The 144179-nt window shown below is 40.5% G+C and overlaps 1 protein-coding gene across 1 annotated transcript; it reads left to right on the top strand.

Annotated features, from left to right (window-relative positions):
* Positions 1–51909: 51909 nt before the first annotated feature.
* On the top strand, positions 51910–100896 carry AQP9 (aquaporin 9). Its single transcript, XM_047766259.1, is given in 7 exon segments — positions 51910–52230; positions 52232–52309; positions 78287–78413; positions 83526–83663; positions 84984–85102; positions 87607–87824; positions 99893–100896. Coding segments are annotated over 7 exon segments (888 nt in total). The 5' UTR covers positions 51910–52197; the 3' UTR covers positions 100068–100896.
* Positions 100897–144179: the final 43283 nt, after the last annotated feature.

Raw genomic sequence — 144179 nt, 5'->3', positions numbered from 1 at the left:
AGTTAAAAGAATGAGTCATTGTCCTAAATAGAAGATGAAAGGAATTATTCAGAATACAATAATCATCTTACCTGGAGCCATGCCTTCAATGAAAGATAACTGAAGTTTTCAATTCAGGATAATTCAGAATCCCAAAATAGTTTTCCCCCATTATCTAGATACTCTTGAATGTTGAGTCCATTCCCATGGTTCCCCTTAAGTAGTTTCACAAATAAATATTACTGTCCCACTACTTTGAATAGGTCAAATTTGAGAGGTACTACAAACATACCAAGAAAAGACATAGTACCTGCCTTCAAAGACTAACTTTGGGAGGAGAAGACAGTGAGTAAACAGTTTATGTAAAGTATGTGACAAAACAGTGGGGGAAAAAAAAAAACAAAGAAAATGTAGTTTAGAAGGGTTACAGAAAAGTTTTTTGTGGCATTTAGGTGAACCTTGAAGATTTGGTAGAATATTTTTGGTTCTTGAAAGATGGAAAAGAGTGGTTTTGGCAGGACTGGGTAAATTAAAAAGCATCTAAAAACCCATGCTTGAGATCACTGGATATAATCTGCCTCTAGTTAAAGAGGTGAGATAGGAGATTGAGATAGAAAAGCACGGACATTACTGAATAATGAGCTGGTCAGCTTTTCCTTTCTCCCTCCACCATCCCCCTCCCGTCCCTTCCTTCCTCTCTCTATTTCCTTCCTTCTTTAATTCTTACCTTTTTAATTCAGAAGGTAACAGGAAACCATTGAAATAAGATGACACGCAGTTCTATCAAAGCCAAAAGAAGGAGAGCTTTAAGAAGGGAAGAAGCATTATTCACAATAGCCAAAAAAGTGGAAACAACTCAAATGTCCATCACCTAATGAATTGATAAACACATTTGGTAAATCCATACAATGGAATATTATTCAACCTTAAAAAGGAATGAAGGACTGATACACATTACAATACGGATGAACCTTGAAAACCTTACGCTAAGTAAAATTAGCCAGTCACAAAGGACTACATATATAATTCTATTTGTATGAAATATTCAAAATAGACCATCTATAAAGGCAGAAAATAGATCAGTGGTTGCCTAGCACTGAGGGGCTTGTTGAAGAATTATGTGATGCCAACTGAGGAGAGTTGTGTTTCTTTTCAGGAGGATGAAGTGTTCTAAGATGAATTGAGATGAGCAATGAACAATTCTGAACACATTAAAAGCCATTGGCTTGTATACTCTGGATGAATTGTATGATATCTAGCTCTTTAAGAAAAAAAAAATGATAGAGTGGTCCATAGTATCATTTTTTACAGGAAGATCAAGGAGGATGAATACTGAAAAGGGCTACAGGATTTTATGATTGAAAGTTCACTGGTGACCTTTAAAAAGGGAATTTCTTCTCTGAAGTGGTGGGAGCAGAAGTGAGTGAATGAGGGGTAAGTTTGGCCATGAAGGATGAGACCACAGGACATGAGCTCTTCCAACTTCCTCCTCCTCAGTCTCAACATTTATTTTTAAAAATCTTCTCATTAACATTAATTACTTCTGAAGAAAGGCATTCTTTGGGGCTAGGTTTGGACTTTCTTTCTGAGCTCATTTTCTGCTCTCAGTCCTGGAATTTTGCCTGATGTGTTTTTCTTTCTCAGTTGAATCATGAAGAAACACCATAAACACTTTTTTTCTTTTTTTTGCGAGCTGCACCCCATGGCATATGGCAGTTCCCAGGCTAGGGGTCAAATCAGAGCTGTTGCTGCTGGCCTACGCCAGAGCCATAGCAAAGCCAGATCCGAGTTGCGTCTGTGACCCACACCACAACTCATGGCAACGTGGATCCTTAACCCACTGAGTGAGGCCAGGGATCGAACCCACAACCTCACTGCGCCATGACGGGAACTCCACCATAGACACTCTTGAAGATGAAAAAGATGGGAGGACTTGCTCTACCACATATCAAGATTTATTACAAAGCTACAGTAATTGAGTAGGTCTGATATTTGTTCAGTGATAAAGAACTAGACCTCTGGAATGAACAGAACTCCACAGCTCAGAAGCAAATCTATGTAAGGACTGACAGGGGGGGAAAAGCAGAGCAGTGGGGGAAAAACACTTTGTAAACAAATGAGGCTAGAACAATTGCCAAATGAGGAAAATGAAATCAGTCTCCTATCCTGTACCAGACAGGAAAATAGATATCTGATGATCAAAAAGCAAATACAAAAAGCAAAATAACCCTAAGATTATATAACAGAGAATCTTCATGATCTCAGGATTTGAGAAGGATTTCTCAAAAAAATACATAAAAAATCATAAAGGGAAAGATTTATGAATTGAACCCCATTTAAGGTTAAGAATTTTTAGTCATTGATTTTGTATTTATAATTTTGTATTCTTTTTCTCAAAGAAGGCATCTAAATTGCACATTTGGGGGGACCACAAAGCCTAGCTCTATATCTAATCTTTTCAAACAGTACCTTCTTTATTTCCTAAGCAAATTTTATTTCCAAAGATGACATTCTAGCTATAGGCTTTTTCTATTTACTTCTTACTCTTTAGGTTTGTAGTAATTTCATTGGGATATTTCTTTTCCTCAACTCAAGAAGGATATCATAACCTCTTTATAATAAAGCTTCTCTTCCTTTTGATTTGTTCATGAATAAAATCACTCAACATTTTGTGGAATAAGCCAGATCTCAAACCACAGTTGTAATTGACAGAGCTAACAAAACCACAGCCAACTGGAGACCACTTGAGCCTACAAACCACGTGATTCCAAGAGGCTGGGCCATCAACCACTACTTTTGGATTTAGTGACAGGTCAAATACAAAGGAGATTCTCTGATACTTCCTAACTAGGCCTGCAAGGAATTCAACTACTGGTGTTCTGTAGCCGAGGCAGAAGTGACTTAGCTATCTTTCTAGTTTAGAATCATCATTACTACCCTCACCAATAAATCAAGTAAAGGCAATTGAAATTGTTCTTCAATGCAATGCATGTAACACCTGTTTTCAAGCTCCGCCTATTTTGAGGTGAAATTTCTCTAGGGCTATAAGATATAGTTTCCAATAATTTAATCCCTATTTCAGCCAGGCTGAAGCAAAACTGAATATATTTAGGTCAAAGTTATGCCTACATAGATTACATCAGAGTCCACCATAAAGGACCACATACCAAATGTACTTACTGAGGCTATACTGGCCCTCTCCAGTTATAAACAGCCACATAACTAAAAAAAAAACTTGCCAACCTATAAACCCCCTCAAACTGTCAAAGATGAAAACCATGTGCCCTCAAACATGAAAGTCCTAAAGTGTCTCAAGTGGGGGCCTCTAAAGCCTCAGCTACTGCATGGTATTTTAGATTCTATAGTATCAGTCCTTACTTATTTTCATAAGAGTTCTCACTAAGATAGAAACCAGAGATTTTAGGAGGCTAAGTTCAGAACCAATTGAGAAATAAAACAGTTTTATAGACAGAGATTTTTTTAAAATTTAGCTTTTTGATGAATTTGGGAATGTGGTTTGAATCTGCAGCCAAAAAGATGTCATAGTATGACGCCTCTGAATTGAATGATCTCAAACTCTAAGCCTCCCCTTTGCTAGAAAAGTGTCCATCCAGAGCGCATTCATGAGTTCACCACATGAAAATGGACCTCCTTGCCACATTTAGTCAGATCTGAAAGAGACTCCAGATGGCAATTCACCATGTAGCTATTTCTCCCAGACTCACCAGGAAGAAGTGCATGAGGAGATGGGGAGATGCCAGGATGGTCCTCGAGCAAACAATCTTTCAGGGAAACATGAGGGAAAGGAAGTAGAGGTGATGTGCTTTGGAGATGAAGGAAGGGGACGGAAGCCAAGGACTGCAGGTGAATTTAGAAGTAAGAAGAGTTGAGGAAACAGTATTCTCTGGAGACTCCAGGAGAAACTGTTAAACTAATTAAACAAGAAGCCCATTAGATGATGTAGCTCTATTACCAAGGCAGCCTACTAAGTAAAGAAAATCTAAGCCTGAAATGCCTCATGGTCATGAAATAGAAACCTAAGGACAACTAACCACAAATAGCCAACCAGGAGAGAGGATTAAGATGGTGGAATAGAAGGACTGGAGCTCAACTTCTCTCCTAAAAACATCAAAATTCACAACTAAAAGCTGAGCAATCTCCACCCAAATGGACCAGAAACCTTAAAAAAGATACTCTACACCAGAAAAAAAAGAGGAGGCCACATCAAGAGGTAGGAGAGGCAACTTCACGATATAAACAACCCCATACCTCCTGGGTGGGAAGCTCCACAGACTGGAAATTAACTGGTTCACAGAGACTCACCTATAGGAGTGAGAGTTCTGAGCCCCGCATCAAACCCTCACGTGCTGGGATCTGGCACTGGGAGAAAGAGCCCCTGGAGCATCTGGCATTGAAGGCCAGTGGGGCTTGTGTGCAGGAGCTCCACAGGACTAGGGGAAATGGAGACCCCATTCTTAAAAGGCACACACAGACTTTCACGTGCACTGGGTCCCAGGGAAAACCAAAGTGTCCATAGGAATCTGGGTCAAACCTGACTGCAGTTCTTGGAGGACATCCTGTGAAAACAGGGGTGAACGTGGCTTGTTGTGAGGGAGGAACACTGAAGTCAAAGCTCTCCGGAATATCCAGCAGCTGCCTTTCTCTGGAGGTGGCCATTTTGGGAAAATCTGGCCCCACCCATCAGTCAGCAGTGAGAAGCCCCAGGGCAAACAACAATCCAGGTGGGATCACAGCCTCCCCCTAAAGACCCCTCAGGCACACAGCTGCCTCTAATCCCATCCAGACACTAAGCCCCACCCACCAGAGGGATTAGAATCGGCTCTACCCACCAGTGGGCAGGCATCAGCCCCTCCCATTGGGAGGCCTACAGCAAGCCCCCCATACCGACTTCAGCCACAGGGGGGCAGACATCAGAAGTAAGAGAGGCTACAATTCTAGCATCTGTAAAAAGGTCACCATACCAAAAACCTATAAAAATGAAAAGAGAGAACTATAACTCAGATGAGGAAGAAAGAAAAAAACCCAGAAGATCAGCTAAGCGATGAGGAGATTCTCAGCATCCAGGAAAAAGACTTTAGATTGTTGATGCTGAAGATGATGCAAGGCATTGGAAATAAACTGGAGGCAAAGATGGATAACTGACAGGAGACACTGAGCAAAGAGATACAAGATATAAAACTTAAACAAGAAGAGATGCAAAATTCAATCACTGAAATAAAAAATTCACTAGAAGCAGCTAACAGCAGAATACAGGAGGCAGAAGAACAAATAATCGAGGTGGAGGACAGACTAGTGGAAATTACGGATGTGGAACAGAAAAGAGAAAAAGATTGAAAAGAAATGAAAAGAGTCTCAGGGAACTCTGGGACAACGTTAAACGCACCAACATCCATATTATAGTGGTGCCAGAAGGAGAAGAGAGAGAGAAGGAGACAGAAAAAATATTGCAAGAGATAATAGCCAAAAAATTCCCTAACATGGGAAAGGAACCACTCACTCAAATCCAGGAAGCACAACGAGTACCATATAAAACAAACCCAAGGAGGAACACCCCAAGACACATATTAATCAAACTGACCAAAATTAAAGACAAAGAGAAAATCTTGAAAGCAGCTAGGGAAAAGAATAAAGTAACATACAAGGGAACCCTGATAAGGTTATCAGCAGATTTTTCAGCAAAAACTCTGCAGGCCAGAAGGGAGTGGCATGATATACTCAACGTGATGAAAGGAAAAAACCTCCAACCAAGATTACTTTACCCAGCAAGGCTCTCATTCAGATTTGAAGGAGAAATCAAAACCTTCACAGATAAGCAAAAGTTGAGAGAATTCAGCAATACTAAACCAGCCTTACTACAAATACTAAAGGAACTTCTCTAGGCAGAAAAGAAAAGACAGCAACAGGAAACAAAAATTCCACACATGACAAGGCTCACCAGTAAAGGTATATATATATATACAGTAAAGATACGAAAGCATCCATGCACAATTATACCACCAAAATCAGAAATCATGAGAAGAGGTGGGTACAAATGGAGGACACTGGAGATGAACTTGCAATTAAGAGAACAACAACTTAAAACAATCTCATATACATATAGACTCTTATATCAAAACTTCAGAAGAACTGCAAACCAAAAATCTACAAGTGATACACAAACAAGGAATCTCTGGAGAAGAAATATATCTCATAGTAAATAAGTGCATAATCCACCATGAAGGGGGTCATTTGACATCATTCTTGGAATGCTGAAGTCTTCTTAGAACTGATTCTGATTTCCTCTCCATCAAAGAATTTATGATAATTATAATTAAGTAATGCAACTGTACAATTAAATAATACAGTTCTACAATTGTATTATTAATAACCATTTTCTCCATGGTACAATGTAAGGTCTATAATGTCTTGTTTATCACATCACCTAGAATGGTGTAATGCCTATATTGAAGAATCAATAAGATGTAACAAATTGTGCGGACATATTTACATAGTTACACTGTTTTTTATCCAATTTATGCATTTTATATTTTACTTATTTTCAGAGGGTGTATTATTTTTGTTATCCTTACCAGTTAAGTTATTCTTTTTATTATGCTATATAAAATATTTAATGGTATATAAGGCTTTCTTTATAAATTTTAGTTGCATAATATACACAATTTTAATATAATACTAATTTTTAAAGAAAAATTGAAATGTAATAGATAATACTAAATGGTAAAGATGAAAGCCATACACAATGGGATAAAGCATATAATAAATTACCTATTTGTCTCAGCATATTTTCCATTCCACTTCTCCAGAGGGAGACACTTAATCTGTTTCTTAAGATCCATGATATAATAACCTGTCTGAATGTAATTGTGTTTAAATATATGTATTTTATTTTATTCTGTAAAAAATATATACTCTGTGATAATCTATGTGGGAATAGAATGTGAAAGGGAATGGATGTATGTACATGTATAACTGAATCTCTTTGTTGTACAGCAGAAATTATCACAACCTTGTAAATCAACTATACTTCAATAAATTTTTTTTAAAAATGAAAAAAACAAAAAAAAAAAAACAAATAGCCAACCAGGTTTTAAGCTATAACCAATAAAATAATGTCCTCACTTTGCTTCTGCCTTTTCTTTATACAGATTTCTCCCAGCTCCCTCCTTGGAGTGCTTCTAACCACTTCTGTGTTGGCTCTGCCCATTTGAATCTATTTTTTCACTCAAATAAATTCTTAAAATTTTATTATGTCTCAGATCATGTTTTAATATACTGTAGTTCTGCAGATAGCTTGATTTTTAGCCCAGGAAGCCACATTTTAGACTTCTGACCTCCTGAACTGGAATATAATAACTTTGTGTTGTTTTAAGCCACTAAGTTTGTGGTAATTGGTTGTAGTAGCTGTGGGAAGTAAATACATACATCCTCCATCAGGACCCATTCTCCTGGCCAGAGGTGAGCAGTAATTTCTATGGATACCAGCTGATTCCCCCAACTTAGGAACATGCCCTGGAAGATGGCAAGTCCTTCCAACCTCTGCTAAGGCTCCATGGAAACAGGTATGGAATATCTGCTTCTAGGGCTTTTGCTTAGGTTTTACAAAGACTACTGACTTGTTGCTACTTACAGTGTACTTCCTACAAATTAGAGGGTATTTGTGAGAGTTCTCAGGATTGGGTTCACTCATCTTCTCCCTTCACTAAGCCTCTGAGATGTGGGGTAAGGGTTGGGGCCATTCCAAATTGCCTCACACTCAAGTCTCCATGTTTCCCCTTCATTACCCTAAGTTTTTTAAAAACTGGGGTATAATTGCTTTACAATGTTGTGTTAGCTCCAGGTATACAGTAAAGTGATTCAGTTATACATACACATATCTATGTTCTTTTTGAGATTCGTTTCCCATTTAGGTTATTACTGAATACTGAGTAGAGTTCCCTCTGCTATACAGTAAGTCCTTGTTGACTATCCATTTTATACATAGTAGTGTGTACATGCTAATCTCAAACCCCTAAATTTATCCCTCCTGTCTCCTTGGTGAAGATTCCACTTTGGTAACCATAAGTTTGATTTCGAACATCTCCACAAAGAAAATCATGGACTTGGAGAATAGACTTGTGGCTGCCCGATGGGAGAGGGAGGGAGTGGGAGGCATCGGGAGCTTGGGGTTATTGGATACAACTTAGAATAGATTTACAAGGATATCCTGCTGAGTAGCATTGAGAACTATGTCTAGATACTCATATGGCAACAGAACAAAGGGTGGGGAAAAAAATGTATACATGTAAGAGTAACTTGATCCCCATGCTGTACAGCGGGGGGGAAAAAAAAGTGCCAATCATGAAATGTATTTGTAAATTAAAAAATGTTTATAATAATAAAAAAAAAGAAAAATAAAGCTAGAAAATAAGGTATAAAATAAAATAGATTTACGTAAATCTAAAATTTTCCAAATAAAATTCATTGTAGAAAGATAAAAAAATGAACAATGAAAAAAAATCTGTGAGTCTGTTTCTGTTATGTAAGTTCTTTTGTATCATTTTTATTAATTCCTCATATAAGTGATATATGATATTTGTCTTTTTTTTTTGCCCGACCTCACTCATCACTCAGTATGATGTTGCTGCAAAATGGCGTTATTTCATTCTTTTTTATGGCTGAGTAATCCATTGTATATATGTACCATATCTTCTTAATCCATTCCTCTGTTGATGGACATTTAAGTTGCTTCCATATCTTGGTTATTGTAATTGTTCTTCAATGAATATGGGGTGCATATATCTTTTTAAATTATGGTTTTCTCTGAATAGATGCCCAGGAATGGGATTGCTGGATCATAAGCAGTTCTACTTTTAGTTTTTTAAGGAACCTCCATACTGTTCTCCAGAGTGGTTGTACCACTTTACATTCCCACCAGCAATGCAGGAGGGTTCCCTTTAAATTTTTTTTTTTTTACACCTTCTCCAGCATTTATTAGTAGACTTTTTTATGATGCCATCAGCCATGACAGGAACTCATGGTTTTTCAATATGGAGCTACTTCATGACATTTTTTTGAAGGTTTTTTCCACTTTCCTTGACTGGTTGCTATTCAAGAATTTTTGACCCTCCGGTCTCTATTTTTAGTTAATTTTCAAAGGAATTGGAGGCAGAAAAATCAGTTACCTTACCTCATTTCACTGTGTTAACCTACAAGTCTTCTATTATAGTTTCAATTTAAGTTTTCACCCTTACACATATTTGTGATGTCAAATCATGTCGTCTTTTGTTCTACTGTCATCTTGAAATCATAAATTAGAAATTATACAATACTTCTGAAAAATAAGCAGTAAATTTTGGAGTTGCCTTTGTGGCTCAGTGGAAACGAATCTGACTAGTATCCATGAGGATGTGAGTTTGATCCCTGGCCTCGCTCAGTGGCTTAAGGATCCCATGGTGTGGCCTTGAGCTATGGTGTAGGTCACTGTCATGGCTTGGGTTCCACGTTGCTGTGGCTGTGGTGTAGGCCAGCAGCTATAGCTCCAATTGGACCCCTGGCCTGGGAACCTCCATATGCCATGGGTGCGGCCCCCAAAAGCAAAAAATAAGTAAATAAATAAAAAGAAGTAAATTTTTTCATAAGAAACATTTGCTTCTATTACACAGAGTGTTCTTTTTTTAAAAGCAAAATCTTTTCATATGCCTGATGCTTTCATTTTGACTACTTTCCACTTACTCCTTTTTAAAGAGGCCTATATTTGTCCAAACTTTTAAGATGAGATCTCTTGGGCAGAGACTGATATACGTCCCCAAGCAAAAGTTCAAGGTTTAGATAAAGGAAGAATAAAGAATTTTAAACCTTCATATTTTCTCTTTATTAGTCTAAATTTACAGAAGCCTGGGCAAGGTAGGAAGGGAGTTGGTGCCTGAAGCATTGTAGAAGAAAGCTTTGCTAGAGAAGCCTAGAGTTTACCAGGAAAGCCCTCTGTTCGGAGGGAAAGTTAAGAAAAGGTGCTGCCACCTACTCCTTCCAGGTGTTTCCTTGTAGTAGAAACTAGATCATCTTATGTTCCTCAAGCTGATCCCTGTTGTATCCTCACCTCCAGTCCTCACCACTGACTGAACATTTTAGGGATTTCCATCAAAGTGTCCTCTTTCGTCTAGTAATTTATCTTTTTGAGAAACTTGGAAGTTACCTGTCATTAAAAAAAAAAAAAAAAAAAGACCGTACCTTTAAGAATGAGTAGAATTTCCACAAAAAAAGGACCATGAAACAATGGAAAACAATGAAATATGAATAACCGTAATACTTTTCATTTCTTCTTTGTTCCTGTTAGCTCCTCCAATTTGCTTATAGACTTCCTTCATTTTTCTCCTTTCTCCCTTTCTCTTTCTCTCTCCCTCATTCCCTCTCACCCCTTCATTCTCTTTCCTTCTATCTCTTTCCTTGTCTTTTCCCTTCCTTCCTCTTTCTCCCTTTTTCCTCCTTTCCTCTCCTCTCCCTCCTTCCTTTCCTTCCTCTCTTCCTTCACTCATTCATTTATTCATTCAACATTTATAGGCCTTGGGGAGTTCCCATTGTGGCTCAGTGGAAACAAATCTGACTACCATCCATGAGGAGGCGGGTTAGATCCCTGGCCTTGCTGAGTGAGTTAAGGATCCAGTAATGCCATGAGCTGTGGTGTAGATTGCTGACACAGCTTGGCTCCTGCCTTTCTGTGGCCGTGGTGTAGGCCAGTGGCTACAGCTCTGATTCGACCCTTAGCTTGGGTATCTCCATATGCCGTGGGTGCGGACCTAAAAAAAAATATATATATATATATAGATATATTATATATAGGCCTAAGATCTATATATATATATATATATATATATATATATATATTTATATATATATATCTATATAGATATATATATAGGCCTAAGAGCCTGTCTTTATGCTGGGCAAAAGGAATATGAAGATATGTAAAATAAATTCCTGGTTAAGACGGTGATTGAAGCTTTGATGGTCAATGGGATATAACAAAAAAAAGGGCTGAATGAGAACTAGAAACTTGTAAAGGGTGACACTCAAATATTAGATATTGTAGAGGAATTTCTCCGGATCGTAGTTTACATAGTACTGGATTAAAGCGGGGGTCAACCTCTGCCTTTCCTCATATGAAACAGCAGGTCATTCAAAAGTTTGACAGTCTAAAATTGATCAAAAGAGGTGTAACCGCTTGGGGGCAGAGTTCTACTCTAGATCGGAGAAGCAAAGTTTCTGAGAAGTGTCTACATTGACATCAGTGGCATCAGCAAGGAGACAGATCTTTCATATTCAGTAGAAAGCAAAAGATAAAAAATATTAATTTCTTGATTAGTTATTGAACAATTTTTTTGTGTGGCTAATTAAATGCTTTGTTTTTCTTCCCTTTAATTAGAAAACTGGTTTCATTTGCTTCTTACTTATTAGCCATCCACAGTTAATAAGTCAGTAGATTTTTAAAAAAATCTTCTCCACATTTACAAAAGGTCTTCAGATTAAATAAAGCAAAAAGAAAAAAAAAAGAAGCAAAATAAATGTGAACCTAAACTGAACAGGACATTCAGGAATTTTGAAAAAGTCCTAAATCAATCTGATTTCTTATCTAGGTGCTGGGAAAAATGGATCAAAGCCTAAGTAAGTCATGCCAATATTTACTTTCCAAGTAGCATTACCAAATACAAGTTTCAAAGTTAATCAGGAGGGCAAAAGGACAATTTATTGATTTAGCTTCCAGCTGAATATTTTTTTCCATAGAGAAACAGCTAGTGGAACCAAAAGTAGCATCTTGCTCCTGTTAAAGTCATTCTGTTTAACAGAAAACTTAGCACTTCAAAGCCTGTATCTTTAAATCTGGGTAAAAAAAAAAAAATTAGATATTTTTAAAAGTGAAAGGTTTATGAGAATCACAAAGTTAAAAAGCCACAACTGGTGGAGTTCCCTTTGTGGCTCAGTGGTTAATGAACTTGACTAGGATCCATGAGGATGTGTGTTTGATCCCTGGCCTCACTTAGTGGATTAAGGATCCAGTATTGCCGTGGGCAGTGGTGTAGGTTGCAGACGAGGTTCTGATCCTGCATTGCTGTGGCTCTGGCATAGGCCAGCAGCTGTAGCTCTAATTGGACCCCTAGCCTGGGAACTTCCATATGCCTAGGGTGAGGACCTAAAAAGCAAAAAACAAAAAGCCGCAACTGGGAGAATATATTGCAAACACATACTGCTGGGGGGAGAAAAAGGAGTCAGGAATATGTAAAGAAGCCCACAGATCACTAATAAAAAGACAATAGAAAAATGGGCAAAAGATATGAATGGGAAATTCAAGAAGAGGAAATTCAAACAAATATATGAAGAGATATTTAACCTCTTTAATAATGAGAGAAATGCAAACAAAGAGCCTAATTTACACTCATTTGTTTGAGAAAACTTAAGTCTGACAATACCAGTAATCTACCTTTTATACGTTTCTGGCAAGCTGATTTATAGTTTCACTTTGGCATTATTTTATAGAGCTGGATATGCGCACACCTTATGACTCAGCAAGTCTACTCCCAGGTATAATACTCAGGAAACTTTTGTACATATAACCCCAAAAGGATACCAAAATGTTCATGACAACATACTTTACACTGTGAAAAAAATAAAGAGTCCAAATGCTCCTTCAACAGAGGAATGCATAAAATATGTAGATTTACATCATGGAATACAATACAGCAGTGAAAACAAATAAACTTCAGCTGCATCACTTAAGACTTGACTAGCCACTGCTGGCTTTGAAATATAAAGGGACCATGAGCCAAGGAATGTGGACAGCCTCTAGGAGCTAGAAAAGGCAAGGAAATAAATTCTCCCCTGGAGCCTTCAGAAAGGAATGTAGCCCTGTGACACCTTGATTTTAGCCCAATCAGACACATTTTGGCCTTCTGACCTCCAGAGCTATAAAATAATACACTAGTATTATTTTAAGACAGAAAAAAGTGAAAAGCTTAGCCCTGGTCTAATTTGACATACTTAAAATAGCAATTACATATGAGCCCAGTTAATAAGAATGGATTATTTGATAAAAATTGTAAACAATTAATGCTTACTGTATGCCAGGCATTATGCTAGGCACTATCACAACATCCCTGTGAGACAGATACTATAGTTATCTCCATTTTACAGACAAAGAAACTGAGGCACAGCAAACTTAAATTATTTGCCCAAAGCTACACAACTGCTAAGTGGTAGAGATGGGATTTGAACTCCTAAGATCAATCCTTAGAATACGATTTCTTAATCTTTTCACCTTTACTTTGCTATCCAGGAAGAATACCCTACTTACAAAAACAGCCACCACTATCACAGCATCTTAGCACAGTGAGGTAGGTTTTGGGATCTGCTGGCTCAATTCAAGCTGATTATCAGCTCAGTATCTTTGGGCAAGTTACATACTCTCTAAGCCTTGGTGCTTATGAAGATTCAATGACAACATATACAAGCTATAAGGCCTAAGAATAGGTTTCACTTCTTTGAGCTTCAGTTCCCAGATTGGTGAAATGAACTACTTAGACGATAAACTTGGGCCTCTTTCAATGCTGTCACTCCTAATAGCAAACAGTTTTTGATTACTTACCGATGCTCAATACTTTGTATATGTTGTCATTGAATCTTGGCATTCTTTTACTCACCTCTTGAGTGAACATGTTAAACACTTGTTTTTTTATGATTCAAAAAAACCACCACAGATATGGTACAGAAAACCACACAGGTCAAAAAAGAGCCTTTGCAGCCACTACAGAAGCCCCTCCGGGTGCTCACCCTGATGCCTGTCTGTCCCCCTCTCTATCCTGATGTTTTTTTTTAAATTATAGTTGATTTACAGTATTGTGTCAATTTCTGCTATACAGCATAGTGACCCAGTCATACATACATATACATTCTTTTCCTCATACTATCTTCCATCATGAACTATCCCAAAAGATTAGATATAGTTTCTTGTGCTGTATAATAGGACCTCATTGCTTATCCATTCTAAATGTAATAGTTTGCATCTATTATCCGGACTTTTTTTTTTTTTTTGTCTTTTCTAGGGCTGCACCCTCGGCATATGGAGGTTCCCAGGTTAGGGGTCTAATGGGAGCTGCAGCTGCTGGCCTACACCACAACCACAGCAACTCGGGATCCGAGTCACATCTTCGACCTACACCACAGCTCATCGCAACACTGGATCCTTAACCCACTGAGCGAGGCCAGGGATTGAATCCGCAACCTCATGGTTCCTAGTAGTATTCATTAACCACTGAGCCATGATGGGAACTCCATGATTTTTTTAAAATTAATCCCTTCTGTGTGTTTGCTTTTGCTTTTGTGACTTGGGTGTGCATTCCTAGATAGTATCATGTAATCTTGCTCATCAAAAAAAAATTGATATGTACTTTAGGTTTCTTTTAATCTAGAGATTCTCCCTCAATTCCTTTCTTTTTCTTACAATTTATCTGTTAAATAATATGGGTCATTCAACCTGCAGTTTCCCAAAGTCTGGATTTGGCTAATCTTATCCTCATAACACATTTCAGTTTGTTTCTCTGTCCTCTGTGTTTTCCATAAATTGGCAGCTGGATCCAGAGACTGGGCCAGATCCAAGTTCAGTCTCTTTGGCACAATTATATGTGACATTGAGTTCTTTCATTAGGAGGCACATTATGTTTAGTTTCTACTTTTTTTTTTCTCCCTGTTAGCAGTCATTGTTCCTCAATGCCTAGATCCATTAATTCACAGGGGTTGTAAAGTGGTGACAGTTTGATTCTATCGGTTTGTTTTCATGTATCAACTGGATTAAGTTTATAGGGAGACACTCCTCTCACATATTATTTACCCCATGGTATAGTTTATACAGGTGAGGAGGATAAATTCTTGGATTTTTTTTTTAATTTACCCAGGTTTAAAGATAATGAACAAATTCATAAGATGATAAATTAATTTTTAAATTGTTTTGCATTCATAGATTTAAACATATTTGATAAAGAGTTCAATCCATTACAATTCTTATCTTTGCTGAGGCTAAACTTTCCCAATCTTTGCCGGTGGGAACCTTTTAAAGTTTACACCTAAGTCCTTCTGATAATTTCTTTGATATCATCCTTACTATCTGGTGTGTCAACATGTTTTATGATTCTCTGGTACATTTCCTGTTCCAGATCTGGAATCAGCCACTTCTCCAAGAAGCATTTATTTCTTTTAATGTAAACAGTTTTTCAAAGTCTCATCACTAAGTTGGTCATTATTTCTTTCTTTCTTTCTTTTTTTTTTGGTCTTTTTTTAGGGCTGCACCTGCATCATATAGAAGTTCCCAGGCTAGAGGTGGAACTGGAGCTACAGCTGCCAGCCTATGCCACAGCACAGCAATGTCAGATCTGAGGCATGTCTGCGACTTACACCACAGTACATGGCAATGCTGGATCTTTAACCCGCTGAGCGAGGCCAGGGACCGAATACACATCCTCATGGATACTAGTCGGGTTCATTTCCGCTGAGCCATGATAAGAACTCTGGTCATTATTTCCAGGCCTTTTCAGTGAATAGAGAGTATACAGACACACATATACATACATGCTGATGTTTCCAATTCAGATCCAAAACTATAGAACTTTTCCTTAACTCTTTTATAATATTTCTTCTATATCCCCTTTCTTTCACACTGAGAATCTTGGTTTTCAAGGACACAAGGGATGATATATTTAGAATTACAACATCTCATAACCACTCATTTGTTTTATCCTGACTTAGAACATTGCAGTCTATTTTTCTGGCCATACCCATAGCATGTGGAAGTTCCTGGGCCGGTAATTGAACCCACACCACAGTTGCAACCTGCACCACAGCTGCAGCAATGCCAGATCCTTAACCTGCTGCACCATATAGGAACTTCTACGACACTGTAGTCTAATACTACAACTACTAATTATGATTAGTAAAACTAGTTACAAAAAATTGGCTATCTCCACTCTTCCCCCCTTTTTGTGGTTAAATGTGTGTGTGTATATGTTGTACATTGAAATATCATATTTCTATAGGTACTACATCTCTTCCTCTTAATCTCTATTGATCTTAGTTCTATAAGAAATATATATATACATATATATTTAATGCTTATCACTAGTTCTTATGCTGATGTCTTCATAATTACTTTTTTTTTTTTAGAGGTCAAAATTTATTTATTACTAAGTCTTGTCAGATTGTCCTCCAAAATGTTTTTTTTATAGTTTTTTATTTTTATTTTTATTTTTTTTTATTTTCCCACTGTACAGCAAGGGGGTCAGGTTATCCTTACATGTATACATTACAATTACATTTTTCCCCCAGCCTTTCTTCTGTTGCAACATGAGTATCTAGACAAAGTTCTCAATGCTATTCAGCAGGATCTCCTTGTAAATCTATTCTAAGTTGTGTCTGATAAGCCCAAGCTCCCGATCCCTCCCACTCCCTCCCCCTCCCATCAGGCAGCCACAAGTCTCTTCTCCAAGTCCATGATTTTCTTTTCTAACATAATTACTTTTGTTGTTTAAAGTTTGTTCTTGAATATATTCCTTAAGAAGGGCTCATGGGAACAATATTTCTTAACTTCTCTGATATGTGTTCTTTATACTTTAAGGTCAGTTTTACCAAGGATATAAAACCCTTGGTTCACATTTGCTTTCCTTCAGTATCTTAAATATTACTCTATTCTTCCTGGCAGTAAGCATTGCTGATGGAAAAGTCTATGATAACTGCATATTTTTTTTGTCTTTTTTTAGGGCTGTACCCGAGGTACATGGAGATTCCCAGTCTAGGGGTCTAATTGGAGCTACAGCTGCCAGCGTACACCACAGCCACAGCACCACAGGATCCAAGCCACGTCTACGATCTACAACACAGCTCATGGCAATGCCGGATCCTTAACCCACTGAGCAAGGCCAGGGATTGAACCTGCAACCTCATGGTTCCTAGTCGATTCATTTCCACTGTGCCAAGATAGGAACTTCAATAAGTGCATCTTATCTCTCTGAAAATTATCACAAAATTTTTAAATTGAAGTAGAGTTGATGTACAATATTATGTAAATTACCAGTGTACAATATAGTGATTTGTAATTTTTAAAGGTTATACTCCATTTATAGTTTAGAAAATATGGGCTATATTCCCTCTGTTGTATAATAGAGCAATGAGCTTAATTTTATGCGTTAGTTTGTATTTCTAAATCCTCTAGCCCTATATATACTGTGCCTCCCCAACCCTCCCTTCCCTGCCAGTATAATGTACAATTTTAAAAATTTTTTTGGAAAACAATTTTAGACTTGCAGAGAAGTTACAGCCATAATACAGAGTTCCCACATACCCTTCACTCAGCTTCCTCTGATGTTAACACCTTACATTCCATAGTATTATTACAGAAGCCAGGAAATTGACACTAATGCAATATTTGAGCTGATCTATAGATCTTACTCAAATTATGCTAGCTTTCTCTCTAATGCCTTTTTCTGGTCCAACACCCAATTTATGATCCTCCATTGCCTTTGGCTGTTTTCTCTCCCTTGTCTCCTCCATCCTTGTTTCTTTCCTGTTTTTCATGACCTTAACACTTTTGAAGTGGTATGGTTATTTTGTAATTTATCTCAATGTGGTTTATTCTGAAATTCTCTCAATTTAAATTGAGATTATGTGTTTTTGGTCAGAATACCAGAGAAGGGATGCTGTGTCCTTCTTAGTGCATCATATCAGGAAATACATGCCATTGATATAGCTTATTACTGGTGATGCTTACTTTGATTACTTGATTCAAAAGAGATTTCTCCATTGTAGAGCTACTATCTTCTCCTTTGGAATAAAAAGGCATCTCTTTCTCATAGTAATTTGGTGTGGAATTTGACCTTGATAGTCTTTGTTACTAACTCTCATATTAGAATTCAGTTTTCCAATTTTGTTTTTCTGAATTTATTTATTTATTTATTTGGCCACACACAGGGCATAGGGAGGTTCCTGGGCTAGGGATTCAATCTGAGCCACAGCTCTGATTTCCACCATAGCTATGGCAGCAATGCCAGATCCTTTAACCCACTATGCTGGGTCAGGGATTGAACCTACACCTCCATAGTGACCTGAGCCACTGCAGTAGGTTTCTTAACTAGCTGCATCATGGTGGGAACTCCTCTGAATTTTTAGAAGGAAACTTGATTCAGTTTTGAAGGAAACTTCATTCAGGTAGGTCTTCAGGCTCCACAGAGCTCCCTCTTTCACTATTTTCAGTCAGTGTTAAAGAGAGGAGTTCCCATTGTGGTGCAGCCGAAATGAATCCAACTAGGAACCATGAGGTTGCGGGTTCGATCCCTGGCCTCGCTCGAAGGTTAAGGATCTGGTGTTGAGGTGAGCTGTGGTGTAGGTCGCAGACATGGCTCGGATATGGCATTGCTGTGACTCTGGTGTAGGCTGGAAGCAACAGTTCTGATTAGACCCCTAGCCTGGGAACTTTCATATGCCGCAGGTGTGACACTGAAAAGACATAAAAAGAAAAGAAGATAAGGAGATTTGCCTTCTGAAATGCCGACTCTGTTCCCCTCCCCACTTTTAGCTGGGCCTTCTTTTTCCTTCATCTCCATTTTGATTCCACTCCCAGCACTTTCTCCTGGGAGTCCAGCCTCGAACAGAAAGGGAGTTCTGGTGAGTTAGTGTGGAGAGTTTATGAGGGGCTACATTCCCCCATCCCTTTGGGCTGGACCATGGCCCCCTTTCACTCACCTGCTATTGGAGGTGGCCAGAGCTCTCCTAGTGTCAGCTGCTGTTTTCACATTGCCCCTGCTCCTTGCTTTTTGCTATTGGTTGTTTCTGGGTTTTTCTGTTTCCTGCTGTTCCAACAGGGAACTGATGCCATAGCTACTTTAAATGTGCTAGATTTTGCGTCAGGATCCCAAGAAAGGGTGGGTATCAGAGGAGTAAGTTGCAGCTTCTACTATCAAATAACTCACAGTTTAATAAGGGAGAAAGGAGCCACCACAATTGGTATGTCTGGACTGATGGCCCTGTACACACATATCATGTGTGCAAGAAGAGTCACCTAGCTTTGTAGAGTAGCAGGGAGGAGATCAGGGATAATCTTCTGAAGAGGTAACATTAGAGCTGAGCCTTGAAGGACAAATGGAAGTTAACTAGAATGATGGGCTCAGAGAGGCTATCCTACACCAAGGAAATGACACAGGCAAAGATTCGGAAGCTGGAGATGACATGGCTTAGTTGGGTATCACATGTTAAATTACAGATAAGAAACAAAAACCAAGCAGAAGGCATAACTCTTCCACACTTCAAGCAATATTACAAAGCCACAGTCGTCAAAACAGTGTGGTACTGGTATCAAAACAGACAGACAGACCAATGAATGGAATAGAGAACCCAGAAATAAACCCTGACACCTATGGTCAATTAATCTTTGACAAAGGAGACAAGAACATAAAATGGGAAAAAGAAAGTCTGTTCAGCAAGAATTTCTGGGAAAACTGGAGAGCTGCATGCAAAACAATGAACTAGAACACACCCTCACGCCATGCACAAAAATAAACTCAAAATGGCTTAAAGACTTAAATATAAGACAAGACACCATCAAACTCCTAGAAGAGAACATAGGTAAAACATTCTCTGACATCAACCTTATGAATATTTTCTCAGGTCATTCTCCCAAGGCAACAAAAATAAGAGCAAAAATAAACCAATGGGACCTAATCAAACTGACAAACTTTTGCACAGCAAAGGAAACCCAAAAGAAAACAAAAAGACAACTTACAGAATGGGGGAAAATAGTTTCAAATGATGCACCTGACAAGGGCTTAATCTCTAGAATATATAAGCAACTTATACAACTCAACAGCAAAAAAGCCAACAACCCAATGGAAAAATGAGCAAAAGACCTGAATAGACTGTTCTCCAAGGAAGTTATACAGATGGCCAACAAGCACATGAAAAAATGCTCAACAGCACTGATTATTAGAGAAATGCAAATCAAAACTACTGTGAGGAACCACCTCACACCAGTAAGAATGGCCGTCATTAATAAGTCCACAAATAACAAGTGCTGGAGGGGGTGTGGAGAAAAGGGAACCCTCCTGCACTGTTGGTGGGAATGTAAGCTGGTACAGCCACTATGGAGAACAGTATGGAGGTACCTTAGAAAACAATACATAGAACTACCATATGACCCAGCAGTCCCACTCTTGGGCATCTATCCGGACAAAACTCTACTTAAAAGAGACACATGCAGAGTTCCCGTCGTGGCACAGTGGTTAACGAATCCAACTAGGAACCATGAGGTTGCGGATTCGGTCCCTGCCCTTGCTCAGTGGGTTAATGATCCGGCGTTGCCGTGAGCTGTGGTGTAGGTTGCAGACGCGGCTCGGATCCTGCGTTGCTGTGGCTCTGGTGTAGGCCGGTGGCTACAGCTCCGATTCAACCCCTAGCCTGGGAACCTCCATATGCCACGGGAGCCGCCCAAGAAATAGCAACAACAACAACAACAAAAAGACAAAAAAAAAAAAAAAAAGAGAGACACATGCACCTGCATGTTCATTTCAGCACTATTCACAATAACCAACCACAACCCAAATGTCCACTGACAGACGGCTAGATTAGGAAGATATGGTATATATACACAATGGAATACTACTCAGCCATTAAAAAATAATGACATAATGCCATTTGCAGCAACATGGATGGAACTAGAGACTCTCATATTGAGTGAAATAATTAAGAAAGAGAAAGATAAATACCATATGATATCTCTTATAACTGGAATCTAATATACAGCACAAATGAACATTTCCACAGAAAAGAAAATCATACACTTGGAGAATATACTTGTGGCTGCCTGGGGGGAGAGGGAAGGAGTGGGAGGGTTTGGGAGCTAGGGGTTAATGGATGCAAACTATTGCTCTTGGAATGTATTTACAGTGAGATCCTACTATGTAGCACTGAGAACTATTTCTAGATACTTACATCACAACACAACAATGGGAGGAAAAAGTATGTATACATGTATGTGTAACTGGGTCCCCATGCTGTACAATGGGAAATAAATAAATAAATAATAGATGAGTAGAAAAAAAGAGGAGGGTTTTTGGGTAAAGTAATGAGATCTGAGCCTAGAACAGTCAGTAGGGCTACTTTATGAAGGCTGAGGTTGTAAGCTGTGGGAGAGAATTAGCTGGGTAGGCATCACTTACAAATAGAAGACAGCTGTGGGTAATTGTTTCACAGTACCCCCTGCTCTGCCTTGTTGCTTGGAAAAAAACACTCTAACTCTAATCCTCACCTCGAACCCTTCCCACCACTTCCAGATCTAAATAAATAAGGCCCTGGGGTCCCTTCAAATCTTGGGCTAACAAACTAGTTTCTTTGTGTGTTCATTTTTCAGATTTTGCCCTGACTTCTGCACACTCTCTGACCCCAGCCTTTTTATGATCACTGGTTCCATTTGGGACAACTCTGCTCACTTCTCACTGTCCCATCCCTGCTCATCAGCCCTGACTCTAGGATGACTTCCCACCTGGCTGCTGGACTCATAGCCCTTATTAATTTATTCCTTTGTCCATGTATTAAACATTTTAAGCCATTGAAAATGCCCAAAAGATGAGTAAGAAATTATCTTAGTTTGAAATCCTCTCCTAATGCAGACGCTGAGACCAGGACTAGGATGCCGTTGGTTTATTTGAGGGGGTGATCAGAGGAAGTATAAGAGGAGGAGTGGAGAAAGTATAAACACCAGTAAAGTGTTCATTAATCAGTAAATCATCACTGTGGGCAACTGAGGCCCAATTCTTCTGGGAATCCTCTTTGAAATCCTGCAGAGCATGTGCCAGAACTGTCCGATGAACGTCCATGAAGTTGAGGCATTTATCCACAGATTTCTGCCCTCACTGGTTGAAGTTTGCCCATGGATAGTGTTACATCTTTGGCATGCCCAAGCTGCTGTGCAGATCCCCATGACACAGAAGAAAGCTCTCACATGAGCTAAGAAGGTGTCAGGGTGCACAAGAGTTGTCAGCTGTAGCTGCGGGGGAGCTCAAAGATAGCAAAGGGGACATGGGACAAGGCATTAACATTGTCTGATGCATAGTCCTGGCTTTCAAGAGGGTTACTTCACATTGGAAGGTAAAGGCATGTGTACAAACTGTATGTGCTAGTGTTATGGGTGCTATGACAGAAGAGTACCCAGGGTATATGGGAGACAACAGACAATGGACGAAGTACAATGGCGCATTCTTCCAGGAAAAGGCTGGAAAATACTTCCCAGAAAAGTCACCCATAGACTCCATTTCAACCCTCTTGGCCCCATCTCTCAACTGAGACACAACCTGATTCAACAAGTAGAGGGCTGACAATACAAGAATTATATGTCCCAGTCTGCATTTTGGAGTCACTCTTGCCACAGTGTGGAGGATGGGCTGGAGCAGAACAAGACCATAGGAAAATTCAGATTCCTTAGAAAACTCTTACAGTAATTTAAGCAAGAAAGTATGACAGACTGGATGAAATCTGCATCAGTGGGGCTGGAGAGAAGAGAAGGATTTCTAGAAGAATAAAGGAGGTAGGATTGGGAGAACATCATAAACAGGATTTACGGGAGAGAGAGTTTAAGAAAGTTTCTGGTTGAAATGACTGGGTAAATAGTAATACTATTTATGGAGATGGGGACACAAGAGGAAGAAAAGACTTTACAAGGAAGAGAGTGAGTTCAGTTTGGGAAATGGAGAGCTTAAAACCTCCTTAGGGCATGTGAGGAGGGGTGGGACCAATGCATGACAAAAACAAACAAACAGATGACAGTGAAAGATAGTGTGGCCTGAAAATGTGGAGCTCAAAGGAATGAGTAGAAGGAGTGGGGACTCAGGAGAGCTGGTCTCTCCCTTGTCTTGGAGATGCAGGCAGGGAAGGGGATGTAGAATAATAAGCCATTGGAAACAGAGTCCCAAAGGAAACTGGGTTCTTAGAGGAAAGACAATTTGCAGTTAGAACCAAGAAAAGAAGCAAATGGAGAAGCTGAGTGTGAAAGAGTCTTATTATCAATTGGGGCTTTGCTCAAAGTTTTAGAGAGAATCTTTTAGAAGCTGTGCACATGCTTTAGCCAAGCCCATTGTCAATGGATGGAAAGAGGAAAAGATAGCTTGTGGATATTTCCTACTCACTGTCGATAAACAACACATTCTATTTGTACTGCAGGTAAAATAATCCCCCTCCTTAAACTTTTCAAAATTGTGCCTTTTCTCCATCCCTTATGTGGGGAAAAAAATCTGAAAAATATTCCTTAAGCTTTTAAATACCAGAGGTTTAAGTAAAGATAATTTTTTTTTAGCTGAATACTTTTTAAAATTCTTGTCCATCAAGCTTTTTTTTCCCTTTGTATATGTCATTCGATGGATCTTATTTCAAAAGAGCTATTGCTGGATGGCAGAGAAAGGACCAGAATGAAGAACACAGTGTATCTGTGGAATATAGAATACGCGAAAGACAGAAGAGAGAAAAGGAACTATTCATTTACAAACTCTTATAGGCATTTTGAGGAATGTGAAAGCAATGTTTGTTCTTAGAACAGTTACTCGTCCTCAGCTAGAGGATGAGTCAAAGTAAAACATGATTATAGTATTGGTCAGCAATGAGTCTAAGGCTACATAAAGGAAAACATCACAAATGATAAATGACCTGGGAGAAAGTCTGATAAAAAGGGAGGAAATCGGATGGTAGAGAGGAGTGAGTCAGAAGGTAATTCTTGGCAGTGGTAATTCTTGGATACAGCTGAGAATAATAACGCATTCTCAGGGGAATGGGTTAGAATGTCCCAGCTGGGAAACCTTGGGGAAAAGATTAGAGAGATCAATTGGGGCCCCTTGGCTAACGGCCTTGAATGCTGGACTCAGAGAGTACACTGAGCTGATAGGGAAGAGGAAGTAAATATAAAATTATATAGGAGATAGTAAGATGAGTGATGTTTGAGAAATAAATAACTGTCTAGGTTGTTTAAAAAGCCAGTTAAGGTGGCATATTTGGGGCATGAACTATGTGATAGGTTGAATAATGGTTCCCTAAAAATGTCCATATTCTACTCCCTGAAACCTATGAATGTTACCTTTGATAACAAAAGGGACTTTGTTATCAAATGTGATTAAGTTAAGAATTTGAGAGGGGGAGAATATCCTGGATTACCTCAATGGGCCCAATGTAATCACAAGAGTCCTTATTAGAGGGAGGCAGAAGTCAGAGTGGGAGTTCCCGTCGTGGCTCAGTGGTTAACGAATCCGACTAAGAACCATGAGGTTGCGGGTTCGATCCCTGGCCTTGCTCAGTGGGTTAAGGATCTGGCATTGCCGTGAGCTGTGGTGTAGGTTGCAGACGCGGCTCGGATCCTGTGTTGCTGTGGCTCTGGTGTAGGCCGGCAGCTACAGCTCTGATTGGACCCCTAGCCTGGGAACCTCCATATGCCGTGGAAGCAGCCCAAGAAATGGCAAAAAGACCAAAAAAAAAAAAAAAAAAAGGTCAGAGTGAATAGTAGGGGATAGGACAACAGAGGTAAGAGGTTGGAGTGATGCAAAGAAGGGACCACAAGCTACAGAATGCAGGAGGCCCATGAAAACTAAAAAAGGCAAAGACATAAGGGCCTCCAGAAGGAATGCAGCCCTGCTAACACTTCAATTTCAGACTTTTGACTTCCAGAGTTGTAAGAGAATAAATTTGTATTGTTTAAAGCCACTAAATTTTTGGTAATTTGTTTCAGTGATAATTGGAAATGAAGATAACTCCTTTTGAGATACTGATGAAAACAATTTTTTACACAGAAAAATGCATACAGGAACACCAATATTTTAAAAACTAATTTCAGGAGTTCTGGTCATGGCTCACTGGTTAACAAACCCGACTAGCATCCATGAGGTTGCAGGTTCAATTCCTGGCCTCCCTCATTGGGTTAAGAATCTGGCATTGCCATGAGTTGTGCTGTAGGTCACAGACACAGCTCAGATCTGGCATTGCTGTAGCTGTGGCATAGGCCAGCAGCTGAAGCTCTGATTAGACCCCTAGCCTGGGAACCTCCATATGCGGTAGGTGCAGCCCTAAAAAGACAAAATTAAAAAAATAAAAATATAAAAATTAATTTCAAGTGTTTTACAGACCCATTAAAGCTTATCTATGGACTTCGTAGGGGGTGTTTGTTTCCCAGGTTAAAAACTCTAGAATTTACAAGTTATTTTAATAGTTCAGGATACACAAAATGAAAAGTTTTAGGGCTGTCAGTGAGATAGGAAAAGATAATGCAAATGTTAAGAGATACTATGATAGAAGGCTGAATATGTGATATAAAGCCAGAAACACACCAAAAGTGACTCCAAGAAAATATCTGCAAATGACGTGACCAATAAAGGCTTAATCTCCAAAAAATACAAACAGCTCATACAACTCTATTACACAACAAAAAAAACAACCCAGTCAAAAAATGGGTAGAAGACCTAAACAGACATCTCTCTAAAGAAGACATACAGATGGCCAACAGGCACATGAAAACATACTCACCATCACTAATTATTAGAGAAAACAAATGTACAATGAGGTATCACCTCACACCAGTAAGAATGGTCATCATTAAAAAGTCTACAAACAATAAATGCTAGATAGAGTGTAGAGAGAAAGGAATACTCTTACATTTTTGATAGGAATGTAAATTTGTGCAGCCATTATAGAGAACTGTATGGAAGTTCCTCAAAAAACCAGAAATAGAGTTGCCATATGATCCAGAAATCCCACTCCTAGGTATATACCTGGAAAAAACTATAATTCAAAACAACAGGAGTTCCCGTTGTGGCTCAGTGGTTAACGAATCCGACTAGGAACCATGAGGTTTCGGGTTTGATCCCTGGCCTCCCTCAGTGGGTTGAGGATCTGGCGTTGCCATGAGCTGTGGTGTAGGTCACAAACAAGGCTCGGATCAGGCGTTGCTGTGGCTCTGGCGTAGGCCAGCGGCTACAGCTCTGATTAGACCCCTAGCCTGGGAACCTCCATATGCCATGGGTGTGGCCCTCAAAGAAGACAAAAAACAAAACAAAACAAAATTTAAAAAAAAAATGCAGAGTTTCCATTATGGCTCAGGGGTAACAAACCCGACTAGTATCTATGAGGACATAGGTTCAATCCCTGGCCTCACCCAATGGGTTAAGGATCTAGTGTTGCTGTGAGCTGTGGTATATCACAGACGTGACTCATATCTGGCATTGCTGTGGCTGTGGTGTGGGCTGGTAGGTTCAGCTTTGATTCAGCCCCTAGCCTAGCCCCTAACATGTAGCCGTAAAAAGATATATATATATATATATATATATATATATATATACCGCTTATATTTGTAGCAGTACTATTTACCAATAGCCAAGACATGGAAATAATCTAAATGCCCCTCAACAGATGAATGGATAAATGAAGATGTGTGTACACACACACACACACACACACACACACACACACACAAAACTGGATGGAATATTACCCTGCCATTAAAAAGAATGAAATAATGCCATTCCCAGCAACATGGATGCAACTAGAGATTAGCATACTAAGTGAATGAAGTCAGAAACTGAAAGACTAATACCATATGATATCACTTATATGTGAAATCTAAAATACGACAGAAATGAACTATCTACAAAACAGAAACATACAGAAATAGAGAACAAACTTATGGTTTTCAAGGGGGAGAGGGGAGAGAATGGGATGTACTAGAAGTTTGGGTGAGTAGACACAAAATATTACATTAAGAATGGATAAAGGACAAGGTCCTACTGTACAGTGCAGGGAACTATATCCAATCTCCTGGGACAGAAAACGATGGAAAATAATATAAAAAAAACATATATATATATATATATAGATAGATACATACATACATAGATACATATATGTGTGTGTGTGTGTGTGTGACTGAGTCACTTTGCTGTACAGTAGAAATTGGCTAACATTGTAAATCAACTATATTTAAAGATAAATTATAAAAAAGAATAAAATAATGACATTTGTAGTAATTTGGATGGATCCAGACATTATCATACTAAGTGAAATAAATCAGCAAGAGAAAGACAAACACCCTATGAAATCACTTATAGGTGGAACCTAAAATATGACACAAATGAACATATTTTACAAAACAGAAACACTCATAGACATAGAGAACAGACTTGTGGTTAGCAACAGGGAGGTGGGGTAGGGGAGGAAAGGATTGGGAGTTGGAGATTAGCAGATGTAAACTATTATATATAGAATGAATAAACAACAAGGTCCTACTGTACTGCACAGGGAACTATAGTCAATATCCTGTAATTAACTACAATGAAAAAGAATATATATGCATTACTGAATCACTTTGCTATAGAGCAGAAATTAACACAACACTGTAAATCTACTATACTTCAATAAAAGACATTTTTAAAAAAAGATGACTCCAAGATTGCATACCTGAAAGACCTAAAGAATAAAGATCTGTTAACAAGGCATGAAGAAGGTGGGAAGACAAAGATTGCCAGGAAAAGACAGGGGGTAAATCCCATGATACAGAGCCTGCCATGTGGGGCAAGAATCAAAGTATCCCATTCACCTCAGAACTTAGGATTTCCAAGGGTAACACTCGTGTACACTGAAAACTCAGAAGCCAGACTCAGCCTTGAAGGATCAGCAAAGGACAGAGTCTTTAGGGACTATTTCCCCAGCCAGCAATGAATGAAGCCAGAGTAGGGTTAAGAATCCAACTGCAGTGACTCACGTTGCTGCAGAGATACAAGTTTGATTCCCTGCCCTGCCTAGTGCAGTGGGTTAAAGGATCCAGCCTCACTGTACCTGTGGTATGGGTAGCAGCTGTGGCTTGGAATCAATCCCTGGCCAGGGAACTTCCATATGCTGTAGGGGTGGCCATTACAAAAAAAAAAAAAAAGAATTTATTAACTCTAAGATTAGTAAATTGGCCTTCAGTCAGAGGGTATTCAGACAGAAAGTTTGAATTGGTTTCTGTTAGGAATAAGGAATCTTGAACTGGCACCAAAATACAATAGTAGCAACAACAGGCGGAGTTCCCATTGTGGCACAGGGGAAACGAATCTGACTTATAATTATGAGGCAGTGGTTTCGATCCCTGGCCTTGCTCAGTGGGTTAAGGATCTGGCATTGACATGAGCTGTGGTGTAGATCATAGACGAGGCTTAGATTCTGTGTTGCTGTGGCTGTGGTGTAGGATGACAGCTGTATCTCTGATTTTGACCCCTAGCCTGGGAACCTCGATATGCTGCAGGTGCAGCCCTAAAAAAAAAAAAAAAAACACCACCAGGAGAAAAACACATAAACAATATGCTGGACAACAGTGTCAAAATATACAACCAAGGCTGTCCCAAGACTCCAGGTGTCTGGCTTGAATTGATTATGGGCCATAGGTCCCTGTCCTTATTTGGGAAGTCTATAAGAAGGTGCCCCTACAATATGCAGACAACTTCAGGAGAGGGTCACTGGGACTTAATGAGGGAGACAATAGAGCATTGCGGAGAAAATCATGTGGGTTCTGGAATTGGGAAGACCTCAGATCAAATCTAGTTGCTCTCCATTCCAGGCAAATGTCTTAATACCAGGAAACCCAGTTTCCTCATCTTTAGAACTGCAAAAACAATACTTCCTTTATAAGGATGCTGTCAATGTTACATGTGGTAATATTCACAAAGGAATTCACATGGTGCCTGCCACATTAAAAGTGCTGAATAAGTGGTGGCTGTTGTCACTGTGATTAGGCAGCTGCTAAACTGTCTATGCTGGAGATGATATGCAAGTCTGAATGCGCTATCTAATCTAATCTTGACCTACATAAATCAGGAGGGTGTTACTGTGAAACTATAACCCACACTCAATAGCATTATGAAACATCTGAAGTCCTTGTGCTCTCATAAAGGAAGGAGGCTGCTTGGAATCCAGAAAAAGAATACACCAAGAGCAGGAACACTATTGTGTGCTTACTATGTACCATATGGGTTGTGTTATATAAAATAATTCATTTACACTTCAGAACAGTCCTCTGAGGTATGCACTATTATAATCTCCTTTCTACAAATAAGAAAACTGAGGTGCAAAGCAGTTAACAATTTGCCCAAGGCTCCATAGATGTTAAGTGGTGAAGAGAAAATAGAAATCCAAGCTCTCTCACTCAGAGGCTTGTGAGTTCAACCCTATCCTGAACTCTCTCTCAAAAGAGGAAATGGTCTCCAGTACTGCTGATGGAGTCAAACCAATGGTCTCTTCTTCCATGGATAGGCCTCTGTTGTAGAAACAGATACTCGACAATCAGGCTACATTCTCAGTCCCTTCCTGGACAAAGTGATGGGGAAGAGGGTGCTAGGCTTTTGATTGGAAAAGGATTCTGGTTGCTGGGTTAGATGTGAGAATGAGCAGGGTCAGTGTCAAGAGTTATGTGAAGGACAGAAGCCGGGGGGTAAGTCAGCTTGAGAGCTAGGGACCAGCTAAGGAAACATCAATCCCAAAGCAGATGGACTGAGAAGCAAAAACTTGAGAGGTTGAGGAAAAAGGAGTAGGAAAAGGAGCCAACAAAGATGAAGATCAGGAGAGAGAATCCAAGTGTGAAAGCGGGAAGCAAATCCTTTCTCGAAGGGCACCAGCCTGTGAGCACTTGTTTAGGCAGCCAGTTGCCTCTATTCTGATCTGTTTTTCCAAACTTTCAAGAGAAATTAGGCTTCCAGTAAAACTATCACCAAAAGGTGTGTGTTGATCAGCCAAAAGGAGTAACATGGTTGTTTTTCACATTGTAAATTAATAAATAAGCATCTTGTTTATTAGTCAGCATCTTGTGAATTTGGCAATCTGGGTAAATCCTCCAGGGCTTAGTCACATTTGGATGACACAAAGAAATTATGTATTAGATCTGTGATGCTGAGGACAACATCCTGGGTCTCAGTTGATTCCATTCAAAGAACAATCTCCTTTCATAAGTGTTAGTCAGCCTCTCTCTTTAGCATTCTTTTAGGAGCCAAAAATTCTGGAAATTCCATGGACTGAGTTCACTCAGCTCAGTCATTCATACATTTACCAAATTTACCAACTATCTTAATTGGATTGAGATCATCTTGAGGGCTGCTTTTCATTCATCTTCATGTACCCAGGACCCACAGTGCTAAGCACTTGTATATTCAAAGTATGTCTGTTGAATTGGACTGAATCAATGTGGATAAAAACAATATACTACACGGCAGAAAATATAGGTAACATACCCAATGTGTTTTCAGAGGATAGATTAAACTACTTTCAGGATGACTTCACCTCTCTTCCTGTACCCAATATAATAGATATTTTAAAATTATAAATCAAAGGCTCATTTGATAAGTGCAACTGACTACCATTTTCCTTCAGATCAACCACATGTTTTCCATCTTGTCCCGTAGTAGCACACCAAATTTCATCAGTCAAACCCTTTGATAACACAGAAACAAGAATAGTGACCTTCTTTCATTTAGTCAATATACTTTCCCTTAAAATCTGAGCAAATATTTGGATAAACAGATGTTCTTTATCTTTGTACCCAGAAGATCAATGAACTCAGATTGTAGAGGACATGACAGTCGTGGAATCAAAGATCTTCTCAGCAAATACACATTAGCTATAACTATATTCAATTCAGATTAAATAGAATTGACTTTAGATTTCTTTTCCACTACTGCTTATGTGATCATTAATTGATTGGTTACTCTGTGTGTGTGTGTGTGTGTGTGTGTGTGTATGTGTGTGTATAAAGGTATATTTTGGAACTGGGAAATTTTACATAAGGAAAAACATGGTACATGATTATAAATATAATGAAAAAAGTAAAAATGGCAGTTTTAGCATCCCTGATTTAATCATTAATGTTTGTTTATATTGGAAATGCACTTAAACCATAAGTAGCTTGGAGTTGATACATTTTTTTTTTTTTTTAGTATCTGGAAAACATTAAATATTGACTACCTGAGTCTTTTGCTCTAATTATTTTGTTGTGATCCATATGAAGATTCAAATTATTTTGAAGTATTATATAGCTTTAAAGAAAATATAAAAACATTGGTATAGCTCAAGAGTGGAATTGTAAAAATTGGCAGATTGCTGGCCGAAGTTACTCTAGCAATGATATATGAAAAAAGATCCTTATTCCAAATAAGGAGAAAAAAAGCAGAGAACAAGAAAAACTAAGAAAATCTCATATCTGTAAGTTAATTGAATATTTTACACTGTCATCAACACTTAGTGATTTAAGAAATGTCCATATCACTTGTGAATCAGATTTTATCATATTTATGTATAGTGTGTGTGTATGCATAGTGTGCGTGTGCACACGTGCACATGTGATTGATTACTTTTATCAATTCAACTGTTAAAGCATGTCAGCTAGTAGGAATTCGATCAATTACCCAGAAATTAATCTACAAAAGGTCTATATGCGTAGCCATTATCATAGTCTCCAAATTCTTTGTATTAAACCAGAAGAGGTATAGAGGAGAGCTTACTTCCATTGAGAAATATGACATTTCAAAACACACTGTTAACTCATAACCAAAGACAAAGGTTTTGCTGCCAGTGGTATATGCCGCAGTGAATTCCTAAATAATGGTTTCTTTTAAACTATATGATTTTGTTCTAAATTTCTGTAATATCACTGTAATATATTTTTCACCCGCTAACAAGTTAAATTTTTAAAAATTGTAATAATAATAAAACCCTTGGTGGATTCAAGAGATAGAGAAAACTCATCTGGTAGGTGTGTTTCACTTTCTCATGGGTATCTCCAAGAAGCCTATGGAGAGTTCTAGGATGTTCTTTATGTTAGGATTCCACGTCTTAGTTAAGGATAAGGTAAAAAGGTCACCCTTTACTTTGACCTTTACTGAGATATGGATCGGTGACCCTTGATGACTTTCCCATTGTGCTACAACAAAGATTAAGTCAGGAGAAGAGGTTACATTGGGAAAAGCTTTAAAAACAGATTTTTGGAAGTTCCTTTGTGGCATAGCAGGTTAAAGATCTAAATGTTTCCATAGCTGTGGCACCAGCCACAACTGTGGTGCGGGTTTGATCCCTGGCCCATGAACTTCTACATGTGTTGGGTGAGGCCAAAAAATTAATAAATAAATAATACTTATACTTAATGGAGAAGTTAGAATTGTAATTCATGGAGCAACTTCTGGAAGGAAAGCTTTCTGATCTAGCACTTTTATAGATATGACTGATAATATAACCAATGAAAAGAGGGATAGCTACTTGCTGGAACAAGGAGGAATTCCTAGATTTGGGGGACTGTATGGAGAGGACACTGAGCTACTGTATAGGAACTAGTAGGCATTTGGGAAGCTCCACTGGCAGAGTTCAAAAAGCAGGCAATGGACTCCTATCCCAATTGCTGAGAGATAGGGGGGAGGGCCTTCAAGACCTTTCTCAGGATAGAGTGCACAGCATCGTCCAAGTGGTGGGAGGAATACATGATCTTCCAGGGGAATGGACATCCTTGTGGAAACTGTGACGCCTCACTCTGATACCAAACCTGAGGAATTGTTTACGGTCTTGAAATACTAGAGCTGCAGTTATAATACTAACTGCCCTATACATAATTGTTGTTACTAATGTACAATAGTAACACATTGTACAAAAATACATACTTTTGTGTTTTTGCAGTTCTGGAAATGGATTTGCACAAGATCACCTCTGGCCTGTGTGATCAGCTGTGTGTAATTTGGAGATGCACATGGCTGGGGCTATGGAGTCCATCCAGGCAAAGCAGCGCTAAGAGAACCAAGCCTTGGCCTTAGCCTCACACACAGAGAGCTGCAATTCCACCAAAGGAATCTTTCCCTAATTATAGTGTATTCAGTCTATGAAATAGCACAGTCATAAAGAAACTGGGAAAGGTTGAATAAAAATCTATCTATAAGCCCAAATCTCCTTTCACCTTATGACAAAATAGATTTCTCCACTGTCTGAGCAATGGTAAAATGTGCATAGGGTCCAGAGTCCAAGGTTCAAACTTGAATCCTCACCTTCCCACTAACCACATGGTTTTGGACAGGTTACTGTTTTGTCTTGGGCTTCAGTTTTTTTCAACTGTAAAGTGGGGGTTCTCATCACTCCCTAACTCAAAATATGTTTATTCGAAAACTATGTGCCAAGGGCATACAACCTACTGGATATCGAACAGTTCACATAGTTTCCAATCTTCTAAATACTCACTATGTAGTGTAAGAGATAGGGAAGTAACAAGAAATTGCATTTTATATCTTCCCCTTTTACTGTATGGAGAGGACACTGGGCTACTATATAGAAACAAGTAGGTATTTTGGATTGATGGTTTTGAGATACAAATAATTTATGCAAATACTTGATAAATTGTGAAGAATTATTTTAAAAAGCCCCAGAATTCTGCCTATACTTTATTCTCCATAAGTATTTATTTATTTATTTATCTTTTTGTCTTTTTCAGGCCACGCCCACAGCATATGGAGGTTCCCAGGCTAGGGGTCCAATCGGAGCTACAGCTGTTGGCCTACACCACAGCAACACAGGATTCGAGCAATGTCCGTGACCTACACCACAGCTCATGGCAACACCAGATCCTTAACCCACTGAATGAGGCCAGGTATCAAACCTGCAACCTCATGGTTACTAGTCGGGTTCGTTAACCACTGAGCCATGACGGGAAATCCTATTCTCCATAAATATTTATTAAATTGCACTTCTGTGATCATAAGTTTACTGTGAGATGATTTGTATGTTTGATAGAGACAGATTTATAGGTTTTCTTAATTTATAAAAACAGACTACATTAAAAGAAGGTGCTCTTTCCAAGTCAGAATATTCAACAAGACCATCTTAAAGTGGCTCTGTATGCTCTCTTACCCTTTCCTAAAGCCTTATCCACCGCCTCTCAACCTCTAAGACATACCACCCCTTACCTCGCTCCTGAAGCCCCTTGGTCAAGGGTCATAGATGAGTTGAGTCTCAGGGACGGGGGATGGACGGGATGAAGGGTTCATCATGCACATTACTGATACATTCTGTTTAAGCTGAACATTTAAAAGTTTGTTTCTTGGGTCATGTAAAAATGTACCTATACCAGGGTATCTAGGTAAAAAAAACTACATCAGAATGTTATGTAAGGCAGAATATTTTTGATGAAAAAGCACCACTGAGAAATTTGAATGTCATGGCACATACTATAAACTAGACATACTCCAATACATTAACATTAGAATTAATGTTAAAAACTATTTCCAAGTTTAATTTTAGTTTCAGGAATTTTTATAGCATCTCATGACATAAATTTTTTGAGAAAGCTTCTCTATTTATGGCAAATATTTACTATACTAAGCCCTTTAGGCCACACCAAGAAATATAAAGCATCGTTTTTTATTTTTGAAGAGTTTATCATCTATTGGGGGAGAGAAAAACACATGCGTGCATACACACACAGACATGATGGGATAAGAAGCTGTATATAATTAAAGGCCAAGTGAGTAACTCACATCATGGATGGGATAGGCCTTTGACTGTGAGAGAGTTTCCTGTTCACTGCAGTTGAGAAGGAAACTTCATAAATGAGTTAGAAATTGGGCATGGCCTTAGTAAAATGAGGTGAGTAGGGTTTGGATGGGAATAGAGGCAGTAGAAAGGCATTTGAGGTGAATGGATAGAGCACAAGGAAGAACTCGCAGGCAGAAATGAGCAAGGTACTTTGTGGAACCTATGTGGGCCCTTCCAGAAGAAATGGAGTGTTTCATTTTGGGGGATACTGACATATAAATTTGGGCAGGTCTGGAGGAACCAGATTTGTGGAAGCCTTGAATATCAGTCTAGGGAATTTGGACTTCAGTCTTTAGAGAATGGGGAATACTAAGCTTTTGGAAAAGAGAAACTGTAACTAAATCATATTTTAAAAAGATTTCTCTCCCAAAGAAGTACAGGGTGAATCATTGAGCAAAGGAAGGCAGGGAATTCATTTCTTCTGTTATTTTTCAATGTTATTTTACTTTTTCTATTTACTAATAAATTTCAGGTATAAAAATTCATGACACAGGAGCAGGATCAAGGTGGTGGAGGCGTAAGACATAGCACTCACATTCTCCCACAAATAAAACAAAACAAAGAAAACCAAACCCATCCACATGTAGAATGACTGGCACAGAATATCTACTGAATGCTGACAGAAGACCTTAAACCTTCAAAAAGAACAAGAAACCCTTCACATAATTGGGTAGAACAAAAGGGGGAAAAGAAAGAAGAGAGGAAAAAATAAAGGAATCAGGATGGGAGCAGCACTTCTGAGAGGGAGGTGTGGAAGAGGAAAGGAATCTGCACCATGGGAGGCCCACCTAAATGACAAGGAGATCAGCCAGGACAGAGGGGGAACCTCAAAGCCTCAGAGAAAAGCACAACAGCAGAAGTGAGGAGGGCAAAGCAGATAGAGAGCATCACGGACCATCAGTAACACCACCGGGGACACCATAACCTGGGTCACTCCAGTGGGGGCTGAGTGCTGAGGCTCAGGCTTTGGAGGTAGATTCCAGGGAGAGGACTAGGTTAGCTGTGTGGAGACAACTTGGGCGGCTAGGGAGTGGTATGCCACAGGCTGGAGAGCAGAGTGCCAGACTGAAGGAATGTGGAAGGACGCTTGGGCTGACAGGAGAAGCATCGTTGGGGAGGGCAAGAGGAGGAGAGGCAGGACTGCGATAGGAATATCTTTCTTTTCACAGGCACAGGCTCTTGGCTGGTGGGGAACCTCTTGCATGGGCTATGGGTGGCAGGGGAAAACTGCTGCAGCCACCTCAGACTCCAGAGGTGGGCATGGCCCACCACTACTAGGGGTCTGTGAACAGGCACCATCTGAGTCCTAGTCACTTCAGGGTTTGCTGCAGAGGAGGATACTACAACTGAGTGCCACCTATTGCCTTCACTCCACTAGGAACACACATGTCCCAGCCCTGCCATTGCCACTGCCAAAGGCTCTGGGCACCACCTACACCTCCATGAGAGTCACTTCCACTGCACAGTGCCCTGCAACCAGGAGCAGCCTGTGCCACCTCCCCATGGGTACTCACCACTGTCAACCAGGCACTGGCTACAGGCCCCCACTGCCTCCATCTCCCTGGAAGCATGTGCAGGCCATTCACCAGCATACCGCCTATCAAGTGGATAACAGCCTTAACAAATTGAGGAAAGAGATGGCAAGCATGTAAACCAAAAGCAGCCTTCATATTCAAAAAAATAGTAAGCCTTCACAAGGTACTATATATAAACACTATATATAAAAATGGCAAAGGTTAAAGACAAGGATTCTAAAGTTGGCAAAAGAAAAACAGAGTTAATTATAAGGGAAGTTCCATAAGGTTTTCAGCTGATTTCTCTAAAGAAACACTAGAGGCCAGAAGAGAATGAATAGATGTATTCAAAGTTCTAAAAGGAAAAAATCTGCAACCTAGAATACTCTACTCAGCAAGACAGCATTTAAAATAGAAGAAATAAAGAATTTCAACTGACAAAAACTAAAAGGATATGACAATACTAAACCCATTCTAAAAGAAACACTGGAGTTCCTGTCATGGCTCAGTAGTTAATGAACCCAACTAGTATCCACGAGGACATGGGTTTGATCCCTGACCTTGCTCAGTGGGTTAAGGATCTGGTGTTGCTGTGAGCTGTGGTGTAGGTTGTGGATGTGGCTCGGATCCTGTGTTGCTGTGGCTTTGGAGTAAGCTGGTAGCTACAGCTCCAATTTGACCCCTAGCTTGGGAAGCGCCACATGCTGCAGGTGCAACCCTAAAAAGACAAAAGACAAAAGAAAAGAAAAGAAATACTGAAAGGTCTCTTCTAAATAGAAAAGAAGTAAGAAGACATAGGATGGAGGAAATCACAATTGGAAACTAATCATTTAAATAAGCCAATACACAGATCTAAAAGAAAAAAAATTATTTGTAAAGGTGACGATAAACTCAAGGAACAAAAAAAAAGAAAAACATAAAGTTGTAACAAAGGACATCAAAATCATAAAACATAGGGGAGGAAAGTAAGAAAACCTAGACTATTATTTTTAGAAAGTGTTTGAGCCTATATAACTGTCAGGCTAAAGCAAGCAGATATAGGAAGGGGTTAACCTACTTGAAAAAAAGGACAACCACAAATCAAAAACAAACAATACATTCACAAATCTAAAATGAAGAGGACACAGGTATAAAGTTATAGGAAATCATACAATCTAAAAAAAAAGAGAGAAAGGAACAAAGGATAAACAGAGACTCAACTGGAAAACATGTTTAAAATGGTAATAAATACATATTTATCAATAATTACCTTAAATGTCAATGGACTGAATGCTACAATCAAAAGATATAGAGTGGCACCCTGGTTAAAAAAAAAATCCTACAATACGTTGCCTAAAGGGACTTATCTTAAGGCAAAGAACACATATAAATTGAAAGTGAGGGGATGGAAAAAGATATTTCATGTGAATGGAAATGACAGGAAAGTGGGAGTCACAATATCAAACAAAATAGACTTTAAAACAAAGGCCATAAGGAAAGATAAAGTACACTATTTAATGATAAAAGGATCAATTCAAGAAGAGGATATTGCATTTGTCAATATATATGCCCCTAACATAGGAGCACCCAAATACATACAACGAATACTAACAGACATAAAAGGATAAATTGATGGGAATACAATAATAGTAAGATATTATAATACTATACTCAAATCAATGGACAGATCCTCAAGAAAGAAAATCAGTAAGGCAACAGAGACTCTAAATAACACAATAGAATGGTTAGATTTAATTGATATTTTAAGGATATTACATCCAAAAAATCCCCAGAATATACATTCTTTTCAAGTGCACATGGAATATTCTCTGGGATTGACCACATACTGGGGCACAAAACGAACCTCGACAAGTGTAAATTTCAATAGAAATTATTTCAAGCATCTTTGACCACAATGCCATGAAACTAGAAATCAACCAAAAGAAAAGAAATGAGAAAAAGATAACTACATGGAGACTAAACAACATGTTACTAAAAAAACTAATGGGTCATTGAGGAAGTCAAAAGGGAAATTAAAGAATATCTCAATACAAGTGATTATGAAAACACAACCATTCAAATCCTATGGGGTGCTGCAAAAGCAATTCTGAGAAGGAAGTATATAGGGATACAGCCCTTCCTCAAAAAAAGAAGAAAAATCTCAAGTGGACAACTTAAATTACCATCTAAAAGAATTAGAAAAAGAAGAACAAACAAAACCTAAAGTCAGCATAAGGAAGGAAATCATAAAGATCAGAGAGGAAATCAGTAAAATAGAGATTCAAAAAACAATAGAAAAAATAAAACCAATAAAATAAAATAAAAATAAAATAAAATCAATAAAAGCAAGAGCTGGTTCTTTGAAAAGATAAACAAAATTGACAAACCTCTGGCCAGACTCACCAAGAAGAGGAGAGGAAAAAACCAAATAAACAAAATAAGAAATGAAAAAGGGGAAATCACAACAGATACTGCAGAAATACAAAAAATAAAAATAAAAATAAGAGAATACTATGAGCAATTGTATGCCAACAAGTTTGACAACCTAGAAGAAATGGACAGCTTTCTAGAGACATATAGCCTGCCAAAACTGAATCTAGAAGAAGCATCAATTGAACAGACCATCACTAGAAATGAAATTGAATATGTAATAAAAACACTCCCTACAAACAAAAGTCCATAACCAGATTGCTTCACATGTGAATTCTCCCAAACATACAAAGAGGAAATTATACTCATCCTCCTTAAACTTTTCCAAAAAGTTGAAGAAGTAATAATCCTAAAGACAGTCTATGAAGCCCCAAAGATCCTAAAACCAAGATCAGACAAAGATAATACCAGAAAAGAAAATTATAAGAGTTCCCATTATGGCGCAATGGAAACAAATCCAACTAGGAACCATGAGTTTGCAGGTTCAATCCCTGGCCTTGCTCAGTGGGTTAAGGATCTGGCATTGACATGAGCTGTGGTGTAAGTCACAGACATAGCTACAGCCCTAAAAAGCCAAAAAAAAAGAGGAGAGAGAGACAGAAAATTACAGGCGAATATCTAGGCCAATATAGACACAAAAATCCTCTAAATATGTTAGCTAACTTAATCCACAACACATACAAAAAATCATACATCATGATGAAGTGCCAAGTGGGATAAATACCAAGTTCACAAGGATGGTTCAACATATGCAAATCTATAAATGTAATACACCACATTAACAAAAGTCAAAAACCACACAAAGACAGAAAAAAAAAAAAAAAAGGAGTTCCCATCGTAGTACAGAAAAAATGAATCCAACTGGGAACCAGGAGGTTGAGGGTTCAGGATCCCTGGCCTCACTCAGTGGGTTAAGGATGTGGCATTGCTTAGCTCTTAGCTGTGGTATAGGTTGAAGATGAGGCTTGGATCTGGTGTTGCTGTGGCTGTGGCTTAGGCCGGCAGCAACAGCTCCAATTAGGCCCCTAGCCAGAACCTCCATATGTTGTAGGTGTGGCCCGAAAAAGACAAAAACAAACAAACAAACAAAAACAAAAAAGCCCACATCAAGAGGTAGGAAGGGCGATTTCGCGATATAAACAACCCCATACCTCCTGGGTGGGATACATCCCACAAATCTGAAATCTTATAGGACACGTTCTCTCTCTCCCTGATTTTTTTTGGTCAAGCCTGTGGCATGTGGAAGTTCCCAGGCTAGGGGTTGAACCCACGCCACAGCAGCAACCCAGGATGCTGCAGCGACAACGCTGGATCCTTAACCTGTTAAACCACAACTGAACTTTTAGGACACATTCTCTGAATATTCTATAATAAAGCTAGATGCTAATAATAAAACTTACTTGGATCTATGTTAAAACATCCCACTGACAAATAACAATTTGGTTTAAGGGAAATCCAATAGAAATGCCAGATTTTCTAATAATTAACAACAATTAAACACTATATATATTTATATATATATATATATATATATATATATATATTTGTCTTTTCTAGGGCCATACCCACGGCACACGGAGGTTCCCAGGCTAGGGGTCTAATCAGAGCTGTAGCCGCCAGCCTATGCCAGAGCCACAGCAATGCTGATCTGAGCCTCAACTGTGACCTACACCACAGCTCATGGCAATGCTGGATCCTTAACCCAGTGAGTGAGCCCAGGGATCCAACCTGTGACCTCATGGTTCCTAGTCTGATTTCTAGTCTAGTCTGAGCCACAATGGGAACTCCAAACACAATATATTAAAATACATTGTTACAACTAAAGCAGTTCTCAAAACTGTTGAGGAAAATTCACAAACTGAATGACTTCTACAAGTAACAATATAAATTAATTAGTAAACTTAAAAGCAATAAATGAGGAGTTCCTGTCGTGGTGCAGTGGTTAACGAATCCGACTAGGAACCATGAGGTTGCGGGTTCGATCCCTGCGATCCCTGGCCTTGCTCAGTGGGTTAAGGATCCGGCGTTGACTTGAGATGTTGTGTAGGTCACAGACACGCCTCAGGTTCCTGCATTGCTGTGGCTCTGGTGTAGGCCAGCGGCTACAGCTCTGATTGGACCCCTAGCCTGGGAACCTCCATATGCTGCGGGAGCGGCTCAAGAAAAGGCAAAAAAGACAAAAACAAACAAACAAACAAAAAACAATAAATGAAATTAAACTAAATGAGGAAAAATATATTCAGAAAAATAAGAAACTAGTTGATTTTCAAGTAAACAAAACTGTAACTGACAAATAAAATCAGGGCATGATTCTTCAAAAATAACAATGAAAGAGATACACCTCTGGCAACTGAAGCCACGGAGAAAAGATAGGGAAATGCAAGTTAATAGTGCTTGAAATAAAAAGGGATGTTTTAAAATTATATGCCACATCAGTATTACCAATTTTTAATATCTACATTAAATAATTTCTAGAAAAGCATAACTGACCAAAAATCACTCAAGACACATAAATAACAGTAACTATAATAGACATTAAAACCTTCTCAAAGATCTGCTGGCCAAAGAGGGGCTTGGCTCATATTTGTAAATAAATGGACTCATTATCTTTCTTTTCTTTTCTTTTTTTTTTTTTGGTCTTTTTAGGGCTGCACCATGGCATATGGAAATTCCAAGGCTAGGGATCGAATCAAACCTGTAGCTGCCAGCCTACACCAGAGCTGCAACAATGCAGGACCCGAGCTATGTCTGTGACCTACACCACAATTCATGGCAACCCTGGATCCTTAATCCACTGAGAAAGGCCAGGGATCAAACCCACGTCTTCATGAATACTAGTTGGGTTTGTCATCACTGAGCCATAATGGGAACTCCTCTTTATTTTTAAGGAATGGAAAATTCTTGAGTTATTTTAACTGTTTCATGGGATAGAGAAATATGAAAATCTTTCTAGTTCTTCTGTCACAAACACTATTAGTCTGATATCAACGTCTGACAAAACACAAATCACCTATTTATAAGTCTACTTGTGAATACCTAAGCCAAAAAAATTCAAAACCTAAATATCAGAAAATTAAATCTAGCCATATATGTACATGTGTATCATGATTATGTATGGGTCTTTTCAGGAATACAAGGCTAGTTCAACAGCAGAACTTTTTTTTGTTTGTTTTTAGGGCTGTACCTGAGACATATGGAGGTTCCCAGGCTAGGGGTTGAGTCAGAGCTATAGCTGCTGGCCTATACCATAGCCACAGCCATGCCAGATCCAAGCCACATCTTCGACCTACACCACAGCTCCACAGCTCATGGCAACGCCAGGTCCTTAACCCACTAAGCAAGGCCAGGGATCAAACCCGCAACCTCATGGTTACTAGTCAGATTAGTTTCTGCTGCACCACAATGGGAACTCCAGAACATTTTAAATACAGTATAATTATTTAAAGACATAACTAGCAGAGGAATTTTTTGAAATGTAATATCCTCATTAAATACTTAGAAGATATTTGATAAAATCCAACACCAACTCCTCTTTTAAAAAATCCCATTGCTTAAATTTTTTAGAAAGCCTTATTATGAAGAACAGAAAAAATGACACTTACTGAATGTCCACTAGAGGCATACCTTTAAATTAAAGAAAAATATAAGGATTTTTTTTCACTATCATAATTTAGTATTTTGGATCTGCTCATAAAATAAGGCAATAAAAAGAAATAAATAGAATATTAAAAAGAAAAAATAGGAGTTCCCGTCATGGCGCAGCAGAAATGAATCCAACTAGGAACCATGAGGTGTGGGTTCAATCCCTGGCCTCACTCAGTGGGTTAAAATCCAGCATTGCAATGAGCTGTGGTGTAGGTCACAGACAAGGCTCGGATCCCAAGTTGCTGTGGCTCAGGAGTAGGCTGGTGGCTATAGTTCTGATTCAACCCCTAGCCTGGGAACCTCCATATGCCGAGGGTGTGGCCCTAGAAAAATCAAACAAACAAAAAAAGAGCCTCTCATACTAAATGAAGTAATTCAGAAAGAGAAAGACAAGGGAGTTCCTATTGTGGCTCAGTGGTTAACAAATCTGACTAGCATCCATGAGGACGCAGGTTCGATCCCTGGCCTCACTCAGAGGGTTAAGGATCCAGTGTTGCCGTGAGCTGTGGTATAGGTTGCAGATATGCCTAGGATCCTGCATTGCTGCAGCTGTGGTATAGGCCAGCAGCTACAGCTCTAATTTGACTCCTAGCCTGGGAACCTTCATATGCCTCAAGTCAATAAATAAATAAATAAATAAAAATGAAAGAAAGAGAAATACCATATGATATCACTTATATCTGGAATCTAATATACAGCACAAGTGAACCTTTCCTCAGAAAAGAAAACCATGGACATGGAGAATAGACTTGTGGTTGCCAAGGAGGTGGAGGAGGAAGTGGGATGGACTGGGAATTTGGGGTTAACAGATGCAAACTATTGCCTTTGGAATGGATAAGCAATGAGATCCTGCTATATAGCACTGGGAACTATATCTAGTCACATGATGGAGCATGATGCTGTGAGAAAAAAGAATGTATATATGTATGTGTGACTGGGTCACCTTGCTGTATAGTAGAAAACTGACATAACTTTGTAAACTAGCTATAATGGAAAAAATAAAAATCATTATTAAAACAATAAGATAACTAAGCAAGTTTGGGCTCTTTAATATTGAAATTAACAGAAACCCTATTCAAACTGGCTTTGAAAATATTAAACATTATTGGTTTACATAATTTCAAGTCCAGAAATAGAATAGGCCTTAGGGTCGATGATCCAAAAGTTCAGTTATGGCATCAAGGACTCAGGTATTTTCTGCCTTTATGTACTGGTCCCTGTGTTAGCTTAATTAGAAGGCTAGTTCCCCCAAGGTTATAGGATGAATGTCTTAAATAATTGGAGCTATAAGCTTCCTTATTATTGTTCAAGGGATGACAGAGAACTCTGGGTTCTTGGGCCTTTAGAGGATTGAGGAATTACTTTCCAAGTCCCAGAAAGCTTCTTCTCAAATTTCCTTGGCCCAAATTAAACCACATTATTATTCCTGAGCTAGGCATGGTTTCAAGGTTGGAAAAATGATTCTCATAGGCTTAGATTAAACTGCTTTTACTCTTAAACCTTACACCCGTATTTACCCTTAATCTGTGTTCCACCCAAAGCCTACAACTGCAGAGAAAACAGGTGGATATTCAAATGAAAACCTCATACTATTGGAAAAAGTTCTTAATATATGCCAGGTAGGCAACTAATGATGTCCACTGCAGTATCAACTAGACACCTATTGAAACTATACGAAGGTTCATTAGGATGGATAGATACAAGACATGCATGCAGAAATGTACTTATAATGGTCAGTTAGAAAACAGAATTAAAAGGAGATCTCATCCTAACTCCAAAAGTAAAGACAACTGAATATCAATGCCTAGAAACAAACTTAAGAATTTGCAAGACCCAATGGAGAAAACAATGTGACCATACTGGAGAATATAAAAAGATGTGAATAGGGAGTTCCCTTTGTGGCTCAGTGGGTTATGAACCAACTAATATCCATGAGGATGTGCGTTCCATCCCTGGCCTTGCTCAGTAAGTTAAGGATCTGGCATTGCTCAGTAGGTTAAGGATCTGGCATTGCCATAAGCTGTGGTGCAGGTCACAGATGTGGTTCAGATCACATATTGTTGTGGCTGTGGCACAGGCTGGCAGCTGCAGCTCCGATTCAACCACTAGCCTGGAAACTTCCATATGCCACAGGTGTGGCCCTAAAAGCAGATTGGGAAAAAAAAAAAAAAAAAAAGACTGGAATAATGGAGAGGTGAGAATTGTATTTCTGAAAAGGAAATTGAATATTACACTTTGGGAGTTCCTGTCGTGGCACAGCAGAAACAAATCTGACTAGGAACCATGAGGTTGCGGGTTCGATCCCTGGCCTCGCTCAGTGGGGTAAGGATCTGGCATCGCTGTGAGCTGTGGTGTAGGTCGCAGATGGTGGCTCAGATCTAGCATTGCTGTGGCTCTGGCGTAGGTAAGCAGCTACAGCTCTGATTCGACCTCTAGCCTGGGAACCTCCATATGCCTCAGGTGCAGCCCTTACAAAAAAAAAAAAAAATTATAACTTTATCCACAAAGTTAATGCTTTTTCCTTAATTATATTTGGGAAGATATAATACTTTAAAAATGATTTTAAAGTTTGCCTACCTACCTAATAATCTCAGAAAAGAATAACGAAGAGGGACCTACTCCACCAGAAAGACATCAAAAAAAATGTAGCAAGAATAGAGTAATCAAAATTACAGTTTTACTTCTAGGAATTTTTTGTATAAGAGAGATGGAATTTCAAAACAAATAGTGTTGGAAAACTTGTCAAAATATTTTGGAAATAGAGTTCTACTTTACACTATACATCATAATATATTCTAAAAAATTAAAAATTTAGGTATAAAAAGTAAAATCATAAAAATATTGGAGTATAATTGTCTAAATTGTACAATTTAGACAAAGTTTAATATTTTGTAAATTGGAGATAGAGAAGGCATTTTTAGCATAAATACCAAATTCGTTAACCACACAGAAAAATATTTATAGGGTTGAGTACACAAAATTTATAAGCTTCTATATGGCAGCCACACATCATCATTATAAGTTAAAGATAAATGATTAGGTAGAATATGATTTGCTACATATAACAGATTAAAGATTTATATTCTTATATTGTAAACAATGACAAATAAAAATTAAAACATGAATAATGGGTAGAGAACATAAAATAAAAATGTATAAAAGAATAAATAAAATTAGCAAACACATAAAAAATGTTCACCCTCACCATCAACCAAATAAATGCATACTAAAACAATATTGTTTTTAACTGTTATAGTGGAAAAGATTTTGAAAGAATTTACATTAGTATTAAAGAGAATAGGAAAAATGGATTTTTTTCAAAAGGAAGTTAGATATAGTGAAAAAAATTCTGGAGCAATTCATTTTAACCTGTTAACAGTAGTTATCACTGACAGCAAGGATTGTAAGAGATTTTGGTATTTGTTTGCTTTTATTTTTGTTTTCTTTTCTTTTTAGGTCCATACCTGCAGCATATGGAAATTCTCAGGCTAGGGGTTGAATCAGAACTGCAGTTGCCAACCTATACCACAGCCGCAGCAACTCTGTATCCAAGCCACATCTATGACCTACACTACAGCTTGTGACAATGCTAGATCCTTAACCCACTAAGCAAGGCCAGGATTAAACCTGCATCCTCATGGACAGTATGTTGGGTTCTTAACACCGCTGAGCCACAACAGGAACTTCAGCTTTTTGTTTTAATTTAAACACTTCTGAATTATGTTCATTTTTTCAACTTAGTATGATTGTATGCTCAAAGTAAAATGGTTATTTCTTCCCCAAAGAGAAAAAAGAAAAAAGGCAGAGGAGAGAGATGAAACGTTTGCTACAAACTGAAGGTTTGGATCCTCCCAAAATTCATAACTCCCAAATGTAGTGGTATTTGGAGCAGAGGGACTTTGGGAGAAATTGGTTTTGAATGAAATTATGGGAGTGGAATCCCTGGGGTGGGATTGGTAATCTTCAAGAGGGATTGTAAGACTAGAGTTCTCTGTTGGCCATGTGAGGATACAAGATGATGGCTGTCTCTGAGTCAGAAAAGGAGCCCTGGAGTTCCCGTCATGGCTCAGTGGTTAGCGAACCCAAATGGAATCTGTGAGGATGCGGGTTCAATCCCCAGGCTTGTTCAGTGGGTTAGGATTAAGTGTTGCCATGAGCTGTGATGTAGGTCGCAGACACAGCTCGGATCCTGCATTGCTGTGGCTGTGGCGTAGGCCAGCGGCTACAGCTCTGATTGGACCCCTAGCCTGGGAACCTCCATATGTCACAGGTGCAGCCCTAAAAAGATGAAAGAAAGAAGGAGGAAGGAAGGAAAGGTGCCCTAGACCTCTTCCGTCCTTACTGGCATCCTAATCTCAGACTTCCAGCCTCCAGAATCATGAGAAAATAAATGCTTATTGTTTAAGCCATCTAGTCTAGGGTCTTATTATAATAGCCCAACTGACTAAGAGTATAGAATTTGAAGTGGAGCAATTCTGAAGGAACATTTTCAGGACAAGTAAGACCTGAGTTTTTAGGCCCCTGGAAAGAAGCCGGTGGGGGAAAGAGACTGAGAGAGTGAGGAGACTGTTAATCAGCCAAGGTCTCGGAGAGGCTAGAACAGTACATCAGGGCTTACTTTAGAAAGAAGAAAAGGAAAGGAGGACAACAGAAATACAATCAGAGCAACTTTTGAGGAGAAAGAGATATAAAAGATATTATAGCTAGTGAATTCATTTGTTTTCCTAGTGGATTGGAAGAAAAATCATCAGCTGAGTTGGAGGGTTGGGGCAGGGAACTATAGGGCATGGAAAGGTATGCTGCTGCTGCTGCATGGAATAAATAGTGCATGGATCTGGATTATCAGCTATACATGTGTGATTCCTGAGCTCCATCCCAGATCTGCCAAATCATAGTCTCTGCTGAGTGATCCTAATGCACCCTAAAGTCTGGAACTTTTGAAATAAAAGGTTAACTAAGGATATGAGGCCACTGCTGATGTTAGATCACAATTATCTTTAGGGTCAATTAATACATTTATTTATATAATTTTTTTCCAGTGTTATTCAATAGTGTGGAAAGAGAGCATTAGAGAAAAATCGATGACTAGATACACTGGAGTTGGACTTTGGCAATGTGGGTGTAGAAGAAAGTCAATGGGTCAATGGAACCAGAGATGCTGGTAAGTGCATCATTAACCTGGATGACAGTAACGTAAGAACTGGGTGGAGAGTGAGGAGCTGGGGATGAAGAGGATGTGAAAATGATTTGTGAAAGCCAGAGAGTGGGTTGAAATGCAGGAACTGAAAGTTTTAGTCAGTGAAGATGTGTCCTGGCATTGATAGATTTTGATAGAGGAGATGGTGACACATTCCCAAGAGTGGCCATTAAGTGGACTTCTGAACTAGAGTGTGGATAAAGTTGACTAAAGTAGAAGAGGTTGGGGAAGTAAGGTCAATATGAGATGGTTATCCTCATGAACACCAGACTTGCTGAATCCCATGATGGAAGCAAAGACGTTTACATAAGGCAAAAGCAGATAGAGAAGAGGATATTGAGGTCAGGGAGGGAAAGAGGAAGAAATAAAAGAGCTGGGCAGACTAGCTCTGGAGATTTAGCATGGCATGGTCTAAGTACGCACAGTTTTAGAACTGTTGGTGGCAAGATGAGTCAATACAGTGACCTCTAGGATGTCCACGTGGTGATAGCTGGAATTGTGATTCAGTATTTCCATGCATGCTTCTATTTTACCATATAACATACTCACTTGGAGGTCTTTGTCATGCAGACTATTTAATTCCTTAGACCTAGAGATTTGCCATCCTTATTTTAGAATCACCGCTTGCTTAATGTTGTGCCTGACATATAGTAAATAATCAATAAAAGGTTTTTCTGGATATATGGATGGATGAATGAAAGAAGACACCCCATATTTCCAACAGGAACTTTGGCATGAGGGTGATTTGCATAGGGGAATGTGAATGAATTAGGTTTGATGATGAATTCATGGTGCTGGAGGTGAAAAATATAACTGTCCTCTGAAGGTAGAATGAAAAAAATTGTAAGATTTCATTCTCCTCCCACTGAAATGTTCAGTACCACAAGTTCAGCCTCCGATCTCTTCAAACTCTCTCCTTAGGTAACCTCAACCCTTTCTTTTAAAAATTGAATTGAATTGAATTTTAGGTAAGTTCATCTTTATTAATGGCTTCAGTTAACACCTTGAGGAGCACACAGACCTTCCCTCTGAATACAGATCCATATCATTTCCTATTTGACATCTTCTTTCAGAAGCACCAGAGAGGCCCGGAGGCTCAACCTACACAAGAAGAATTCATGGCTTTCTCTTGCAGTCCTGGTTCTCTTCCAGCATTTCCTCTGTGAGTGTTAGTGCCTCCTTCCCCAGAAAACTAGGAATTACAGCCATCAAACTTGAGTTCCTTTTCCTCATCTTTCATATCCAATCCATCAAGTCCTTCCAGTTTTAATATATAAAGAACCTTTGGGAGTTCCCGTCGTGGCGCAGTGGTTAGCGAATCCGACTAGGAACCATGAGGTTGCGGGTTCAATCCCTGCCCTTGCTCAGTGGGTTAACGATCCGGCGTTGCCGTGAGCTGTGGTGTGGGTTGCAGACGCGGCTCGGATCCTGCGTTGCTGTGGCTCTGGCGTGGGCCGGTGGCTACAGCTCCGATTCAACCCCTAGCCTGGGAACCTACATATGCCGCAGGAGCGGCCCAAGAAATAGCAACAACAACAACAACAACAACAAAAGACAAATAAATAAATAAATAATAAAATATGTAAAGAACCTTGAGTCCTTCCATTTATCTTCATTGTGAAAGCCACCACCTAGTCCTAGTATCCTGTGATATTCCCCAGTGAGCCTACATATTCCCACCTTAGACCTTGTCCCCTAAACCCCTCTACATCTCACAGTTAGGATGATCTTTCGAAAGCTCAAATCTGATGGTATCCTGTTCCTGCTTAAACAACTTCGGTGACTTATTGTTCTTAACCTTAACCATGATTTACAAGACTCAGTATGGTCTGGCCCCTGCCCATAGCTCCAGGTTCATCCTTTGCTATCTCCAGGAGCCAGTCACAATGGGTTTCTTTCATTCTCAGACAGGCATCATATTGTTCCCATCCCCACTGAACCCCCAAGATCTTTTTTACTTCATGTGGTTAACATCCTTCTGATCCCAGCTCAGACATGATTTCCTTGAAGAAACCATCAGAGACTTCTCCCTGTTACATTTGCTCATAGGGATACGTCCTCTGTTTTCATAGCATACATCTCTGTTGCTATTTTGTATTTCTGTATGTATAATGATCTCACTCATGTCTGTCTCCCTCACGAGACTCTTAAGCTCTGTAAGGAGCAAGAACACTGTATGCTTTTGTTAAGTGCGATGCTCGGCACATAATGAATATGCCATAAATATTTGTTAGGTGAGTAAATAGAGAGACAAGGAACACCCTTGTGTGGTATTGGTGATAGGGATGGAGTAGGCACAGGTAGTTGTAGAAGTCCCAATAAAGGATCAGAGATAAGAGAAATGTAGGGGATGTTGGGAGATCACTGTAAGTCAACTGCTCAAAAGCCATCAGAATGAGGCAAGCTTGCTTGACTAGTGGAGACTCAAGACATTGGGTGGGGGATGGGATGAGGCCTATATTTAGATTCAGACCCAGGGCAAGAGTTGAAGACCATCCTTCTACTGATTTGAATCCACACCTGACCAGATACTAAGGAGGAGCTGCTACTTGGAGAAAGAGGAAGAGGAGGTCTTTTCCAACCCCCAGTCCCATTGGATAATAAACCTGTAGTCTACTGGATCCTGGGGGAAGAGTTCCTGAGCCTGCCTGCTTGCATCTCTCACAAGGGCCCTATCTTAATAAATCTATTTCTTGCCTATCACTTTGTCTCTTGCTGAATTCCTTCCACATGGAGGCCTGAAGAACCTGAACCTCAGTGTGTCCAGACCCTGGGTGAGTGATTCTAATTTAAAACCATGGGTTTAAATCCCAATCTGGGTTTAGGCCAGGTTTGAGTCCCGGAACATGGGTTTAAGTCCCAATCTGGGTTTTGGCTGGGTTCAAGTCACGGCACATGGGCTCAAGTCCTAATCTGGGTTTTGGCTGAGTTTGAGGCCTGGCACGTGGGTTCAAGGTCCCAGTCTGGGTTTAGGCTGGGTTCGAGTCCCAATCTGTGTTCTGGCTAGGTTCAGGCCATTAGTGCTGTCAGTTTCATTAGTTGTACTCACCATAATGAAGTCCATCCACTGGGACTTGGGGATAGTAGGGTCATAAATAGCCCTTCTAGACGTTGGTATCCATGATAACTTAACCAGGAGTCACAGTTAAAATGCAGCATTCTTGTCTTGGATCTGCAATAACATGTCCTCAGGAAAGTTACAATCTCTTTAGGCCTAAACTTGTGATCTCACCTACAGATTAGGTGTGCCCTCTGTCTTTGAATGTTCTACAGCTGTTTTCTCCAGATCTCTGCTTCTCTTCCAGCCTGCCTCCTCAGCTGGGAATGACTGTGGGCCTCTTGCAAAGATAGGGGAAGGCCTGAAAACAGAGCCAGCTTCTCTGTGGGAGGGTTGGGAGGGAGCACACAGCAAGGGTACTAATTCCATGGGACTGCCTTGGTATTCAGAAACAACTGCTGGATTCCATTTCTTCCTACCAACCAGTTTTGAAAAACAAGGGTTGAATATTTGACATGGTGTGAAGCAAGTCCTAAACACAGATTGTTGCTTACAAGGAGGTTAATTCATCAAACTTAAAAGAAAGAACCTAGGAGCCTGGTTTAGATATAGTTACCTCCTTGCTTTTTTAAATAGGGTGGCATATACTCAGGTTGACCTCTTTCTGGTTCAGTGATCTTCAAGCAGCACAGACTTTCAAGTTACTATTGTTTATTTGCTAGATATTTTGCCTAAATACTTCACAGTAAATGAAGGAGAGCAACTTGGTTTCCAAACAGGAATGCTTCTTAAGAAATTGGCTTCTCTGTCTTTATGATTCTTTTTTTTTTTTTTTTGTCTTTTTAGGGCTGCACCTGTGGCATATAGAGGTTCCCAGGCTAGGGATCAAATCGGAACTGTAGCCACTGGCCTACACCACAGCTCATGGCAACACCAGATCCTTAACCCAATGAGCAAGGCCAGGGATCGAACTTGCTTCCTCATGAATGCTAGTCAGATTTGTTTCTGCTGAGCTGTGACAGGAACTCCGTCTGTCTTTCTGATTCTTGATCCCAAACTATTTGCAGGAGATGAACCCTAAGTACAGTAAGAGAGGAGGAGACCCATCCTACAGACTTGGTTGGGTAACTTGTAAAGGTCTCTCTCTATGTTAATTTCTTCACCTCCAGAATGAATGCAGTGTTTCTTAACACTTTTAAAGGATGTGTCCTTAAATCACAGAAATGTCACTGGGAGAAAACAAGAGGGATTAATCTTGTAGAACAACACGTTTATATTTTCTTCGTGTTCTCCAGTTTGCATGAAATTTCCTTCAGAAAAGAAAGCTTACGCTGAATGTATTAGACAATTCCAAACTACACCTCAAACAACCACTTTTAAATAGAGGGAAAAAAAAATCAGAAGCTTGCAATTGTGCAATATGTAAATCTCTCCTGGACTAGAGCCCATCGCTGTGGTTTGGCAACACAACCAACACATCTCTTTTCTCATCTCTTGAAGAAAAAAAAAACCCAACAGAGAAAAAAATACTTTGAGAATAAAGGTAATGATTAATCCATCAGGCACAAAAAGGATTGTTTTGGGAATTTCAGGTTCTAATTCGTCATTTCAAATAAACAGCAGCAAACGGTGGATAATGATTTCACCACAACAGGATTAGAGCCACAGGCTCTAATTGGAACTGGATTTAGACACCCAGTGAATCTCGTGAGTAGCTGGAAGCACCTCCAGGAATCAGTGAGTAGCTGTCAAAACTTCTATTTCATATGCCATTGAAGTAGGGAGGTATAGCAGAAAACAGTGGTCCTTGGAGAAGACCCAAGATGCAGCCTGAGATGGAACAAAAGAAAAAAAGCTTTGAAGCAGAGACTGGTCTTGAAGAACAGCTTAGCTAAAGAAATGCTCTCCGAGTTCTTGGGCACGTTTATAATGATTGTAAGTACTTTCTGATTTCCTGAATTCTGACCCAAAAATGCCTCACTTTTAACCTTCCTGGTGGTAAAGAGTTTTACCATTGTTTAAGTTCATCATTAGACTCATGTCTTCCAGGAAATAGTAAGTTACTTCCAGACTGTTTCGCTGCTTGGTGGCCGTAACTTGAGGTTTCTGTTTACTCAATTCGTTTATCCACAAAGGGGGATGAGAGTGGAAGAGAGGGCATGAAGTACCTTCTTCATTTCAGAGATCTACTTGGGCTCTAGGATGGCTTTGTAATTAAATGACAGCTGTTAGAAATTTTTCTTGGTTGGTTAATTGATTTATACCCGAGTTTGTTTAACACAAACACTGAGGTGATTTAGTGACTTGAAGTATTGACAGTCAATAAATATGGATGCCAAGAAATAGCTTAGTATCACAGGAGCTTGGCAAAGTTTGTGTTGTCAGATCACTTGATTTTTTACTAAATTGGTATTGCATTAATACATTAGGTAGAAACTGTGTATTGTGCAATGGTCCAGTTTCAGTTTATTTCATTTCCCCCTCCTCTATTTAACTCCAGCTAATCTCTAAAGAGTTTTATTTAGTTATATAAAACCTTCCAGATATAAAGGAAGGGTGGATTTTGTCTGGACATTTGCACAGCTTTTAATAAAAACTAGAAAGGTTTACTTAAGTGGCATGGACTGTAGGCTTTCATCCTGCTGCATGATCCAGCATTTTCTGGACCCTGAATTTTTAGCTGCGTTCAAACTCTTTGTGATAAGGAAATTTAATGTGTGAGTATTTTCATGTGCAGAAACTGCTGATTATAACTTACTTTAAAAACCAACAACAAAAACCTGCTCTAAGATTCCCTACTCTGGGAACAAATAATTTTATTTTTCTTTAGATTATAGATAATTGCCCATAAACTTTGTACATTAAAAGTTCTTTAGGAGTTCCTGTCGTGGCTCAGTGGTTAACAAATCCAACTAGGAACCATGAGGTTGCAGGTTTGAACCCTGGCCTTGCTCAGTGGGTTAAGGATCCAGTTTTGCCGTGACCTGTGGTATAGTTTGCAGACACAGCTCAGATCCTGCATTGCTGTGGCTCTGGCATAGGCTGGTGGCAACAGCTCCGATTAGACCCCTAGCCTGGGAACCTCAATATGCCCACAGGAGGGGCCCTATAAAAGGAAAAAAGACCAAAAAAAAAAAAGTTATTTGGCAATGTATAGCATAGTGACTAGATTTAACAATATTGTATCGCATTATTTGAAAATTGCTGAGAGAGTATATTTTAAAAGTTCTCACCACAAGAAAAAAAATGCGTGTGGTGATGGACATTAACTAGATTTACTGAGGTATTCGTTTCACTATGTAAACAAATACTGAATCATTATGTTGTACACCTGAACCTAATATATTGTTATATGCTAATTATACTTCAATTTTTTTAAAAAAAAGTTCCTTGCTTTGGGTAAATACATAATAATTCAGGAGAAAAAGCCAAGACTGAGAAATGAACATGAACTTAAACTAGTACAAAATGAGAGAGAGTAGTAAGTTTCTCGGTCTCTGAAAACCTCTTTTTACCTGTTTCATTCAAATGTTTTCAAGGTGTTATGGGCAATTTCTTACATTCCCTCTTGACCATTCTCACCTCTCATTCACATGACTTAGTTAGGTGGGAGCAGGGTGGAGGGGAAGGGTGTTGGAAGGAAAAGAGATAAAATAAAATTCCAAGATTCTTCTGATTCTAGTCACCACTTATTGGGAGATAGAAACCCTGGGGTCATTACTACTTGACAATTCAATTCCAAAGGGGAGAGTTGTTACCTCAGCCGGACTTCATCCTCCGGGGAACCTATGGTACACAGAAGTGAACAAATTCAAGTACTATTCTGAGTGCTCTGCAGATAATACAGAAGAGGAAGTGAACTAAAACATCTACATATTTTGTAACAAAAAAAAAAAAAAAAAAACTTAAACCCCTCTTTATTTCTTAATGAGAACCTATTTCATAACCCCATCCCGTATGAGTTGAGAAAATGAAAGTGGCTTTTAGCCATTCACTATTCTACTCTTGCAAAGAGTAAAGTGTTTCCCCTTGCTATCCAAGGTGGGAGCTAAAGAAGTAATATCTTAATACTGTATGTTGAAAAATTAAACTTTCTATTTTCTGGCTAAAGATAATCATTGCCCAAAATGTTTGATTTCTATATATATCATACATACATTTTCTAAAACAAACTATGATGAAATCTTTAGTTGTGATTAAAATCTTGAATTTTGGGAGTTCCTGTCGTGGTGCAGTGGTTAGCGAATCCGACTAGGAACCATGAGGTTGCGGGTTCAATCCCTGCCCTTGCTCAGTGGGTTAACGATCCGGCGTTGCCATGAGCTATGGTGTAGGTTGCAGACGCGGCTCAGATCCCGCGTTGCTGTGGCTCTGGCGTAGGCCGGTAGCTACAGCTCCGAATCAACCCCTAGCCTGGGAACCTCCATATGCCGCGGGAGCGGCCCAAGAAATAGCAACAACAACAACAACAAAAAAAAAAGACAAAAAAAATTAAAATAAAATAAGTAAAATCTTGAATTTTGTTAAGGCTTCTGGGGATGTGTAAACAAGAAATTTCTGCTAAACTACATTTTTTTAATATACATGTAAATTAAAATTATAATTTTTAATAAATCTATAAGGATTTGCTCCAAGGTTATCCAAAGTAATTGTTTCTGCTTTTTAGAAAACGTGCACTTTGCCTTGCTTTCTCTAGCAAAAAGTTTCGAGTGTTGGTAAGGCATGGGGCAAAGGCAGTACTAAAGAGATGAGAGTATATCAGGACTCAAAGGTCCTTCAAATTTGTGAAATTAGTTTCTCCCCAGAGGCTGGGAGTCTCATGCCATTTTCCCACCTCCTCTCAAAAACTACTCTAGGAGTTCCCGCTGTAGCTCAGCAGTAACTAACCTGACTAGTATCCGTGAGGATAAGGGTTCGATCCCCGGCCTTGCTCAGCGGGTTAAAGGATCCAGCAGTGCCATGACCTGTGGTGTAGGTCACAGACACAGCTCAGATCTGGCACTACTGTGACATAGGCTGGCAACTACAGCTCCGATTTGACCCCTAGCCTGCTGTGGGTGTGGCCCTAAAAAGGCAAAACAAACAAACAAACAAAAATGTATATTGCCTAAATGGTCCAATCAAAAGACAAGGAATAGCTGAAAGAATTTAAAAAAAAAAAAAAAAAAAGCCCCTCCTCTAAAGGGTATGATCTCAAGCTCATTCACACTGTGGTATAAATGACTGATAAGGGCTTATAGGTAGCATTAAGAGAAGGGAAGGTCCATGAAAAATTCTTCATAGACTGCGATTTAAGACATTTAAGTCATAAGCTAAAGAACTAGCTCTAATTTGATCTTTTAGACATTGGGATATGTAGGCCTTTTTGCCTTTGCTGATGCCAGGGAGGTCTGCAATGCATCTTCCCCATCACAGCGAAGAGGTTAATAAGCATTGAGCTGCAAAGTTAGGGAGCATGTGTCAAGAACCTACCATTTGTTGGCCTCTTTACATTTATTTAACCCTTACGGTAGCTGCATTATGAAGGCTTTATTATCTTCCACAAACAGTTGGAGAAATGAGGGCTCAAGGAGATAAAGTAACTGGCTAAAGCCAGGAAAGCAGTGAATATGGATTTCTTTCTTATTCTAGAACACATGCTCTCCACATGCTTCCACTCATTGCTGGATTTCCTCAGCAACGTCCTTGATAGATAGTAAATCACACTCTGCTTTAACATTTCCATAGATTGAAGCCACGACTTAGCACTGATTTTCTTGTGGGAGACTGTATGAGTTAAACTGATGAGTACCTGATGAGACCAGACCATCAGTTGTGCTCCTAAGTAGAAAAGACTACTCAACCCAGGTGGATGGTGTGAGGTGAAGGCCTCTGCATGTGGGCCCATGGTATACGGGTTTCAAATTGCACATTAAATATATACTACATGTAAAAGGAGTTCCTGTCGTGGCGCAGTGGTTAACAAATCTGACTAGGAACCATGAGGTTGCGGGTTCAATCCCTGCCCTTGCTCAGTGGGTTAACGATCCGGCGTTGCCGTGAGCTGTGGTGTAGGTTGCAGACGCGGCTCAGATCCCGAGTTGCTGTGGCTCTGTCGAAGGCTGGCAGCTACAGCTCTGATTAGACCCCTACCCTGGGAACCTCCATAAGCTGCGGGAGCAGCCCAAGAAATGGCAAAAAAGACAAAAAAAAAAAAATTCCTGACACAGGATGCTCATTACATGCTGGCTCCCTTAGCCCTCCATCCTTCCGTCTTTTACTTGAGAGTCTTTGAGATATTTAAAACAGCTGCTTCGTCCTCTCCTTGTCATTGTGCTGTGCCTTTCCCTAGCACCAACTACAGAATTCAATCCATAAATAAATGGGACTCCATCAATCAATGAATCCTGTCAAATGCTCTTTCTACCACAGCAGGATATCAGAGAGAAAATCCTCAGCCAACTCCACCTGCTTCTTTTATCTACTTGTGATTTATGTCCAATACTCTGCCTTTCATGGAGCTGTACTACTGCACATGGGTGTTCTGTCACTTTAAGAAAGTCCAAGAGCCAAACATGAGGTCCTAAGTGGGTTCTTGCCCTGTGCCTTCAAGAGGGGGTAAAAGGGCCTGAAGCGGAAGGTACTCTTGTTCCAAATAGCTATGTGATGCGGACAAAGATAGCAAGGGTGTTAACACTCACTTTAGTCCTGGAAAAATCTAACAAAATAAGGGAATTGTTCTTATTTTACAGATGAGGATGTGGAGGCTTAGTGTGGTAACACACCTTGCCTACAGGCAAATGTGTTGTGGAGCTGGATTTAGAATCAAACCTCTCTGGTTTCTCTTCATTCTTCAGCATGCTTTTGAACTTTTACTATCGCTGTCCCTGATTATCTACGTTACTGTTTTGTATGTTTTACAAATGCAAATATATGGCTTCGTAGCTGGGATATTCTTCTACCATTTGAGATTCTCCCTTGCACACACTTTCTGAGATTTATCAACTGGGGACATGTAGAGGGAGGTAATTCAATTTAACTCTTGTGTAATATGGCAGGTTTATACATCCATTCCCCTCATGAACTGTTATTTGCAGTGTGTCACAATTACCAGCACTACTGTTATGAACATCATGTACAGTCTCCCATACATGAGTTCCTCTTGAGTACATTCCTAGATGTGGGTTTGGTGGCCCAAGGGCATGTGTATCTTCATCTTTATGTACATTGTAACATTGCTCTCCAAAGCGATTTCAACTTTATACCACTAGCAGTAACATGATCTCCCATTTCCATACACTCACCAATCCTTGATACCATCCAACTCTTTTATGTTTGCTCATTTGATAAATAGGAAAAAGAAGTTCACTAGCAATTTTAACAAGTTCCTAGTGCAGTTGATCTTTTCATATTTACTGAGCCTTAAGGTTTTTTTTTTCTGGAAATTGCCTCACCATATCCTGTGCACATTTTGGCTCAGTTTGGTTTTATTTTTCTACTTTTTCTTATTGCTTATAGAATACTGATATTTATTTAAAATCCAGACATTACATCCTTGTGATTTTCACCCTTTTATTCGGACCCTGTATAATTAATTGTATTTCTTGCTTCATTACATCCCAATTAAAAGCTACCAACCTTCAAATGGTGATGGAAATGGTACCCAATGTATTGCATCAAACCCCACTCGACCGTCCATGAGTAGAGACCTGTTTTCCCCTAATGACGCCCCATTTAAGCAGGAAGCAGTCAGAGCGGTCGCCACCCCTTTCCCTGCCCACAGTTAGAGTCTCCAACTCTAGAAGGGAGGATTAAGGCAGAATAATAATTCAGGTAGTCAGTGTAGGAGCCTGGCCTTTGATGTATTCTATGATATGGCTATTGATTAACATTTGTGGCTTAAGGACTCCAGAGAGTAACACCCCCCCACAGGTCTTGTTTACTATAGGGAGTATACCTATGCCCAGATGGACATTAATCTCTAACTCTCTGTGACTCAGTCTATGAGAGGAAAAGGGCAAAGAAACCATGAGGACATTTCCACCCCCTAAGACTCCTATTGGACAAGAACTGATATAGGTAACCGGGGAAGGCCAATGGGAGAAAACCCCATCTTTCTGGACCCCATGGTGGCACCTCCCCATCTTTAAAGGATAAAAACTCCTATAAAAAAGCAAAAACAGACATTAAAGATATTCTGTAGGGTTTTGGGGGTTTTTTTGTTTTTTGGGTTGTTTTTTTTTTTTTGCCACACTTGTGGCATGCTTAATTCCTGTTGCCAGGGATCAAGCGATAGCAGTGACAAAGCCAGACCCTTAGGCTACCAGGAAACTCCTATTTGTGTTTTCTAGTTACAGTTTAGGATTTTGCTTTTGATGTTTTAGTTGTTTAAACTATTAGAATTTTTTGATGTGTGATGTAGAGCAGGTGTCTCTTTATCTGGAAGGATAGCCAATTGTTCCAGCACCATTTCTGGCAAGTCTGTCCTGTCTCCACTGGTTGTGATGCTATCTCTATTATATACCAATTCACATGTAAATGTGCTTGTATATTTAGACTTAGTTCCATTGATCTCTTGATCCAAACCTGTACCAATGCCACATATTTTTGCTATTTATAATTGCTTTTTAAATAATTTTGTTACCTGGTATTTTTCCTCCTTGTTATTTTTTTCAATATTGACTATTTTTAGCCTTTTATTCCTCTACATGAATTTGAGGATCCATTATCAAGTTTCATACAGACTCTGTAGAGATTTTGACTGGAATTGCACTGAATTATATAGTATTCTGGACAGAATTGGCATTTTAAAATATTGAATCTTCTCATCCATGTATAGTTCTTCATTCATAGGTCTGCTTTTTATATCTCTTTCCAAAGTTTTATAATTTACTTGGTATCACTCATATATATTTTTGCTTGGTATATTTATCACTACCTATGGTTATTACCCCTATTGTGAATAGTACCTTTTTAAAATTATATTGTTTTATTGGTGATTACTCAAGTTTAGGAACAATGTCGATTTTGTCTGCTGACCTTGCATTCAGGAAACTGTAATTTTCTTATTGATTCAAACAATTGTATATATTATCTTGGATATTCTATATACATCAAGGCTATCAATCTGAGTGCTACTAGCAATATGTGGCTACTTAAATTAAAATCAAACTTAAATAAAATAAAAAATTTAGTTCCTCAGTCTTCCTAGACCCATTTTATATCTTCCAGAGCCGTGTATGTCTACTGACTATCATACCAGACTATATAGATAGGGAAATTTCCTCTCATTGAAAAATGTTTTTTGGACTGTACTGACACAGATAATACTTTTTTCTGAGAATGTGAGAACTTTTTATTTTCTTTCTTTCTAGTCTTTAAATACTTAATTTCCTTGTACTGTCTTATTATAATGGTTAAAACCTCTCGTACAAAGTATAAACCATAATTGTGGCATTCTTGTTCTATTCCCAACTTTAAGAAATCTGCTTTTCGTGTTTTACCATTAAACATGACAGTTTCTGTAGGTTTTTTTTTTTGGTCTTTCTTTTAGGGCTGCACCCGTGGCATATGGAGGTTCCCAGGCTAGGGGTCTAATCGGAGCTGCAGCTGTTGGCCTACACCACAGCTACAGCAACGCCAGATCTGAGCCATGTCTGTGACCTACACCACAGCTCACGGCAACACTGGATCCCTAATCCAATGAGCAGGGCGAGGGATCAAACCCACAACCTCATGGTTCCTAGTCGGATTCACTTCCACTGCGCCACCACTGGAACTCCTTGGTAAACATTCTTGACTTGAGAAAGGAAATTCCTGTCTATTCCTCATTTACGAAAGCTCTAATTAGGAATGATTGTTGAATCTAAAAAAAAAAAATACCTTTCTATATCTATTGAGATATGCATATAGGTTTATTATTTGTTAATAAAGAAAATTGCATTGATAAATAATATTTTTAGTGTTAAATCATCTTTACCTTTCTGAGATTAATTCCCACATAACCATGCAACATTTAGTTTGCAATGTTTTATTAAGGATATAGGCTATACTTTCTTTTTATTAAGTTGTCCATGTCTAATTTATAACCACAGTTATATTAGCTTTATGAAATGAATTGGAATATTTTTCTTATTTTTATATTTTCTGGGACACTTTGTATAAAATGAGGATTTTCTATTCTTTGAAGATTACTTAGCATGTGTACTGAAAAGACAGAAAAAGGAGAGAGATGTGTGAGAGACGATTTCTCTAAAGCTATGTCTAATTTAGATTTTTCTATTCTTAATTCCATTTTGGCAATTTATTTTATAGGAAAATGTACTTTTTGGTTTTCAAATGTAATCTTTCGAAATTAATATAGTGAAAGCAGTAATTTTGAAATGATTTCTCATAGTTTGCTTATGGCTTTAAAAAAATCTCTACTGTACTGTGGTGCTATCTTTTCTTTAATTTCTAATGTGGTTTCTTTGATCTCCACTTTAGTTTCTCTTTAGTAACAATATGTACTGCAAGATCTTTTCATTATTTGACAAGAAGTAGAATTGATCAAGAGGCTGAAAGATCCTAGTAGCAACTCCATGTATCTAGTGGACACCTTATTGCATGTCTGAGGTTACACTGCTATTTCACTGTCCTTGCAAAGCAAAGCAATTGTTTTAAAAGAAAATAGGCCAGCAAAATGTGCTCCTCCACCTCAGCTGTTCTGATAGATTGGCCTGGGATGGTCAGTTAAGACCGAAAAGGATTTGAGGCCATGGTCCCTCTCATCCTAAAATTAGCCCACATGGCTTAGACTCTCTCTGGAACTTTCTTAGGAGGAGACCTCCCTCAAAAACCTATGCCTCTATCAACAAGTGATTGGTTAAAGAAATCAGGGTGCACCACTGCAATGGTTACGCAGACATTAAAGAAAATGAGGCCAATCTTTATATGCTGATATAGAAAGAATCTATGAAATGAAAAAGCAGGCAAAAAATATTATATATAAAATACTTCCATTTGTATAGATTTTAACAGAATGCACCATGAAGTATTGATAACAATGACCTTTAGAAAATAAAATACAAAATCTAGGGTGGGAAGGACACAAACTTTCGTATTTTATCACATGCTCTTTGTAGCTGAAAATTTTTTACATGTTCAGGCATATTTTCTTTATCCCTCTACTTCCCTCAAAGGAGCTTACTCAGTGGAATTTATCCCTTCCAAGTGTTTTAGGAAGTTGCTCAAAATGTGTTCTGAAGAATACCAGTTCCATAAAACGCAAACAAGAATTACACGGAAAAAAAAAAAAAAATGCTGTCCTTCTCAAATATGCTTTGGAAATACTGAGTTCAACCAAGTTAAGCAGTTTTCTCAACGGTAGGAATTATCAGAGCCTTTAATGTTCATTGTAACTCTCTAAGAGGGAACTAGAATACAAAGTTGTCCCCAGATTTACTTGACCATAAACCCCAGCTTGTGAGGAGCATGTCATGGAAGTGATGATCTGTGGAAAATATTTTGGGAACTGTAGGCCCTGAAATGCATCTAAGAAACACATCAGTGCCTCTACTCCTCCATCTTCAGGGTTCTTCCAGATTGAGAGTGATCCAAAGTATACTTGACATTGTTGGGCCACTCTCAAATAAAGAGAGAATTGTCCTAAGCAACCCCACCCGCACCTCATCCACACCCAGCACACTCAGCCCCATGGTTATCCTAATATGAATACACATACCTTAATACATAATTAGTTTCTTATTCTATCCCTGGGATCATAACCAAGCTCTTGTATAAGCCAATGTTATCTGGGATGAATCGAGGATCTGAATGCCTTGTATAAGTCTTTTAAGCCTCATGGAAATAGCAGAATTTAGCCACCTCTCATTTCTGGGCCTGTGTTGGTTCATGGTACTCTTTTCTACCCAGAGAGCAAGGAGATTGGCCATTTGGCCATTCACCTAATTCTCAAATATCAGATTCTTCTCTTTTTTTAATGAGTCTGTATTGACACCTCTCTTGAAGTACAGCTGATTCTTGAGAGGTGATTGATCATGTCCTGATATCATCTCAGGCTACATGCCACCCAATAATTTATTTTTAACTGGAATGTCCAGGTTTCAGTCTTGGTTCTTGGTGACTATTTTTGTTACAACTGAGAAAGTTTTATTTTCCAATTGGAAATCTAACTGACTGGAAAGCCATGCATAAATAGGCATTCTGTCCCAATAAAGAAACCAAGTAGCTCCATGGAGACAGCAGCAGTTGTCAGCAGCAACACAAGGCTGGGAATCAGAAAAGCTGGCTCCAGATTCAGATTCTGCTACTTTTTTGCTATATGATTTTTTTGTTAAGCCATCCAGTCCTCCACTTTTAAAAATAGGGATTAAGGTTTTTGTTTTTTGTTTTTTGTTTGTTTGTTTTGTTTGTTTGTCTTTTTGAGGGCCGCACCCATGGCAATATGGAGGTTCTCAGGCTAGGGGTCTAATTGGAGCTGTTGCTGCTGGCCTACACCGCAGACACAGCAATGCCAGATCTGAGCCACATCTGCAACCTACACCACAGCTCATGGCAACACCATATCTTTAACCCGCTGAGCAAGGCCAGGGATTGAACCCTCAACCTCATGGTTCCTAGTGGGATTTGTTTCTGCTGAGCCACTCTGGAACTCTGGGGATTAAGTATTGAGAGGAATTATGGAAATAATGAATGCAAGAGTGCCTAGCCCACAGTATACATGCTATAAATGTTTGCTCATTCACCCATCCAGTGGTCAAAATTAGGTGCAATCAAACCTGGGCCTTAACACTTACTGCCTATGTGCACATGAGGAATTCTCCTGACCTCCTAACCTCTCTAAGCTTCATTTCCCTTTTGTAAAATGGAGACAGTAAGAGGAACTGATAGGCTGATGTATGGAACATGCTTAGCTCTTGGAAAACACTCAATGAATTGTACTTGTTTTCGCCGCTGCTGCTGTTATTATTATTATTATTATTACATGTTCCAATGGACAAAAGTCATGTAAAATAAATAGGTATAGAGAGGCAGATGGAGTAGGATGTGGGGTTTCTGGTCAACACATACCTACAGCACAGGCTGGAGGGCAAAGGTTTGCAGGGATTGGTGTACTGATGGATTGGGATTTGTTCTCCTTCCTCTCCAGTTACACAAGACAAAATGCTTAGAGGGGAGAAAGAAGAGCCTCTTGCAAGCCCTGAAGTGACCTTCTTCTCAAGAATGGAGATTATATTTTTTGGTCTTCCAATTACTATCTCTTTAGGTAAAGCGTTTCCCATTGTTAGTATTTCACTTGAAGGTAGCCACACACCTTCCTCTAGGAGCTGGGAGTCTGTCCTGAATCTCAGCCCAGGTGTGTTATCACCTTGGTATCTATGGTGACTTCCTGGCCCCAAAGTCTAAATGGATTTCTCTTCCCAGAACTTAAGATGGGAGCCAAGAGCCCCAAGGTTTATTGAGACCAAGCAGGTGAACTATCTAAGAGAAGTGAGGATGGGATGGTCTGGGAGGAAGCAAGCAGTGTATGCCCTTTCTCAGGGAGCATCTTCCAGCCAGATCCTCTCCATTGTGACCAGGAAGGAATGGGTAAGGTTTTTATCTGATTTTCCAGTTTTTCAAGAATAGTCAGAAATCCAGAGTTCTGCATGTACTTTTTCTATTTTTTAAATACTAGCAACAATTTCTGAAAAAAAAAAATCACCATGTAGGCCAAATCAAACACATCTTTGAGTCAATCCTACTCATAGACTATCCTCAGCCATGGACCACCAGTTTGTGACTCTGCCTTGAAGGTGTCCTTAATTGCACTCTATAAGGACAAAATATTCTCACCAGAAAAGAATAAATGGAGAGAATGTGAAGATCTAGCCTGCTGTTCGGGATCATCTGTTTACTGGAGACCTGGCTATTATAAATCTAATTCTCACATGCAAGATTGTGGTCCTTTTCTTTTCCCATCCTACACCCTGGAAAAACTGATTGAGGAAACAGCATGCAAACAGTTTTATTTCTGGCAATATAAGAAGAGAAATCCTGATCTTCTATTATCTTAAGTTCCTCATGAGGTCAATATGTTATACACGTGTGTGTGTAATAATACTAATGTATCTCAGAGTTAATAGTGTTCTGTCAAGTAGTTCAATAGTTTTCTGTATTAATCAAACAATGCAAGAATTTGGGGGAAACATAAATGTCAAAATAGTAAGGCTACATCTCCATGGACACTTTTCCTGGGTATAAATACTTAAACTATTCATGAATAACAAGCTTCTAACATTAAGTGACAGCACATCACTTCATCTGTACTTTTCCTGTGCTTCTTACCAGTCCTTAGCTCCTTCCTTACCTACTCATCTCTGAGTTGGAGAGGCTCTGTGTCTGTGTCTGGCTCTTTGCATCCCTGCTACACCAGATATCCTACATGGCACTCAGAATTTTCTAATGTATGTGCACCTGGAGGAATGGGTGGAAAAGTGAATGCCAAATCCCAGTGAGAGGTATTTGCTGATTTGGTTTCTTTGCTTGCTACACTTCGATTTTTTGAAAGACAGACTCTGAAATACAGATCTGGACAAATACTTATTTGGCTCAGGTACAGTTAATGGCTGTTTATGTCAATGAAGGAACATGAACTTTGGACAGGAATGATAATTTTGGGGTTCAAAAAGATCTTTTCCCTAGTGTATGTCCTCAGGCAAATTATGTAATTTTGTTGACTGTAAGGTTTCCTTAGACAAAAAACAGCAGTTTCCCTACCCCTCAGGTTATTATTGGGACTAAATGAGATTATTTATAACATATGTATGCAGGGGTGTGTCTGATAAAAACATATACATCCACTCCCCCCCCCCAAAAAAGTCAGTTTATGTAAAATGTTAATGCTACCACAGATATGTTCTTTTAATGCTGACTTCTGTTTGTTTGTTGTTGTTGTTCTTGTTGTTGTTGTTTCTTTTTACAGCCACATCTGTGGCTTATGGAAGTTCCCAGGCTAGGGGTCAAACTGGAGCTACAGCTGCCGGCCTATACCACAGCCACAGCAACACAGATCCAAGCCACATCTGTGGCTTATGGAAGTTCCCAGGCTAGGGGTCAAACTGGAGCTACAACTGCCGGCCTATACCACAGCCACAGCAACACAGATCCAAGCCACATCTGTGACCTATACTGTAGCTTGCAGCAATGCTAGATCCTTAACCCACTGAACCAGGCCTGGGATTGAACCGACATCCACATGGACACTATGTCAGTTTCTTAACCTGCTGAGCCACAGTGGGACCTCCCTGACTTCTGTTTTATGAATATTTGTACTATTTCATGACAAATTATCTACTGAAGAATATTTTTCATTCAAAATATATTCCTAACAATAAGGTCCTACTGTATAGTACAAGGAACTACATTCAATATCCAAAGACAAATCATAATGGAAAAGAATATTAAAAAGAATGTATATGTAGATATAACTGAATCACTTTGCTGTACAGCAGAAATTGACACACTGTAAATCAACTATATTTAAATTATAGGTAGAAAGATAGATAGATATTCCTTATCTATTTCTAAGAAGACCCCCCCCCCAGCAACATAAGGTAAATTGTCATACATGATTCATGTCCTTGGGTCACATTGTTGTTACTTGCATGGCACATGGCAAACATGACCCAAACTGGCATTGCTGGATTAAAGGAGGATATTGGCTCCCTAGATAAGTTTTTAAAAGGACAATAATAAATAAATACAAGCCAGGTATGCTTTGGGAGTACTGGGGCACTTTAGAATAGTCCCCTGTGTTACTGCTTTGGCTCTGGTTCAGTAAAGGGGGCACATGCGGCTGGGAGAGAGAGGCGGAATTGTTTGACTTCTTGCATCTTGGTGTTGAGAATAGATATGGATGCTGAGTCCCCTAAATGTTGGCCAGCTCCACAAGAAATCCATGTGACTCATGGGTGTGGTTTGTTGGCACAGCACCATTCTCTCAGCCCACTCTCTCCCAGGAATAGGCAGGTTTGGTCAGTATTAGGGGCATCAGTGTGCCTTCTGCTGATGCCCACAAATTGGGAGGTGCTATGAGGGAAGAAAAGAGCAAAAGAGAGCAAGAAAGGAATAAGTTTAACTCCGCTTTCAGGTCTAGTCTTCCCTGGCGAGCTTTTGGTCAACTCACGGAAGCTGTTTATGCAAGGGGAGCTAGAAATCAAGCAAACAGAAATCAATAAAATAGATTTTACATAAACAGAAAAAATTACACTTAATCACCAACATACCTCACAGATCTTTGAGACAGGAAAAGAAATGGGGCTGAAAAGGAATTTCTCTAGGTCATGGGAAGCTTTCATGAAAAAGTACAAGTGTTGGGTATTTTTAGGAACCACAGTGACCACATTTGTTGTCACCAGAAAAGCCACTTATCCTGGCACAAAAAGAAGGCTGTACAGGGAGACTTCCTCATGAGCTTCAACCTCAGTTTCTCAGACCGTATATCTGGTCTACAGTGAGGCCCTTTATACTGGTGGGCTGGTATCGGATGGCTGCTGCCTGGGTTTTCCAAACCCTTCCACATTCCTCCACTGCCCTTTACTCTCGATAAGCAGATAGGAAAACTAGTGCCCCACCTCACTTCCTGTGGAAAACCCAGCATCCACCATGAAATTTTCCATGACTTCTTGGGGACATTGGCTGCTTCTGATCACCTCTTGCTCTGTCCAATATGTAACGTCTTCTAAGACAGACCTGGGATCTAATCCTGGTTTTGTCTCCTTTATTTTTATCATGTAACATTGGGAAAATTCCTTGGCCTTTCCCAATCTCGATTTCCTCATCCATAAAATGGAGGTAATAATACTTCCCTCCCAAGGAGATCATAAGTTAATGGGATAATGATGAAGTAATACAGGTAGCGTACTTAGCATGAAACGGCACAAAGCAAACATCACGTAGGTGGTAGCCAGTCTTTGTATTTCCTGTGGTCACCTTACCCTAAGGAGACATACCCTAAACATAGTCAGCATTTCCTGCAGACTTTATTCCTAAATCCATGACAATGTTTCCCAAGGAACTCTTTTCAACTTTAAAACATGTCAGGAACTCTGTTAGGATAGAAAGTGTTCTTTTAGTATCCATTAATTCTGAAAATACTGAAACACAAAAGGTAGATACAAGATACGTTCATTATTTCCTTCTTTGGACAATGCTGATGTTGAAGACTATGTGCAAGAATTACAGGGTCCCCAGTAAGTCCCTAGGCTGCGCACATTTGCCAACATTTCACTAAGGAATCCCTAACCATCACTGCTTTTCTGAAAGGCTTGGTTTTTACATACTTACTGAACAAGTATTTTGAGACTCTTTGAAACAAGTATTTGAGACTCTACTCTAAAGAGACAGTAGATACATAAGAGATTTGAAAAGGGCAAATGAAATAAAATGTGGGGTTATTACTCTCTCTTGCCATCTCCAGCATTTCAGTTTCTGATAGTTGCTTTATCTTGTTAGGTTTCACATTGTGTCCAGTAATCGGCTTGTCATAGGGGTCTTGGGGCTCAAGTGGGAACTTCCTAGCAGTCCCAATTGGTATGTCATAGAAATTACACTTCTGCTTTTCTTTTTTCTTTTTTGCTTTATAGGGCTACCCCTGAGGCATATGGGGGTTCCCAGGCTAGGGGTCAAATCAGCGCTGCAGCCGCTGGCTTACATCACAGCCACAGCAACACCAGATCTGAGCCGCATCTGCAACCTATACTATAGCTCACAGCCAATGCCTGATCCTTAGAACACTGAGTGAGGCCTGGGATCAAACTTGCATCCTCACGGATGCTAGTCAGATTTGTTTCCACTGAGCCCTATCAGGAGCTCCCAACTTCCTGCTTTTTACTTCCTACCCCTGAACTAACTTTTTGTCTTGAAAAAGCATTGTATGCAGGATTTTTTTTCCTGCTTATGTTTGGATATTTTAATATCTTTCATCAAATATTGTTTGAGCATGGACTAGAAAGAGGCACAAGTGCCCAGCTGGACATTACAATCTTGGTGGGGTGCCATAAGGCAGGTGGAATAAAGTGAAATGACATTGTAAAGACAGGGCAAAATAAGCAGAAGAGGCCTCTGAGGGCTTCTGATGCCAGGGAAAGCCCTATGGAAAAGGGAACATTTTAGCTCAGTGTTAAGGATAGGTTGGGTTTGGTTGGAGAAAATGCAGAAAAGATATTCTGCTGGAAGGTAGAGCATGAGTAAGTTGCAGAGGTGGAAATGAGTGTCATGAGTTCAAAACACTCAAAGTGACTAGGAGGTCAGCCTGGCTGATGCAGAGGTTTATGCTGAAGAATACTGGGCAGAGAGTGCTGGAGATCATGAGGTAAGGCACTGCAGAGCCCTGAATACCTGTTTGAGGGAGGTTTGTGCTGGCACTTCCTGAGCAATGGGGGTGGGTGGGTATATAAGTTGTGCTTCATCTGGCTTGATCACTGAGCAGAGAGACACTGAAAGTGGGAACACTAGTCAGAGCCCCACAGAAGTCTCAGAGGATGTAAGAATGACTGATTATGGGTGGCCAAGAGAGAGAAGAGGAAGGAACACCAAAAGATTCCAGAGTGTATGGCTTGGGTCACTGGGGATGACTAGGGGTGCCTCACTCTCCAATCAATTTTTTTGTAGGAGTTCTGCCCGTCCAATGCCGTTCCTCCTTTTCCATTGAAATTCTTTCTCCCATTCCTGTCATGCATGGAACCGGATAGCAAGCTGAGATGGATAAGTAACATGTTCATTTAGACAGACATCAAATGTCATAACTGGAAATGACTTTTAGGATCTTGTTATTTAACCACTTCCAAATACTGTACCAGATACTGTTACAGAGACAGAGAAGTTTACTAATGATCTTGAATATCTTACAAAATTGAGAAAACCAGGCATTAATATATGAATTACATCCTGTGGCTAAGTGCCCCACTAGATGGCAAAAGAAGCAATGAGCAGAAGGTGCATGATTAATTACCATTACCATGTTATAATGTGTACACAAATAAGGAAGGATTGCCTACAAAATAGAAGATATTTGCAAATGATATATCTGACAAGGGGTACAAAAGTCATACAACTCAACATCAAAAAAAAAACCCCCCAAAAAACCCAAAAAAAAACAACAAATGGGCAAAGGACCCGAACAGACATTTTTCCAAAGAAGATATACAGATGGTCAGCAGACACATGAAAAGATGCTCAACAACTCTAATCATCAGGGAAATGCAAATTAAAACCACAGTGAGCTCTAACCTCACACCTGTTAGAATGACCATCATCAAAAAGATAATAAACAACAAGTTTGGGCATGGAAATGAAGAAAAGGGAACCCTAATACACTTTTGGTGGGAATGTAAATTGGTACAACCACTATATAAAACTGTATAGAGATTTCTCAAAAAATATAAAAAGTCAGACAGAGAATCTAAAATCAAAATAAATGAACAAATGTAACAAGACAGAAACAGACTCACAGATATAGAGAACAAATGGGTGGTTGCCAAAGGGGAGGGAGGTAGAGGAATGAGTAAAATAGGTGAGGGAGATTAAGAGATACAAACTTTCAGTTACAAAATAAATGAGTCACAGGGATGAAAAGTATAGCACAGGGAACACAGTAACATTGTCATAAGTTTGTATGGTGACAGATGGTAACTAGACTTAAGGTGATCATTTTGTAATGTATAAAAATAATGAATCATTGTTTTGTGTACCTGGAACTAACACAGTGTTGTAAGTCAATTATACTTGTAGGTCAATAAATACATAACTTTTTTAATCACCAGAAAGAAATAAGCCAAAATGTTTATAGTGCCTGTTCGTAAATAAAAGCATTGTGATCTGTTTTTTTTTTTTTTTCTTTATATTTTTATGTAGTCTTCATATTCTAAGAATTTGGTACAGGAATTTTTTTTTTGTCTTTTGTCTTTTTAGGGCCACGCCTGTGGCACATGGAGGTTCACAGGCTAGGGGTCTAACCAGAGCTGTTGCTGTCAGCTAATGCCAGAGCCACAGCAATGCCAGATCCGAGCCACATTTGCAATCTACACCACAGCTCACAGCAACGCCGGATCCTTAACCCACTGAGAGAGGCCAGGGATCGAACCAGAAACCTCATGGTTCCTAGTCGGATTTGTTTCCACTGGGCCACGACAGGAACTCCTTTTACAGGATTTTTTAGTCTTAAATAATAAACATTTTTAAAGGCTTGAAAAAAAATAAGGGAGCATCATGCCCATTCCTGGGCTCTGTGTTTTAAGAAAAATGCTGACAACCAAGAACTTATCCAGGTGAGACTTACTGAAATATGAGCAGCCCCATGGATCAAAGATAAAGGGATAAACATTCAGCAGCAAAGAGCTCAGGGAGGACATTGTTCCCCTACCCACCCACTTGTTGGAATGCCTGGTGTATGAATGAGCCAGGAGCTCAGAATTTATAGGAAAGAAGACTCCAACTTCATGTAAGGAAGGACCCTCCAACCACTGAAACACCAAAAATGTGTAGAACAAGCTGCCAGATATGGTATGAGCTCCCTATTCCTAAAAGTAACCAACATGCACCAGGTTAATACCTATTTAGGATGTTGTAGTTTGTGTGCTATCGTGGTCCAAACCAATGTAGTGCTATGGCTGATAGGTAGTATGATGCAGGGTTTAAGAATGCAGACTCTGGAGGCTATATAGTGTTCATGCTTGGAAACCAGCCAAGACACATGGAGACCATTTGTAGGTGTGTTGGCAATGCCCCAGTTGAGGCATCAGCTGACAGCTGGGATCAACTACTAGACATGGGACTAGGTGAGCCATCAGATAATTCCAGTCCTCCAACTTTTGAACAATTATATCTGATACCAAATGGAGCAGAGATAAGATGCTTTACCAAACCTTGCCCAAATGACAGATTCACAAGCAAAATAAATGTTATCATCTTAAACCATTAAGTTTGAGGGTAGTTAGTTACATAGCCCTGAATAACTAGAACAGAATGTTTTTTTGATATTCTGAATTGCCATTGATCTTCAAGGCCACTGAAGGTGCTGAATCAAGTAGAAGGTGATGTTATTTGCAGAAAGGAAACCAGGTGGTTTGGGCTAATGAGAGAAAAGAAGGCTTGGTTTAACTCTTGGGAGAATATGAATCAGGAATTTTGACCACACAGTGAAGACTAGATCTATGGCTTTGTAATACCCTCTCTCCCCTATGTGGTTTTGTGATTTTTCTAACTCTTCTGGAGAAGGAAGGTGCTGGATTCTGGCAAGAAGGTGGAAGAGACCTTGGAGGTCTGTAGATGTACAGGAGGACTGGGTGGTCATCTTGGGAAACACAACATCCAAGGACAAAGAATAAAACAGAATAGACTAGCACATTACTGCTGGTCAATATGGAAAGGACTCAGAGATTATTTTCTAGATAAGGACGTCAAGATCAGGCACTTGGAAAACAACAAAGTACTAAGTGTTCTGTATGGACAGTACAAGTGAATTCAGAGAAAAGAGGTTAGGTTTAGTGAGAAGAATGTAGAAGGGTGATGGGTCCAAAAAAAAAGATTTCTAGATAGGGATATCATAAAAATTGAGACAGGACAGCTCTTTCTGTGTCTAAGAAGGAGACAGTGTGACAATTTTTAAAGGTTAAAGCATAGGATTATGTTGTAAATTCTATCAGCAATACCATAAAGCACAGTACTCTCATTAAAAAAAAAATTACACTGAGCACACAGAAGAAGGAAACCGTAGGGGGTGACCAGTTCCCCAGCAGTCTGACCATGATAACATTAGTATATCTAGGATCTGCTTCCCTGGTGCTATGAGGTCAAGTGGGAAGAGGCAGGCAAGGAAAGATGCCTTCACTTCAGGTGGGAGGAGGCAGGCAAGGAAAGATGTCTTCCTCACTGCTTTTTAGGCTATGTTAAATGTTTTTTTGTTTGTTTGTTTTTTGTTTTTTTGTTTTTTCTTTTTAGAGCCACACCCGTGGCATATGGAGATTCCCAGGCTAGGGGTCTAATCGGAGCTACAGCTGCCAGCCACAGCCACAGCCACAGCAATGCCAGATCTTAATCCACTGAGTGAGGCCAGGGATCTAACCCGAAACCTCATGGTTCCTAGTTGGATTCATTTCTGTTGCACCACAATGGGAACTCCTAAATGTATTTTAAAATGAAGAAGCAACAATGTCAATATGGGCTGAAATTTTCTGAGTAGTGATTCTTGAGGAGTAACTGAAGTCTTTACCTTGTTTATTTCTCCTTCTGTTCCTTTCTTGCAATGCACAGCATTAGTTATCCTCCCTAGAAAAGGACCAAAAAAGCAGTTTCAGCATCTAGGGTGGAAGAAGAGAGTATTAATTATAATGAGGTTTGACAGGGCATAAAGCTTCCCAGGTCCACACAGGCTATTTAAAGCTTTTATGCCTCCTGTAGACTATCACCAGTGCATGAACACCAGACCACAAAAGAGGGAGGCATGAAGCTTATTTGGAAAGCAGTAATAGCTCAGTACTGGCCTGTGTCTGGATATGTCTCTTCTTGCCCCTTGGTTGTCTAAATCAGGTCATTTCAGCTACCAGGAATGTTTTTTTCCTCTTTTCAGAAGATGCTACCAAAATGCCAGTTCACATGAAAGTTATGACCAGGGCATTTAATTGGCTTTTGTTGTTATTGTTGTTGTTGTTTTTTGGTCTTTTTAGAGCCGCACCCATGGTGTATGGAGGTTCCCAGGCTCAGGGTCCAATCCAAGCTGTAGCAATGCAGGATCCAAGCCTTGTCTGTGACCTACACCACAGCTCATGGCAAAGCCGGATCCTTAACACCCTGAGTAAGGCCAGGGATCAAACCTGTGTCCTCATGGATGCTAGTTGGGTTCATTAACCACTAAGCCACAACGGGAACTCCTAATCGACTTTAAATAAAAAGAAAGATGCCAATGTGGTTTTAATTCTGACAGTTGTTATAACAGATAAGGATTCTAGAAAAAAATAATGTTAAGTCTAGGGAAAATTGGTAGGCTATGAAAGGGACTTGAGATTTTTTTTTTAAAAGGTAAACGAGAACATGTTCCTGCTATAACTCTAGCATTCAGTGTAAGGTCTGAAGCCAAGTCTGTAATTACAAATAACAAGTGCTGGAGGGGGTGTGGAGAAAAGGGAACCCTCCTGCACTGTTGGTGGGAATGTAAAGTGGTACAGCCACTATGGAGAACAGTTTGGAGATACCTTAGAAATCTATACATAGAACTTCCATATGACCCCACAATCCCACTCTTGGGCATCTATCCGGACAAAACTCTACTTAAAAGAGACACATGCACCGCATGTTCATTGCAGCACTATTCACAATAGCCAGGACATGGAAACAACCCAAATGTCCATCGACAGAGGATTGGATTCGGAAGAGGTGGTATATATACACAATGGAATACTACTCAGCCATAAAAAAGAATGACATAATACCATTTGCAGCAACATGGATGGAGCTAGAGAACCTCATACTGAGTGAAATGAGCCAGAAAGACAAAGACAAATACCATATGATATCACTTATAACTGGAATCTAATATCCAGCACAAATGAACATCTCCTCAGAAAAGAAAATCATGGACTTGGAGAAGAGACTTGTGGCTGCCTGATGAGAGGGGGAGGGAGTGGGAGGGATTGGGAGCTTGGGCTTATCAGACACAACTTAGAATAGATTTACAAGGAGATCCTGCTGAATAGCATTGAGAACTTGGTCTAGATACTCATGTTGCAACAGAACAAAGGGTGGGGGAAAAATGTAATTGTAATGTATACATGTAAGGATAACCTGACCCCCTTGCTGTACAGTGGGAAAAAAATAATAATAAATAATTAAAAAGGAAAAAAAAAATCAAAGACAGCCCAGTGTGGGTGATGTACAGCTCCAGTGCTTGTCAAGTCCTATTTCTCCCTACTGTCCAGCGGTTAGAGCTAAGTCAGTATCTTAGAATCAGAGACTGGAAGGGATGTTAAAAGATCATCTAGGTGATTTCTCTGCCTTCAGGGAGGAGTAAACCGAAACTATTCTGTATGTATTAAACATCTCTTGTTTGTAAATTATATTTCTCCAAAAGACCTCACAAATAGGCCCCAGGGGAGCTCTTTAGAATTAATTCATCATTATCAGGAAATGGTTTATGTGCAACCTCTCATATTTCAGGCTCAGACTTTCCTTCTCATCCTTTTGTGAAGAGACACAATAGCTGGTTATTATCTTCCTGATAAGAAGTCTTCTCATTCTTAATCTCTTTTTCCTTAAATACACTTGTTTCCATAAAATTTCCTCACACACCCTGAAATAATATTCATTATTTAGAGTTCCCATTGTGGCTCAGTGGGTTAAGGACCCCATGTTTTCTCTGTGAGGATGCTGGTTCGATCCCTGGCCCCACTCAGGGGGCTAAGGATCCAGCGTTGCCTCGAGCTGCCACCTAGGTCGTAGATGTGTCTCAGAACCAGTGCTGCCATGGCTGTGGTGTAGGCCGGCAGCTGTAGCTCTGACCCCTAGCCTGGGAAGTTTTGTGTGCCACAAGTGTGGCTGTAAAAAGAAAAAAGAAAAAAATATAATATCCTTTGCTTGATGCCAAGCCCTCCCTCCAGTCAGTTGCTCTTCTTCAGTTATAAAACCCAAATTAGAATCTGTATTCTAGAAGAAGGTTGGCCTCTTAACATCTAAGAGCAATGATCCTGCAGCCCCAGAACTTACTCCTCCAAGACCACACTGGCTCTTTAAACCCACCTTGAGGATGGCTGATGGTCAATTGTTGTCCTGTTGTTTTCCTACCAAAGTTGTACTCAAATGTTTCATCCTTCTCAATAACCCTCCCTCACCAAATCCTCCTTCCTTCCTTCTTTTTTCTTTCTGAGGCATATTTGACATACAGCATTATATTAGTTTCACTTTTACAACATAATGATTTGATATTTGTATATATTCTGAAATGATGACCAACCACAATGTCTACTTAACATCTATCACTACACATGGTTAAAGATTTTTTTTCTTGTGATGAGACTTTTCAAGATTTACTCTCAGCAACTTTCAAATATGCTATATAGTATTATTAATTATAGTCACCACACTGTACATCACATCCTCATGACTTATTTTTATTATAACTGGAAGTTTGTACCTTTTGATTCCCTTCATTTATTTCACCCACAACCCTAACACCTGCCTCTGGCAACAATCAATTTGTTCTCTGTTATCTATGAGCTTGTTTTTTTGTTTATAGATGCCACATGTAAGCGAAATCATACAGTATTTGTCTTTCTCTGACTTATTTTACTTAGCATAATATTCTCAAGTTCTATCCATGTTGTTGTAAATGGCAAGATTACACTCTTTTTTATGGATGAATAATATTCACACACACATACACATATACACACCACATTTTCTTACCAAATATTTCTCTAATGGATTATGATTAAATGGTTTTAATTGGTTGTTCAATGAATATATATGACTCATTTTTTTTCAATTAGGAAATATATGATGCTATGGTCTAAATGTTTGTGGTTCTCCTGCCCCCAGATTCATTAAATTTGTTGAAACCCTAATGCCCAAAGTAACAGTACTAGGAGGTAGGGCCTTTGGGAAGAGATTAGGTCATGAGGCAGAGCCCTCATGAGTGAGATTAGCAGAGCTCTTAGTAGACAGCCCAGAGAGCTAGCCCACCCCTTCCACCACGTGAGAACACAGGTCTGCAACCTGGAACCTGGAAGAGGACCCTCAGCTGACCATACTGGCACCCTTATCTTGGACTTCCAGCCTTCAAAACTGTGAGAAATGAATTTATGTTGTTTATAAACCATGCAATCTGTGATATTTTGTTATAGCAGCCCAAATGGACTAAGACACTTGGTAAAAAGCAAAAGGCTATATAATGAAAATCTTCTTCCAATGCCTGTCCCAACTTCATAGTTTCCTCCCACATAGTCCAATCTTATTTCCTGCTTCTTGTGTCTTCATGTAGATAGCCTAGGCATATGAAAATAAATACAGATCATGTATTTTTAATGCAAGTGGCAGTGTACTTTAACCCTGCTCTGTATGTTTTTGTTTGTTTGTTTTTTAGGGCTGCACCCATGGCATATGGAGGTTCTCAGGCTAGGGGTCAAATCAGAGCTGTAGCTGCTGGCCTATGCCACAGCCACAGTAATACAGGATCCGAGCCACATCTGCCATCTACCACAGCTCATGGCAATGCTGGATCCTTAACCTGCTGAGCGAGCCCAGGGATCGAACCTGTGTCCTCATGGATACTAGTTAGACTTGTTAACTGCTGAGCCACGAGGGGAATCCTGCTCTGTACCATTTTTAAGTTTAATAATATACTTTGGGGATCTTTCCATTTTGGTACACAGAGATTTCTCTCATTCTATTTTATGACTGCATAATATTCTGCTGGTACCATACATTTACTCCAAACCTTTCTGAATACTGATTGCATTCTCCAAAATATCCTCTATCAGCTGAAGACTGTCGAAGACTCACTATGAAACTTCATCTTCATTGTACAAAGTTTTGTAGGGTCCCTTTGGTATTGTGCCTGGTGCCATAAGGAATGTAAGAAGCTGTCGTTTTAGCAGCCTTTGCTCTCTAGGAAACTATAGCTTTATTAGGGAGAAGGGACATGGGGATGAAGAGGGCTTGCTTGCCAATTCTATCCCCTACCATTTTCCTTTGTGCTATGCATTTTAGACCCTTGCTTTTTTTTTTTTTTTTTTGTCTTTTCTAGGCCACACCCACTGCATATGGAGGTTCCCAGGCTAGGGGTCCAATTGGAACTGCAGCCGCCGGCCTACGCCAGAGCCACAGCAAAGTAGGATCCGAGCCACATCTGTGACCTACACCACAGCTCGCCGCAACGCCGGATCCTCAACCCACTGAGTGAAGCCAGGGATCAAACCCGCAACCTCATGGTTCCTAGTTGGATTCGTTAACCACTGAGCCACAATGGGAACTCCCTTTTTTTAGACCCTTTTTAATGGCCTTGTAAGTGGTGCAAATGACCCTCCCACTTGTTTGATGTGCATATAATTGTTTTGAGCCTGATCTGGCTTATCCTGAGAGTCTCTAGAGCAGAGATCATAAACTCAAATGCCTGCAGAGGCCAGGAAGAAGCTCTAAACCCAAAGTGAAGTGTATCAATTGGCAGAATACAATCTCTGTTCAAAGACAGCAACCAATGGCCACTCTGACCCAGGAAATTCTTCCCTATGGGTTAGCAGATCTTTTGATTGATTCAAAGGAACCAATGGGCAGAAAGTACACAGGATCTTCCTGTGGTATTTTTATAACCTCATGTAAATCGACAATTATCTCAAAATTAAAAAAAATCAATTTAAAAGACAGAAGCCTAGATAATTATGTAAAATTAGATTTATAAATGCATACAAATTTTTTCTTTTTTTGTCTTTCTAGGGCTGCACCCATGGCATATGGAGCTTCCCACATTAGGAGTCAAATCGGAGCTGTAGACGCCCACCTAGGCCACAGCCGCAACAATGCGGGATCCAGGTTGCGTCTGTGACCTACACCACAGCTTGTGGCAACACCGGATCCTTAACCCCTGAGCAAAGCCAAGGATTGAACCTGTGTCCTCATGGCCACTACTCAGATTTATTCCCACTGAGCCACGACGGGAACTCCTACATACAAAATTTTAACACTGTGCAGGTCTAACAAAACTCATCTATAAACAAGATACAACCTTGGGACCACTATTTTATTATCCATGTATAGCTGGAAGATTACAATCTGAATTGTGTGAAGCCTGTAGAGTGGGACTAAAGCCACTCCATGAGTTGACTTGAAAAATGCTTCTTGTTACTGTAACTTTCCATTGTCATTGATAGTGGCCATCTTCACTTGTTGAGTTTCTTCTCATTCCAGGTTCTTGGATGTGGCTCTGTTGCCCAAGCTGTCCTCAGTCGAGGACATTTTGGAGGAATCCTCACTATCAATATTGGATTTCCAATGGCAGTTGTAATGGCAATTTATGCGACTGGAGGTGTCTCTGGTAAGTAATAGAAATAATAATAGACCTTCACCCTGTTCCACTGGAGCACTGTAGTGGGGGTCCTAAGGCTGATACCCAATCTCCCTTCCTGCTGTACCCATACACTCTGGTGTAGATGCCCACACCCACACTTGGCCTTTCAGTTCAGGTCCACCTTGCGGGAGGGCCCAAATGGGGATCGAGACTTTGCCCAGACCCCTTGCCCTGGACCGTGCACTTTGACACAGGTTGGGTGCTAAAAGACTCTCCATCTGACCCAGCCAGCTCTGTGGGAGCTAGGGGTCCTGGTCCCAGGGAGTCTTCCTGGTGACATTCCCAAGAGGCCCTGACACACTCATTGAGACCCCTTCCATCTCCCATGGAACCTGGGGAAGGGTTCTGGCAGGGGTCTGACTGTTAATCTTTCCAATGTGCTAGCACAGTGCTTTACATACCTTAATTTTTAGATCTCAATAGTCCTGCAAGAAGATGTATTTAATTCTATTTTTATAAATGACAAAATTTAAATAGCCAGCAAATGGTAAGTGGCTTGCACAAAGCCAACATTTAACAAGAGGGAGAGATGCGCTCTAAAACTCAGAACTGATTGATCCTAAATCTGACCACTGAACTGTATCCTTCATCTATCAATACAATCTTTTCCTAGCTCTGCTCTACAGTTGGAAATGATTTCCCAGGTATTCTGTGAATAACCCAGGGAAGATCACTCCAAGAGAGGCAATTCCCGAAAACTTTATCCAGAGGAATCTGAGAAAGTCTAGGGCATTTGCAAAATGGCTAGTGCTTTCATGGAGGTGCCCAGCAAGTCAGAAGATCTTGGTCCAATTCTGCCCTGAGTGGTAGGCTAGGTAGAAGCCATTCCTAAATTTCTGAGAAGCAAAATAAAATGATACTTAATACAGCATGGGAACTTAGGAAGGGATTGTGGAAATGATCCAGGTCCCAAAGGTTTGCAGAATATTCAACAGTCTCATCTAGGGTCTGCTGGACTGTTGGTGATAAGAAAGGGAACCCCTGCAGGCTTGGCACTGTGCTGGGTACTACATACTCTCTCTCTTCTCTCCCCACAGCAGCACTCTGAGGCAGGTAAGACTGTCCCTTCTAACAGTGAAAACTGGAGCTCCAAGGGATTAAGTAAAATCACCAGAAGTCCTACCGCTGGTAAAGAGGCAGATCAAAAATTGGACCCAGGTCTACACACCAGCAAAGCCCCAGATCCCTGTGATTACACAACAGTCCCAGTGGCCTATTACGGGAAGGGCAGTAAGGCAGGGCCTTTGAGCAGAACGGTCCAGCCTGGGGGATCCTGAAGTTGAGCTGGCTGGACTGGTGCCAAGTACTGCCAATGGAGCACTGAAGAACGACTGCCCAGACCCCATGGGAGCCTGGGCACCCATGGTGGGCTGGGCACTTGGAACAGTCATTGGCTGGCTGGGAGCCTTTCCATATCACAGGCAGACTCAGATCCTGGGGCAGTCCAGGTTACACATTCCTATGTATGTGGTTTATTTGGCACGAGCAGTGTTTCCATCTATCATTTCAGCACTGTACTGCCTACTCAAGGCACAAGAATAACAGGACCACACTGAACGTGCCAAGGCTTAACTACAGTTCAGGCCTTGGCACTAGACATAGAACACACTCCTGGCTTCAAATAAGCATGTGGGATGCTCCAGCCTCCCCCTACAGGCTCCCAACTATGTTCACACGTGTGGTTTCCACAAACCATGCAATATAAATGTAGGCATATTCTCAGCTACTGTTTTTTTAGGTGGAGATGTGGTTTTGCAGTATTTTACCGGCATAACACCCAGAACTGAATATCATCAAATATTGACTTAGGATAAATTGGTCCCAGACCACACCAATGTAACTAACAACCTTTACCACCACCACTGTTAATGTCTGTCTGTATCCACTGATATATTTGGAGTTACCATACGAGGAAAAGGGGCAGGGACCAAAAGGAAGAGAAAGAAGGAGCGGAGGATGACCTGGAGTCTTCCCATTTGGCCTTTAGACTGGGGTTAATTCCCTGATCTCAGAGGGCTCAGAGCCAGAACTGATGGGACTATTTTCATAAAGGTTGTTTCTGGGCAAGGCTCAAGAGCTGTCCAAATTGTTTATGAGAGACTGTGAGAGTTCAAAATACAAATCGAGCAGTTTCTGGGCCTGGCCGGTAAAACGTAGCATTGAGTTGGAAAGGGAATTTATCTCCCCATTTCTGTTTGGAAGCTAGTGATATTCAGGCTCCCTGAGAACTAGGGGGAACATGCACAGACCACATACTGCCTCACCAAAGACATGCATGTATTCAGTATTGGCTTCAGCTGCCCAGGAACAGGAGAGGAAGATGGGGTGGGGGTGGGGGCAGGAGAGGTGATTTTCTCACGGTGGCTGCAGCTAACATTCTGGTTTGTGGGCACATGTGAGGCCCTCTTTGAGAATTCCAAAAATAACTAATGTATATTGGGCCTAAGCATAAATGGGATCCCACTTTGTGGTCCAGACTGGTAAGGTCAGCTGACATCTGGTTTTGGAATATAAAGCATTACCTTACTGCAAGGCAGTCACCACACCCTGCTCCCTCGTGAACATGCCAGTAGCCTGGCAATGCAATCTGGCCAATCAGAACACAAAACACCTGGATTAGGCACCATCCCCCACGAAGCGTTTACACTGCCTACTTGCACCTAGACTGGAACAGCTGATTTTCATGTATCATTTTATAAGCAATAAAATTCACTGAACGAGCAAAATAGCTTTGCTTAATGATAAATGAAACAGTAAGACTCTGTATCTCTGTCTCTATCACAGAATTGTCTGTGGGTGCTGGGGAGGAGGGGACTCCTCTAGGATAGAAACTTAAAAGAGTTTTTAGGCCTTGCGGGCTCTAGATATATCCTCTGAGTTCTTTATGTGAATGATCTGATCATCACCACAAACTTGGCAGGGCCAAGATTTGAGTGCAGCCCTCTCTGACTCCAGCACTCATATTCTTTCCACTACACTGCTCTGCTTTGTCCTTCGGGTCAACTGAGGGATCGCTCATCTCTGAGAGGAGAAACCCTCCTCTTTGCTTTGCAAAGCACCCTCCCAGACACACCAGACAACATTCCCTCTGTGGATCTTTATAGTCTGGTCTATCTGAATAAAGGCCTTAGACTATTAATTTCTTCAGTATTCATATCTTGAACACTTATTAAATGCCTTGCAGCATGTGATGGCCAAGGTGAATAATAATTCCTGCCTCAGCGTACTTTTGAGGTGCTAAAAGCATAAACCTACCTACGGCAAGTTTTATTTTGGGAGAGGAGCTTGCTAAACAATAACTCTCCCACTTGTGGACCCATCTGAGGAGAGATATTTTTGACTGGAGGTGACTTCTGATGCCCCTTTGTTCTTTCACAGTGGGTCCCTCCATGCTGGCTGGGTAGCAGCTGCCCTCCAACAAGCCCCTGGGAGAAGAGGAACAGGGCTGGCTTCAGGAACTTTCCACTGCCCTGTGTGGTCCCCTTTCTTAACCCCTGTTTCCAGCTTGACTAGTGAGCTGTACTCCCGCCAGTCTCTAGAATCATGACTCTCTTGGATTTAAAAGTAAAACAAAACAGATGATGCGTTTGTAAGGCTTCAGGAAGTCATCTTTGCTTTGATTTATTGGCATTTTCTTGCTCATATTAGCCCCTGAGTGGCAGAGGCAGGTAAAGAAAGGATTTAGCCAGCAGCCAGAACCCCTCCCTATTCCAATCCCACTTCAGCTTAGAGACTCATGAAAAGCAAAGCTTTCTTCACAAGGGGAAAGCTTCCAAAAACAAACAACAATAGGGTGTATGGGGGGGGGGGGTCAAAGGGCGAAACATCATAAAGAAGATCACCATCATTACTATCATCACTCCTTTGTTTTCAGCTATTTCCAGATCCCAGAGGTCCACATTTCAATCTGGTCACATTGACAGTGACTCTAATCCCCCCTCCACGCAAAATATCATGTGTACCCTTCACAGGAATGTCCATCGTCCTTAGGAAGCAAGTCCATATACTCAAAGATGATCTTTGAAATTCTTTTTTTCCTGTCCTCTAAGGCAGAGAAACCTTTATAAACTTGGTAAAGAAGGTCTAGAAGAGTTAGAACATAGGCCCTAGAGTTCAAATAAACCTGGATTTGAATCCTAGGCCCACCACTTATGTGTTATGTGCCCTTAAAATGTGACTTGACTTCTGTGCCTCAGTTTCTGCCCAGTTAACTGGAGTAGTACCCATCTTGCTGGGCTATTAGGAAAATCAAACACATGCCAGATTCTAGCACAGCATCTGGCAATTGTTCAATAATTGTTCTTATTGTCATTAGCGAAGCCAGCTGGGGATATCAGTGACCTGCCCCAGAGCAAGCCCTCTATCTGATCTTGTGGCTGGATGAGCATCAAGGAGGCTGATTTCTCTTGTGAGAGTTTAGGTTGTAGGGAAGGAAGTGCTGTTCCATTTCTGTATGAGAGATATCCAGCATTTGTGTACACAAAGTGCACAGAATCACTCAGATGCTGTGACCACCTCAAAATATATTGAATGCCTTCCCTCAGTGAGAGGCACAGCCCACTGAGGAAGGGTCACATCCCCTGTCAGAGACACCTCTTTCCAGTCCCAAGATTGTTTCTAGATCCTCTGGACATGGACTCAGGAATTATTAGATAGTTTTAAATCATGTAAGTAGATTATATAAGTATAAACACTTAAAAATATACTGAAGTTAACAATTTCCATCAATCTCTTTGGGGTCATAGATAGGCAAAACCCAGTAGTTAGATGATAGACAGACAGACAGGTAGACAGAAAGTGAGCCACATAAGTACAAGTTTCTTTCTATATAAGACTTCTTTTTCAAAGCTAAACTTCCTAAACAGTGTCTAATGATGACATGAGAATTATTAGCCTTCCCTTCCTCTCCACTCAAACAAACACACACATGTACACATACCTGCCTCCTCACACACAGTTACACCTGTGAAGATGGAGAAGACAATGGAGTTCTGCCTGAGGTCCCCTAGGTAAGGTTTTCTTCACAATCATTCTCCCTGGCCTGCCCTGACTTTCCTAATCACCTTATCTTCCCGGCAGGTGGCCACATCAACCCAGCCGTGTCTTTTGCCTTATGTCTTTTTGGACGGATGAAGTGGTTCAAATTGCCCTTTTATATGGGAGCCCAGTTCTTGGGAGCCTTTGCAGGGGCTGCAACCCTCTTTGGCATTTACTATGGTAAGCAGGACCCCTGAATCCAGAGATGAGGGAGAGTTGGGTCCAAGTTGAAAGTCAGAATTACTTGATTGGAAGAGGTGAGGCAAGGTAAGAACAGGAGTTCTACCCTTGACAGGCAATTCTAAGAGTCCTAAGTTCTAAATAACAGAGCCAACGTTATCATTAGGGCAAATTTGTAAAGCCCTTAAATGGTGGGCAGAACTTAAAGGAAGTCTATCTTTCATGCCTAGAAGCACTACAGGGCAAACAATCCCAAGTAAGAAATAGGTCACTGGCTGCTCCATGGTTTTCTCTAATTTGGCTAGGATAGGAGCCAGTGACTGGTGGCAAAGGGAATGACAAGCAAGTATTTAGAGAAGGAATCTGGGCAAAGTGTCTGAAGGAAGGGGCACAGCAGGGAAATGGGCTGGGTGGCTCTACGTCCAATAGCCAGGGCCTCCATTCTGTAACAGTTCTGGAGGAACCACAGTGGTGACAACCAAAGACCCAGACTTGAGTTCCGTGTGACATCAGTAAGTCATCTGACCTCACTGGTCTCAGTTTCCTCCTCTGGAAAAAGAGGGATTTGAGCTAGATTATTTCTAAGGCCTTTCAAGCTAAAAAATCCCAGGGTTCCATAAAATCAACTGTTTAAAGTAGTTCCTTCTATCTAAACCAAGGTAAGTCACAATATGTTATGACCCTCAAACTGAAGCCCTTGGTACCTAGAACCTGTGAGCCAATCCTAAGAGAGATACATCATGGAAAGAGACCTCTTCCCACTGAGCATGCTAAAAATTAGAGTGTAAGAAGATGACTGGGTAACTCAAGACCAAACCAGAAACCTAGAGAGCCACTGCTACAGCAGGAGAGGCCTGGGGGTGGTGCTGGCTGTGCTGGGGACTGCTCTATGGGCATCTTCACTGTACCTTGATGCCCTCAAATTCTGGGCTGGTAGCAGCAGTTATGGAGAACCCTCTGGGAGTCATGAATTCTGCCTAGACTAGGGCCAAGCTCCACTTTGGCTTTCAGTCAATCTTGAAAATTCCTAGAATTCCCCCCAAAGAAAATTGGTTCCCAGGACCCATTGGATAAGGATTTGGCTGAAGTTTAGAGGGAACAATCAAGGGCGGCCAGGGCTTTTCCTCTTTGACCCACCATTCTAGAAGATCCCTGGGCATCACTAAAACTACTATGCTATGAAGTGAAGACAAGCAAATGTCATGGATCTGCCAAGCTGAAGCTGAGTGTTTGCTGCACTTGTTCAGCACAAGACCTGGCATAGGCCTCCCTCACCTCTGCCCAGAGGACACTAACATGTCAGAGCTCTGTCTTCAATAGATGCACTTATGTCTTTTGCTGATGGAAAACTGCTCATCACAGGAGAAAACGCAACAGCACAGATTTTTGCAACATACCCAGCTCCATATTTGTCTCTGATAAATGCATTTGCAGACCAGGTAAGCATATATTCAATAAAAAGCTAAGTTAACATAATCTAATAAGAAGGATGTGCACAGGAACATTATTAGACATACTGGAAAGAAAAGGCTGTGTTTCCAAAGTCAGAGGTCCCTAAACATAACCCAAGCTTTGTTGATATTTTCCCTTGCCAAAGTTGATACCACTAAGAGCTCCTGCCTCCTCTTTAATACACATACTTGTTCTACAACTTGAGGTTCAGAGAAAAGTGGAAAATAGGCAAATGGGGTTTGCTTCCCTATAATTGTCTCTTTTGTGCACATGCTATAAATGTGGAGGCCTCAAGAATAGACATTTTGATCTCAGTTCAAGGCAGATGAGCTTAGAGTATCATGGGTCCTCTGTGTGTCTCCATGTGCATAGGTTTATTCAGACCCTCCAGGTAGCTAGAAGAGTCTCTGCCTAATTGACATCTAAACGAGTTAAATCCAAGCATCTGCGGTATAGCCAATAGCACAACCATTCTGGTCTAAAATCAGTTGCCTGGTAAACATCCTGATTCTTCTGCTTCTGAGCTATGTGCCCGTGGGCAAGTTTCCTAACCTCTTTCTATGCACATTTCCTCACCTGTAAACTGGGAATAAATCTGATTTATCTCACAGATTGTTGCAAAGTTCTAATGAGAAAAAGCATGTAATGAGTGTTTGGTGAAGAGTAAGTATCCTTCAGCTGTTAAAGTAAAATAATAGCTTGGAAATTTTAGAAAATTGAGAGTAGGGAAAACACTTGCTAGACCATTTGCTCTACCACTTCAGAATACCCACTATCACTGTATAATCTCTTACAATTTGTCTTTTATATGTGTTTTCACATTTTATTTTATTTTTTATTTTATTTGGCTTTTTAGGACCACGCTTGTGGCACATGAAGGTTCCCAGGCTAGAGGTCTATTTGGAGCTATAGCTGCTGGCCTACACCACAGCCACAGCAATGTGGGATCCAAGCCACGTCTGTGACCTACACCACAGCTCACAGCAATGCTGGATCCTTAACCCACTGAGTGAAGCCAGGGATCAAACCCGCAAACTCGTGGTTCCTAGTTGGATTCGTTATATGAGTTTTCAAATGTAAGCTATAAGGCAAATATAACTTTTTAATTTAATATTAAAAGCATTTAAAAATATCACCACAAAGCTTTTGTATTTATTGTTTTTAATGGCTGTATAATAGACTATAGAATGGGCATTCCATAATATAATCAACCTTGCCCTACTGATGTGGACTCCAGTTTCTCAGTACTATAAATAATGCTTAATTATTTATTTGCATATGACTTTTCCATATTTTAGATTATTTCCATGGTATTGTTCTCAAATACCCAACTGGGCCAAATTGAATAAATAACTTTATGTTTTCTTAAGTGTATGCTGCTAAATTACTGCTGAATTGCCTTTCAAAAGTGTGGTACAGGAGTTCCCATGGTGGCTCAGTGGTTAACGAATCTGACTAGGAACCATGAGGTTGTGGGTTCGATCCCTGGCCTTGCTCAGTGGGTTAAGGATCCAGCATTGCCATGAGCTGTGGTATAGGTTGCAGACAAGGCTCGGATCCTGCATTGCTGTAGCTCTGGCATAGGCCGGTGGCTACAGCTCCAATTCAACCCCTACCCTGGGAACCTCCATATGCCGTGGGAGCGACCTAAGAAATGGCAAAAAGACAAAAAAAAAAAGTGTGGTACAGCACATGTTTAGTTCAACTAGGAAAGCCTGAGAGAACTGGTATTTCCCTAATATTTGGTATTGTTTGCAAATTTTTTTTTTTTTGACTTTTTGGGGCCACACCTGAGGGCATATGGAAGTTCCCAGGCTAGGGTTCAAATCAGAGTTGCAGCTGCCAGCCTATACCACAGCCACAGCAATGCAGGATCTGAGCCATGTCTGACTTACACCACAGCTCATGGCAATGCCGGATCCTTAACCCACTGAGTGGGTCAGGGACCGAACCCGTGTCCTCATGGATACTGATCGGGTTCATTACCACCAAACCATGACGGGAACTCCTGTTTGCATATTTTCCCCTCACAAATCGGTTTTTTCCCGCTTCATTGTTTCTTAAATCTGCTTTCCTTTTATAAACTTTCTTTTCATTTGCTTTGCCTGTTTATCTATTGATGTCTCACAGTTTTATTCACCAATTTAAATGAGCCGTTGTTCATTTTTCCAGCCTGCAACTTGCTTTCTATTTATCTAAGTAGTAGCTTAGCAAGCTAGGGTGGTCAAGAGAATAGTCTCTAGAGCTGAACTCTTTGGATCCACACCTGAACCACTGACTCTGTCACCTAGGGCAGGTAACTAACCTGTAAAGGAGAATGATATTAGCACCCCTGTCTGGGATTGCTACAGTAAGAAGAGCATCTGGCACAGAGTGCTCAACCAGTGTGTTACTTATTACTAGGTTTGTTTTTAACAAGAGGAGGTGAACTCTGAAGTAGGCAAGAACAAGAATATAAGCCAAAGCCCTTGTTCATTTTCTTCCTCTCCAGGTAGTGGCCACCATGTTCCTCCTTATTATAGTCTTTGCTGTTTTTGATTCAAGAAACTTAGGAGTCCCCAGAGGCCTACAGCCCATTGTCATTGGCCTCCTGATTGTTGTCATTGCTTCCTCTCTGGGGATGAACAGTGGCTGTGCCATGAACCCAGCTCGAGACCTGAGTCCCAGACTTTTCACTGCTTTGGCAGGATGGGGGTTTGAGGTCTTCACGTAAGTAGCAATGGCTGGGGAGGAGGAAGATTCACACTGTGCCTCACTGGGGAGGGCTGTGATCTGACCTGGAGATGATAGAGGGTACAAATGGGAGGCTGGGAGTTAAGTGTAGTATGGAACATTTGACCCGCAATTTATGATATGGTGTGTGTGTGAGAAAGAGAGAAAGAGAGAAAGAGAGAAAGAAGGGGGAGAGGAAAAAAAAGAGACAGAGACACAATGAAAGATACAGAGAGGGGAAAAAAAGAGAGACAGAGAAAGACAGAGAGGCGCTATATAGATTCGAAAGAGATAGGTTTGTCCTGCACAATAACAATAGTTTCTTAATTGGTATATGGTTTTATGTGAATATTTTGGTTGTATAACCTGTGATGAAGTTAGGGGTAAATTTTCCATCTTCTGATACTACTACAGGGCTCTTTCTAGTGAACCATGCCAGCTTTGCTTCATTCATTCATTCATGATCCTCCCTGAACACTACCTATGCTGTGGTCACTGTGCTAGGCAAGGAAATTTCAAAATCAGCTAACATGCTGGCCTTGAGCAATGGAACAAGTGCACTGGAAAGTCCTGAAACAAAATGTGGAGGGAACACAGATAAGTGAGTGACCAATGCTGCCCTGGGAAGTTGGGAAAGGCACCAATGAAGAATTAAGTGCTCATCAAAGCGAGCCTGTGCACAGAAAATGACAAGATCCTTGCTTTCTACCTCAAAATGTGCTAGGGAAATATGCCAGCTGCAGGTACCAAGCTCCCCAAACAAATTTTGCCCATCAATTCCTTCCAACTTTCTCCCTATAAAAGTCATGGTGGCCAGTCCCCATCCACTCATCATATCTATCTGTGGGAAAGGGACACATCTTGGTTCCTCAGGAAACAGGGCTCTAACATGGAGAGAAGTAGGAAAAGTAGAGAAGTAGAAGATCCCCACAACCAAGAATTAGCCAAAAATATCAAGGTGACATCAGGTAGGACTGGCACTATCTTGGTGAGCATAACTGCCTTCCAGGTGTTAAGGTATCATGGTTGAGGAGCTCTGTTCCAGAAGGATCACTATTAGAACATGAAAAGATTGAATGAGGAGTCCCTGTCATGGCACAGCAGAAGTGAATCCAACTAGGAACCATGAGGTTGCAGGTTTGATCCCTGGCCTCCCTCAATGGGTTAAGGATCTGGCATTGCCATGAGCTGTGGTATAGGTTGCAGACGCGGCTCAGATCGGGCGTTGCTGTGGCTCTGGCATAGGCCAGCAGCAACAGCTCAGATGAGACCCCTAGTCTGGGAACCTCCACATGGCGTGGGTGCGGCCCCCAAAAGACAAAAAGAAAAAAAAAAGATTGGATGAACTGTATGAACTGTCCCAAAGGATCCTTTGTATTCTTCCAGTGGAGCATCAAAAACATATGTCCTAAAACCTCCTTATTTCCAAAGCCCAGAAGGTGCCCATGAGTTTCCTTTATTCCCAACTTCCTGAGGTTCTCTCCAGGAGACCACTGCCCTCTCCACCAAGTTATCTCTGTGAGCTTCACACAGGACACCTAGAACAAAAATGCTCCACAGTGACCTGGCTTTGATTTGAGCCCTGTGTGGTGATCCACACAAAGCTCTAAGAGTAATGATGGGTCTAAAACAGGTAGAGATCTTGCCTGTTCTCTCTTTGCATTATTGAGTATATGGTAGGAGACCATATCTGCGGGAGAATGCTGAAATCACCTAATGCCAAACTCTGAGCACCCTGTCCCTTGTTAGCATCAGGAGGGTCTTTTCCCTTCATGCACCCATTCATTCATTCATCCATCCTTCCATGCAGCTACCTGGTCTTTTATTCAAGGCCCTCTGCTAGTGCAACCCTTCACTGCTTTATTTACATTCTAATTCAGAGGGGTAAGCAGTCTCTTACACAGGTTGAAGCTGTTAAGTGCTATTAAAGAAATTTGACCAATTAATTCCAGGAACTGAGAGAAGGTTTGCAGCTCCAAATTTAGGAATTATAGAGGTAGAACCAGGGACATTTCGTAGTATTTGGACATGCTTAAACAGAGAAGAGAGGAGATATTTCAGGCAGAGAGGATTCTGTATCCAAAGTTAGAATGTTGAAATAACAAGTGAACTGACTAGCTGGAAGGGTGTGTGAAGAAGGTTGGAAGAGCAACTGTTTCATAAAGGACCTAGATTCCTAGAATGAGACTTTGAGGTTTTTGCTGCTCCCTCTTCTATAGGTTATGGGGAGTGGCAAAGGATTTAGGGCAGCAGTTTGACATGTTTAGAACTTCAATAGCAAAAATTAATCTGGTATCACTATACAGAACAGATTAAAAAGGAGTGTGTGTGGTGGAAAGATCTAGGCTGTCTGATAATCCTCAATAAAAAGGTCCCAAGAAAACTTTTGAGGGGTAACAGGACTCCAAAGTGTCCCTAGAATGTCCCATCCTTTCAGGGTCCTACATCCAAGGTAAGCATCTCAGGAGATTTCCTTGTTTGGACCCCAAGTTCTCAGATAAAACCAAGACTGTCTTATTCTCAGATCCTCACCTGCCTCATATGGCAGGCAGTGAGGATCACAGGGAGGAGGCGGCAAAGAGAGTCTGACAAGGGCAAGACAGACCCTTCCTGACTCTCACTTTTTCCTTAAGTATTAGGATGTTTCCTAAGCCAGTTGTCCTTACTAATTCACATTAAAGTTTTAATACCTTAATGGATGAAGGATCTCAGGGGTATTAATTTTTAAAATAGTTGTAACCAAAGGACTGAATCCCTGATGATGGTACCTTAAGCAATTAATGCATTTTCCTGGCAACCCCCAAATCATAGCATGCAAATGACCTTGTTACCTGTAAGGCCAGACAGGGAACAATATCAGAGCTCTTCCTAGGATGTATGACCCTGGCACAAGCCATCCAGCTCTGAGAGAAGGAAGAGGGTCCAGCCAGTGAAAGGAGGACATGTATGCCTGTGGGTATCTTGGACCCTGATTTGTTAATGACAGTGAAGGATCAGCCATAAAGTAGTGGTGGAAGAAAGGAAAGTAACGGACCAAATAAGGTGGCTTAGACTCACCTCGTGTGCTTACCTGAAGAGAAGGCACCTAGGTCTTCAGAGTCCAAGTGCCTCTCATGGAAAATTCCACCTGAATTTGGAGGTGTGGTAAAGGGCACTGCGAGAACAGCTGGGGCCAGTGTCCTCTTGCTCATGCAGTAAGAGTGACACCTGGTGGCCACTGTGCTCAATCTCAGTGATCTTCCCAGGAGTCTGCACTTACATAGTCTAAGATTTATTACCTTACTGTGAGCCTGCACTGACGATCTAAGAGAGTGCCTGGATGATCTGGGTGGAAGAGACCACCATTCAGACGGAAGAATGAAGCTCAGAGATGGGAAGAATTGCCCAAAGACCTTTTGGACCCTTGTGAGATTAGAACTAAGTCTCCTGAATTCTCAGACAGGCCCCCTGTTTTGTGCTTATGTCCTTTATGATACTTTTTTTTTTTTTTCTCCCCACTGTACAGCAAGGGGGTCAGGTTATCCTTACATGTATACATTACAATTACATTTTTCCCCCACCCTTTGTTCTGTTGCAACATGAGTATCTAGACCAAGTTCTCAATGCTATTCAGCAGGATCTCCTTGTAAATCTATTCTAAGTTGTGTCTGATAAGCCCAAGCTCCCAATCCCTCCCACTCCCTCCCCCTCTCATCAGGCAGCCACAAGTCTCTTCTCCAAGTCCATGATTTTCTTTTCTGAGGAGATGTTCATTTGTGCTGGATATTAGATTCCAGTTATAAGTGATATCATATGGTATTTGTCTTTGTCTTTCTGGCTCATTTCACTCAGTATGAGGTTCTCTAGCTCCATCCATGTTGCTGCAAATGGTATTATGTCATTCTTTTTTATGGCTGAGTAGTATTCCATTGTGTATATATACCACTTCTTCCGAATCCAATCCTCTGTCGATGGACATTTGGGTTGTTTCCATGTCCTGGCTATTGTGAATAGTGCTGCAATGAACATGCGGGTGCACGTGTCTCTTTTAAGTAGAGTTTTGTCCGGATAGATGCCCAAGAGTGGGATTGTGGGGTCATATGGAAGTTCTATGTATAGATTTCTAAGGTATCTCCAAACTGTTTCTCCATAGTGGCTGTACCAGTTTACATTCCCACCAACAGTGCAGGAGGGTTCCCTTTTCTCCACACCCCCTCCAGCACTTGTTATTTGTGGATTTATTAATGATGGCCATTCTGACTGGTGTGAGGTGGTATCTCATGGTAGTTTTGATTTGCATTTCTCTTATAATCAGCGATGTTGAGCATTTTTTCATATGTTTGTTGGCCATCTGTATATCTTCTTTGGAGAAATGTCTATTCAGGTCTTTTGCCCATTTTTCCATTGATTGATTGGCTTTTTTGCTGCTGGGTTGTATAAGTTGTTTATATATTCTAGAGATTAAGCCCTTGTCGGTTGCATCATTTGAAACTATTTTCTCCCATTCTGTAAGTTGTCTTTTTGTTTTCTTTTGGGTTTCCTTTGCTGTGCAAAAGCTTCTCAGTTTGATGAGGTCCCATGGGTTTATTTTTGCTCTAATTTCGATTGCTTTGGGAGACTGACCTGAGAAAATATTCATGATGTTGATGTCAGAGAGTGTTTTGCCTATGTTTTCTTCTAGGAGTTTGATGGTGTCCTGTCGTATATTGAAGTTTTTCAGCCATTTGGAGTTTATTTTGGTGCATGGTGTGAGGGTGTGTTCTAGTTTCATTGCTTTGCATGCAGCTGTCCAGGTTTCCCAGCAATGCTTGCTGAATAGACTTTCTTTTTCCCATTTGATGTTCTTGCCTCCCTTGTCAAAGATTAATTGACCATAGGTGTCTGGATTTATTTCCGGGTTCTCTATTCTGTTCCATTCGTCTGTCTGTCTGTTTTGATACCAGCACCACACTGTTTTGATGACTGTGGCTTTGTAGTATTTCTTGAAGTCTGGGAGAGTTATGCCTCCTGCTTGGTTTTTGTTTCTCAGGATTGCTTTGGTGATTCTGGGTCTTTTGTGGTTCCATATAAATGTTTGGATTGTTTGTTCTAGTTCTGTGAAAAATGTCATGGGTCATTTGATAGGGATTGCATTGAATCTGTAGATTGCTTTGGGTAGGATGGCCATTTTTACAATATTGCTTTTTCCCAATCCAGGAACATGGAATATCTTTCCATTTCTTTACATCTTCTTTGATTTCTTTGATTAAAGTTTTATAGTTCTCGGCATATAGGTCCTTTACCTCCTTGGTCAGGTGTATTCCGAGGTATTTGATTTTGTGAGGTGCAATTTTAAAAGGTATCGTATTTTTGTATTCCTTTTCTAATATTTCATTGCTGGTATACAGAAATGCAACTGACTTCTGAATGTTAATCTTATATCCTGCTACTTTGCTGAATTTATGAATCAGTTCAAGGAGTTTTGGGGTTGAGGTCCTTAGGGTTTTCTATGTATAGTACCATGTCATCTGCATACAGTGACAGTTTTATCTCTTCTCTTCCTATATGGATGCCTTTGATTTCTTTGGTTTGTCTAATTGCTGTGGCTAGGACTTCCAAAACGATGTTGAAGAGCAGTGGTGAGAGTGGGCATCCCTGTCTTGTTCCAGATTTGAGTGAGAAGGCTTTCAGTTTTTCCCCATTGAGTATTTATTTGCTGTGGGTTTATCATAAATGGCCTTGATTATATTCAGGAATGTTCCCTCTATACCCACTTTGGCGAGGGTCTTGATCATGAATGGATGTTGGACTTTGTCAAATGCTTTTTCTGCGTCTATTGAGATGATCATATGATTTTTGACTTTTGTTAATGTGGTGTATGATGCTGATTGATTTGCATATGTTGAACCATCCTTGTGAACCTGGGATGAACCCAACCTGGTCATGGTGTATCATTTTTTTGATATGTTGTTGGATTCGGTTGGCTAAGATTTTGTTGAGAATTTTTGCATCTATATTCATCAATGATATTGAGCGATAGTTTTCTTTTTTGGTGGTATCTCTGTCTGGTTTTGGAATGAGGGTGATGGTGGCATCATAGAATGTCTTTGGGAGTATTCCTTCTTCTTCAACCTTTTGAAAGAGTTTAAGGAGGATGGGCATCAATTCCTCTTTATATGTTTGATAAAATTCACCTGTGAAGCCATCTGTTCCTGGACTTTTATATGTAGGGAGTGATTTTATGACCTCTTCAATTTCATTTCTAGTGATCAGTCTGTTCAGTTGGTCTGTTTCTACTTGATTCAGTTTTGGCAGGCTGTAAGATTCTAGAAAACTGTCCATTTCTTCCAGATTGTCAAACTTGTTGCCGTAGAGTTGTTCATAGTATTCTCTTATGGTTTTTTGTATTTCTGCTGTATCCGTTGTGATTTCTCCTTTTTCATTTATAATTTTGGTTATTTGGGTTCTTTCTCTCCTCTTTTTAGTGAGTCTGGCCAGGGGTTTGTCAATTTTGTTCACCTTTTCAAAGAACCAGCTCTTGGTTTTATTAATTTTCTCTATTGTTTTTTGAGTCTCTATTTTATTGATTTCTTCTTTGATCTTTATGATTTCCTTCCTTCTGCTGACTTTAGGTCTTTTTTGTTCTTCTTTTTCTAATTCATTTAGGTGGAAGGTTAAGTTGTCAATCTGCGATCTTTCTTCTTTTTTGAGAAAGGCCGTATTGCTATAAATTTTCCCTCTGAGCACTGCTTTCGCAGCATCCCATAGATTTTGAGTGGTTGTGTCTTCATTATCATTTGTTTCAAGGTAGTTTTTAATTTCCTTCTTGATTTCCTCATTGACCCATTGGTTTTTTAGTAGCATGTTGTTTAGTCTCCATGTAGTAGGTTTTTTCTCTTTCCTTTTCCCATGGTTGATTTCTAATTTCATGGCATTGTGGTCAGAGAAGATACTTGAGATAATTTCTATGCTCCTAAATTTGCTGAGGTTAGCTTTGTGTCCCAATATGTGGTCGATTCTTGAGAATATTCCATGAGCATTTGAGAAGAATGTGTATTCTGATTTTTTTGCATGTAGTGTCCTGAAGCTATCCATTAAGTCTAACTTTTCTATTGTTTCCTTTAGGATCTCTGTTGCTTTACTGGTTTCTGTCTAGAGGATCTGTCCATTGATGTGAGGGGCGTATTAAGATCTCCTACTATGATTGTATTCTCATCAATATCTCCCTTTATGTCTGTTAATATTTGATGTATGTATCTGGGTGCTCCTATATTTGGGGCATATATGTTGACGATAGTAACATCCTCTCCTTGGATGGATCCCTTAATCATTAAGTAGTGTCCTTCTTTGTCTTTATGTCTTTTGTTTTAAAGTCTATTTTAACTGATATGAGTGTTGCGACTCCTGCTTTTCTGTCATGTCTATTGGCGTGAAATATTTTTCCCCACCCTTTCACTTTCAATCTATATGTATCTTTTGTCCTAAGGTGAGTTTCTTGTAGGCAGCATATTGAAGGTTTTTGCCTTTTATCCACTCAGCCACTCTGTGTCTTTTGATTGGGGCATTCAGTCCATTGACATTTAAGGTGATAATTGATAGATGATTATTTATTGCCATTTTGAACCTCGTGTTCCAGTTGATTCTATGGTTCTCCATTCTTCCTTTTTTTTTTTTTTTTGGGTTGGATGGTCTTCTGTTATTATCTGCTTGAGTGTATTTTTTTTTTATTTTTTGCAAATGCAATATTTGGTTTTGGCTTGTGGTTGCCCTGTTTTTTAAGTATGCTAACCCCTTCCCATAATTGTGTGTTTGTCCTGTAAGTTCAAACACTTCATTACTATATTAAAATTAAGGAGAGAAACGTACAAACAAACAAAAAGGGTTGTTTATTTCCTAACATCCCTTGCGAACATTTTATGGTTTTGATGACTCTTTTTTATTTTTTTCTTTTTAATTTTATTTTGTTTGAAGCATGTTCATGATTAAATCTGTATGCTGGCTTATTTGAGTGGCTGCTCTCTGATTGCGGTTTCCTCAGTCCTAGTTCTTCCTCTTCTTCTTCTTTTTTCTTTTCTTTTCTTTTTTCTTCCCTTTCCTTCCTTTCTTTTTGGTTTAGAGAAGCCCTTTCAATATTTCCTTTAACCTGGGTTTTGTGTTGCTGTATTCTTTAAGTTTTTGTTTGTTGGAAAAATTTTTATTTCCCCTTCTATTTTAAATGATATTCTTGCTGGATAGAGTATTCTAGGTTGCATATTTTTTCCTTTTAGCACTTTAAATATCTCTTGCCATTCCCTCCTGGCCTGTAGTGTTTCTGTAGAGAAATCAGCTGATAATCTTATGGGGGTTCCCTTGTAGGTAACATTCTGCTTTTCTCTTGCTGCCTTTAGGATCCTCTCTTTATCACTAACTTTTGCCATTTTTATTATGATGTGTCTTGGTGTGGGTCTATTTGGGTTCAGTTTGTTTGGGGCCCTCTGTGCTTCTTGTATCTTGAACCCAGTATCCTTTAGATTTGGGAAGTTTCCAGCGATAATTTCTTCAAATATATTTTCCATCCCCTTATCTTTTTCTACTCCTTCTGGAATTCCTATTATGCATAGATTGGCCCGCTTTATACTATCCCATAGGTCTCTTATATTGCTTTCCAGTTTTTTGATTCGGTTTTCTGTCTGCTGACCGGATTGGGTGATTTCCATTATTCTATCTTCCATATCACTGATTCATTCTTCTGCATTATTCATTCTGGTTTTTACTGCCCTTAGTTCCGTTTGCATCTCTGCCAATGAATGTTCCAGTTTTTCTTGGCTCCTCCTTATATTTTCTAGTTCCTTTGTGAGGGTATCTGCATTACTGTTCATATCTTCTCTTAATTCCTTCAGTATTTTCACTATTTCTCTTTTGAACTCCAGGTCTGTCAGACTGCAGAGATCTGTTTCATTGTTGACTGTTTTAGGTGAGTTCTCCTGTTGGTTTGACTGGGGGTGGTTTCTCAGCTTCTTCATCTTGCTTGTTGTTTTCTTTCTCCTGAGGGAGTTGTACTCTCCATTATCGGGCAGTGTTTGCCTTGTCACTGCCATGGACTATTTCCTGAGGGCTGGCATTGTTGGTCAATCTTTTTTGAGGCAGTGTGGCTTTTCTGGAGTGTTGATGGGGCTAACAGTGTTTCTTTGAAGCAAAGGAGGACTTCCTGAGGGCAGACAGGACTGGGAGGTCCACACCACGATAGTAGCAGATTTCACTTGGTCATGCAGAGCTTGCTCTGGTGCTTTAGGCTGTGGGGTTCTTGTAGGGGGTTGGTGGTGTTGGGCAGCTGTTCCTCAGGAGTGCAGCACCCTCTGGGGGCTGGAGCAGCTATCTGGGTCACTGAGAACCTAAGAGGCTCTTCCCTAGGGCAGCCCAACTCAGAAGGACAGCCTGAGAATGTAGGCAGATCTTTTCACAGTCTGGCCAAGCTTGTTGCAGCTTTTCTGGGCTGCAGGGGCTCCTCCAGGGGGCTGGTGGTGCTGAGCAGCTATTCCACGGGAGTGGGGCACCCCCTGGGGGCTTGGGCGGGTAGCAGGGCCGCTGAAAACCCAAGAGGCTCCTCCCCAGGGCAGCCTGACTCAGAAAGACCGTCTGAGATCTTTTCCTGGCTCGGCCAAGCTTGTTGCAGCTTTTCTGGGCTGTAGGGGGTCCTGCCTGGAGCTGGCAGTCTTATGCAGCTGATCCACTAGGTCTCGGCACCCCCTGGGGGCTTGGGCAGGTAGCAGGGCCGCTGGAAACCCAAGAGGCTCCTCCCCAGGGCAGCCCAACTCAGAAAAACCGTCCAAGAATTAGGCAGATCTATTCACGGCCTGGCTAGGCTTGTTCTAGCTTTTCTGGGCTGTAGGCCTTTTCTCGGGGGCTGGTGGTGGTTGGTGCTGCTCTGCAGAAGTGTAGCCCCTCCAAAGGGCAAGCAGGCCTGTGCAGGGACAGCCCCTGCGGTGGTAGGCTTCAGGCAATTATTGAGGCCAGCCCTCCTGGATGGCAGGGAGCCCCAGGTTCGGCGAGAGCAGAGAGCATAGGGGATGGTGGGGGTTGGGGGAGGGGATGCACTGGGAAGCACAGCTTTCTGATAGCTAGCAGGCCTGTAAGCTTGCTGTGGCGTGGGGAGTATTCTATGGGGACCCACCCCTTCTTCTCTCCCCTCCCCAGCACGGGCGCAGACCAGGCTCTTCTCCCAGGTTCCCTCTGATGCGGCTTTCCACTTCCCTGCCCCTAGAGTATTGCTCCCTTCCTCTGCAACAGCTTTGTTTTCTAGTCTCCCAGGCATTCTCTGCCCCGTCAAACTTGACGGACCGGTTTCTAGACCTCCCAAGCAGTCTCCGCTCTGCTCCGCCCCACCCCCCCCAGCCCTTTCTCGGGGACTAACCTCTGGAGCCGAGGTCTCGGTGCCCAGCCCCACCCAAGCGTCCCCGGGCCCTTTACTGGGGACTAACCTCTGGAGCCGAGGACTCAGTGCCCAGTACCCCACCCAGGCGTCTCAATTTTTGGTGACTGTGCCCGTAGTTCAGATGGTCCGTTGGGTTCTTGATCGGCTTTTCCGTACTCCAACTTACTGCTACACTCTTCTCTGCATCTGGAGATTCCTCTGGTTCGTTTGATCTTTCCCCCAAGTAGGTGACTTTCCAGGGTGCGGGATCCCTTTCTCCTCCTCAGTTCCCTTTCGGGAACGCCCATCCCGCTTGGATTCACCTTCTCTCACTCTCCTCTTTTCTCCCAATCTGCCCAGTAATGTCACGAACTTCTTGCCGTTATTGGAGTTTAGGTTCCTCTGCCAGTGATTGGTTACTGTTCTGTGCGAGTCATTTATTCTGTAGATGTGCTTTTTTTGTTGGGTTTGTGGGAGAGGGCGAGCATGTCCCCCTACTCCTCTGCCATCTTGTCCTCTCTCCCTTTATGATCCTTTCTAGTCAAACTTTGATACAAACAAAAGGTCCCTGGAACATCTGTGTAGTTATTGAGCATAACAATAAAAAAAGCAGCCATGAATCCTTCCCTCAAATAGAACACTGGAATCCTCATGCATAGCTGTGTGCTCCTCTTGTCCCTCTGCCTCCCGTGCATTATTGTGAAGTTTTTAGTTCATAACTCTCCTGCTTTCAAAAAGTTTTTTTTTTTCTTTTTAGGGTGGTGCCTGCGGCATATGGAAGTTCCCAGGCTAGGGGTCGAGTCAGAGCTGCTGTTGCAGGCCTACACCCCAGCCACAGCAACACCAGATCCTTAAGCCTCTGAGCAAGGCCAGGGATCTGTCAGATTCTTAATCCGCTGAGCCACAATGAGAACTCCTTTTAAAAAGTTTTATCTCAAATGTACACATCTTTAAACAATACATTGCATAGTCTTACTTGCTTCTGAGCATTCACGGCCCTTTCAGTGGAGTTATTAAATGGATTTTCTGTCTCCAAATGAGAGGGTGACAATTCACAAAGGTGCCTGCTTTCTCTCAGAACTATACCTCCAATATAACATACTGACATTGGGGATTTCTGGAGGGGAGAGGGAATCATGGCACAAAAGTCCTTATCATAGAGTAAGTTTAAGCTGTGACCTCAAAATAGGAGTATTGAATTAAATTACATTTAGTAGGTAATTCATATACCCACCTTTGATTTTTTTAATTGTTATTCATTGGCAAATGCTTCCTTATTGTTAAATTTGTAATTGCCCTCATACACCAATGATGTCCAGGAATCTCTCCACATCTCCCTTCCATTCATAATCCCCATGACTCATTATTTCAGAGTGAGAGAAAGGCAACTCCTGAATAACTGACTCCCGAACTTTCCCTAGATGCCCGCAATTGTGACCACGGGTTCAGCGACTATATGTTTTGAAAGGAAAACCCATAGGACATTTCTCTCACAAGTACTAATAGGACAATGGCACAGATCATCTGAAATGAGTTATACTGCAAAAACTAGGATGATGGTTGCCCAGCTGGAGTGAGCGCCCTTATCTTTAGCTCTTGATGATTTACAAGGGAGCCACGAGCATGAGAAGGACCAGCTGGTTAGTGAATAACTAGCAGTAATACCAGGGGGGAAGGCCAAGTGGTATCTCACTAAAATTTCTTTGTTTTATTTCAGAGCTGGAAATAACTTCTGGTGGATTCCTGTAGTGGGCCCTTTGGTTGGAGGTGCTATTGGAGGCCTTGTCTATGTTCTCTTCATTGAAATTCACCACTCATATCCTAACCCACACTTTGAGGTCGAACAATCGGAGGACAAACCAGAGAAATATGAACTTAATGTGATAATGTAATAGCATGCTCAGTTCCAGGTTTATACAATTGGCTTCCTATAGGGCTTGGCATTTCACAAGGCACTTTCACACACATTATCTGATTTAATCTCCATAGTACTATCTGGGGTAAATACCATGCTGCTTATCTTTCAGATAAGGGAACAAAATCTCAGCAAAGTTAAATGAGTTGCCTAAGGTCACATGGAAAGTTGGACATTATCAAATACATCCTACACCTTTCAGAAGATCAATAACTGGATTAAAACTTTGGCCAGCCCCTCTTGGGTGGCCAGAAGTGGGATTGGCAGCTGCCAGAAAGCATACACCTACACCTTCTGAGCATCATTCTTCTGGATCCTGGGTTATGAAGACATTTACTGTCTGGTTTTATCCCCACTGTTATTGAAGCCCTAACAAAGGAAAGAGGTAGCCATTGCATCATATTTTTCATGTGCTAAAGAACATTATCAAAAAGCCTCCCTTCTGAGGCCACCCTTAGTGTTGCTAAGCCTTGATCTTCCTGCCAATCGCAAACATTATACATTTCAGGAATTTCTTCTTGGTCAGGCCCCTCCCTGTCACTTTGGTCAAAAGAGCCTATGAACCACAAGCACCAGAGAAACTGCTCTACATCCAGTGAATGCACCTTCACTCAAACTGTTACAAAGCTCAGAATCCCCAAAGCTTTCTTGTTTCTCAACTGCTTTGTGATGATAACAGAAACACAAAAGGCAAATGTGAAATGTCTTTAGAGGCCTATGTTTTGGCATAGACTGACATATGGAATTTTTTTTTCTTGCTTTGAAACTACTTGATATTTCTTATTTGAAATAAATTTGGGATGAGGGTGTTTTGGTGGGGTTTTGGGGTTGGGGTTGTTTTAGGGTTTTTATAAGTATTAGGACTCCTAAGTACACCTAGCTCAGAAGTTGTCTGTCCTGTCTATAAAGTGAGATTTTGGGGAGCTTTTAAAAAAATACTAATTCTTAGTTGGTTTAGTAAATACCTCAGGTGATTCTAATGTGCAGAACACTGACTTGGTTAAAACACATGGGTCTCCTTGAGAACCACATCTAGTGGTGGCCAAGTAATTCCTGATACAATTCTAGGTCTTGGGATCCTCAGGGATTAAAGAGCATTGGTTTCTCAGTAGGGGCAGTTGGCTTTTTCCCACTTCCACTTACCCTACAAGAAGACACTTGGCTATGTCTAGAGATATTTTTAGTTGTCGCAATTGGGGTGGGAGTGTTCCTGGAATCTACTGGGCAGAAGTCAGAGATGGTGCTAAACATCCTACCATGCACAGAGCAGCCCTCCCCTGAGTAAAGGAATATTCATCCCCAAATGTCGACAGTGTGGAGGTTAAGAGGCCCTGGATTCAAGGAAAGGCAGAGGAGTAAGACAATGAAATTCTGTGCCCTAATCCAAGTTCTGTCCAAAAAAAAAAGAGAGGCCAGATAAGTCCAGACCAGACCCATGGATGTGAATTATACTTATGAGAGGAAGAGGTAACCCAAAATTTGAGTTTTCAAGCTGGATTGTGGAATCTATGATCCATGCAGGTGCTCATTCTATACTACCTGGTGATTCATGACTAGGATTATGAAGAAGAAATGTGCACTGTGGAAAACAACCCCAGAAGAAATTTTTTTTTTTATGGAAAAAAAAAGTCTTCTTGTTCCATGTGCTTACACTCAAATCCTCTCTGTTTCCCAGCTTACATGTGGGTTTACCTGGGACTTCAAGGGGTTTAAATCATCTGTATCAGAAGTTAGTTAAAGCCAAATACCTGTTGCTAAAAATAGATTCTTTAGGAGCTAGAACTTCAAACATCTTCCCTCTTCCTTGTCAATCACAAAACTTAATAGAAACATTTACTTTAATGTCAAAGGTAGAATTTCTCTATGATTCCTCAACCAATTGAGAATTCTGAGCATGTCAAAGGTTGTAAGACCTTTCTAACCATTAAGAGCCAGAGGTAACACTCAGCTGATGAATAACTAAGTGGGGTAAAAATACCACATTTAAAAATCCGATCCTTAAAATACAGATTTTTATTTCCTTTAAACTGCTTACACACACACATACACGCACCTTATTTAAAGCTATGTCAGTACTCAAAAATGTCATTATGGAAAAAGAATTTACAATTTCCAGTTATAGAGAATGGTTTACAAGTTTGATTTAGCCACAGAACCTATTGTTCAAATAAAATCTCATGTGGTATCCACGAGGAAACCAGAGCTGCTATAAACAGAGACTGGGGAAGAATATTTGGATTCCATCCTGCCTATGACATCCTCTTACACCCTCCAATACAGCCACTCGGGGTCTGTGAAGAGAAACTCTGTGAGTGGGTGGGGGTGAGAGGATCTTCTGAACATAGGTTATAAACTATTGATAAAGGATTTGGGACAAGTTGTTGAATATTTTTTATAAAGTGTTGAAACTATCAAAGGCAATGTAGTTCAATTCCAGGTAATTTGCCAAAAACTTCTTAGTAAATGAATTTAAGATAAATTAAACAGAATTATTCAACCTACCAAACATCACCCACAAAGCCATGTTGTATATCAAGCTGTATATCAAGCTGTATATCAATTCTCAAACTGAGAATTTAAGTTTTCTGAGATAACACGTTTATTAATCACAGTATGTGGAGGGAAACAACGTAGTCTTGGTCAGATTTACTATGTTGATTCTCTAAGTCTTTACAAAAAATAAACAGGTACATAGTTGATGGTAGATATAGATAGGCAGATGATAGGTAGGTAGGTAGATAGATAGATAGACAGACAGGCAGGAATGTGGGTAGACAAATAAATAGATAGCCTGATCCACCAAGCCCCAACCTCTTTCTTGTTGCTGGAAATAGCATAGCTTTTATTGAAAGAAGTAGTCCCTAGATTAATGAAAGGAAGGCCCCCATAGAAACTGGACATGAACAAATGAACTGAATTATCAGAGAATCCATGCAACTCTGAGGATTGACATGCTGTCCTGGAATAGTTTGACCCTTATCTCCCTCCAGGGCTGCAGTTCAGCCATGTTTGCCTTCATGGGCCCTTTCCTGCACAGAATTTTTTTTTTTTTTTGCTTAAATTATGTTTTATGACTGTACTGGTGGCAAGCTATATATATATTTGGAGAGGTATTAGGAGATATCAAAACATTTTCCTGGGCTACTAATAGTACCCTGGGTTCTAGTGTACCCCCAGGTGTCCCAGAGCTTAGACATACTGCAGCCTCTTCCTCCCTGTGGTCCTCAACTCCCTGTCTGTGGGGTCTCAGGAAACAGGGCCAAGTGCAGACTGAGCCTGAGAGGAGGGCTTGACACAGAGAGCCTTAGAAGTCATGGAGGTGGTGAAGATACTCTGGAGGCCAGGCCTGAGGCCATGGGCACCATCCACATCTTGGCCCTTCTCTCTTTCTCAAGCATTGAGCAAGAAGGGGACTTCCTAACCTGAAATGGAAGCAGTGGGGTCCTGGGGCTGCTCCAGAGACCCTGTAATATGTTATTTACATATGATTCTTCCTGGCCTTTTGCTTACTGTTCTTCTTGTACAGCCTCAGCCCCAGCCACACAAGCTTCTGTACTGATTCTTGAAACCACCACACAAACTCATGCCACAGGACCTGGGCACTTGACATTTCTCTTGCTTCAAATTCCCTACCTCATCTTCCTCAGGTCTGCTCAAATGTCATCATATTATTCAAGTCTTTCTGACAACCCTGTCACTATCTATCCTCTTCCTTGGTTAATGTTTTTTCCACAGCATTTACAAACATCTCTAAAATATTCCTCATTAAGCATGTTGGGTTTTGTCTGCTCTTCCCACTGCAACAGAAGCCCCATGCTGGCAGGATTTTTTGCTCTCTTATTCACTACTGCTGCCCCAGTGCCTGGAACATGGTAGCTGCTCCTTAAGTATTTGTTGAAGGAATTAAAGCATGGATTATAGAGTCAGATTCTTTAGGTTCAAATCCTGGAGTCTCAGAATTAAACTCACTAGGACAGTAGCTAAATTCCTTAACCTCTATTCACTCATCTATTAAGTGTGGATGATTATAGCAAGATAATCCATGCAAAGCTCTTACAACGGTTCCAGGCTCATGGTATATATTTAATAAAGATGAACTGTCGCTGCTGTAGCAGCAGTTGTTTTGGTTTTTTTTTTTTTTTTTTGGTTTGGGGGACGGTTTGGGCTGCTCCCATGGCCTGCAAAATTTCCGAGGCCAGGGATCAAATCGGGGCCACAGTGGTGACAATGCCGAATCCTTAACCACTAGGCCACCAGGGAACTCTGGTTATTATTATTAATGTAGTTCTAATATGCTGTAGTTAGCAAACATGGAATAAAGAAATCAGAATTTGGTTACAAGCTCTTCCCTTATTCTCCATAATTTAATAATTCCGTTACATATATCTTCCAGAAACTATCTTTCAAGTACCTAAGGATCCAGTCTTATTTTTCAGTCTTAACAGAAGTCAGTAGGATTGCCTTCATTTTTGTTGTTGTTGTTATGGTAGACTTTTAAAACATACAGTAGTAGGAAATAGTGTAATGCTAGGAAAATAGCATAATGGACTGTCTACCAGTTGTCAATACATGGCCGACACTGTTTTGGTTTTTTTTTTTTTTGGGGGTTTGGGGGGCGGTTTGGGCTGCTCCCATGGCCTGCAAAATTTCATCTGTACCCCCTCCCTGCTTCTCACTGTTCCCCCCTGGGATCTTTTTTTTTTTTTTTTTTTTGAAGCAAATCACAAACATGATATCATTGTATTCGTGGATGTTTAATATGTATATCTAAAATATAAGAATTCTTTAAAAAATAGAAATATCATGGAGTTCCCACTGTGGATGAGTGGTAAAGAACCCAACAAGTATCCATGAGGATGCGGGTTTGGTCCCTGACCTCGCCCAGTGGGTTAAGGATCCAGCATTGCCGTGAGCTGTGGTGTAGGCCCGCAGCTGTAGCTCCAATTTGATCCCTATCCTGGGAACTTCCATAGGCCACTGGTGCAGCCCTAAAATAACCAAAAAAAACCCAAACAATATCACCATAAAAAATAGTTATCAATAATTTCTTAATATCACCAAATATCCAGTCACAGTTCACATTTCCAGTGAGACTGTCCGTCAACTCTGGTGAATAACAATGTGGAACCTGTGAAGAATGAAAATGGGATTTACTCTGATGTCTAATTGTGTAGGAGAATGTTGGGATTTTGCAGCACAAGGTTACCTCAGTTCTGCACCCTGGTTTCAGAGTCTTCTGTAAGATTTTTGCAAAATATTTTCATTCTTATATGAAAAAGTAAATGCATTTGCCTACTTTTACTAAAAGTGGCCATCTGCAAGGAGTGAAATTATTTTTAGGCAGGGAGGAAGTCTTAAAGGCACCTGAATCCTAGAAAAGATCTTTAGTAACTATTTTCCCATCAAAAACTGCACACTCCATAAAACGCTTACACTTTAAAAGGTAAAACACGCTATGAAAAGAAATCCCAATATTTCACATTCATGCAGCCCTATGCAAGCCACTGTGGCTGATTCAGGTAAGTGAAAGCCCAAAAATTCCTTAACTACTCTACCTGTAATAGCAATACTTGCTCTTCCTATTTATTGCTCAACATTTTTTTTTTGGCTTTTTAGGGCCAAACCCACGGTATATGGAAGTTCCCAGGCTAGGGGTTGAATTGGAGCTGTGGCTACCAGCCTACACCACAGCCACAGCAACTTGGGATCCTAGCCACGTCTGTGACCTACACTGTAGCTTGTGGCAATGCCAGCTCCCTAACCCACTGAGAGAAGCCAAGGATTGAACCTGCATCTTCATGGATACTAGTTGGATTCATGTCCACTGAACCACAACGGGAACTCCTTTTCCTCATGCTTTTTGTCCAAAGATTTCAGACCTTTGGGAATAAAAAAGTGACACAGTATTGCCTAACTTTTGCATAAAGGAAACCACCTTCGCCAAAGGGAGATTTGACAGCGTTCAGCTGGCAAATCTCATCTGGTGACATTCTGAGAATTAGATTCTGATCTAATAGATGATGTATTTGTAGCCAAAAAGTACTCTATGGACCAAAGAGAAAAGAGGACCATGCACTGTCCTTGCAGGAGCCTGTTCTTAGCCTGGGGCCAAGGGCAGGGAATAGATGTTTTGTTGCTGAACCACTGACCTTTGGAATAAGACCATGAACGGAGTCTGTGCAATCACAGATTGGAGGCTGTGTGGTTAGTACTTAAGACGTCAGGTTCTAGAGACAGCCAGAATGAATTCTGATCCACTGCTGAATATCTGTATGACTCTTTAAACCTCAGCCTCTTTACCCATATTATGGGAATGCTAACAGCATTTGCTTTCTACATGTTGTTGAAAATATTATGAAACTACCTGTGAAACATTCAACACAGAGCCTGACATTTACTTTCTTCTTCGTGTCAGCTAATTATTATTTCATATTTACAAATTCAGCTGTACATCCGCTTTGCTAACAAAAAAAAATTGATGAAGAAAAATCTCTAGGTGTATAAATTTGCTGATATGTGATTGACTTAGCTTTGACAGTTTGCTTCATATACTTTGGTGCACAGAACGTGCATAGGGCCATGCTTTGTTCATGAATTAGAGTCTAGCTTCAATAAAGAAACTACCAAATTACTTAGTTGCCTAATGGAGCTACCAAATTTATCTAAAAATCTATCAAAAATAAAAATGATTTATAGGTTTAGTGCAATTCCAATCAAAGCTTTGGCATGCTTTTTTAGAGAAATTGACAAGCTGGTTCTAAAATGTATATGCAAATGCAAAGGAACTAAAAGAGACAAAACAAACTTGAAAAAGAGGAACAAAGTTGGAGGTCTTCTACTCTAATTTTAAGACTTTCTATAAGGCCATGGGAATCAGGATAGTATGCTATTGGCATAAAGAGGGACAAATAGATTAATGGAACAGAATAGAGAATTTAGATTTTGACCCACCCTTATACAGTAAATTGATTTTCAAAAATCAATGAAGAACCCCATGCAATCCTATAAAGAAAGGAAACTGTTTTCAGCAAATGGTACTGAACAACTAGAAAAAGAGGAAATCCTGACTCCTACTTCAGGTTAACCTAATATACAAAAATAATTCAAATGGATCATAGACTTCAGCTTAAAATCTAAAACTATAGGGAGTTCCCATTGTGGCACAGTGGAAACGAATCCAACTTGGAACCACGAGGTTGTGGGTTCGATCCCTGGCCTCAAGGATTCAGTGTTGCTGTGAGTTGTGGTGTAGGTCGCAGATGTGGCTCGGATCTGCTGTTGCTGTGGCTCTGGCGTAGGCCAGCAGCTATAGATCCAGTTGGACTCCTAGCCTGGGAACCTCCATATGCCGTAGGTGTGGCCCTAATTGGACAAAAGACAAAAAAAAGAAAATCTAAAACTATAAAGCCTCTGAAGAAAACATGGGAGGATATATTGTCATCTTAATAGAAGTAGAAAAATCATTTGACAAAAAAACCAAAACACTTTTATTACAAAAATACTCAATAGGAGTTTCCATCATGGTGCAGCAGAAACGAATCTAACTAGAAACCATGAGGTTGTGGGTTCGATTCCTGGCCTAGTTTAATGGGTTAAGGATCTGCTGTTGCCATGAGCTGTGGTGTAGGTTGCAGATTTGGCTTGGATCTGGCGTTGCTGTGGCTCTGGCATTGCTATGGCTCTAGCGTAGGCTGGTGGCAACAGCTCTGATTAGACCCCTAGCCTAGGAACTTCCATATGCCTCGGGTGCAGCCCTAAACAGACAAAAAAATATAATAAAATAAAAATACTCAACAAATTAGTATAAAAGGGAAATTCCTTTAGCCAGATAAAAAGTGTCTACAGAAAACAAACAGCAATATTGTACTTAATGGTGAAAAACTTAAATCTTTCCCCCAAAGATCAGGAACAAGACAAAGATATCCACTCTGGCACTTTTTTTTTTTGGCTACGCCCATGGCATGCTTAGGTTCCTGGGCCAGGGATTGAATCTGTGCCATAGCAGCAACACAGGTTGCTGCAGTGACACCACCAGATACTTAACCCACTGTGCCGCAAAGGAACTTCCAACTTTGGTACTTCTATTCAACACTTTATTGGTGGTCATAGCCAGGGAAATCAGGCAAGAAAGAAATGAAAGACATTTAGATGGGAAAACAAGTAAAACTACTTCTATTTCAAAATGACATGATCCTTCTTTTTTTAAAATTAAAGTATAATTGATTTACAATGTTGTGCCAATTTCTGCTATAAGCAAAGTGACCCAGTCATTTTGTATGTATGTATGTATGTATGTATGTCATTCCTTTTCTTATATTATCTTCCATCATGGTCTATCCCAAAGTTTGGATATAGTTCCCCTGGAACCTCATTGCTTATCCATTCTAAATGTAATAGACTGCATCTACTAACCCCAAACTCCCAGTCCATCCCAGAAATGCTATGATCTTTCATGTAAGAAATCCTGAGGATTTCACAAATCACAGACGTTTATATCACTGGGTATAATAAATGAGTTCAGCAAGGTCACAGGACAGAAAACCAAAAAAGACAAAAATCAATTTTATTTTTGGATACTAGCAATAAGCCATCTGAGAACAAAATTACAAAAAACAATTCCATTTACAATAGTAGCCAAAAGAATTACATTTACAAATAAATTTAACAATAGAAGTGCAAGCCTTCTACACTAAAAACTCTAATACATAACTGTGGGAGGGAGGTGTGACTACCAAAGACAGAATGTAAGAGAGCAGCATGAGAAGGACTAAGCCTGCCACCATAGGCTTTGAAGATGGAGAAGAATGTCATGTGCCAAGGTAAAATGGTGGTCTTTCTGCTGGAAAAGACAAGAAAATAGACTCTCCCCTGGAGTATCTAGGGAGGAACACAACCCTGCCAACACCTTGATTTTGGTGAATACATGCGGGGTTTTGAACTACAGAGCTGTAAGATAACAAAATTCTGTTGTTTTAAGCCACTGGACTGGTGTTAATTTGTAACAGAAGCCACAGAAAACTAATACACATGGCTAACACTCCCAAACATTCACAAAACAATCTTGAAAAAGAACAAAATTGGAGGATTCAGAATTACGGGGTTTTTTTGGTTGTTGTTGCTGTTTTCTTTGGCTGTGCCCACAGCATACAGAAGTTCCTGGGCCCTGGGATCAAACCCAAGCCACAGCAGTAACAACACCAGATCCTTAAGTACTAGGCCACCAGGAAACTCAATTTTATAACTTAGCACAAGCTGCAGTAATCAGGACAGTGTGGATAAGAATAGATATATAATAGAATAGGATTGCGAGTCCAGAAATCAAACTTCACATTCATACTCAACTGATTTTCAACAGGGGTACCTAGACAATTCAATGGGGAAAGAATGGTCTTTTCAACAAATGGTGCTGACACAAAGAGATATCCATCCACATGTGAAAGAATGAATGTGAATCTATATCTTACAAGGTATACAAAAACTAATTCACAGTGGATCAAAGACTCCAAATGTAAGGGCTAAAACTATAAAACTCTTAAAAGAAAACACAGGCATAAAACTTTACGACCTTGGACTAGACTGTGGCTTATATTGAAAGCATAATCAATAACAAAAAATAATAGATAAATTAGATTTCATCAAAGTAACTTTTGTACTTCAAGGACACAATCAAAAAAGTGAAAAGACAATCTATAGAATGTGTGAAAATATTTGCAATCCTATATCTGTTACAAAACTTTTATCCATGGTATATTAAAAAAATTATAACACAACAATGGGGGAGTTCCCGTCATTGCTTAGTGGTTAAAAAACCCAACTAGGAACCATGAGGTTGCAGGTTCGATCCCTGGCCTTGCTCAGTAGGTTAAGGATCTGGAGTTGCTGTGAGCAGTGGTGTAGGTCACAGACAAGGCTCTGATCCTGCATTGCTGTGGCTGTGGCATAGGCTGGTGGCTACAGCTCCGATTCAACCCCTAGCCTGGGAACCTCCATATGCCGTGGGTGCAGCCCTAAAAAGCAAAACAAATAAACAAAAAACCCACAACAATAAAAGGACAAATATGCCCATTTAAATGGGAAAATGACTTAAACAGACATTCCTCCAAAGAAATATAAATGGCTAATAAGCACACTGAAAGAAATAATTAGCCACTAGGAAGGAGATGCACATCAAAACCACAATGAGAGACCACCTACTTGAATGACAAAAAGATGGATAATATCAAGTATTGGTGAGGATGTGCAGAAAGTAGATCCTTCATAAATGGTTTGTTGAAATATGGAATGGTGCAGCTGCTTTGGGAAACAGACCTCAATAATTATGCAGAGTTACCACAAGACCCAGCAATTTACTCCTTGGTCTATATTCAAGAGAAGTGAAAATGTATGTATGTTCACATAAAAACTTGTACTTGAATATTCATAGCACTATAATCCCTAAGAGCCAGGAAGCAGCCCAAATGTCCATCATTTGATGAATGGAGAAATAAAACGTGTCATTTCCACATTTTATCAGGAATAAAGTCCTGATACATGCTGCAACATGGATGAACCTTGAAAACAATTTACTAAGTGAGAGAAACCAGACACAAAAGGCCTCACATAGAATAATTCCATGTATACGAAATGTCCATAATAGCAAATCTGTTGAGCCAGAATGTAGAATTTTCAGTCCCTGGTTGATAGGGGCTGCGGGGAGAGGAAATGGGCAGTGACTGCTAAGAATCACAAGGTTTCTTTTGGAGGTCCTGATAATGTTCTGGAATTATATGCACCACTCTGTGAAGAATCTAAAAACCACTGAATTATACACCTTAAAAGAGTGAATTTTATGGAATGTGAATCATTTTTCAATAAAAAAGAATGTTATGACCATGTGAAGAACAATCTGGACACTAAATGATACGTAGTGATACTAAATATGTATATCTCCATGATTCAGCAATTTAACTCTATATACATTTCTGATAATCAGATGCATGGGGCATATCCATGGGGAGGTTTATTTCATTTTTGACAGCATGATGCTAGAAACAACCTGAAAGTCCATTACTATGGAAATAGATAAATGAAATGTGGTGGATACATACTATCAAACACCATGCAGCTGTTAGCAGCAATGAGCCAGATGGATATCAGCACTATAAATAGGTCATAGAAACAGTGTTGAGTCAAAAAATAAAAAGAAACAGAACAGGGCCTATATATGGTAAGTACCATTTATGTAAATCAAAAATGCATAAATACAATATATTCTTCAATGCTGCATGCAAATGTAAGAAATCAGCAACTTAGAATGGGTACCAGTGGTAGGAGTGGGGACCAAAGAGTAAAGACTCAGGAAAAAGGGGGAAAGTAATAAAATAACATAGGAGTAAAGCCAAGGACATGCAAATGCTGATAATGTACCATGTCTGAAAAGTGTAAATAACTCCCTGCCCCTGAGGTCCAAAGAAAGAGAAGGAGGAGGACAAGGATGGGGGCAAACTGGGGGGGACAGGAGGCAGAAAGAAGCTAGCTCAGATACACTTCAAAATTTAAAAAGAGATTTTCTCCAGCAGGTGGGATTGTTGATGGGGTTTATCTCTCCATTTTTTTAAAAATATTTTTTAAAAACGTTTTTAGCTTTAAAAGATTTTAATATGGCAAAAGTCTTAGATGGCTTTTGAGTGACACTTAAGGGCACCTTCATGGTACAGACAGCCAGAATTATAACCAGTACCATTCCCCTGGGTCATTAAGGTGGATTAAAAACAACTGCCCTGTGGACTGTAACCCATAACTGACTCTATCCATTCTTATCATACCTGTCCTAGTCTTAAGCTGACATTTTGAGTGCTCAGACAATTACCAGCGACCTGGATCCCACTCAGCTATAGTCAAATATTGTCATCCCGCTGAAAGAAAGGCATCTGATACAGGTTTCTGACTGGCCTTACAATAAGGTTATCTTGCAAAAGACTTGGAAATGAGTAAAAAAAGAGTTCTTCAGGATTTAATTCAGAACTAGCTGGAAGAAATGGATGGGGTGAGCAAGTGTCAGGAATCTTGGAAATTCTTCTGGAAGCTAGCTTAGTACCTGGCTTGACTCTGCTGGGGCAGCACAGTAACCCCCACTGCCAGGAGCCCCGAATACCACTCATAGAAGCAACTCAAACCCAAGATCTGGGACAATCAACTTTATGTTGTCCATACCTGCAGCACTTGGAAAGAAGTTCCTGGGCTGGAGATCAAACCTTCACCACAACAGCAACCGGAGCCATGGCAGAGACAATGCAGGATTATTAACCCACTGAACCACCAGGGAACTCCTACTGCTAACTTCAGTAGTGGGTTTGTACTTTCAGGTCACTATGTCAGCCTGGGGCCAGGTGTTGTTACTTGGTATTCACGTCCTTGCTACTGTAATCCTACTTCACTTCAATTCCTTGTGCCCTGGTTTCCCCATGATTAGGATGCTCTCCTGCTTCTCTAAGTCCTGCACCCTAATCCCAGGTGCCATGACTTCTTAATGTTAACTGGTTTTCTAACCCTTCTGGAAGAACTAAATGTTCTCTAGGTCTGGCCTTACTCACTTCTGGTGATGACAGACCTATGTAAAAAGGCAGGAACAAAAGATGGCCCCAGTGGGTCTATATGATACAGTTAGAGCACCAAATGAGTTGAGCCATTCGAAACATGCTGGGGCCAAAATCATTCAATTATGGTACAGAGATGGAGGACACATTTTAATCAATATTTTGAGCAGTAAGAACAACAATAAAAAAAAGGCCCACAGCTTTGGGCAGATGGTTAATGCTAACAGATGGTAGATAAAAAGCAGCACTATTTTTATTATATTCTTCAACACCATGCCATAAGACTAGGGATAGGCATGTGCTATTCAAATTCTCAAAAAAGTGAAAAGAAACTACATATTGAGTAACTTATTATAATAAAACACTAGTGAAGCCCCCCTGTTGAGTTAGTATATACCTGCCATGATGTGTCTCCTTTCATACATCATCTCATTTTAATTATCACATCAAATCTATGAAGAAAGCATTCTTATCCTCATTTTACAGATGAGAAAACTGAGACGCAGTGGAGGTGTGAGTAACTTGCCTTAGTTCACAGTAAAAATAGCCAGGATTTCAACCCAGGTGTTTTTGACTATAAAGCTTGCGCCCTTCAAATTCTAAAACAAATTGCTTGTGACTGCATAGGAAATAAAACGGTGTTCCTTAGGGCCCCACATGAGCTAATTAATAGCCAATCATGTCAGACTAAATTTAAACCACTTTATTTAAAGTTTTAGTTAGAAAATTCATGAAATGGCTAGAGATCAAATAATTCCTTGACTTCAGCAAGGCACATCGTCTGCCCTGTCTTGTAAATCAAAAAAGAAAAGCTGCTTGGTAGACAACAGACCAAATAAATAGACTCCTAGCTGGAATGATCATTTCCTAAAAGGGCTGCTCAGTCAGTGGAAAGACCTACTCAGCAAGAGGACTAGTGCCCTGCCAGGGGACCCTGAACTTGTCTAGTCCTGTTCAATTGTTTTATCAGTGACTTGAATAAAATATGTGTGGCACATCTTAATTTGCAGATGACATGTGGGAGAATCATTACATTGTATAACAGATTTGAATAGATTTTTTAGCTGGAATGACCATTTCCTAAAAGTGTTGCTCAATTAATACGTCTAAACTACTCAGAAGAAGATCTTTGGTGCCCTGAAAATGGGTTGAATTTCTCTGGTCCCATTCATTGATTTTTTTTTTTTTTGGTCTTTTCTAGGGCCGCACCCGTGGTATATGGAGGTTCCCAGGCTAGGAGTCCCATCGGAGCTGTAGCCACAGGCCTATGCCAGAGCCACAGCAATGCCAGATCCAAGCCAGCCTATGCCAGAGCCACAGCAATGCCAGATCCGAGCCACATCGGTGACCTACACCATAGCTCACAGCAACGCCGGATCCTTAACCCACTGAGGGAGGCCAGGGATTGAACTCACAACCTCATGGTTCCTAGTTGGATTCGTTAACCACTGAGCCATGACGGGAACAACCTATTCATTGATTTTTATCAATGATTTTGATAAAATATGAATATGTTTGTCAAATTGCCAAGGACACAAGGGATAATTATTCTATCAGAGGACAGAACTAAATTTTTTTCTAAAAATCTCATCAAGCTGGAATGATGAATCACAACAGACAAGATGAAAATTACCAAGGTGTAGGGTAGCAGGAAGGGTGGGGAAGAAGTCCTTTATTTAGGTCCATAATACCACTTAGAAAGACATTGGAGAGAAGTTGCCAAATACCCATCCTGTGACAAATGCCAGGAATTTATAGTTGGCTACACATTCAATCCAATGATGTGGGTAGCTAATGTAAATTAAATCCAGAACAGTATTAATAGTGCCAGGATAAACAAAGGCTCTATTCCTTCCATCCTCAGCACAAGTTATACCGGTTTTATTTTTGGAAATATTTTCGAATGCGTTGTTCCAAGTTAATTATTACTGTATAACAAATCACTCAAATTTTGTAGCTTACAAAAAGTTTACTCATCTCTTATGGTTCTCTGTGCTGACTGGGCGCAGATGGGTGGTTCTTCTGTTTGTTTTGTTTGTAATCTCTCTTTCAGTTGCAGTCAGTGAGTAGCTGTGGCTGGAGTACTCTGGACAGCAGTCCTCCATGGGCAGGACATCCAAGAGGGCTTCTGCAGTCACAGAGATGACTCTCCTCCACAGGGCATCTCATCCCCCAGGGTCTTTCCTTGCCAGCAGCATAGCCAAACTTCTTACAGGGTAGCTAGCTTCCAAGAGCACAAAGATAAAAGGCGTTGGTCTTTCTTAAGGCTTAGGACCTAAACTGGTATGGTTACTTCTGCCCATTTTATGTAGGTCAAAGGTAAGCCAAAATTCAGTAACGGAGCCACTGCACAGAACATTAATACCAGGAGGAATCATTCACAGGAGGCCATCTGAAGTCCACTGCAGAAGGACAACAAGGTTTATAATGAATCTCATTCTAAAATTTACGTATGACATGAAGGACATATAAATTCGGGAGTTTAGCCTAGACACGATGTTTTATAAGTTAACAACAGAAATTTACAAATCGTGTGTACAAAAGAGGTCTTAGAAACATCCCATGTAGTTCCAGGGAACAAAATTAGGACTAGAAATAGGTTTTAACTCAATTGCTAGTACCCACTTTGCAGGGGTCTGGAAAGAAACTTCTGTCTGAGCAGAAAGTCATACTGGTAGCTTCTAAGGCCCCATTTCCAATCTCAGAATCTAAGCTTCTCATTACCTGCCTCCTCTTGTAATTATTTCTTGGTATGTTAGTCCTATCTCCTCAGCCAGATTTTAAACTGGAGAAGCTGAGGCGTTCCCTTCATGGCTCAGTGGTTAACGAACCCAACTAAGATACACGAGGATGTGGGTTCAATCCCTGGTCTCCCTCAGTGGGTGGGGGATCTGGTGTTGCTGTCAGCTGTGGTGTAAGTCCTGGATGCAGCTCGGATCCCGTGTTGCTGTGGCTGTGGCATAGGCTGGCAGCTGTGGCTCCAATTTGACCCCTAGCTTGGGAACATTTATGTGCGTGAGTGGGGCCCTAAAAAGCAAAATTAATTAATTAAATAAATTGGAGAAGCTGAAAGAAGGAATAAAAAGATTTCTGGGGTGCTACCTGGTGATCTAGCGGTTAGGATTTGGTCCTTTCACCACCGTGGCTCGAGTTTAATCCCTGGCTGCTCTGGGAACTGAGATCTCACATCAAGCCACTGTACACTGCAACCAAAATAATAATAATAATATTATTATTATTATTTCTGGAATGGCTTCTAGTCTTATCTCTGCCGACAGCAATTTTCTGTGTGACTTTGGGCAGGTCACTTAATGTTCCTGGGCCTCAATTTCTTCATCTGGAAAAGGAGAGGACTGAATTCTAACTTCCTTCCCAGCACAAAGGATAATAAATAGAATCTTTGACAGGGTTCCTTAAGAATGAAATGGAGATTAAAGAAGTAGGCAAGTAATTTAGAAGCACCTAGTCTATTGTTAGCTCTCATTATTTCCCATGAATATCATTATTACCATGTTTTCTGATTCTGTGATTTCCATATATACAATAGAAACTTGAGTTTGCTCTGCTTAATGGTGACCGGAAACCAACTCAGAATCAGTTCTACTCTAAGTCCCACGACCAGGTAACCAGGAGTTCACCACGGACATGAATACCAGGTCAAGTCCTCCATCAATAATTGAATTAAATCTGAAGTGACTCTGGCTGCAAATGTGTTCTCCTACTTCATGTCCAGCAGAGGGAGCCAAAGAAAAGGAACAAATCCATTCTGAGATTAGGTGCCAAACACAGCGGAAGACAAGAAGGTAATGGATTTTCAGAGGTCGCCTCTTTCACCCCGCCACATCCTCATTTTAGACTGTAAAACTCAGGCCGAGAGAGAAGAAGATTTCTGGAGATTACCAACTAATAAGTGCTTAGGTCCTCAGAAAAACAAGCCTGTGTTCTTAGTCCTAATTTTTGGGTCTTTCACCTGTTGTCCTTTTTATGCTTTCATGTTGTTTTCTTACTCTTCAAGGATTTAGCTATAAATAATTGCAAGCTTAACATTCTCTGTAGCCTCAGATATCTGACAAAGCAGGCTTTGAGTCTGTATCCTGGTTCTGCTCCTTACCACCCTTGTGACCATGGGCAAGTTACACAACTTCTCCAATATTCAGAATCATAGCTTAGGATTATTATGCTTATAATAATGCAGTACAAAATGCCTTGTGGCATTTTACATCCTGAAAGCACAAGGTGCCTTCATAGATGTAAATACCTATTTTATTTTTGGTTAAAAAAAAAAAAGTAATTTTATCTAAATGAATTAAAATTGGATAATGTAGGCCTCACTCAGATGCTTCTAGGAGCCAGCCCTTTAAACAAAGCTGTCTGGATACACAGCAGACTTCTAGGGATTCTGGAAAACCATTGAATTAACGGCTACGGGAGACAATCAACCTTTACCAGGAGGAAATTCAAGTCCAGTGTGGACAGGTCTTCCAGTATGTTAAGAGAAATTGGAAATCTGGGTTTTTTATGTGCAAATTTCTGATTTTTAAAAATATTGTACATACCAAATAAACTCCAGGCCAGTGGCTTGTTATGCCTGCTTTTAAAGCTAATTTTAGAGCTCCATATGCAGACACACACCATATTAGAGCTGAGAAATGCAGTCCAACAAATTCAGGAGAAGAAAAGATGCCTCTCATTTGGAGGGAATGTGCCAATACTATAAACCCGCAGGGTTGTTTTTCAAAAGATCTTACTCAGCAAACACAATGAACCCCTGGTGGTTATCTTTCAATCTTTAGTATGTCCTTCCTCCTTTCCTTTAGTTTTTCTGGCCACTCTGAGCCTGATGCCATTTAAGTTGCTCCAGTCTTCCAGGTTGACTATAAATTATACATTCCACACTGACATATTTTTTCAAGGTAGAAAATAACATTTCACAATTTTATATATAACATTCATTTTTATTTAACAGCTACCTTCATTAGATATTCATTGGAAAAAAGGTTTATTGTAAACAGCAATCAGGTGGGGGAAAGGGGTTGAGTGTCTGGAATTTTTTATATCAAACTTCTAGTACACATTAAAAATAAAAATCATTTTGCACCAGCCAACAAAGAAAAATAAACTGGAGGCACATCAGACTAGGAAAGAGAAAATGCAATGTTAAAGGAAAATGAAAAGGTGGGGGGAGGAATTCAAACTAGGAAAATAGTTCAAACCAAATCACTTAAAGATCCTGAAGTTGCTTTCATTTCTCTAACTTGATAGGCTTAAACCCTGTGTTTTTTGCTTTTTTTCACAGAGCATCTCCACCACTATCTCCCTTCCTTTTGTGAAGAAGGGCTGATTGGGAAACATGTTATTTTTTATTGGTTCACTATTTTATGAAATGTGCTTGGGCAAACTCGCCTGGTGGTTTTATTGAAAGGTTGGTGTATTTCAGACTACCCTTTGGAGATTGTGGGCAGATAGTGCCCTGTGTTTAACCTTTTGTTTAAAACTGTGATTTCCAATCAACATGGCCAAGGCATGATTAGGTTGGCTTGGTTATGTTATGATTTGTTTCAGTAAAGCAAAGAAGATATTTCAGAGTCAAGCAAAGAATAAAATAAACGTGTCATAGCTAGGCCAGTGAGAGTGGCACCATGTTAATGAAAAAGGGACAGTGAGGCCCTGGTAGCTGTGATGGGACTAAGTGAGAGGGTTGTTGAAAGCATGAGACCATTCACTTGGGTCTAATGAGCAGAGGGACAGGGGAACAATGTCAAGGGCTTGTGTGTGCCGTGGCCTCTCTCAGTCATTTTCATACAGAAAAACCAGTGACATGTAAGAGATTAAAAAGGATTTTACAAGCCCAAAAAATAAGGTTCATAAGACACAGCAAAGAATAGTGAAAATAACACCAGAAACCCAGATCTCTTGCTTGCTAACTCTGAGGTCTTGGGCAATCTCTTTGAAGTCTGAAGATAAAAGTCCAAGGACTCTTTCAGGTCTGATACTGTATTGCCAGGCAAATGTCTCCAAGGTTTTACTTTGAAAAATTTCAAGTCTATAGAAAATATAAAAGAATTGAACCAATATACTCCTCACCTAGATTCACCAACTGTCCAACATTTTGCTGAATTTGCCTTATCGTTCTGTCTCTGTTGCTATCTACCTATCCATCCATCCATCTGCCTACCAATCATCTATCTATCTGTATGGGAAATATAGGAGGAAAAAAAGTACATATTGTTATTAGCCATTGTTAAATGATCTAAATTAATTTGCAGACGTTTATGACATTTCATCACTAAATACTTTTCCAGGCACCTCCTAGGAATAAGGATTTTCTACACAACCACAATAGCACAATCATATATCTAAGAGAATGACAATTCCATGCAATCTAATCTCCAGTTCCTACTCATTTTTCTACAACTATATCAAAGTCTCTATTGCTACATTTTTAGCCTTTCAAACTTTAGCATTTCAAAATAGTGAACAGAGTTCAGTTCTTTCTCTTTTTCTTTTGTTTACATTTGTTTATATGACTTGTGAGTAGTCCAGTTATTTTGTAAAATATTTCACACATTCTGGATAAGGCAGACTGTGGTGTAGTTTAACATCCTTCTCTATTCCTACATTTCCTGTACACTGCAAGTTAGGTCTGGCAACTTGATCAGATTCTGGTTAGATATCTTTGGCAAGATGCTTCTTAGGCAATTTTGCGTTCTTCATGTTGCATCATACCAGGAGCCACATAATATCAGGCTGTCCTGTATCATGAGGTTAAGTTTGGTCACTTAATTAAGGTAGTGGTGGCCAGACTGCTATAGAGTAAAGGTATATTTTCTCCTCCTTTGTCATTAGTAATCTATGGGGTGAATCTTTGCTGCCTTAAGAATAAACCAATCACCCAACTAAAACATCAAAGATTCTTATCTGAATCCATCATTATGTTAGGCTTTCAGGGACTGCCTGGTTTATCCTTACTGCTTTATTTAATAGCTAGCATTCCTCTGTAAAAACAGATTTTCCTTTTATTTTCTTTCTTCTCTCTGTCTCTTCTTCTCTCCCATCCTCTCTCTCCCTCTCTTTCCCTCTGTATCTCTCCCAGCTCTTCTCTTCATTTTACTCTGGTCTCATGAATTCAATATATATTTAATGTATTATAATAAGTTATGTTCTTTATTCTTTTTGATGTCCAAATGGTCCCAAATTTGGCTAGAGGGAGCACCTTTAAGATGGATCCTATATCTTTTTTACAAGAACACATTAGTTTTTAGGTTTTCTTTGTGTCTAGCAATGTAAAATATTTCTGACTCACTTCATATTAACCTTCCCCAGATATAGATTCAGCCATTTTTTCCAGAAGTCCTGTTTCTTTTTAATGGATAATGCTATTCTCATAAAGATCTGGGCAGTAAGTGTGCTCAAGTGTAAGTAAGTGCCATTACTTGTCTTTTCAAGTGGGCAAAACTAGGAGATAAATACATACATACTCAAGAACTCATATATTCAAATTTCTTTTCTCTTAAAGTCTTGATTCCTAATACTACTACTATGTCTACTTGTGTGCTTTTTCCAACAATATTTTCACACAGCTTCAAAATTATAATACTAACATTACTAATAATGAATAAACACAATTAAGCTTTAGTTGCCACTGAATTATTTTTTTGGGGGGGAGGCTGCACCTGCAGCACATGGAAGTTTCCAGGCCAGGGTTCAAACCCATACCACAGCAGCAACTCAAGCTGCTAGAGTGACAAAGCCAGATCCTTAAGCTGTTCCGCCACAAGAAAAGTCCTTAAAGTCCTGAATTCTTTTTGTTCTTAGAAAAGATCCCACTTGGGCATGGTCAGTCAGACTCCTAATACAAATTTATTTCTTTTATCATTATTATTATTATTATTATTATTATTATTATTATTATTATTATTATTATTTTGCTTTTAGGGCTGCATCTGTGGCATATAGAAGTTCCCAGGCTAGGGGTTGAATCAGAGCTGCAGCTGCTAGCCTACACCACAGCCATAGCATCCAAGCTGCATCGTCGACCTATATCAGTGCTCACAGCAATGTCAGATCCTTAACCCACTGAGCAAGATCAGGGATCGAACCCGCATCCTCATGGATGCTAGTGGGGATCATAACGTGCTAAGCCACAATGTGAACTCCAGCCACATTTTACTTGAATCAAGTTGTTTCTCTGTGTGATTATTTTATCAATATGATATGTAGTTAGATCCATTTTTTTAAGTTGTATTCCAAATTAGAGTTTGCTTCTTTCTATCCTTTTAATTTTTCAGACATTTAAGATACTCATATTCTTCCATTTTCATTCCCTCCACCCCAGTCCTACTCCTTCTCCTTATAAATTTTATTACTTTCTGATTATTCTTCCTGGGTGTGCTTTTTTTCCCCAAAACACACAAACGCACTTTTCCTTCTTTCTAGGCAAAGGATATCCCCACTACACATATTTTTGTACTTGACTTCTTTCACTTAACAATATATCCTAAAAGTTACTCCAAATCCATTCATAAAGATCCTCCTCACTCTTTTTCATGTGTCACCAGGTATCTTCAAAGGCATATTTACAAAATGAGACTTCAGCAAACAAGAACCAATAAGCACCTGACACTCTAATAGGTGATTTTAAAGTTGGGAATAGATATGCAGATCAAGTGAACCAATTCTTCCGCTTTACAATAGTAGAAACTGAGGCTCAGAGGGTGAAATGCCCCATGAAGTGGATGCTGGGCTGCACTGCCCAGATTCCCCTTCAGGACTAAAGAAAGAATCCTGGCTGCCAGGAATGCCACCAGCTGAGAGCCTGCTGTTGGCACTTCCTATTGGAATTGCCCTGCTCCAGAAAGAGCTGCCTCAACAAAGATCCTACTCCTCTCCAAGATAAGCATGCATCCAAAAACACTGGATGACATTGGGGGTATAAAGTCCTGACTCCTCATCCCAACCCAGGACAAGTCTGAAGGGCCATTTCAGCTCCAGATCTCCCATGGGTAGGCTGAACTCTTGTGACTATGTCCCAGCCGAGATTCTCCTTTGCCCAGACCTGCTTCCTCCCTCTCCAGGGTTTGATCCTAAGGGTATTCCCTAGTAAAATAAACCTCCTACACATAGAGCTCTATCTCAGGGTCCACCTCTTAGGGAACACAACTTGAGACACCCAAAGTCATCCAGTTATGAGTAGAATCAAAAATGGACACCAAATACCCTAACAACAAATCTACTACATTGTACTACACTATATCACCTTTCAGTTCTTTATCAATTTACTTAACTATTAAAAACACTGATGCCACTAGTTAAAATTTCTAGGGTGAAAGAGCGTCTCTCTTTAGAGTTACTCGCCATCGAAAAGAATATTTTACTATTGCTTTATTTAAAACACAACAGGGAGTTCCTGTTGTGGCACAGAGGGTTAAGCATCTGATTGCCCCATCTTGGGTCACGGCAGAGGCGCAGGTTCAGTCCCCGGGGCCTGCATAGTAGATTAAAGAACCTGGCATTGCCACAGCTGCAGTTCAGATTCAATCTCTGGCCTAGGAACTTCCATGTACCGTAAAAAAACAAAACCAAAACCAAAACCAAACCAAAACAAAAAAAAACCCAAAAAACAAAACCCACATTGTAACCCAGATATTAGCTAAGATATCTCAACCGCTCATTGGCTTGAAGCCCCATTCCACGTTCTGTGGCAATCCAAAGCTTTCCTCAAGATTTCTTGGAATTCTCTAAGAATTTATACTGTTAAACTGGCTCCTGTTTCTAAAAGTGCTGTCTGGCTCATAGCAGGTTCTCAAATATGTACTGTTTGTTAGCCAAGCATCTCTTTCTTCTTCTGGGAATAATGTCCCCTTCTTTTGTAGAAACAACTTTTCTTCCATTTCTTTTCATATTATAGCATGTGATTCAAATCAGAGTGGCTGTCTTCTTATACGTGGATATTTTAGCTGCAAAGTTTGGCCCAGGGATGAAAATATGACCTGATCCAAGCTGTTTAATGTCCTTTCTAGGGGGTCCTAAAAAATTAGAATGAAGGCAGAAAAGTCTTTTCCTCTCTGGTAGTAAATCTATAAGGATAAAAGCCTGGAAGCTGCTGTTAGCTACATCCCCTGTTGAATGGATAAAGTTTATCTGTACTAGGAAGAAATAAAGTCAACTCACAACAACCAAGAGGGAGATCTGTTGGTGTTTGAGTCCCTGTGTATCAGAGTCTCTGAGGCCAGTTCTTTTCTTTTTCTTTTTTTTACGTGCAGCATACAGAAGTTCCCAGGCTAGGGGTTGAATCAGAGCTACAACTGCCGGACCACACCACACCAACGCTGGATCCAAGCTGCATCTGTGACCTACACGACAGCTCACAGCAACGCTGGATCCTTAACCTATTGAGTGAGGCCGGGGATCAAACCCGAATCCTCATGGATACTAGTCAGATTTGTTACTGCTGAGCCACAATGGGAACTCCTGAGGCCAATTCTTATCTTCACTTTTCCACAGTGTGAACTGAAAAAATGACATAATTGTCAATGGAGCAAGCTAACTTACCTCCCCAAAAGATGGAGATGATGTTTCAGTAATTGCACTGCAAAAGGAATGCAGAATTAGAAAATAGCACATTACAAGTTGAAAACTGCACAATAGGCAAAGAGGAAGTATCAGATTAAGAATTTCTACCATACCCTGCAATTCATTTGAGGGCTGTTAAAAATGCAGCCTATAGCCAGAGAACACTTCCTCCTCCCCATCAGACCTGTGTCCCTCCTTCACCAATCACATGTGATTCCCAAAAGGCTAAGGTCTCCTCCAGAAGGGAATTTACTGGTTTCTCCTATCTAACCTCCCACCCCTATTTCTTTTACTAAATACTTATCAAGAAGGCTTCAGAGAACTAGGAGAGTTTCTTTTATCTTTGCCCTATAGAAGAGTGACCTTTCAGTTAGCAAAATGGCTTTAAATTGGTTGTCTGCATAATCAGTTTCATCAATCAATCACACCTGGAATCACTGGCCTCGGGGCTTTAGGAGGTGGATGGTTTATCTTTTACAAACTTTTGATACTACTCTTTCTTTTTCTAGAAAAGAAAGAAAGCTTTAGCCTAGTCTTAAATTCCAGAGGAACAGGAACTTTGTTTCAGTGGAATTAATTTGCAAAATCATTCTTCTTTTAGATTCTAGGTAGAATAACTTGCTGAAGTGGTGGATACAATAAATGGTTTATGAGAGCAACTTTCTAACTTCAAACCCCTCACTCTCCACCATTTAGGATCATAGTGGTGCTATTCAAAAAGTGTCACCAAATGCCCCCTCATTGTGGGACCTATGAGTTCTTTCACATGAAAGGTCTTTTGGCCATAATACTGTGAACTGAAGTTTGGCACTTGCCATCAGCCTCTACATGGACTAAAACATGAGCTACTGCAGCTACCAACCCGCAGCACCCCGAGTGGAGCTCAGGGTGGAGACCAGGAGTGAGGTACTCTGTGCTCCGGGAAAACTGGAAGACCGAGCCTTCCAATAGTTAAGATATTTTTAGGAGATTTTATGAGCCCAGTTCTTGCATCTCCTCATATCTAGAAACACACTAAAATCCTTCAATGATGACTGATGTCTGTGACTAGTAGCAGCCTTCACGAGACCAGCAGCAAACGTCTGTAAAATATGTGCATGGCTACATGCACCTCCCCCTTCACCTTTATGACTTGTATCTGGATATTCCCCCTGTCCTCCTTGGGGCAGTATTTCAGTGGCAAATACTGCCTCCTGGGCCACAGTTAGTGGGCAAAAGATGTCACGGTCATCTGTGACAACAACCACTCCCAAGGGTGGGCTAGTGAGCCCTGAGGGAACTCAGGGAAGAAACAAAGAAGACTGGCCCAAAGTTAAGGGCGTATCAACGGAGTGACTCCAGTAAGTCCAGACATTTACATCTTCCGATAGAGACTGGTTTTCTGTAAATCTGGTTATCTGTAAAGCTTTTGTTCCTACTGCCTTCCCTTTGTTGCGAAACTCACATACCCTGGCACCCCCACCTCACTTGCTCTGAGCAGTTTCTTGAGGCTACCCCAGATGCTGTCTCCTGGGCTTAGGTCCTAATTTCACCCCAAATAAAACTTGACTCTCAACTTTCAGGTTGTACTTTTTTAGTCAACAATACCCAGTTCTTCCTGGACAAGGGGCTTAAATTAACTTCAGCGAGGTAGGTCACAGCTGGGGTCTCAAGCAGGGGCATTTTCCCAGTGAGAAGACCTAAAAATCCTAAAGGGTCGACCCATGGAAACACCACTTTAAACAACAAACACTAAATTATAACATTAATTTTCAAAACTTAAATTCCATGAGTTTCAATTTCTGCATCCATAAAATGAAGATATAGAGTATCACCTCACACCAATGTTTTGCTCGGGGAATGCTGGTTGAGTAATGAATCATTGAACTAACTAAATTGCTGAAGAGATGAGTCATTGTTCTTAGTTGCAAGCAATAGAAACTCAATATGATTAACTAACTCAGAAAGGGAATCTAGGCAAGATACCAAGGAGCTCAGAGAATTGGCCAGAAATAGAAGAGCCAGACCAGGAATGTGAGCTGGAACGCAGGCAGCAGGAAGACAGCCAAGGTCTTGCCACAGAAATAGTCCCTTAAGATGCAGGGTGGGTACCTCACCCTCCAGACACTCCCACAGCCCCCAGGCCCTCAACACCGTGCCACCCAGTTTGTTAATGCAACACTTCTATTTAAAAAAACAGAGATTACATTCTATTTCTGCAATAAAATTCTGCATTTCTGGGTCTCTTAGCTTCACCATCCAATGTTTCAAAAGTGTGTGAATATAACTATGTGAAGAAATTACCACAATTTTGAAATGGCCATTTCTTCCACAACCTGAGGAATTCATTTTAAGTTTAGTCTATACTGGAATACCTGCTTCTGCCCAAGGCTTGGGCTTTTTTTTTTTTTTAAACAGATTAAAACAGTATTAAAAAAATGACAAAAAAAAATAAAAATAAAAAATGTAGATGGGCAGACAGATGCACAGGAAGACAGATAATTCAGTACAGAAAAAAAAAAAAAAAAACCTGAAAGAAATATCTCAGGCACTTGCTTTTAGTAGATGAAGACATTTTGACAATGAAATTATCTGTAAGCTACCTGGCACCCAAGATTTGGAGGAAAAAGTGATGGATTTGGTAATTTTAGTTTTCCTTCTAACACCAGAATTTTATCTATAGAGACAAAATGTTTTCTGGCAATAATCTCATGCAAAGATTTTCATTTGCGTTTTATATGGAAGGTGTAGACAATATCACCAGCTACACTTTCACAAGCACAGAAATGGTCTTTAAAATGAATAAAGACCATTTGAAATAGCTTCTGAAGGCAAACTGTATCTCAGAAATGTTCTGCCAGCCACATTGGAGATGGACCCCAAGTGCTTTGGCTCCTCCACTGTAGTCCACCCCAGATGCAGCCTAAAGAGTCTGGATGTCCACTCTTGTGACTGCCTCCAACAGGCTGCCCCTCTCCGGTCCAGATGTAAATGTTCAAGTGAGATTTTGGCACAGGCTGTGCCCCCATATATGGATGAACCAAGCTCTAAACATGTGCCTGCAGCAATGCACGTCCTCCATGGGTTTAGGCTTGAGATTCCCGAAAGGAAGGGGCAGACTGGCATCTTGTTCTGAAAGATTTAAACGAGACGTGTACTCTTGCCCAGACAGCAGCATGGGCCTCGGGAGCAGGAAGAGCATCTGAGATGGAAATGCTGCTTCCTTTTCTTTTTCTGGTAAAAGCTCAGCAGCTGCCCCAATTCTGGTACAGCAATAGAGCCTCCATGACCTGAAAGGCAGCCTTCCAGCAATGTGGATGCTCAGCAGAAACTGCATCATCAAGGGTGGGAATGACATTAGAAGCCAAGAGGTAAATCCTAATTCATTAGGTTATGCAGAAGAGAGTTGAGGGAGGCCATTAGAACCTGAAAACAGCAGTGAATCTGACTGGTTATAAAACACAGCCAATGCTGTACAGAAACTTTTAAATTTAATTAAGCCCCATTTGTTTATTTTTGTTTTATTGTCATTATTCTAAGAGGTGGATCTGAGAAAATGTTGCTGTCATTTATGGTGGAGAGTGTTTGGCCTATGTTTTCCTCTATGAGTTTTACAGTATCTGGTCTTATATCTAAGTCTTTAATCCATTTTGAGTTTATTTTTGTGTATGGTGTTAGGGAGTGTTCTAGTTTCATTCTTTTACATGTGGCTGTCCAGTTTTCCCAGCACCACTTATTGAACAGGCTGTCTTTTCTCCATTGTATATTCTTGCCTCCTTTGTCACAGATTAGTTGACTGTAGGTGCATGGGTTTAATTCTGGGCTTTCTATACTGTTCCACTGGTCTATATATCTGTCTTTGTGTCAGTACCATATAGTTTTGATGACGGTAGCTTTGTAGTATATTCTGAATTCAGGGAGCCTGATTCCTGCAGCTCCATTTTTCTTTTTCAGGATATCTTTGGGCTATTCTGGGTCTTTTGCGCTTCCAAACAAACTTTAATATATTTTGTTTGAGTACTGTGAAAAATGTCCTTGGTAATTTGATAGGGTTTGCATTGAATCTGTAGATTGCCTTGGGTAGTATAGTCATTTTGATAATATTGACTTCTCCAATCCAAGAGCATGATATGTCTTTCCATCTGTTTGTGTCATCTTTGATCTAAAAGTTTCTGCACATCAAAGGAAATACTAAACAAAACACAAAGACAACCCACAGATTGGGAGAAAATATCTGCAAATGAATCTACTGACAAGGGATTGATCTCCAAACTTTATAAACACCTCCTACCACTTAATACCAAAAAACAAACAACCCCATCAAAAAATGGGCAGAAGATCTAAACATACAATTCTCCAAAGAAGACATACGGATGGCCAAAAAACACATGAAAAGATGTTCAACATCACTAATTATCAGAGAAATGCAAGTCAAAACCACTATGAGATATCACCTTACACTGGTCAGAACGACCATCATTGAAAAGTCGAACGAACAATAAGTGCTAGAGGGGGTGTGGAGAAAAATGAACACTATTACACTGTTGGTGGGAATGTAAACTGGTGCAACCACTGTGGAAAGCAGTATGGAGATTCCTCAGAAAACTAAAAATAGAATTACCATTTGATCCAGCAATCTCACTCCTGGGCATCTATCCAGAGAAAACCACAACTCAAAAAGACACACGTACTCCAATGTTCATTGCAGCACTATATACAATAACCAAGACATGGAAACAACCTAAATGTCCATTGACAGAGGAGTAGAAAAAGAAGATGTGGAATATATACACAATGAAATATCACTCAGCCTTTAAAAGGAATAAAATAACAGCATTCTTAGCAACATGGATGGACCTAGAAATTATCATGCTAAGTGAAGTGAGTCGGACAATGAGATACCAACATCAAATGCTATCACTTACACGTGGAATCTTAAAAAAAGGACACAATGAACTTCTTTGCAGAACAGACACTGACTCACAGACTCTGAAAAACTTATAGTTTCCAAATGAGATAGGCTGGAGGGGTTGGGGGGTACAGTGGGGGTTTGGGATGGAAATGCTATAAAATTTGGTTGTGATGATTGCTGTACACCTATAAATGTAATAAAATTCATTAATAAAAAATAAATAAAAAATAAAATACAGCCAAATGCTGGGATCTTCAACCTCATTCTAAACAAATATTTGAGACAACTTTTTTTTCCCTCCATTTTAAGAAGAAATCAAGATGACAATAAAAATAAAATTAGGGGTTAGCAGTAAGATGAGGTGTGACATCAAAGTGGTTTTCCAGAAATGCATGCCTCATGAACACATGACCCTGCAGAAGGTGACTGAACATCTGTGTCTCTGTGAAAGGAGGAGCTATTAGGGTGAGGAGTGGGAAAGAGACCTTGAGCAGCTCTAGGGGAGAAACAATGGGGCTTGGATGGCAGGGCAGTGTTTTCCTTTATTGAAAAGACATATTTCCTCACACTTCATACTCCACTGACTAAAGTCTACTTCCTCGGGACTAGGCACAGACCTCACCACTCTGGGATGCCTCCAGGTTGCTGCCCCTCTTCCCCCAATTCCAAGATGCCTCCCCACACCCTCAGGGTTCCCAGAGCTTTTCTCACACCTTTCACTCAGTGGCGTGAAAGGCTATGCCTCTTCCTAAAGGAACACTGACCATGTAAGAAGATGGTAGAGATGATAAAGGTGAGTATGTTCCCTTTCCTTTTTCTTTCTTTCTTTTTTTTTTTTTTTTTTTGATGAGGAAAGAATTGGGGGGTTGGAAAAGGTAATGGGAAGGGGGAGTTTCCATTGTGGCACAGTGGAAACGAACCTGGCTAGTAACCATGAGGTTGTGGTTTCGATCCCTGGCCTCGATCAGTGGGTTAAGGATTCAGTGTTGTGTGAGCTGTGGTATAGGTCGCAGACGTAGCTCGGATCCTGCGTTGCTGTGGCTGTGGTGCAAGCTGGCGGCTGTAGCTCCGATTTGACCCCTAGCCTGGGAACCTCCAAATGCCACGGGTTTGACAATAAAAAAGCAAAAAAAAAAAAAAAAAGATAATGGGAAGTGGAACTTTCCTCACCCTGGACTCAGACTGTTCCTAAGGCTGGACCTGGAGGTAGAATTATTTCACTTGTATCAGAGGATCTAGGTGAATGGGGGGATCTCTCTTTTTCCCATCCACTTTCCCCTTAATTCTACCTGCTCCTTCTGTGGCAACATGCCTAGGAAACAGGCTCTGGATCCCAGCCACACTTACCAAGGCCTTCCCCACCCCCACAGACCCCACACCCAGTCTAGGCCTGGTGCCCTGTCCCTCTGGCAGCTTTCATCCAGTGCAGGGGAAGAAAGAGACCAGGGGTGCAAGGAGGGGGGCTTGGGAGAGGTCCTGGCAGGGATGAGGATCATAGGTGTAGACAGAATTAGAATTCCTGGGTACATTTTAGGGCAACTCGCTCTTGGGATCTACATAGAGGGCAGAAGGCAGCCAGGGGCTAGGCAGTAAGATCTGGAAACTTTTGTCTTCAATTTGCAAGTGATAATGATACTCCTGAGACTAACATCTAGATAATAACATACAACACAAACACACACACACGCAGTATTTGACTGTCACACCAACATGATGACACACCTAATGACTGCCTCAATTTTACAGACCCTGGGAAACTGAAATGACTAAAGAAGAAACACACAAGTGAGGTTTGAGTCTTCTACTCACACAGAGTACATTACTAATAAAACAGTTCATGAACCTTAGCCATTACTTCAGATGATGAGGAATTAACAAATTAAGAAGAGGGGGAAAAAAGAATAAAAAGGAAAAAAAAAGATTTATCTCTGTGAAAGCAATCTTGGATAAATCCTCCAATGTGAAGTAATAACAGTGGAACTCAATATGACAATGAGTATGATGAACCAAACCTGATTAATAAATTTCTTACAAGTTTTATTTGATTATTATTCTTTAATAAGATCTAGACACTTATGATATTTTCACAAATTACGTACTTTGTGGTGTTTACTTACAGTATTATTATTTTTCAAAGAGATTAAGATAATCAATTATTTTACAAGGCGTCATGGGCTCACAGTATTTTACAGAATGAGGTCTAAAGCAAATATAAAGACATAGTCTTTCCTCTAATTTTACCCTGCATTCCAAATAAGGATGACAGGATCATATAAGATGAGTTGGTGTTTTTATAATTTCGTTTTTAAGAATCAATTCCTAGGAGTTCCCAACGTGGCTCAGCAGAAACAAATCTGACTAGCATCCATGAGGACACAGGTTCAATCCCTGGCCTTGCTCAGTGGGTTAAGGATCCAGCATGGCTGTGGGCTGTGGTATAGATCAAAGATGCAGCTCATATCCTGCATTGTTGGAGCTGCAGCTGTGGCTGTGGCCGGCAGCCGTAGCTCAGATTCAACCCTTAGCCTGGGATTCTCCATATGCTGCCAGGTGCGGCCCGAAAAGGACAAAAAAAAAAAAAAAATCAGGAGTTTCCGTCATGGCACAGTGGTTAACAACTCCGACTAGAAACCATAAGGTCGTGGGTTTGATCCCTGGCCTCACTCAGTGGGTTAAGGATCCGGTGTTGCTGTGAGCTGTGGTGTAGATCAGACGCGGCTTGGATCCCAAGTTGCTGTGGCTCTGGCCTAGGCTGGCAGCTACAGCTCCTATTGGAGCCCTAGCCTGGGAACCTCCATATGCTGCAGGGACAGCCCTAGAAAAGGCAAAAAGACCGAAAAAAAGAAGAATCAATTCCCAAAATTGAGGCTGTCAACACACACACACACACACACACACACACGCCTGCACGCAAGCACGCACGCACTCGGGGGCGCACACACAGATGGGGGGGTATGGTGGCGGGTATGGACTGAATTTACCTACACTGCCACCAGGTGGAGGCAGAGTGCCATAGGTTGTGAAGCCTGAAAGGGTAGTGGAGGATTTGCTAAAATTAAAGACTGTTCTGGGTTCAAACTCTACAGATTTACAATCACAAAGTTTCCTTTTCTTTTCTTTTTCTTTTTAGGTCTGCACCGGTGGCATATGGAAGTTCCCAGCTAGGGGTCGAATTGGAGCTACAGCTGCCAGCCACCACCACAGCAACACAGGATCCAAGCCATGTCTGTGATCTATACCACAGCTCATAGCAACACCAGATACTTAACCCACTGAGTGAGGCCAGGGATCAAACCTGCAACCTCTTGATTACTAGCTGGATTCGTTTCCACTGGGCCACAATGGGAACTCCACAAAATTTTCTATTTCTTATTTATTATAAACATTTACTGAAACAGCAAGGCAAGCAAGCTATGAACAAACCTTTAAAGTAGCTCTTTAGAGAGGTTTTACAAATAAAAGAATATAGTTATATCTTTCCCTTCAATCTTGTAAGGTTCCTTTTCTCACAAAGACCTTCAGAAAACATTGTTAGCTCCCCATTATATTGCTTTAATGTGAAACTCCCCAAATCTCTAAATTATATCTTGCAAAAACTTCCAAAGTTCACTTTTAGGCTATGATCTTGTGAATAAAAACGGTTGCCTTCCGTATCAGTAAACAAAGGGTGCTACAGCCATCAAGCCACTACAGCCCCACCCCCACTCCCATGGTGAGCCCTGAAGGAACTCAGGATGGAGACAATTGAGCTTCCCAATGCCAAGCCCTCAACCACTGCAGCCACCACCAATGGTGCACAGAGGGGACTTGGGATACAGAAGAAACGATACTGGCCCTGGAAGGCTGGGGTGCAAATCAAAGGAATGATTTCAGTCAACCCAGACTCTTGCAACTTTCCATATATTGCAAAGTGCTAAAGGCATTCCCTGGTGGCTCCACCAGTTAAGGATCTGGCATTGTCGCTGCTGTGGTGTGGGTTTGATCCCTGGCCCAGGAATTTCCATGTGCCGTAGTTGCAAAAAAAAAAAAAAAGAAAAAAAGAGGAGTTCCCGTCGTGGCGCAGTGGTTAACGAATCCGACTAGGAACCACGAGGTTGCGGGTTCGGTCCCTGCCCTTGCTCAGTGGGTTAACGATCCGGCGTTGCTGTGAGCTGTGGTGTAGGTTGCAGACGCGGCTTGAATCCCGCGTTGCTGTGGCTCTGGCGTAGGGCGGTGGCTACAGCTCCGATTGGACCCCTAGCCAGGAAACCTCCATATGCTGCGGGAGCGGCCCAAAGAAATAGCAAAAAGACACAAAAAAAAAAGAAAAAAAGAAAGAAAAGCACTGAATTCCTTGAGATCTGGTTTTCTCTAATTAGCAGTAATTTTTCAAGTCCTGAACACTTAGTCTTTATTGCTAAAACTCCTTCTTATCCTAGCTCCTCCCTCACCTTTTCAGAGCAGTCTCTCCAAGCTACCAGAGGCTGCCTCCCTGGCCCAAGTCTTCAAATTTGTCTGCCAAATAAAACATAATTCTCAACCTTAGGTTGCGCATTTTTTTCAGTCAACAACCTCTTTCCCAAAGTAAGAAAGTGTGGCAAAGGGAATCTGAAGGATCGTGGTAGGGAAGGTGATAGAGGGTGAGCAACTGTCCTAATTTGCCCCAAATTGTCCCAGTTTTAGGATTCAAGTCCAAACACCTTAGTCTTAAGAAAAGCAAATATATACATAATAAAAGTTTATGTGTATTTCTATGTGTGTGTGTGTGTGTATATATACACATACATAAAACTTACCACTTCAAATTCTCTGCTCCAAACTTTCATTTCTTTCATTAGGGAAAGAAAAAGGGTAAATGCCTTGTCATTTGACGAACCCTACACATCCCATGTATAGAAACACTCCTTTAAGCCTAAGTCTGCTGCTAGGTCAGGGGTGTACTTTATATTTTATTTTCTGTCTTTTGATGGCCACACCCACAGCATATGGAAGTTCCCAGGCTAGGGATCAAATTGGATCTGCAGCCACTGGCCTATGCCACAGCCATAGCTCACCACAACACCGGATCCTTAATCCACTGAGCAAGGCCAGGGATCAGACGCATCATGATTACTAGTCAGATTCATTTCCACTGAGCCACAATGGGAACCCCCTGTGCTTTATATTTTACATGGATGAAGGATACATAGCAGAAGTATAAAGGGTGTACTGGTGAACAGTGATGCAGAGCAGGTAGGCCAACTGTTGCAGGTAAACAGACAGGGCCTTTAAGAAATCGCTCAGTTCCTCACGTTAACCTGTGATCCTGACTGAGCCTTGAGGCCTCTGATGAGGCCTCCCTGCCAGGTGGACAGGAAGCAGGAAGCAACTCAGCCCTGGCTGAGAGAGGATGCTGACTCTGGAGCAAAGACCAGAGGCTCCAGGGAGGGATATATTTAGTCCAGCTCTGTTAATAGCTGACCCCCTTGGATCTCCTCAGGAATGTAGCAGGGAGAGTTCTTGTCAGTGAATCAGGAGGGAAATAACACAGACAGGTTTATAACTTGAAAAGAATACCCTTAAGGAAATGACCTAAAAAAGGACAACTCCATGGGGATTAGATGAAAATGTTATTTTGTGAATTGCCTTCCTGAGCAGTATATATTCATTACACTCATTTCCTGTATCCTCTCACATAATTGGTTCAATCCTAATTTAGCTTTACTTTAGGACAAGTGTTCTTTGTCAAGTTTGTGTTCTCAGTCACACAGCACTACCAAAGCCTGCTCTGTACACCTGTCCCCTGCCAGCATCTACTAATGAGGAAATCAACAGAATGTGATAATGTTCTTAAAAACAAAGAGAATTCCCTTCAAATACTCCAAAGAACAGAACGGAGAGGCTGACTGTGGAGGCAATGTCACACTAGGGTGGCAGGGCTATTTTGTCCTGGGGCCCTAAGCAGGCACAGACAATGAACAAAGGCAACAAATACTAATGGAACAACACATTTATTTATTGAATCTGAGACTGGAGAACAGAAGACAGCTGAGAAACATGGTTGAGTTCCTAACCTGACAATGAATAAGCAGGATCTAATTTACAATCGCATAGGCGTGAGACTGCCATATGTTATGTAAATAGCTGGGGGTCCCTTTAAGAAAGGAAGTGGTGTGAAGACAAAGCCCTTTTGTACTACAGACTGAGCCTACCTTGACTTTCAGAGACTAAAAAGCCACTTGGATAGAGTTGTCAGATAAAATATAGGATACCCAGTGACATTTAAATACCAGATAAACAATGAAAATATTTTGGTATAATTATGTCCCCCAAATTGCCCAGGTATACTTATACTAAAAGTACTCTCCGTTGTTTATCTAAAGTTCAAATTTAACTGAATGCCCTATCTTTTTATTTGCTAAATCTGGTAACCTAACTCCTGGAGGTGGGGGGGAAGAGACTATGAGACGGGGAGAGAAGTTGCCAGTAAGGCAAAGGAATGGGGCGTTGGCCCAGCAAGAGTCCTGCCCTAGAGAGGAGGAGCTCAAACAGTGAGAGAGTTCAAGAGTGTGCAAAGACATTACTCTCTCTCCCCAAAAAGAACAAAATAGATTAAAGTGGAATGACTGGAGAACAAAATAATCTTGGAAATTTTAAGTGTAACACCAAAATAGGAACTCAGTAGAAGGTTTAGAACATAAAGAAGAGGATCTCTCATAAAACAGAACAAAACAATAAAGATACGCAAAACATGACAAACTATTATGGACAAAGGGAATCAATTCAGGAGGACCAATAGTAACATTATAGATGTTTCAGAAAACAGAGGGAAGGGAACTAGCGAAAGTCGATATTGAAAAATTCACAGAGCTGAATAATACTAGCTAGCATTTATTGGGTATTTACTATGTGTTTTGTAAGTATCAATTTATTTAAATTTCGAATCCCCCCAGGTAGCCACTATTATTATCCCCATTTTACAAATGAGCAAACTGAGATGCAGAGAAGTTAGGTAATTTATAGCCATCAAGGCCAAGACAAAGATTCAAACCCAAAGTCCAGCTCCAGAGCCCAAGCTCTTGAATTCAATGTGTCTTAGTTTGGATTCCCTTCAAAACTGAGCCAAAGACACCTGTTAACTTACTAAGCTTTCATTTGGGAGTGCAATTCCAATAAAACAAGAATGAGGGAAAGATGAAGGAAGACTGAAAAGAGGGGAGAACAAATATACAAGAAGAGGCTCTTAGGCTGGCCATGAACTTATAACAACACGCCTCTTGACAAACAAACTCCCTGGCTCCACTTCCTCTGGTCAAACATACCCAAGAGAGTTGAACTCTCCCTTCCTGTACTTCTTGGTTTTTCCATCTGGCCCTTCCAGAGGCCACTAAGAAAGCCAAATCCACTGTGACAGCAGATTCCAGACATGTGCACACAGGCCAGTGGCATATCCATGAACTTGCATGTCTGCCAGCCAGGTCCCAAATGGGGAGCCAACAAGCATGTGCAGATGCTGGGTAGACCCACAGAGTCTCCTGCCTCAGTGGGGACAAGGAATTGGAAACAGCTGCCACTGTGGGCCTGGCCAGCTAAACCAGGCGATGACAGAGACAGACTTCAACAAGGACTGATGACTCTCCTCCGGGACCCTGAAGAATGCTGGTTGGTGCCAGGTGATCTTTCTGGAAGGCCATTCACAAATGTCAGACCAACTGGGGTAGATGTGTAATTGGATTGGGCACACTTTTCTATGCTGGGTTCACAGAACTGAATGCCGACAATGACTCTATCAACACAGCAAAAGCACATACTGAGGTGCCATACCAATGCTACACTCATGTTACTTATTTTAATCCTCATAGCAATATCATGAGGTTCCTTGTGATTTAAAGACAAAGATGCCAACAGAGGAAGGGTGAGTACCTTAACCAGCAGCATAGCTGGTAATCGGGGGAGCCAGGTTATGAATCTGAGCCATCTGACCCTATGGTCAGTTCGCTTATCTATCAAAAGCCCAATGAATGAATGATCAATAAACAAATGAAAAAGACCTCCCAAAATGTGAAAGGATGGCACATCAGGAATAACAAGATGATTCTGAAAGCTTCCAGGGAAACAAGTCACAACAAAATGAGAATCAGAATGGTTACTAGCCTTCTTAACAGCTAAAAGCAGCAAACAATAGAATAATGACTTCAATTTTTTAAAGAAAATGAAACTTTCAACCTAGAATTTTACATCCAGTCAAATTTTCAAGTATGAAGATAGACACCTTCAGAAAGGTTTAGGCTAAGAAAACTGGCATTTCTTTCTTAGAAGGTGACTAGAGTATGTACACCAGACAGGTAAAGTAGTAAACCACAGAAGAGAAAGACATGGCATTCTGGAGACAAATACAACCTAAAAAAGCCATCAAGATAAGCTCCCAGGTTGATAACTGTGTGGCAGAACAGGAGAGCCACTCAAACACAATAGAGCAGGAAAAGAGAGGGGGTCACAAAAGAGCATCCAGAAGAAGAATGGACCCAATAGGAAGGATGATATGATAGATGAGAGGATAAAGCAACTGGAAAGAAGATGCAATCATGCAACTGTTAAAGAATGAAAAAGTTATATAAGCAAGGACATGTAATACAGTATTCTAATAAGTTCTATAGCAAATAGTACTTATATTGGTATAATAATGTAAACACAAATTGTTGATAAAATTTAAAGTATGATAAAGTTGGGAGGAGAGGATGAAGAAGTAGTAGTATTAAATCATAATCTCATGGGAGTTCCTGTCGTGGCTCACTGGTTAATGAACCCGACTAGTATCTATGAGGACTAGTAGGTTCCATCCCTGACCTCGATCATGGGTTGAGGGTCTGGTGTTTTTGTGAGCTGTGGTGTAGGTCTCAGATGTGGCTCAGATCCCGAGTTGCTGTGGCTGTGGTGCAGGGTGGCAGCTACAGCTCAAATTCGACCCCTAGCCTAGGAACCTCCATATGTTATGGATGTGGCCCTAAAAAGACAAAAAAAAAAACCTTAATCTCATAACATTTATAATTTTTTTCTTTTTGTTGTATCTATGTGAGATGGTGGATGTTAAGTAAATCTATTGTGGTTACATCACAACATACGTAAATACAACCATAATGCTGTACACAAACTTATACTGTGAAGTAGGTCAATTATTTCTCAATAAAACTGGGGAAAAAAAAAAAAAAACCTTTAAAAATTGCAACATTTGCAGAAGTTCCCTTTGTGGCTCAGTGGAAACGATCTTAACTAGTATCCATGAGGATGTGGGCTCAATTCCTGGCTCTGCTCAGTGGGTGGAGGATCCAGTGTTGCCGGGAGCTATGGTATAGGTCACAGATGCGGCTTGGATCCCCTGTTGCTGTGGCTGTGGGATAGGCTAGGAGCTGCAGCTTGGATTCAACCCCTAGCTTGGGAAATTCTATATGCTGCACCTGCGGCCCTAAAAATAGAAGAAAAAATTGCAATATTTGTATATTATCTAAACACAAGAAGGTCAGTATCAGAAAAACCAAGTAATATTTCAAAGACATTACCTTTAGCAAAAGACTGGCAGCTGGTGCAGGGTTGTATAAGTTACTGCTTTTTGCATTTTTAGCACTATTTGATTTCTTAATTATGTATAATTACTTAATTTAAAAATTTTTAAGAGGAAAGATATTGACAGGAATTGCAATTAAGAATAAAGCCTCATGGAGTTCCTGTCATGGCTCAGCAGAAACAAATCTGACTAGCATCCGTGAGGATGCAGGTTCAATCCCTAGCCTTGCTCAGTGGGTTAAGGATCTGGCATTGCTGTGGCTATGGTGTAGGCAGGCAGATGCAGTTCTGATTTGACCCCCAGCCTGGGAACCTCTGTATTCTGTGGGTGCAGCCCTAAAATATATATATATATGTAAAAGAATAAAACCTCATGGATCTCCCAGGTTTTTTTTTTTTTTTTCTTTTTCCCCACAATTGTGCTCTTTGGCACTTGATCAGCTTCATGATTTCCCTCCTCTGACTTCTCACCTGTGTCTTCTGGTTGCATTCCATCTTTGGTTTTGATTATCTGGTAACATCTGGTTCCTTCTGACACTCCTGTCCTCACAATGTCCCCAGCTCACTTTCTGTGACTGACTTCAGTATCTTTCTCTTCCTCTCCCTCTTTCCCCTAGCTTATAACACAAGTGGCTCAGAAGTATGGCTTTAATCAAATAATTATAGGAAATATAATCTGCTGTGACTTTGACCAAATAACTTCACTTCTCATAGTTCCTTTTCTGTGCAGTGAGAGACTGAATCTAGATGGTTTTATATCTCTATATGAAATGTTCTGTGATTTGTATCCTTGTCAGAAAACTCAGTTGGCAAAAGTGTATAAATATAATCATGAAGAGAAGTTGTCTTGTGGTGTAGCATGTTAAGGATCCAGTGATATCACTGCAGTGGCTTGGATCACTGCTGTGGCACAGGTTCTATCCCTGGCCCAAGAACTTTCACATGCCATGGACACAGCGCAAAAAAAAAAAAAAAAAATCACAAAGAAAATGACATCTATTTTTTTTAAAATGACATCTATTTTTTGATGAAGGAAAATAATTCACTGAAGAGTCATTTTGAGTTCTGAGCACTTCCAAAAACAAATCAAAAGTCTATACCTGCCTGAAACCTAAAGAATCAAGATCCAAATGGAGTCAGTCTAAAGCTTAAGTGGAGAGCAGAGGGTTCCAAAGTCATTGAACTAGTCAGTCTTGATCAAATTTCTTTTATGAACCCTATTATGAGAGAGAGATTCAAATACAGATTATAATAGTGGTTCTGGTGACCTCAACCCAATTGAGAGACTTCAGTTCTAATCTCCTAACTTATTAGGAGAGATAGAGGGTAACTGGAAACAAAGACAGTCTTCTATTAATAAAGATGGGCTCATGTACAGCAGAAATTGGCACAACATTGTAAATCAACCATACTTTAACTTTTTAAAAAGGAGGAAGGGAGGGAGGAAGGGAGAAAGGAAGGAAGGGAGGAAGACAGATGGCCCAAGTGACAAAGGAGAAGAATAAGGGCCCAAAGATGCACAGATTTCCCTAGTTAGGAGAAAGAGAGATTTCCCTGCAACAGGCAAAGGTCTTTTTTTCTTTCTCCCAAGGTACAGATTACCAAAGTGTGTGAACTACTCTGCTTCCCTGCACTTGCCCAGCCTCAAGACTAAAGAGCGAGCCTGGAGTCAGAAACAGAGACATCAATGGTTTTATGGATAGGAGGTCTTAACATGTCCAAAGCAAAATGGTCCAGAGTGACACCCCACTGTGGATGGTGGATGGCAGGCCATGGCAGCGGTCTTCACTACCCACCTGGAGAGGGAGGGTACCAGTTATAGAGAGAATTGAAGTCAGGTTGGCTCATCAGTTATCAGGAAAACCAGCAGAGAAACATGCCCCTCACCACCCCTCCTAAACTATCACAGTGGAGATAGTTCTGATCTAAAGATTAAAAGCATCACTAGCTGGTGCCACGGGCAAGTACATTGGTATTTACTGATTAAGCTCTGTGGTTAAGAGGGAAGGTCAGTCAGGTGAGTGGGGTGTAGGTGAGGCAGGGACTAGTTAAGCAGGAGATGTACAGAGAGCAAGAGAACAGCTGTCTCAGGTGGCCTGGTCATAGAACTTGCCAAATGGATCTTAGGACCAAGAGAGAAATAATGGTGTGTACTTACAATTACTAACAGGGAAGATGTCAGTGGTTGGTTTAATATCCCTCCTAGGGCTGGGGAGAAAATGTCAGGTTCCAGAGCTCTTGCGTCACTAAGAAGATTAGACTTGATGGAACCCTGCAACTGTGTCCCAGCAAAATACACTGGGTCCAGGAGGTCAGTCCTTCTAAGTATTATGATCTGTAAGTCTTTCACAAGCACAAAACAATTAAGCAAATGTGGTATATCTTGAAGTAATACATACACACATGAATACACACACATTCTGAGAAGCAGACAATAAACAGAATATCAGAAAAAAAGGAATAGAAATGAACCCTACAAATCTTAAGGAGAAGGAGAAATCACTAAGGATTCTCAGGCCTTGGCTAAAACAGAATTGATATATATATTTTTTAAAACAGATCACTCCATCCCTGCTAATGGACTTATTCTTGCATTATGACACTGATTCCTCAACTGGAGCACATGGATACAAAACAATAAAGGTACTCCTTGGAGATGAAAAGTTTTCAACCATGTACATACGCGATACATATTTATTGGCCTGCAGGAATATTTACTGAAACTTCCTAACGTGCCAGGTATGTCACTCAATACCTTCCATATTTTGACCCATTTCATAACAATCCTGTGAAGTATGAAATATCAGTGTCCAAATTTTTACAGATGAAGAAATGGCAAAGAAATGTTAGAGAGCACACCAGGATTTCACAGCTAGCGAGGGCATGCTGGTCCACCAGCAATGGCAAGAGACATGACCCCATCCCCATCTGAAATTAGACATGATAAAACTGAAGGGGGCCTAGAAACACTCAATGAAGAGTAGGCAGGCATTTAAGGTCATCTAATTAGGCGAAGAGTGAAGAATAAAGATAACTTGGTGTTAGACATGACTTTTAAAACATTTAAACACCATTGAAGAGGACTCACTTCTCTTTCAGTGAAGGTTTGGAGGGTTTGGTGGGTGACCTGGACCCCTGGGTAGAAAATTGCTGCCAGATGCTTATCAGAGAGACCCAATGAAAAAGACCAGTTCATAGGACTGTAAATGTGCATGCAGCCAAACTGAATAGTGAGAGAAGCAGAAGCAAGAGGTTTCTTCATCTCCCTGGACCTAGAGGCCCCTATGCCTGTCAGGGGAGATGTAAATATCTACTTGGAGCTCATCAGGGTGTGAGTCTGGTATGTGTGTGTGTGTGTGAGTGTGTGTGTGTGTGTGCATGTGTGCAATGGTGGTGGGGAAAAGTGGAGTGTGGAGGTCAAAGAAGCTCCCCACAAGACCAAAGATGTCCTTGAAATCTTGTATTTATCTTTAAAATTATGCTAACCTAAAAATTTTCCCCCTACTGCATCAGACCTTGATTTAATTAAAAAAAAATCCCTCCTGAAATATTCAGTAAATCTGACAATCCAGAGAGAGCCCCCACAATTGTGTAAAAGCCTCAAGAATGCCAGTTCAGACCCACATCTGGTACCCAGGGCACTTGTTCCTCAAATAAGAAGCAGACCTAGTAGAGAGATCACTGCATGGGCAGTGAGGCTGCATCCCACACACCCACAGTGACTGATATGCTGAGGATGCTCTGGATGAGCCAATGCAAAGATGAAGGAAGGAAGGGAGGAACAAATGAACAAAGAGGTGGTGACTCCTTGTGGAATACCAGTTTTAAGGAGACTGTCTATGTCCCTTGTGACTTGTCTTGATTGCAGAATAAGAGCAGTTTTTACTGAAACCCAAGGCACAAGCCAAACACAGGCACTCAAAACAGACTTTCAGAACAGACCCTGGAGATGCCAAAGGATGAATCTAACAAGAACAATTAACAACCCAGGAAAATGGAACCTGAGCCTGAGAGACAAAGCAACTGACAAGAGGGGAATTCTATATGGAAAACTATTAGACATAGGTTTTAAACATCCCTACCATCTGTGGCAGGAAAATAAATCACATTGCCAACAGCAATCTGCAGGTAAAGGAAGGTTAGAGAGAATAACAGGGGACCCAGAAACACAGAAAGGTCTCTCAGGTAGGAAGGAGACATCACAACCTGGGCTAGACCCCCAACCCAGAAAGGGGGTCACACCAAGTACCCTGAAAGCAGCTGTGTTGACCTGGCTCAGAAACAAATGATGAGAAGCCTTACAGAAGGTGAGAACATAGGTTTCTTCTTTCAGAGTACTGGGTGGTTGCCTGGCAAAGTGGTACAAAAGAATAGGAAGCATGGGGAGTTCCCACCATGGCTCAGCAGAAACGAATCTGATTAGCATCCATGAGGACTCAGGTTTGATCCCTGACCCTGCTCAGTGGGTTAAGGATCCAGCGTTGCCATGGACTGTGGTGTAGGTTGCAAATGAGGCTTGGATCCCGTGTTGCTGTGGCTCTGGCATAGGCTGGCAGCTGCAGCTGCGATTTGACCCCTAGCCTGGGAACCTCCATATGCCTAAGATGTAGCCCTAAAAAAAAAAAAAAAAAAAAAAAAACCACATGGGAAGAAGTGTGGTCATTCACATTCAAGTAGATGACAACTAAATAATTACATGCCATTTTTTACCCCAATACAGAATAATATTTGCATTTTTTGTGTGCTTCAAACATGAAGGATAGAGCATTTGTGTGTTCTGTATACTTCTGAAGTTAAATCTAAGAGTCTATAAAATTATGAAAAAGGATTTGTAATCTGCCTTGATTCCTGGGCTAGAGTTTGATGTATGTGGATTTTAGAATCTAACAACCTAGGTCAGTAGAGACGAAATATCCAGAATGGGCAAGTCCCTCCAGAGAGAGAGACAGCAGATTAGCGGCTGCACAGGACTGAGCAGGGGGTTGGGGGGAATGGGGAGTGACTGGCAAGTGACCAGGGTTTCTTGGTGGGGTAATGAAAACTTACTAAAATGAACTGTGGTGATGGTTGCACAGCTCTGCAAACATACTAAAAAACACTGGATGGTGCACATTAGGTGGGTGAGTTGTATGCAAATTATAGCTCAATAAAGATATTAAAACAAAACAAGAAAACCCCAGGTCAGGGTCCTAACACTGACCCTACTGGGTATGTGCCTTTGAGAAAGTTACTTACACTTATCTCAGGGTCCTTATCCATAAAAAAGGGATGATGTGACAGCACTACCTATCTCGGAAAGGAGAAATGAATTCTCAACAAAGTCACCCATGAGAGGGCCTTGCACAATGTCCTGTATATGGCTGAGATGTAATAAATGTCAGCCACCTGTTCGTTTGCCTCAATAGAACAAATGAATTCATTTGAAAAAGGAGGTGGGGGTTAGATTGACAGTTCTCCCAAAAGAGCCTTCAGGCCTCCAGAAAGCCTAGAAAAATAGTCTTCGGGCTTCCTCTATTTTCTGCCAGAAAACCTCCCTGAACTTGCAGTTATTGGAGATCAGGCTGCCCTAGATTGCTAAAAACATCAAGTTTCTGTGCATTGGGCTGGAATTAGATGAACTCAACATGCTTATTTGCAAATTGAAATTTCAGTTTGGCAATCAGATAAGCCTTTGGTTAATTATCTTATTACTACCTGGTAAATGCTACTCATCTGGGAGATAAAAATCTTTCAAAACATGGATACTGTGGAGTAAACTAATAAGAGGGGATTTGGTGGTGAAAGGGTGGAAAACCACTGAACCGGTTTTCTAAGCTCCTTTGGCTCTATTGTTTATGTTGGGTTTTAGAGGAAAGGGTGTTTGCCAGAGACAGGGAAGAAAGGCGTTTTGTGCATGCCTTGCACTGGAACGGCAGCACAAGTGACAACCAGAGCATGAGAGGCCCCGAGTGTGTGGGAAAGAAAAAAAAAAAATTTCTCTGATCCTTTCCGGCTCCTCCTTAACCACTAAGACCTAGTTCTGGCTGTAGGATCCAGGCATTTTGAAAGCCACTCCAAAGTAATCCAGCTCATATTCCTGTCTCTGAGGTCACCTCTTATTGTAACACAGCTGAGGTCAAAGCCATCGTACAAGCACTGTTATTCCAGGACAAATGGAGGCTTGAGAGTGGCTTGTTTCACCTCCCAAGTCAATTCTTATAAAGCACTTTGAGTCTCTGGTGGTTACCTGCCAGTCTCAGCAGCAGAGTTAGTGGCTAGAAGCAAGAGTCACCTGGGACTTCAGTCCTGGGTAGATCTGATCCTGCTCAGTATCCATTCCTGTGGCAAAGCACACAGTTTATTGGACACTGGCCTCTTTCTGTACTCAGGAGTTGCCCACCTGTCTATTGTCAGCTGGCAGAGAAAGACTTCTGCCAACAAAGATCAAAGTGAGAAAAGGGGTGACAGCTGTCTTCTAAGAGGTTTCCCAATGTAGCAGTTATTTAAGGACTTGACCATGGTCCATGCTCTGACCTTTAGTCTTAGGTTAGAC

The sequence above is a fragment of the Phacochoerus africanus genome, chromosome 2 (assembly GCF_016906955.1).
Source record: "Phacochoerus africanus isolate WHEZ1 chromosome 2, ROS_Pafr_v1, whole genome shotgun sequence".
NCBI classification, from domain to species: domain Eukaryota; kingdom Metazoa; phylum Chordata; class Mammalia; order Artiodactyla; family Suidae; genus Phacochoerus; species Phacochoerus africanus.
Note: the sequence above shows the minus strand (reverse complement) of the source record. Positions and strands in the feature narration are given on the sequence as shown.